Genomic DNA, 103586 nt, shown 5'->3' on the forward strand with positions numbered 1-103586 from the left:
TGAGCTGCTGAATCGCCGAGAGTCATTGATGATGTTGCTGTTGCCAGTTCCATTGAGATCTGGATGGTATGAGTATCTTTTGCATTGACAATCTTATCAATGTGGCACACGACGCACGTTGTTGGCTGCATTTTAACTAAGTGATACTCCCACAGTCCCATTGGCCCCGATACTTACCATTAATAATTCTGGTCAGCTTATTCCGTCGCGTTGAGGACGGACTGAGCATACTCTCGCGTCGACTGCTGCAGGCGCTGCTGCTGCTGCCGTTGCCAGGATGAGCTCCTGCTCCGGCGCCAGCTGCCGCGAGGTCGCCATAATTGACATTCAACTGAGCGTGCACCTGCGACGAGGCGGCCGCGGCGGTTGCGGCAGCAATGCTGCTGCACGTTGAGTATAGGCTGCTGGCCGAGGGCCTTTTGCTGAATGGGATGGGGATGGAAGCTGCCGTTGCCGTTGCTGTTGCTGTTGCTGTTGCCGTCGTAGCACGTGTTATGTCCAATGAGGGTCGTGGCAGGTCACAAAACACAATCTCGGCAAACGAATCAATGCTGGCCGAACGCTGTAAAGCGCTGCTATCCTTGCGCCTGTAAGTGGCAAGAACAAGAGTGGCAAAGTCAAAGACCGGAATGAGTTTGAGAATGTGGCAGCAGCAAGTTGTTGCAACCTGCAACTTGTGAGTGAAGAACAAACTTATAAAACTAACGCAATTACTTGAGCTTCACGCTACCCTGGACATTTTAATGACCATTAACTGTCGCCAGAGCTCACGTCGCCGTCGCCGTCGCCGTCGCCGTCGTTGTCGCGGTCATTGGCCGGCCTAGTTACCATTACCATTACCATTACCATCACCATCACCATCACCCATTACGCATTACCATAATGTAGACGCTTTTTATGTCTCTCTCTGTTGCAAAGAGAAAGCCTTGGTGGCTGTTGCTTGCTGGCTGGTTGACTCCATGGCCAGCTGTCGCTAATGCCACGGCTAATGTGCCACTGCCGACATTGTTGTCATTGACGTGTTCATTGTACCAGGCCTCTCTCTCTTCCTCTCTCTCTCGCAGTTTTTCTTTGCCTGACATGATTCTAACCCAACACCGAAATGGCCAAGTTTATGACTTGCACGTCAAGGTGTCAGTTGAAGATGGCCACAAATTGCAATTCAGTGGCTCTCTTAATGGATTAATGTGACAGCTGTTGTGTTGCATTTGACAAGTATGAAGATGAGGTGACAATTCTCAATTAGTTTACAAGCAAAAAAACTTAACCCGCTGACCTCATAACCCCAGACATATGTCTGTGAAATGTCAACAGAATCTGCAGAAGCTGTCACTTTATGCATTATCCAAACTAAAATTCTATATAATTTGTTTATTAAACTCTACACCACTTAAAAATATCATGTTTTTTAAAGTAACTTGTTTCAAACTGACATTTTTTCATTTTATTTCTATCGCTGTTTCAGATCTGATTTTTAGTATGCGATATAAATCAATCTAACAACATTACTCAATCACTTTTTACAGGAATTCTTCTTTATTATTGTAGACCTTACTAACATTATCTAATTTATGTTAATGTAATTCCATGATTAATGGAAGACTTTCCATTTACATAATACGAACTAAATTCTAATCGGCAAATCAGGCCACGATGAGATTAAAGAGCGCGTAACCTTGTAATGCTCATTACGAACATCAGTCAACAAATTGCCCCTTCAAAGTATGCACAACATGTCGTATGCGCAACATTTTTCAATTAAAACCAAAATGCGCTGTTTGCAACCATGCCTCCATCCCTCCATCCCCCCATAAAACCAAGAGACCCATTAATAAAGTCGGAGTGTACATACAATGTTAAAGTGTGTGTGAGTGTGTGGATGTATGTGTGTGTGTGTTTGTGTGTTTGTGTTTGTGCACATGCTAATTGCGTTAATTCGAAACCAAAATAAACGTTCAAATCTCGCTCTTCCTTCCCTCTCACAACCACATCAAGTGTGCAGACAGCTGAGTATTCACGGGCAACAGAGAAAAGGGGTAAAGGAAAGATGGAGGGAAAGGAAATGGCAAAGCGTCGCTGCAAAAACAATTAAGTCAATTCTCAATTAGACACATGTATAATTTGCCAAGAGCTAAATACGCTTAATCAACGCAAATTCAATCAAATTACAACGCTTTCAAGCAACAAACTTCTCCATCCTTTCTGTTCCTTTCCATCATAGCAAGCACGAACTGTGCGAAAAGTTGTTCTCATCATAGTCATTGTCGATGGAAAAGAAGAAGGCAGCTTGCCACAGCACTTGCCACACACATTTCATGGCGACAGGGTTGAGTTCTAGAAAAGCTGTAGTTGTCAACTTGATTGTGAATGTGTGTGCAAGTGTGCGACTGTGCGAGTGTTTGTGTGTGTGTGAGTGTGTCAGTATGCGTAGTTGACAGAAGAAAAGCCTGCATTGCAGATGCCTTGTGGCAAGTTGAGCAGTTGAGCAACAGCAAAGTCAATAATAATCATTGTTATTAACTTATGTTTGCCTAAGCTTGTGTATACGTATATGTGTGTGTGTGTGTTTGTGTATATTCCCTAGAAAGCGCTTTAACTATGTAACTAACTGGCAACTGGCAATTGGCAACTTGCAACACGAGTATGTGACAACAATAAACAAAGACAAACTTATTCAGTTCATTTGACATTTTGCCAAAAACATTCACATTAACATTCACCTTCATTTGGCAAGGTTAGCTTCATTTGTCACCTAAGCTAAGGTGCATGTTCCTGTAGCAACTCTGCTGTCTATGCATGTGTGCGTGTGCGTGTGCCAGTAGAGTGTCTTCCTATGCTAGCTTGTCGCCTGATAACTGTCTCCTCATTTGCACTTTAAACAAATTCCCATTTCAGTTGTCAACTCGCAACTGATTTCCGTGGGACTCAATTGTAACCATATGTGCCACACACTCCTACGCACACACACACACACAACTACACTTCAGCGTGAAATTCTCAAGAATTGTGTGTTATACCCCCGACGCTCCCCCGCAGGACCGCCTTTCGATGCTTTTAAAATGATTTTGGGAATGCTGTCAACTTAATGTTAGAATTTCGCTGACTAATGCAGGAAAATGAAGTGTGTGTGAGTGTGTATGTGAATGTGTGTGGCATACCCCTTTGGTTTACAAAATGAGCAAAAATTAAGTAGAGCACTAAATGGAAACATCTCTTTTTCATGTCGTTCTACCGATTTAAAGTGCATTAAATATAAGTAGCATACGGTGCCTTTACTTATAGGAAAATGGTAAAGTAAAGAAATAGTGGTAAAGGGTATATTGTATATGTAACAAGAGAAGGCGGCATCTCCGACCCTATCAAGTTTGTTATTGTTATTGTTATCTATCATTCTTCTTAATCGCGTCAAGATCCTATAGTCGGGGACATAATTATAGCCTTTCCGACTTATTCTTAACTATACTTTAGACTGTATAGAAGTTTTCAATTTGAAATGATAAAAAAAAGTTGCTTCCCTACGCATTTTTTAGATAAATGACAAGTGGGAAAGGCTATAGTCGAGATCCCGACCATAGGACACTTGTTCCTTAATTCAATATATATAAAAATACTTAAAAGAAATTACTTGTATTACTTTGAAAACATTTAATCGTCATAGCTGCCGTTCTACTTGTCCGATCTTGATGCGATTCAGTGGGATAATAAATAATATTAATAGATAACGTTGATTACCATAAAAACTGTATTATCTTAAAAACTTTGGGTATGGTGGATTTTCGCGATTTGTGGACGCGGAATAGGGAGTGGCTTAATTTTGAAACAAACTTGATCTGCGTGGGGTCTATAGAAAAATGTGTGCCAAATTTTGTTACTCTATCTCTTTTAATCTCTGAGATCCTTTTGTTTATACAGACGAACAAAAATTTAAGCAAACTGGACCTGCTCCAACGATTTTGGAGTCTGTGTGTGAGAGTTTGGTATCTCTATCTCTTAAAGTGTGTGAGATCTAGGCGCTCTCACAGACGGACAGACGGACAGACAGACATACGGACAGACGGACGGACGGACAGACACACATGGCTATATCGACTCGGCTGTTGATGCTGATCAAGAATATATATACTTTATAGAGTCGAAGATGCCTCCTTCTCTCTGTTACATACATTCCAACGAACACAATATACCCTTTAACTTCTTTTTTAAGTAACGGGTATAATCAGAGTTTTTAAATTTTGATCGAAAATTTTCATTCGAATTTATCAAAAAAGACACGAGCTCCAATAATTTTAAATAACTTGTAATTAAAATAACAAATATTAAAAGGACTTACAATCTATGTTAATATTAGAGAATACATCTTGATTGTAAGATGAGGGTAAATATTAGAAAATACATCTTGATACAAGTTATTAGAATTATTGGATATCGACGCATTATTTGACAAAAGGCTTGATAAACTTCGATTTCTCTCTCAACAATTTTAAAAATATTGTTAAAATATATTTAAAAGTCATTTTTTTGACCGTTCTATATAATCAGGATTACTACAGTAATACATAGTACATGGGCTTCAAAGTGAGCAATGCTTACACAAGTTTAATAGTCATTATTTGATACTTTTTAGGTTCGGTATTCACAAGATTTCTTTTGCTAAAAGATAGTGTGTAATTTGGTCTCATCAAACCCTTTGACAACTAAGACTGTTGCACATTTCATAACCGTCTCGTACTTCATTCATTTTGGGCAACACGAATGGCAGCAATGTTATGTCTCCTGTCATTCGTAATCATATTCAGGCCTACCTAGTGTGACCTTTTCGTAATGGAGCTGACGCACTACAGCGGTGGCAACAGTGCCTGCCACATTGGCAGCAACATGAAATGACAGAAAATAAATCAAAATCAAAATGGCAAATGGCAAATGACGCAAATTGTGTGCGACATGATAAACTTTGCACAGATTTTCGAGGAAACGTTTCGAGTTGTGCAAAGAACTTATAATATTTTACAGTACAGCATATAAATTGTCATGCCCCATCCTCTGCCTCTGACTTGGACTTGCCACCGCGTTGACTGGCAAATGAGTTTTGTTTAGTTTAGTGTGAACCACATGACTCCAAAGTCTGTTAGACAGTTGGTCAGTCTGTCAGTCTTAGCCAGTTGCAAGACAAGTTGTGTGCACATAAAAAGGCAGATTATGAATTCAAGAAATTTAAGCAGAAACTGCAGCTGGAGACGTGGCAGGATCAAGAGCTGGGAATGGGACACTGTTTTATTGGCTGGCTGCGTTCGTCCTTCGGCGCTTCAAAGCACTTTTGTCTTCTGTCTCATGAATAATGCATTCACAATTAAGCCAGTGAGTGCTGTATACGAGTACTCCAAAGTCATGGCTTCGGGCTGGTGGAATGGGAAGGGAAGCCACCCAAGAAACCCCAAAACTGCTACTGCTACTCGACTTTTATTTATTTCTATTTTGCTTTCAACTCATGCAGCACGGAGTTTTTGTTGTTGCCGTTGTTGTTGTGGCTATTTTTGTTGGACTTAGTTATTATTATTCCGATTGTTGCTGCTGCCATTTTGTGTTGGTGTTTGACTTGTTCAAAAAGTTCTCTAAATTTAGCAACAAATGCAGCTGCAAAACAAAAACAAACAAAACCCAATTTAACCCAAGGGCTAAGCACCCCAAAATTAAACTACCCACGCCCCTTGCGCTGCCTCCTCTGCCTCTTCCCTATATTTGCTTTACAATTTTAAATATCAAAGTTTAAACTCATAAAACGGCGCTCTGGGTAAATCGCTTAAAAAAAAACAAAACGTCAGCAACGCGTAGAAAAACTTCTCGTTGTAATTAAAGTTGCCAAAAATTTGTAATCCTTTCATGGCTGTCACCGCAATCAACATTGTAGGAGGGATTTGATTATGCAACTCCTGCAACTTACTTACAAATCCAATTTTGAGGCATGTTTTTTTGACACTTCGCATTGCATTTACCAGATTTTGCTTACTTTTTGTTGCATCTTCTGGCCATAAAGCCTCAAAAGCTAATTGTTATTTCAATAAAGTCAATCCAGATTTCAGTTAAAATTCTATCTTGTCAAATATTTCAATATTACAAAATAAAGTTGATGTGATATAAAAAAAGCATTATTTAAATTTTAATTAATTTGAATGTGTATTTAAATGGAATTAAGTTTAAGGTAAACCTCAAAAACTAATTGTTATTTCAATAAAGTAAATCCAGATTTCAGTTAAAATTCTATCTTGTCAAATATTTCAATATTACAAAATAAAGTTGATGTGGTATAAAAAATAGCATTATTTAAATATTATTATAATTAATTTTAATATGTACTGTACTGTAAAAATTTTGTAAAAATGTTAATTTAAATAATAATAAAACTGAGAAGCATCCTAAAAAATATCAAAAATATATTTTATTTTATTACAGTGGAAAGGTTTATTTAAGGTTTGCATGAAAGTTCCTAGACATAATATATAATATATAAAGGTCTGAAAATAATTAATTTTTAAAAATCGAAGCTAATTTTCTTGACGGTCTGCTTAGATGTAGCTCAAAAATTTCTGTAGTAATTTTGATTTTGCGCGAACTAGAGTATATATACTTCTGAATCTTTTCCGCTGTCTGTGCCAGCATTTTTAAAAACAATAATTTTTAAAATTTCAAAGATTACCGATTAAAGTTTCAGGGATAGACCAAGCGATAAATATCTAATGCGATCTGCTTAGTATTTTGGATTCTTCATGACTTGTAAAAGAAATAATACAAATTTTAAAATATCGTTAAAAAGATTACAGAGTATAAACAATATCTGAATGACAGGTAATTAATTCAAAGAGCTTTTGATGCATGTTACCTTCACAGCAAGTTAATCAATTAAAGTAACGTATTAAATATTCCTGGAGGTAATCACATCGGGGTAGTCTGATAATGAGTGTAATGGCGAAAATGAAGTGCAGTTCATTAAATTAATTCAGGTAGGGAGTGTACTTAGCATCTTCACCGTATCACCAGCAACAGCAACAGAAGCAGCTGCAGCTGCAGCCATGGAAAATCTATTATGCAGCATATGTCTTCATTTGCCCCAACGAATGAAGATAAATGCGGGCACTCAAGTGACTCTGGACATGTCATCAGACCGTAAACAGCATATTCCACCCCTCGCCCGCCACATATAAATCTCGCCTAAGGCCTGTAATTAGGTGGACGCATACAAGATGCACACGTTGTGGCACTGTGCACTGTGGCACACTGATGAAGATCAACTTTCCAACAAAATGAAATTAACTAATTGCAAAATCGCTGGGAGTCGCAGTCAAGGTGAAAGTTGACAAGCTGACATGGCCAGGAGCGTGCGAGCGGCAGACGGTTGGGTCTCCAAACGAGTAGCACATAAATTACATACGCACCTTTCCCAGGACAGACGACGTGGCGCCTCCTCACCCAATCCCAGGCCCAGTTCCATGCCGCCTGTTCGGTTCGCTTCCATGTGGATATTGTCGCCGTGCGGCGGCTGTAGATTGGACCTGGCTGTAATAGCGCTTGATTGATGCAGCAATTTGGCCAGGCGTGTGAAGGTCGTCGGCGTCGTCGTCGTTGTTGTTGTCGTTGTCGTGATGTGGGATCCCAGGGTGCCTCCCTCGGCCATTGCGAAATCATGCAGCTGCTGGTGCGGGTGCAGATACTCCCTTGACAGCGGTGTTGTTGCCTCTGAGCATGCCGTGGCACGTTTCTTTCCTGCCAAACGATATGGATAGCCTCGCGAGGGGGCAGCATGTGGAGCGGGTATTCTGCGGGCGAATTGTAAAGTCAAGTGATTACATAACACGGCGACAGCGACCATATGTCACGTATGTGACACATACACTATCAAACATACACATCAACCTGTTATACAAATTGTTCAAATCAACGAATCGTTCCTTTCGCCGATTTCGACTATCTATTGAATCCCGGCTATAAGATACCCATTACTCAATTTAAAAATATATACACAGTATCTATGAATTTAGAACTCAAGCGTTATAATTATTGCACAAATATTGCACCATTTTAGGAGTATCGATTTTTCGTCATATAATTGATCTACTTAAAGTACTCGATAATCGGTTCCACAAAAATTGGTTTGTCGTAATTTCCATTTATTTTTACTTCACTATTTCAGAGCAGTCTGTGTGTCAGATTTGGTTACTCTAGCTCTTATAACCTTTAAGATTCAAGTGTTCATACAGACTATTGATGCTGAAGTTGAATATACAGGACGATCTGGATAATTCGGAATTTTGTTAATTCAGTCAATCAGAAAAAATGGAAACTCAAAATTATTGTACTCCACGAGTATTCGGACACCACTGTTTTTTGTTAACTTTGAAATCTGGAACTTTTATCTTTGTGTATATAAGAAAGGGACAGAAATAGCAAAACTATATGCAAGGAAGACAATTTTGAAATTGAGAATTTAAAAGTAAATAATATTAAAATTGATTGATTAGTTAAACACACAAATGTGTTTTGACAATTTAATAAAATTACAAAAATTGATCAAATATGAAAGAAACTTTGTATTTTTTTAATGGGTTTCTTTAGCTTGGTAATCCTGATATTCCGTTAACTTGGAATATATCTTTAATTGTCCGGACTATCGAGCTTGCACTGAATATACCTTTTAGGGACTAACACGGCTTCTTCTCCCTGTTGTATAACTTGCGACGAATACAATACGAACATATAATTTAATAAAAATGTGGATAACACTCTCTCAGATGTACAACAAGTTAGACCCATCTTTCAGTATAGTGCAGTGTTAGATCAGATTACTTTCGAACTAAGAAAGGTCTCGCTGAGTGCTTAAGTTCAAAATTACCTCAAAAAGAGCGAACCATCCGCGTGACACTCGAAATCGTCAGACAGCTGATAAAGCGAGCTATCTGCAACATGTTGCTGATACAAGTGCAAATTGTTTTGTGCCACATGCTGTTGCATGGCCGCATGTGCCTGTGCCTGCTGGTGCGGCGAGCTGCCCGATGATTTCCGTCTGTAGATCAATGTGCAGTCATCTTTTGGTAAATTCAATGATTTGACCATCAATGTATTGTTGTTGTTGTTGTTCAGACTGCTGTTGTTATTGTTGTGACTGGTGCTGGTGCTGACAGCACCCCCTCCACCACCGCCACGAGTTAGCAGAGACCAACGATGGCCGCTGGCGCTGCCACTGCGGCTTTTGCAGCCTATGAGCCGTTCATCTGTATGAGAATTGAAAATATAACATAAATTATTACTGACTAAAATTATGAGCTAGTGCTTATGTAAGTGTGTGTGCGTGTGTCTGTGTGTGGGCACTTTCCAAATTTTATTTAATTTTAATGCAAGCTGAAAACTTGTCAGCAGATTTTAATTAGTTTTCAGCACGTGTGGTTGCAACTGCAGCAGCTGTGCACTATGGGACGTTTGCCCAGTTTTTGTGGCAATAATAAATAACTCGTAAACTACGCAAGATATTTTGATGCGGTTCTTATTCTATTGTTATATATAACCCCAGAAGTGTTTTAGAAAAGTGGGCGTGGCATCAATAATTAGAAAAATAAGTGGAAATATTGAACTATTACTATTGTAAATAATTTTTAATATTGTATATTATTTGCATTAAAAATAATCATGATTTTGCGATACAGAAAGATGTAAGCCCTCTCAAATGGCTGTTAGCATAACTTTGGAAAAAACAAAAATGGGGGGCCAGGCCCACTTTTTTAAAATGCTTCTGGGAGTATCCATGGCACTAGAAAAAAACAATTAAACAATTGTTAACAATTTTTTGTAGCTCATTGCAAAGTTAAACTTTCGTTTCAAAAAGGATCTATAGACATCACTTGCTAAATACAAAAATTATTAATGAAACACGCACAAAAACAACAAAATATTAGTTGAAACATAAAGTACACGCCCGAACTGTTAATACCCATTGCCAATTTTGATTTTTTTAAGTGATTTTCTTTATAAATTAATAATAAATTCAAGCTTATACTTTACCAAAGGAAGTGGCCTTTGGCGGCAACAGCTAACTTTAACAGCTGTTATTTTAACATTGGACTGTTATGTTAACATTTTTGGTATGTAACATAACAGTTTGATGTATTGGCATTAAAAATTCATAGATTTGAATACTTGTGATAATAATGCCAAAAACAGGTAAAACGCCCCATAGTGCTGTGGCAGCACCACGCTTAGGTCGGAGTTCACAGTCCAAAGTCCATTAGTTAAGCCTTGCATCTTGGGGTTGCATTTAAAGTGCAACCAGCTAGCATTTGTGGCATATATGTAAACCACATGCCGTCAGCAAGCTTTATCTATTGACGTACAATCCATAAATATGTAGCATACTTTTCAACGCAGTAAATTTGATACTATTTAAAAAAAAAGTTTATACTCGAATGCTGTTCAACTTTACTCATATTTCCTATTATTCTACATATGTTCTTTTCACAGCGCGTGCTTTGTGTCTGTGCATGACGAATCCATAAATAACAAACCAAGTATTTCGATTGATTGTCAGCCACATGCACGTGCAACATGGACGCTGGACTGCTTTTTCTGGTTTTACTTTCCCTTATATATTATTGCAATGTAGAATTTTTCCATATTTATTTGCAAATATTTTCAATACCTCCGAGCGATTGCGGGAAAAAATATGAGAAAGTGGATTAAGGGCACAAAGAGCAGCTTATACTCAAATAACAAAGCCGATTTCAACGGAACTGATGCAACAGGAAAAATTTATGAATATACAACATTTATTACGTTTAGCTTGTTATCAAATGATATAGTAATTTAATTTCAACAAATGTACACCAAAAAGTTATTGGTTCTTTTTTTTAACCCAGCTAATTTAGCATCTGCTTCTAGATAATGTAATAATTTTAGCTCTAAAAAAGCAAAGCCGAATAATATATATTAAATCAAAACCAAAAAAAATATTGTTAATTTCTAAAAAATTAAGAAAAAACATTTATTAAACATTTATGAAATGAAGAAAATTAAAAAATAACAAACGGCTTGTTTAAACCAAGATTGCAAACCTCCAAAATTTTGCTAAAAGGTTCGGTTCGGCGGTTCGAACCATAGAGCAAGACATCGGTTTGGTTTGCGAATTGGTTTACATACCCCCTAAGCCCACGGTTTGGGTTCGAACCTTGGTTCAATTTCATACAAAAAAAAATATTTGTATTGTTATATATTTTTTTTCTACATTTTGAACAAAATAAATTTTTTTTAATAGAAATCAAATTTTGATGATAATTCAAATTTATTTGAAGATTTAAGTATGACTTATTTTAATCCGAAGTTTCCATTAATTGCGAAATATTAGAAAGCCGTAATATTTATTTTTTTTTTTTTCGAACCGAACTTTTATTTTTGAAAGCGGTTCGGTTTAGGTTCAATCTCGCAAAGTAAATAATTTCAAGGGTTCGGTTCATAATCCGGTTCGGTCTGCTTAAAAACCCAAACCAAACCGGTTCTACGAGGTTCGGCGCAGAACTGGTTTGCAGCCTTGATTTGAACATAAAATATAATATTAATAAAGAAATGTTTTTATTATAGCAAAAAATGACAAAATTATTATTTGTTTTGCAGCGTTATTGATATATTATTAGTTCAAAAAAATGTTCATTCTGTGGTAATTTAACACTCGATGAATTTCCATTAATGAATGTATTTTCCCAATTTTGGTTTATTTAAACCAAACCCAATTAATTTACTAAACTGAAAATAAATAGATTTTCTCACATTATTGATAAATGTATTGCACTTTTAGCCTGTTAAAGTGCAATTTCAATAAAATAATATTGAATTCTTTTTGCATCTGTGCACTATAATTGTATGTGGTCAGTGGCATGTCTATGGATATAAAGATACATTACGCACCGCAATGAAATGTTTGTTTATCCGTGTGTAGCGACACGGCCGGAAGTCCCGGCAAAATGATGGCGGGCAACGTGCGAGACCGTAACAATGGCGGCGGCAATTTGCGGCTGCCACAGCGTGATTGGACGCCGCCACCTCCGATGCTGCATGCCGCACCGGCACTGCTCTGCTGTGCCCTGCAAAGAGAAATGGAGAGAAAGAGAGAGAGAGGGAAAAGGATAAGTTAATGCAATTATGTTTTAAAGGCAGCTCTCGGGCTAAAGAAGTGACAAGCAAATGCAATTACTTTCAGTTAGTTCCCCAGCATCCGGCCAAATGCCAATGCTTTTGAATTCATTTCCGAGTTTTTTATTTGCATGACGCCAACACAGAAGGAAGTAGGAGAGGGGGAGTCAGAGGATATGTCAGCTGTTGATTTGTAAAGTATTTTTTCACACACGCTGTGAATTACATTTGATTGTTGCCAGCTAAATGATTTTCTTGCATTCCTCAACTCTCATGTGGCATGTGTGCCCGTTGCATACGAAATGCGCATCTGTCAGCTACACGACACATGATACTACACCACCTACCCCTTGGGTGAAAGCTAAAGTGCCTACAAATGTGCTGTCACCCCTTTCAGAAATTTTCCAACTTGACGTATGATTGAATTTCTGGCACTCACTTCAAGTCAACAACTGCGTCATTTGACTGTCGATCCAGTTAAAACAGCCACGCCTACATTGCCGTTGTATAGTTTTTCTCATGACTTTTTGCCATAGCTTAAAACGCTTAAAATAAAGTACAGAATGTACTAGATACATAGCCAAACTTGGCAGTCAAGCCCCCTTCAGACACAAACATGAACAACATGTACACTTTATTGATGATACCATAAGAGGAACAACAAAATCTTTTGGCCACCCGCTGCTCGAGGCAGCTGTAAGCTTAACAGTTTTGGCTAAAAGTGGCGTCCCACAGAGAGACAGAGAGACTGAGAGAGAGAGAGAGAGAGAGAGAGAAACCCTCTGCCACTCACTGGAATTCTATTTTGCTGCTGCACAAAGTTACAGTCGCATTTTTTTGCTCAAGCTAAAACAAAAAATCTTGTATGTAATTTATGTGCGTCCTTGCAACAGCGGAAACAGAAATGCCAAATGGCTACTGCAACAGTAAATACAACATACACAGGCCACACAAATAATAAATACATACACATATATTTTTATTTTCATTGTTTAAGAAAATTCAGCACATCGCAGCTTTTGTTTAAGAAGTGTATTATTTGGAGGAGGGCGTGGCAAAGGTTCATCTTGAAGTGAGTTAAGAACAGCTCAAATACACACACACATTACGCTCAATAAGTCAGGCTACAACACCTGCTCTCCTCCTCTCTCTCTCTCTCTCTCTCTCTCTCTCTTCTCGAGTCACAAGCTGTTGGGTGGCACAACAGGCAAGCAACTCATCAGGCGCCAGCAAGACGCCCAAGTTTTTTGGTAGGCTGCACATTTGCTTCCCTTTTGCTGATGGCCAGGCCAGTTGTAACCCACTCTCATAACTCAAAGCGGATCTACATAATTGAGTCGCAGCCGTAACTCGTACATTACCCAACAACAGCACTAACATTAAAAAGAAAGGCAACAACAATAACGAGCACTTGGCACCTTCTTGGGTTGCAAGGCATCAAGAAGAAAGAAAGTTAACATGCTCTCTAAATTGCCGTAAAATATTTTAAAGAAGGTGCGACATAAAAGTTTATATTTATTTTGATAATGAGATGAGAGCATAAAGCAGCAAAAACTATATAAATCGACTTCTAGATACTCTACAAAAAGCGGTCCATAGCAAAGAAAACTGAATAATAATATAAAAAAAAGCTGGTTCGTCTTTTAAAATTTGGGGTGTTTTCTTTAAAATAAAGAAAATGTCAGAACTGATATACAACAATTTATTATTTATTTTATTTACATATACATTTTAGTTAATACAGTAATTAATATAGAATTTCGTAATACTTGAGAATAGAAGCTTTTAAGCAGGAATTAAAGCCGGAACGAATTATTGAAATTAACTAATACATAAATTTAGTAAATAAATTGTGTTTTGGTAAGGCTTTCACAACTTTCGTTGTTTTCTATCTGCATATAATATACAAATGTATGTTCAATATATATTTTATTTATTGATATTTTATTTATTGGTCTGTAATTGTTGAAACATTTTAAAAATTTTAAAAAATGTTTTATTGTACCCGAAGTGAAACAGGACCAGAAAGGACACAATATTTGTTTCTGTTTGATTCCCTGCTTTTAAGATTTAATCTTAAAATTTTAAATTTAATAATGTATGTCAAACTTGTTTTAAAAATATAAATGTAAGTCTATTAATTTCAAATTTTATTTAATATTTTGTAATACCTGCTTCTAGTCATTAAATTCTTTAAGATTTGAGTCAAAATTTTTAACTCACTGGTTTCTGAAACTGGACCGACAACCGAACCAAAATTTTAGTCGATGACTCGAATCATTAAACTGAACCTTTTCAATAATTGAAATGGTTTGTAGCCTTGCTAGTATTTCACCTCAACTGTGCAATCTTTCAGCGCTTTAAACCTACTGACAACAAGATTTAAGTTCAAATTGCTCACAATTTGGGCCGACAAGTTTTGCACGACTAGACACACACACACATACGCAGAAATTGGTTAGGCCAAAAATGGCGAGCGTAATATGTATGCCAAGTTACGTATACGCACTGTGTGCTGTGTAATTTGGCGTATGTATGTGTGTGTATATGTATGAAAGTCGGTTGTGTAATTGCATTTGAGGCTGTGTTTACATGTGCGTGCATAATTAGAGCAAATGTTGCTCATGTAATCAAATCAGCAGCAGGATAAGGAACCGGAAAAGCAGAGCGTAGAAAGGGAACCATTAACGATCGCAAATGCTCAGTCGACATATTTTCAACTCTTTTTTCTTTGAAGCTTCAACCACGCCTTTTCGTTTCTGTTGTCGTTGTGACTTTTTCTTGGCTTTGGTTGAAGTTTAATAAGGAATTAAGTGATGTGTCGGCTGGCAGGGCAAAAGGGGTTGGCATTCTTCGGGGCAAGGAGTTTCGCATTAATGACTTTGCCGAAACTTTAAACATTTTAACAAGCACAAAAGCTGTTCCCCACTCTCAGAATCCTCGTGCAATTTGTTGGATTTTTGCTGCGCCTAATTGAGTTTCCAGCTACTACCATTTTCTTTTTTTCGTTTTTTTTTTTGCGAGACAGCATGTGAATGCCCGAGCATAAAAAACATTTATATTTCGAGTTCAGCGATGTAGCAAGGCGGAAAAATTTTTAAAATTCGTTTTAGAGCAAACATAAAGCAGCACAACAACAACTACAAAATAACAGCAGAAAGGGGGGTGGCGCATAAAGAGAACAGAAGAGAATAGGAGAATGAGGGAATGTGGCAGGCAAGACTAGTAGCTGCTTTTTAGAGCGTTCTAAGTTTTATATACGTGTACAAGCCTTGGGACTACGAGTATGTGTATATGTTTGTGCCGCAAGAACGTGCCACACCCATCCCACTCTACTTCGACTCGTTCAATTCAGCAATGGTTGCTTGCTGCCTGCCCGTAGCTTGAGCTTGCCACACAGTTGCAGCAGCTTTGCATTTTTAGTATTACATTTCACCTGCATTACCGCAAGCTGCTTAGCAAATTTTTACAGCAGACCCGCAGGAAGTTGCGTTTGGCAGACTTCCATCAAGCCGCAATTTAAATGACAGACAAACAGACAGAGACACGCACAGAGGGCAGGCTAAAAGCTGTGGGTATCAGGTAAGAGCTGTGGCAATATCCGTTGCAATCCAATAAAATCAAATGCAGCGATTACCGAATCTCAATGATGGAAGGTATAAAAAAGACAAATCCTGTTTCAGATACAGAGCTTGATTGCAAGATATTACTAGCTGAAATGTTGAGCAAATTATGTCCTTATTATCTGAGGCAAGATAATTTAAGCCTTGTTTAAGAATTTTAAAATCACACAGCATTTTTCTATCAGTGTATGTAAGAAAAGGAATATATTTAAGGGTGCATCAATTTGTATAGGCCCAAAAAAATAAAAAAATGGGAACCCAAATTCGTAATTTAAGGTCAATTCTGAGATGTTTTCACCGAGAAACTATAGTTCTAAAATCAGTTCCTAGTTCCGCATGTTATAATTAGAATATCCTTAGTGTTTTTATTCTAGCCCTGACAAGACTTCAAAATTTTATAGAATCAAAGGACCAATTGTCCTCAAAACATAACTTTCGTTTTCGCAAGGACTAAAAACACAACAAAATTTAACTCAAAAAGCGGGGAATATGAATTGATTTTAGAACTATATTTTCGGTGTGAAAACATCTTACAATTGAACTTAGATTACGAATTAGGATTACCATTTTGTGTGATAAAATCGATGCACCACAATATACCTAAACAATGCACTAAATTCTTTATAGACCCGATATTATAATATTTAGTATTATTTTAAAACGCAAAAGAAGTAAATTATATTCAATTTAAAGAGATTAAGGTTAAGTTTATACATGATTTCACATAAAAGTTTTTTTAGGCCTGTTTTTAAAATAAATTTTTAAAAATTATAAAATATTCTATAATTGTCTTAAAAGATTTGATCAACTTTCATCCTGTTTCGTCCTGGAAAATTCGATTCAATCAATTAATGATAAGTGAAATCGATAATACATCAGCTCTATTATTTTAACTTATAGAAGCGCACCATATAAATTTCTTAAATAAATTGACACCATATAAAAAGAATTTTTTCACTATTGCAATTTTCTTATGAGATTTTTTGTGTTCTTACTTCTGTTTGTCTCCTGTGTTTTTCCTTTATACCCACAGAAAATGAGATAAATTCAATACACTCGGATTTTGCGGCTTAATAAGGAATATCCTTGTTAAAAACGGAATAAGGAGGAACAAAGAGACATTGCAATGCAAGTGGCAAAAAAAAAATAAGTTGAAGGCGAATTTCCAACTTTCAGATTGAAAGCCAGAAAGGCTAAAAGGATGGGAAAAAATGCGACAAGGGATAAGAATCAACTTACTGTCGTTCCTTGCGTTGTTGTCGCTTCTTCTTGAACGCCTTTTTGACGCGCAGTAAAAGAAACGCGGCTCGATCCACCGAGAGGGTGGTGCTCTTCTTGGTCGCCGATGGCGTGCCACCATCGTCCATGATGCGATAGTTCTTGAAGATACGATGGTTGTTGTAGCTGTAGTAGTAGTTGTAGTTGTTGTTTGTTGTTGGTGTTATACTTGTCAACTTAAAGGACGTTGTAGTTGTAGTTGGAGCTGTTGCTGTTGTATTCTGTATTTAATTTAAAATGTCAATGGTTGCTGCTGTCGTTGTGCAGTCGCTGCCTCTGTTGGCGTCGCTGCCGGCGCCGTTAATGGCGGACGCTGACATTTGTATGCGTTTTGCGTTCTTGTTGTTGTTGTGGTTTTTTTTTTGCGTTGTTCTGGCTTTTAACTTGTTTCCTGTGCGTGCTGCTTGTTGTTGTTGGTTTATGCTTCCATTGTATCGTTACACTTTCTTTTTATTATTTGTACTATTATTTTGTGTCATGTGCGTTGTCTGGCGTAACTTAATATGTATATAAAAAAAACACACACACCAACAAATACAGTCACACACACGTGTCCTTGTCCACAGTCGCCACGCAATCGTTGTGTAAGCCAAATAATAATATTTTGCCTGCTTGTCGCTTGAGGCAAATACCAAACACTAACATTACACACACATTTACACATATAAGAACTCACACCTCACACACACACACACACACACACGTCTTACACTTTTCCATAATTTCATGGCAACGCGTGAAATGCTGCTGCATCTTTTTTTAAGAGCAAGCACACTCTTCCTCTCCCCCTTGCCCACTCTCTGCCTTTCACAGAGGGGGAAAAAGTGTGTGTGTGTATGTGATATTGTTTTATTTATGATTTCTTATTGCTGTTGTTATTGCCGCTAAGCTCGCTGCAAATTTACGATTTCACGCATTACCATAAGCAACTTTTATGAAGCAAACCCAAAACGTTAAGCGCTACGAGGAGTGGCAAAGTGGAAGGACTATGAGGTGGCAACCTCTTTGGCAACATGGGGCAAGGACACTTGTCATGTGGCGCATTTTATTATGGCGCATTTTATTATGCCAAAAATTGAAATTCATGCGCTGCCGTCAGTTGTTGCCCTACTCACTTACGAGTGACAAATTCATGGATTGCCTTTTTCCATATTCTCATTTAACAATTCTTGTTAGGGTTGTTGTTGTTTTTGTTACATGTCTGGCAGACAGGTAAATGGAGAATGTGACCAAAAGTTTAGTTAAGTATGTTCTATTTTCAGCACTCGGAACAGTTGACAGAACGTCTGTCAGGTGTCAGTTGATTTCCATTGACGGTCTCATCATCAGCATCAGCTTCATTCATTGTGACGTTGTGTGCTTTAATACCCTACATATAGGGTATTACAATCTACCATGAAATGCGTATGGAAATTAAAAAAAAAGTGTTCTTTTCAAGGCTGCAAACCGGCTCTGAACCAAACTTCGCTAAACCGGTTCGGTTCAGGTTTTTAAGTAATCCCAGCCGGATCATGAACCGAACCTTTGATATTATAAACTCTGTGAACCCGAACCTGAACCGAACCAAATTCTTAAAGCAATTTCGCTTTTTTTGTTTTGTGGTAATTGAAATTAGATATAAATTTGGTGTTTATAGAAGATTTTCACAAAAATTAAAGTTTTAAATCAAATTAACGTTTTCCGGAGATATGTGCAACTACAAATATTTCATTTGACAATACTTTAAGATTTTCGTACGATTTCAGAGCTCCTGACCATGTCGACATTCTCCGCCCGTGTAGAGTATTAAATATTCAGCTTACCCATGTTAGTTGGCATTCCTTGTTGCCAGATCAATTACGGATTAACTGTCAATTTCATTTGTGTGTGCCAAAAGTAATCTATGCCAAGCTTATGCCAAAATTGAAATCCCCCACAAAAGCTGCCAAATATCAACTGGAATGTCCTTAGACGCTAACGGTTTGTCTCCTTTGCCATTGCTAACCACAGAGTGCTCTGTGAACTTGAGTGGATTTTGAAAACATTTTAAGCACTCACACACCTGCATTGTGTCTATGTGTGTGTGAATGACAGTAGCCCTGATAAAAGATAAGCAATTGCTGCCCAACTGAGCTGTCTCTGATGCTGTGGACATCCCGTAAAGCGTCTTAGTGCTGGCTTTAGTCACAAATGTTGGCAGTTAACTTAATATTGACTTACAGGCATTTGCTTCACACAATTGAAAACTATTTACGGACTACAGACTACGAGTGGAAGGGGGCATTTGGCCCGGGGTGATTGCCCAATGTCCGACCTTGACCAATTTGTGCAACTGCCCTCCAACAATCAAAATCAAAGGAGCTTGCAGCTCAGCAGAAATTCGTGCTTAATGCTAAGCTGACAATGAGAAAGCTACGCACAGTTCCTGATAAATAAATGAATGGATTCGGTGTATTTAGGTCAAATAGGTGGGGGACGAGGGCCCGATAAGGTAAACATTGATGAGCTAGTTAAGTGTAGCTTAATATTGATGTGATTCCTGTGTTTGCCCCTGGCAGCTGCTGGCTGCTGGTAAAATTAACTTATTTGTCGGTTCTTAGATTGATATATTTTGCAGACCACATCTTAAATTGGAATCAATAGGGATTGCAATCATCACTCGTTACAGTTGCTAAGCTGAAGAGATTTCCAAATGTCATCAAGGAATTGATGCTTCAATATATGGAGTATTAAACAGTTTGTGTTCCATACATCAACTTTATATTTTAAAATACTTTTATTTATATTGAAATAAATAACGGGTATCCTATGCTTAGGATCTCGACTATATCCTTTTCGACTATGTTAGTTTCTTTTTTTAAATGGTCGTTGTAGTCGCGCTTTGTATCTCCAGGAAAATTATTAAAAATAAAATATTTAGTCATAGACTAAAATTGAATAAAATAAACTCAAAATTTTAAGAAATAAATTGGCATATAACCATCTTACATTCGAATAACAGTGTCACCACTAGTTTTTTCTCTTATTTAATTTCAACCTTTAATTCTAAAAACGGCATCGAAAGTGTAACCATATACTCATTTGCCTTTTAGAGAGTCAGCAAAACACTACAATGTATACGCATTTAATTATTAACGTCTTGTACAAAAGCTCAACTTTGTGTAAATCGTTGTCCTTTTTTGTGTATATTTAGTTTTTTCCTTTCAGTGTTTAGTTAAAGTTTTAAGTGTGTTTAGTTTAGCTACAGAAACTTGCAGATGCTCTTGTAGTACTTCATATAGTAATTCTAACGTTAAAGCACTGTTTTTTTGTTTCGTCCACTTTAATTTATATTGGTCATTTTGTTGTTGTTGTTCGGTTTTCATAGTTAATTAGATCAAAATGTACATAAATTAAATTTTGTTAAAAAGAATTTGAAGACAAGTTTTTTTCTGGGTGGTAGTGGTTTGCAGAGGCACGCCCTTTTTTACACATCCTTTTTTACTCTACAGACATCGAAAGACAAATTGTATCCGCCAACTCTTATTATTTTGTTAATCTTTCATGTGTGGGGACAACAGACGACCAATTTAACTCTATTTAGACCTCGCAGTAGAAATTGTAAGCACTTAATGTAATTTTGACCACTCTCTCCATATAATCCAAAACACTGTGCAATTTTTGGTTTAAATATTGTTTGCAATGTACTATTTAATTCGTTACTGGTCGAAGTTGGCTCCGTTTTCCTATTATTTACATTTCCTAAAGCTTATAATGCCCTAATTGTAAAAATAATAAATATTTGATTTCAAAGGATTCCACAAAATCTATAGAAATCCATTCACCGAAACTACTTCAACATGGTTGAGGTTGCAAGCCATAATAAACTCAAATAGCAAATTATTTAGTGCATTATTCAATGGCATTGGAATGCTGAAGTGAAGTACATATGTATATACTGCTTTAATGCTCCTATCAGATTATTTGTTGCGTCGTTTCTATTCTGAGAACTGGTGAAGAGAAAATAGAAATGAAATGAATTGGAATTCATTGCGAGAGCTTACTAATTGCCGGTATATGGATTCCGGATGGAATGGGAAGTCCTTTTGACCCAATTCCATGGCTGGCACCTTGAACAAAAGCACCGCTAAATGTAATTGACATTTGCTTTATGGTGATGGCAGCTGAAACAGCTACGATATTGAGTTAATTGAATGCCAGTTTAAGCTCAGGTCAATGCAGCTCGGTTCCGGCCTGGCTTTATGTTAGTCATTTGCAGTAGACACGCCCATTATGGGCGCTTCAACAGCACAGTGCATAGCATAAATTGAGCAGTATGACATTAAAGTCAATCATTTTGAGTTCAGTGAGGCAAAGGGGCATGCCACAAACACAACCATACACATTCAGTCTATCCTCGGACGTCACTTGCAGTTGATTTATTTGTCAGTAAGTGAAGCGGTAACAATGTTGACCACAACAAAAAGGATGCCACAATTAAACAATATTATGCAGACAATACAAAAGACTCGAATCAGGAAGCCAGAGGAAACCACAGGGAGCTGTTATAACAAGGGACGGCTTAAAAGTCACACAAGCGCATAATAAAATTCGTTTGGCGTTTGTAATACCCGTCACTTAAAAAACAAGTAAATGGGTATATTGTGTACGTTGAAAAGTATGTACCAGGGAAACGGAACTAAAGTTATTAATAATAATTTAAATGCAAACACCCAAAAGTATGCAGTAGTTTTTATTAGATAATAATTTCTATAAATTAATTTTATATATATTGAAACAAGTAACGGGTATTCTATGGTCGGGATCTCGACTACAGCCTTTCCGACTTGTTTTTAACTTGAAAGCTGGCCAGGCATGAAAATACGTGATCTGGCTCAAGGATATGCCCAGAGGCTTATAAGTTACATATATTTTTAAAGTCCGACCGTTGGACAGGTAAATGCTTAGACATTGTTTTGCATAATTTTCTATGGCTGGTAAAACATGTTTTTATTCTCTTTTCTACAGAAACGACAAGAACAAGAGGGAGAAGCAAAAGAATAACAGTAAAAGATGCTGCAGGCGGAAAAGTCGGAAAATGGAAATGGCGGCCAATTGCCTGACCAACTGACCGACCCCTGGCCAAAAGAGAAAATGAGTGCAAATTTATGCAGAAAGTAATTAAAAGTGCCGTTGTTCTGCGCTATCCCGTTATTTCCTCTCTTTTGTGTTCGCCACTCAACGGACAACGCCTCCCTACACAAGTGGGCGTGGCAGCACAGCTTTTAGATGCTTTTATGATTTTGACGTGGCCCATAAAAGGGCAATTTAATAAAGTTGCAACACAAAGATTGCACAACACTCACATTTACCTTTGGCATTTGGCATTTGGCCAAGTGGTTAGCGAGTAGCCCAAAAAATCTAAAAAGCCAACACCTTACGCTAACGAGCTGCCCAACTCGCAGTTGATCAAAGGCCCAAACCGTCGACAGATTCTCAGTTTTACTGGGCGAATGCCACAGCAAAAAGGTACAATAAATTTTCTGTCTGGCCAACAACTCAACTACCAACTCCTGCCTGCCGGCTGCCTGTTTACCAGGCATAAAAGCAAACAAAACACTGCTGACAACAACAACAACAACAGCAGCAACAATTTGTGTTGCCGGTTACTTCATTTAAAGACTAATTGTCAACATGCTGTTGGCCCGTTTGTCGTTTCTTGTTTAACACAATGGGCGTGGCATTTAGGCTTAACTAACAATTTGTCGAGCTTTCGACTTAATTTATTAACAATTTAAATACATTGTGAAGCTTAGCCAGCTTATCTAAGCGATTGCTTTACAGACTCTCTTTGACTCCTTATAAAGACACTTTAAATTCCCTTTTCTCTATTTTCCACAGCTTCAGACCAAATAACTATCATCACAAATAGTTGATTACTTCATAAATATAACAGCTAATTTGTTAATCATAGCGTAGATATTTCTTTTTTCCGGATATTAATAAATAACTCACTCGATCATTTCTTAAATTTACAACATTACCTTACAATTATCAATTTGAAATCAGTTACCATAACTGTTAAAAGAATTAAAATAAAAATTACGATCTGAAAGATGTTTTCCAATTTCTACTATGTCAATTGAAAAATAATAACTATTTTGATTATCTCTTCGGACGTCACCTCGCTCTAGTGACGAAGCCAGCACGAAGGGTGCGAAAGGCGTCTAGCCATATATCCATCGACATAAAAATTTGTCTTTTTGGGCAGTGTCAATTGCCGAACTATTTATACCCGTTACTTAAAAAATAATTTTTTTTTAATTACAACTATAATTTTTAATTTTAATATCTTTCGTCACAAAATTGGATATCTGAAATTTTGGGACATCTGAAGACTTTCGTCACTAGACTTTTACCTCGTAAAGAGGTTTTTTTTGGAAGATTTGTTTAATCTTACAAAAATTATATTTAAAATAAATAATTTCAATAGTAGTAAAAAACAGCACATTCTCTTTATATTTATTCTAGTTAAAAATTCCAATATATAGAGTTATTCCATAAAACCAAAATTATTTAATTCATATCTCTTATGAACCCTGTACTATTTTTGACAAAAATCATGTTTTATGAAGAAATACCATTCACATTTTACATCACATTAAATTAAAGGATCAGAATTAATGATTCTTCACAGGTTGAGGAATAGTTACACAATGTTTAAAATTATGCTTTCTCATTATAACATACTTATATATTGAGATGAATATATTAACTATAATACATTCGTATCTTAATAAAACTTAAGTTGTTTATATGGTTAGAGATGCTTGAGTTCATGGTCTTATAGATGAATATTCTATTGCAGTTCTATGTAAAGAACTTAGAAAATAAAAAATTTGTTTAAATCATACCCAAAAGTCAAACATTTTGTAAACTACCAAAAACCTCTTTAAAAAAATCTAATTTTAATTAATTTTATTTTTAGTTTTAATTTTATTTTATAGTATAGTTATAATATGTCTGATTTATAAAATCTAAGGAGCACACAAAATTTGTGTCTCACTTTCATCATTTGTGTGTATTTATCAACTTACGTGTATTTGATCAGCATTTGTAGTTTGGGCTTAGCTTGAAAAGTATGAGCAACATAGCCGTACTCTTATAACTAGATTCATCCTTATTATTAATCACATAATTGTCCCCTAATTTGATCAATCTTGATCTTTGCTATAGTTTATACGATATTTCAGTTGATTGCTCCTTTGAGCATATCTCAAATAGTATCTCAGACCACAATTAACACGAAGCTCATGACCAAAAGCTGTGATGTTAAGTCAACAACTACCTAGACAGGGCTTCAAGTGCTTTTGACGCTTATTGTTGTTAAGTCTCGCCTCGTGTCAGTCTCTGTGTCTGCTCATATCATGGCAGTTACCAGTTACCAGTTGGCAGTCACCAGATACCAGTGGCCTATTAGAAGCCAGGGGCAATTTCATGCCACTCTTAAGTAAAATGTATGGCCTTATCTCTTGATGCCACGACAATATTAACACTTGACTATAATTCCAAGTATTGAGAGACCTGTGACCGAGTCAACTTAGGAGAAGAGCGCACAATGTCGGACATTTTCAAGTATAAATAGTCCCACAGGCAGTAAGAAAGAAAAAAATAAAAACAACTGAAAACAAAGCATGCAAAACGAGCTGGCTACGAGCCAAGGGAGAGTCATGGAAGAGAGTGAGAGGAGAGAAGGTTGATAAATAATGCCTGAATATGCGACGTGTTAACAACGCCTTGAAACCCAATGGATACCACAAAGGACTTCTAATCTCACGTATTCCTTGTATTTATAAACTTAACGGCTACGGGGTATGCTTAATAACAACTACAGGAACAACAAACTAAGCAAGGAGTACATATAAGTAATATTAAGTAGTATGCACAGCTAGCTGATACCATAGTATGTCGCTCTAATAATAATAAATATTTTATAAATAAACTGTCTTTGTAATGATTTTGTTGACAATTGTTCATTCAAATATTTTGGATATATTAATAATAAAATCAGCTTTAACTGATTTATTGTATCAATTACTTGGTCATTTTTCACTTATAGTAAATAAATTTATTCAATCTATGTATTAATTTATTTATTACTAATTTATTTCCTTGGCTTAAATGTGCTTTAAGTATTGTTATTTATTTTAACTCTAATTAGTTTATCCTTTGAATTTTGGTTTTAGGTTTACCAAAAATAAAGTGAATAAAGAAATGTTGTCCATAGGAGTTGTTTGGTTAGTTCAGGTTATTTTCAAGTGCTGGGCATGACTGCTTCATAGTTAATACGCGATACACGCATACCAACATATTCTCACTCACACACGCTCATTAATACACACATTGATGTTCATATGAGTTTGTTTTTGCGTCTGGTTGGAGGCATTTATGGTTTTAGTTGCCAAGTTTTGTGTTCTTGAAGCCGACTTTTTTGTTTAGTGAGCGTCGCACTGGAAATTCTATGCCGCCATTGACTAGCAGAGAAAATACACACAATCACACACATATGTACATATGTAGATATTCTCCCACACACACATTGGTAGTCAAGCATTTGTGTGAAAGTTTGTTTTTCTAGTTGGTCGGTTGCCTGCTTGTATTTGCCTGACTGATTCTGCCTTGGCCGTTTGGCTAATGCCAAATGGCTTTCGGGCACAAGACAATTGAGACACCCACACATATGCAGTGGTATCTGTGACAAGGACAGGCGGTGAGCTATTCAGCAATTCGACAGAAGTGAGACAAAAAAAGGTTACAGAGATTTCATGCCCCAGTTCATGCAGCAGCTAACTTATAAAAGACGCCAGCAGTTAAGCACACACACACATACAACACAAAGCCATAGACCAACACATACACACAATTATGATGACCAATAAATGAACAGTGGAATGCAAAAGGCATCCAGGCAAGTTCGAGAAAGCCTTGAAAAATTGCTGTCGCTTCAATTGAAACTTTAAGAGTGCAACATAACAACATATCAGCATTTTGTTGTTGTTTACGTATTATTTATGGCCTTATTATACAGACAGCCCGAGCAGCATGTTTTCTTTTTCTTTTCATTTCTTTTTTGTGGAGAGCTAGCACAAAGCGCTGCTAATCAACGATGAAATTCAGTAATATGTAACGAGTTGTGTTGCGTGTACGCCACTTGGGCCACAACCGCTGTCGTCTGTATAAGTATATGTACATATGTGTGGGTGAGTATCTGTGTGTTAGTATGTGTCTGTGCTTGGCATTGGACTTTGCAATCTGAAATAACATACTTGATCACATGCTGAGTGTGTGTGAATTCTAATAAATAAGTGCAGGGAATGCACTGTGAATCAAGTTGAAAGTATGCGTTGGATAGATACCCTTCAAAGGGATTTAGAAAAACTGTAACTAAAATAAGTAGCTACAAATAAATCTAGTAGTTCTAGTAAAATATATCAGAATATGAGTTGACTGATATATAAATGGTTAACTGCAAAAATAGTGATATCCTAAAATAAGATCTAGAGCATTAGCAAACATCTGCCAAAATTAATATAAATAATAAACTCTATTACGAAACTACAAACAAAGATTGAATTCGTTTACTGGAAAGAATGTGATTGCCAAATACCATGTAGCAACATTTCAATAAATTAATATTTGAATAATTAAAATTGCCAATGCCGCACATTGCCCATTTTAATGGGTATAATTATAATATTACAAGAATATATTATAATTAGCCGGCATTCGGCCAATTGCATTCCCTAGGAAATGCTAAATAGTTTGGAATGTTGTGTAAATTCCATTTAATTGTATTTAAGCCAGACAAATTGCACAAATGAGAGCAGTTGGTCAATAAATATAATGATAATTTTATTGAACTTGCAATGCGATCAATCATCAGATATTTTGCATTAATTCTGGGACATATTTAAATATTGATGGTACTTGGTCAATTACCAAATTGTCAATTTGTCAGTGCAAAGTTACACAGAAAGTTTTGGTAGCCCAGTGTTAATTGAAATCTAATTTGCTCGCCCGTCGTCTGTCGACTGTCGAGATAGGATAATCAATTTTGAAAATGAAATTTTTGAGTAAACACAATTAATATTTTCATAAATCAAATATTTCAAAATGGCAAAAAGCAAACAGCAACTGCCTGCGTCAGCATAATTAAGAAGATATGCATAGAAGCGTGAAAGAGACAGAGTAGAAGTGTGCGAGAAAGACGGATAGAAGGCTGTTTGCATGTGTTAGTTTAGTAAAAGTTTTAAGTGGTCAAATGATTGAATTGAAATTGCCTTCACGCTTCTCTGGCTGCATTGTACTTTGTCCCAATCAATCAAAATTCAGCAAATGCAATTAAACAATTCCATGACTATCCACCAGACCAAACACACAATCACACACACACACAAACAAACAGTTAAAGCAAATTCATAAATTAATTACGTAGAAGGTCAACTGAAAGTTAATGCATATTTTAACCAAATACTAACTTTCACTTAGGCCTAAAAGTCCTCTGACATTCAGACCAGGCTCGTAAATTGTCTTGTTAAAGAGCAGTGTCGCTGTGGCGCCCCTTTATATATATATATATATATATATATATCTTACACTTGTCTAAATGGCGCTAAATCGCATCGCGTGTGTTGAACTTTACGAGCCTTTACTTGTAATACTCTTTCACCATATATCACAGTAACACACGGCGTATGCGTGATGATTGGCAGCACACGAGGCATTCGAATAATTTTCAAGCGCGCCTAAAAACACGCCAAACACAAATTGACTAAACACATGGCAAGCATCGAGAAGACAGAGATAGAGATAGAGATAGAGATAATTTATGTGTGAGAGAGAGAGACAGAGGTGGGCTTGCGTACAAACAAAATACGATTCAATAAACAAATACCAGGCCATGTTTAGTTGGGTTACAAAGAGCAAGAGCGTAAACCTATTGGTTAACCCAAAGGCAAATAGGGCAGCCCAGCAGGTAAACACCAACTCAATGTTTTTGCTTATTAACAAGGCCTCTTGGGCAAACGGGGAGCGGCTCATTTGCCAAACCAGCAACTGCGGCGTCTTGCCCTTGACCAAAATCAAACCAAACACCTACACAAATCATAGCTGAAAAAGCAAATAGAACAAAATAGCGAATAGGAAAGCAAACGACGAAAACGAAAACGACAAATCAAAGTCCAAAAACGAAGCTGCGTACGCAGAGCAACAGAAATGGAGACAAATAGATAGAACGAACGATAAAGGCAGATGTGAGTTGGGAACAAACAATTACCAGCAATTTCATTGCCACAAGGACTATGGCTTTGTCAGTGCCAACAAAACTACATACGAGTACCACGATACATGAAATTGGGTCTAATTGTAATTTAGATGCAGTCTGCCAAGAGATCGATATGCCATGGAGGGCATTAAATTACGCGCCGATGGAAATACACTTTACCACGGGCAAGTATCGTGTTGAAGGAGTGCAGAGGACAGAGGAGATAGGAAATAGGAACGTTGGCGGCACATTGACTCTGACAGAGACACTTGACTGTATGGCTAGCAGCTATTCAAGTATCATTCATATAGTCATCACCAGCACACACACATACACACACACAGACACACACACAGAGTGAATAAGAGAGAGACTGTAAGATAGGAAGAGGGATAGAGAGAGCTGAAATGGTTTTTGTTTGTTTGCGTGGCCTGCGCTTTCGAATGCAAACATATGCAGGAGAACACATATCGAACTGTGGAAACTCCGCCAACTTTTCTAGTATTAATCAATTAATTTTTCATGTGGACTTTAATATTACAGCTGCTATATTAATAAATCAAATTTGACTTATATGTCTGATAAACTAATCTAAGTGTCTAAAATCACATTGCTCTATTGGGATTATCAGGTGTGTTCTAAAAATCTCTAGAGTTATTGAAGAGAATTGCATTTTAAAACCACCGTTCTAAATGTCAATGTTCCTTAAATTTTAGAGATTTCGTTTCTTCGCACCTAATTTCGAAGTCAAAAAAATCGGCTTACTTCCAGTTTCAACAACAGATTTAGGTTGAGGAATATTTTGTTTAATTAACAAAATTATAAAAATATATTTTATTTAGTGATGTTAATCCAAATTTGGATCGAGTTTTATATCGAAATAGAAAATCGCTAAAAATAAGTATCGAGTTGTCGATACATCGGAAAATAGTAGATCGAGTTGCAAATATTGAGTTTTTTCAAAAAAAAATTTTTTTTATTTGATAAAGCAATTGTAATCACAAAATACACGCCTACTTTTATTAGGAACCTTATTTTTCTTGCATCGTTTTCATGTTTTATTCAAATTTTGTCAGTTTGGTAGGTTGTTTATTATGGTCGTTCAACAAAAATTTATCGACCCAACTCAATTCTACAAATTAATTACGATGAACAATCCCCTGTGAGTTGTCGATTTTTCATTGAAATCGATTTAATCAACACGATTGATCGTCAAAAAAATCATCGAGCTGAAGTACTCGATTATCGCTTCCGCAAAAATCGAGCTGTCGATATTTCGATATATTTTTACATCACTAATTCTTATGCATATTTACTTAATTTAAAAAATTAATTTTGTCAAATTTCTCAACAATATTTAAGACAACAATTGCTTTTGGTTTGCTATGGCGCTGTTAGAGATTTGTGATTGAAAAACGAAATTGACTCTATATGACAGATTGTCTAACAAAGAGCGTTTAGGGAGACATTGAAATACCGGACCTAAGTCCTTTTTTATGGGTGATGATGTTTTCGATGATAGTTTCGACTTGTGCAATTTCTGAGCAGCATATTAACACGGTTAACTCAAAATTTTCGTGTAATACCAGTTGTTAAAAAAATGTCGATGCCATGCCTACTTTCCTAGCTCCGGTTCTTATTGATATAATATAAGCCCAATGCAAAAAACTAGGCCAATAAATTCTGATTTCCTTCTTCAGTTATTAATTAATTCCAAAAAATTGGCCAAGTTCCCATAGTGCAACGTTTGCGCTTCGCCTATTAAGCTATTTCAAAAGTGTCACACACATGCGGTCGCACACTCGCAGACAGACTTATTGTTGTCCAAGGTCAACGCGCACACACACACACACTCACACACACTTATATATACAGCTCATAAGCATTGCAAAAGAAAACTAAAGCTTAGCATACTTTTTGGGGCAACATTTTTGACACTTCATTAGTTGGCATAAATGAATATTTCCGCCATGTATAAATAATGCTGGCACGTTAGCGTAATAAAAAGTAAGAAAAAGCGAAGAAAAGAAATTCGGATAGATGTGGAAGTGGAAAAACCATTGTACCCAAGTCGAAGTTTTATGATTTGCTTACGATGCGACGCCGACGCGAAAGTTGCCTTAACAATATCGAATTGAAGGTGCAAACTTTTGATGCGAAACAAGAAAAATTATGCCATAAAAACCTGGCGGCTACTGTGCTAGATTGCTTTCTATGTGTGTGTGTGTCGGTGTGTGTCGACTTTTATATTCATGATTTACGATGCGAACGAACGAACGAACGAGCGAACAGCCGGCGAGTGAGTTGGATGTTCAATTCCCCTCTGGCCAGGTGAAACAAATCAACGTGGTTGAATTTGGTTTGATTTCAACATCTGCAGCAACTGCTGCGGCTTCCTCCTCCCTTGCCAGCAGCTTAAGTACTAGAAGAATGCATCAATCAAGTGAGAAACATTAAGAACTGAGCAGACAGCTAATCAACAATGCCGACCATGATAAACCACAAAGGATATTATACTAATAGACTGCCGACTGTCGAAAGCTTTGATTTGACGCTGACCTATATTCAAACAGCCGCCAAAGCCATTATCGTTACAGCAGTTAAAACAATTGAATGCTCAAAACTTAAAGCAAACAATGACAAACAATAGTATATTCGAATTCTATAAAACTAGGAAACTTGTTATAAGGATATAAAAATATAAACAAATTTTAAAAAAAATTGGGAAAATCCGCAATCAAAAAGATTTCTTTAAATTTGTTGTGTTTACATTTGGCTTTTTAAAGAAGGTATTACAGAAGCCTTTCAAGTGCGACAGATGAAATTGTATAATATTTGAGAATTTGCGCAATGAATTTAAAATAAATATTACAATTTGAAAACAAAATTCATCCGGAGTCATAGAATTCATAGCTACTTTATTATTACTTTAATTAACTAGTTTTTTCTTAACTTTTAAACCCTGAATGTTTCTCCGATTTGAGTCTCTTTATCTTTGCTTCCTTTTCCTCTAACCTTATTTCGATTTCTTTAAATTATATTTTGTGTTTTGTTTGCCTTAAAACAATTGTATAGAAGCTCACTACATTACAGTTATGTTGTATATCTCTTGTGGAATGTAATTTTAAGTACACTATCAGCATGTGCAAATATGAGTTTGTAATTACAATAAATCATAATATGTAAATAACAGCAATAAAGTGTCGTATTAATTACACATCCACAGGGCAACTGTGCCCGTCCCTCTGTGGCCGGAAAACGATTAAATTCAGCTGCCAATCCAATCATAACAGCTCAAAATTTAAATGTTGCAAACGTTTATATTGTATAATTGGCCGGCTTAACCCAATGTTGCCGGAATGGAGCAATGGAAAGCCCAGCATTTTCTGTCTCTATTTTCCACACTAAGTTCTATATTAATATATTTTAGACAAGGCTGCAAACCGGTTCTGAACCGAACCTCGCAGAACCGGTTCGGTTCGGGTTTCAAGGCAGCGTGAACTCCGGTTATGAACCGAACTCTTGAAATTATTTACCCAGCGAACCTGAACCTGAACCAAACCACTTTCCTTGATAAAAAGGTTCGTTTCGAAAAAAAAAAAGTAATTATAATTATTTTATTCTTTTCTAATATTACTCAACTATTTGAGACTTCGGATAAAGACAAGTCATATTAAAATCTTAACATAAATTTAGCTTGTTGTCAAAATTAAAATTTTTTTAAATTAAAAATTTAACTGGTTTAAAATGTTAAGAAAAAGTTCAAGCAATAAAATTATTTTTTTGGATTAAATTAAACCTAAGTTCGAACCCAAACCAGTTTCGCGAACCAAACCTTAGTTTTCCTCTATGGTTCGAACCGCCGAACCGAACCTTTATCAACATTTTTGTGGTTTGCAGCCTTGATTTCAGATAATAATTAAACATTCTTTAAAAATTATTGTATATCAGACGTAAACTCCACTGTAAGCTGCTTACTTATTACAAAAGAAATGCTTTTTCTGACATCGGTCCTTATTAGCTACTTATAAAATCCGTTAATTGTATATAAATTGTTTTCTAACTATTTTTTTCTTAGAAGTAATAGTATTTTCATAAATTCTAGCAACTTGTTTGCCACTCAATTATTTAGTTCAAAGATTCTAATTTTGTTTTCAGACTTGCAGGAATCTGTTATTAAGGACTACAACAATGTGCCAAATGGTAAAAGATTTACATAGTTTAGGCACCACAACTTTTATAAGAGACAATGGCAGTGCCAGTTGGCCAGAGATATATGACAGAGAATTGTGAGGATATGCAAGCATTCAACAAATCTCACACATACTCATATGTATAAATATATATATGAGTGTCAATATGTATATGTATGTCTGATATGCATAGACAGAGTTCACTAAATGCATTTGCGTTGGCGTTGTCGTCATTGCCTTGAAATGCACAAATTTATTGAGTATGTATGAGCATGTCGTATACGTAATATATAAGCACTCGCAGCAAACGCCTGGCTAGAAAGCTGCCAGCTGCTTTAGCTGAACTGTGTACTATTTTTCTGTGTTGTTACTGCTGCTATTGTTATTTTTATGTTGTTGTTATTATTGTTGTTGTTGCCAAAGTGCGTCTGCGGCATTTTTAGCGTGTCTGACATAATTTCCAAAGGCTGAATCTGGCCACAGAATATTTTTAGTTGCACTTAAAATGGTTTGTTGCTGTTGCTATGGTTGTTTTTGTTCAAGTTGTTGCTGCTGTTGATGTTAATATTGTCGTTTGCTAACAAGTCGACGAGAATGAGTGTTACTAAAAATATCATAACAGCTCGTTAGCTTTCCAACCTTCTAGAGGCGCGAACTCGTCTCAGTGTCTCGGCTTGTGCCCGAAATAAACGCTTCATCTATATAAATATGTATATCCTATTCCGTTTCTGCTTTTACCAATTTAATTAAATGTAGCCACAATAACAACAACACAAAACGCACTGGCAGCTAACAAATTAATCATACGTCATGTTGTCAGCTTTATGAAATTTGTGCATAAATCTTGTTGCAAAATGCAACCGGGTGTAAGCAAACACCCTGTTTGTAAATGTGTGTGTGTGTGTGTGTGTGTGTGTGTGTGTGTGTGTGTGTAAGTGTGCTTGTTGCCAGCGGCAAATTGTTTCAAATATGTGCAATTTGCTCGCAATTGAAAGTCCAACGCTACGCCAAAAATATGGTAGAAAAAGCTTTAGTTGTCGCTGCCATTGACAAATTTGAGTTTGGATTCCGAAAACCTTTGCCTCGAATCGAGAAACGCAACGAAAAAACTGAGAGAAAGGGAGAGAAAGAGGGACACCATAGAGAAAATCAACAAACGAATGAAAGTAAATTGCGCGTTTTGCTTTTATTTTGTTTATAAAAAAGTTAAAATTGTGTCAAGTTTTTTTACTTCTGCGCCGCCGCCGACGCCGAAATGCAAAAAGTTTTTGTCCGCAGTGAACCGAGAACAGCTAAAAACTGGCCAAAAAAATGGAGAAATAAAATTTATAAAAAAATAAAACCATACAAACAGTAGCAACAAGAGTAACAAAAAATAAATAAAAAACAGAGAAAATTGGGGAAAGATAAAGCAAACAGCAGACATTTTACGACAGGAAAAGTATTTTAACAAGAAGTGGCTCAACCAAGTGAAGGCATCCTTTTCCTGGACTAGCGTCAGTACGCACCAGTATGGGTGATATAATCACAAAAAAAGGTACTTAATCAATGAATTTGTCACAATCTATACAATCACATTTAATATGGCTGCAATTAATTAAAAACCACTTCTGATCAACACTAGCAAAATTTATTTATTGACTATAGCGGGGTAAGAATGATAATCAAATATCATTTAAAAATTTTAAAAATAATATGTTATACATAAATACAAATACATAGCAGTTGCAAAGCAAAGCGAATTTAATTAATTTTCAATTAGTTTTGAAGCTACATGTATAAAAAATCAATTAAAACAATAATGTTTTTCATACAACACTCATTTCACGATCTATGCTTTCCTCAGAATATTTGGGATATATAAAAACAATGGTATATTAATATAGAAGTTGTTTAAAAAATATGTGGCAGCTTAAACAATTTGCTTAATGTTGAGGAAACTTGGTCAGTATATGTAGGCCTTACTATAAAAAGTATTCCTGGAAGCCATAATATTCAAGTACGCGTATAAAGACAGTAGTTCAATTAGTGTTTCACAAAGAATGTGATTTTATTTTCATTAAAATTCAATATCGAATTAATGACTTGAGCCTTTAAGCTTCATTTAACATGCTTCTTTCCATTGTTTTCTTTGTGTTTTACTTGTCATAATGACCACCTGCAATTTAACCTTCGACCAGCATAAATATTATGCTTAATTTATTGATCAATATTTCAAAAAGTGAGTGTACTTGTAACTGTTCAATTGAATGTTAAACAATCCGAAAAGCCGTAATTGTCAAGAAAAAAACTATAACTATTTTGGAGCTTTGCGGATAAACAGGATTTCAGGTCATCTTTAAGTTGACAATATATACATGTTAAAGTGTTCTTTACATACAAAGAACCAGAGTAATCCATAGAAAGTTTACACATGGCAAAACTCTTAAGCCAACGTGAAGTGTGTCTGTCATATGAAGTTTGCAACTGACAGCAAGAAAGGTCGTAAAGGGAGAAGGAGTCGCGGCCAATAGATTTAACAAAAGTTGACCCAGGACAAACTTGGAAGTTCGGTTTGTTTAATTTAGTTTTGGGCTAACCAAAAACTTTATCATATTCTTCCTTGTCTCCTCTGGAAATGAAAAGCAATTAGCAAAGGTTGCAGTCGTCACTAGAGGCTCTTCTAGAACGATCGGACTCCATCAATGTGTTTCACTATAATTACCTATAAATTAATTAATGCTTGATAAGGCAATTGTCACTATTAATTATTTAACATGCTGCCTTCTCTCACACTCCGGCAATTAGTTGCAACACGCACAGGACCCACCGCTGGGACAACAACCGGATGTGAATGTGAATTCAGATGATGAAACGTGCCATGAATCGTTTTTAGTTTTATGACAACGAACGAACAATAGCCGAGAGTCTGAGCCCATGAATTTTATGCACTGCAACATTTAATGATTTTATTGGCACTTGACTTGTCAGCCTCCACTCCAGTCACTTGTAATTTATGACTCTGGCTAATAAATACAATAAGAACAATAACCGAGTGCCCAAGAGGACAGACAGAAGTACGATCCTTTATCGAGGCTAAAATCAGATATTCAAGCAATTAAATACGTTGAACAATCCGGCTTGAAGTGGCTGCAAATGAAATATTTTAAATTGTTCGCTCATCTTAAATGCCATTTCAATTTGGGTACTTCCGTTTCCGTTTGGCCAACGCCAAAACCCTCCACCTCCACTCACCACCCCGTTGATGGACAGTGCTACTGGTGTTACTCTTTGTCCGTAATGTCCTTGCCCAACGTTGTGGGCTTCTTCTTTACAACACACTCGAACACACACGCATATGCATCTTCATACTCTCACACACACCCTCCACACACCAGAACTCGTACACACACACACACGGTGCCAGACAAAACACATTTCGTACATTTACATAATTGAGTAATTTACAATTTCTTAATTCGTGGCCTATCAAACTTCACATTTCACTTGAGCAACTGAAATCAAATAATTCGATTTCAAAAATATTCTTAGCACTTTCTTACGTTGCTTTTATCCGCGCGCGTCCAATGGGTTTGAAAGTTCCGCTGTAACTGAAACAGTTAACGGCATATACCAAACTTATTTATGTTAGGCCTCACACAAAAGCTCGTCAAAGGACTCAGAAAGGACGTAAAAGCTCGCACTTATTTAAAAGTACCGAAACGCGCCAAAATTATTATCTTCTCAAAGCTCTCTGCTATGAAATCGATAGCAATGATGTAAACTGCAGACCTTTTGAAATTTGTTATTACCAATAACAAATAACAGTTAAAAATCCAACTTTGCAAATTCACAAAAGTGATAATTCTTAAGGTTGGGGGTTCGTCACAGTTTGGGGATCGACATTGTTTTAATAAATTCTAAATAAAAAATTCTGCAGAAATTTTTAATTTTTAAAACAACAGTAGCCAAAATTTTTTACTCTTGGCCCCTCTGCTACAACCATGTAACAAGAAAAGACTTTATTATTATTAAGTAAGCTCTTAAATAAATAAATACATAAATTTTTAATCTGTCTTTATTATGAAGCTAGAAAATTTAAATTATTAAATATTTTTTGTAGAATTCATTTTGTACTTCTTCTCCCCGAGCGGTGACGAACCTCAAACCTTCAAAAATTAATCACCTTTATTTTATATAATTTAGATTTTCACTGGATTTATCATAATTGCTTTAATTGCTTTTTTTTTTTTAAATTTTGTTAAATTTTGGAATTAGTGCAAAAATAACTCAATTATGCAATTTGATCTGAAAATTGGAAACGACCTTTTCGGACGCCAAGGCTGCCACACCGTTTTTGTGTCTAAGGCTGCCACACATTTCGAGTTGTCGGCTTTCATGTGCTGACTAAAAACAAAGAAGAAGACATAAGTGAAAACAAATAACATTGAGTTAAATATCCTGAATAAAAAAACAATAAATATATATCTTTTGTAAAATAACTAAAAGGAAGCAACTGACAGCTACACAGTGTGCAATTTGTGTTAATTTGCTGAATAGACTTTTATTAACGCCATGGCCCACTACAAGGGTGCAGCCAGCGAGGCTGGGAGAGCAGCGCAGCTGATGAAGAAGCGGGAAATCCAGCAACAGGAGATTGAGTTTCGGAAAAAGAAAATCGAGGAGGAGCTGAAGCTGGACAAGATTGAGAACAAGTTTGCAACGCACTATGATGCAGTCGAGCAGCAGCTCAAGTCGTCGACCATTGGTCTGGTCACGCTGGACGAGATGAAGGCAAAGCAGGAGGACATTGTGCGGGAACGGGAGAAGAAACTTGCACAGAAGAAGGACGAAAAGGATCGGGAGAAACAGCGCGCTTTGGAAGCCATCCAGGCCGAAAAGAACAAACAGAAGCGCCAAATACAAGCATTATCTTTTAATTTGGACGATGATGAGGATGAGGATCAAGACAACAACGATGAGGATAACGAGAAGGAGGAAACATTTCAGAAGCCCATGCCAGCTAAATGGACCGAATTACGCAGCGAAGAAGTTCCCATTAAGAAGAAGAAGATATGTAAAAACCCCGATGTGGATACATCGTTTCTACCAGATCGCGAGCGGGAGGAGCAAGAGAATCGTCTGCGCGAGCAACTGCGTCAGGAATGGGTAATGCAACAGGCCGAGCTCAAAGATGAGGACATCTCAATCACGTTCAGCTACTGGGATGGCTCCGGCCACAGGAGAAATGTGCTCATGAAAAAGGGCAACTCCATCTACCAGTTTCTGCAGAAATGCTTGGAGCTGTTGCGCAAAGAGTTCATTGAACTCAAGACCGTGATGGCCGATCAACTGATGTACGTTAAAGAGGACTTGATACTGCCGCATCACTACTCTTTCTACGACTTCATAGTGACCAAAGCACGCGGCAAGTCTGGGCCACTCTTCCAGTTCGATGTGCACGACGACGTGCGCATGATCAGCGACGCATCTGTCGAGAAGGAGGAATCGCATGCGGGCAAGGTGCTACTGCGATCCTGGTATGAGCGCAACAAGCACATATTTCCGGCCAGTCGTTGGGAGCCATACGATCCGACCAAATCCTACGATAAGTACACAATAAAAGACAAGGATAAGGACAAGAGCAAAAAGTAAAACTTCGAGAATTGAAAATAAATTGCTTATCGAAAATGCGCACCTGTTTCAATGGCGGTTTTCAGCACTTGTATTTGCACAAGTTGTTATTTTACAGCACTGAATTATTGCAACAGCTGACAAAGCGGGACAAACTTTAAATAACAAGAGGGATATTCCTGAAATTGATTTTTAGTTGATATAGGTTTTTTTAATTTAATTTAAATCTGTTAAGGTAGCGACTAGAGATGTTTCACTAAAGTGAACGAACGAACTAATTCACTGATTGAAGGTCATATAGTTCAGTTGATCCCAATATAGTTCGCTTAGTGACTAGGATCACTAAGCAAAAACCCATAGAGAAATAACCCATACAACTCAAAGTTCTGCACAAAACGCCAAGCACTGAGTCCACTGTGAAACTTGCTATGGACCTAAAGAAAAAGAACGATCCGTTTTTTTCAGGTCCATAGTAAATTCCACCAGTGCACCTAGTCGGACGATTCGCTAAAATTATACGATAAGTACACAATGGACGAAAAGAAAGAGCAATAAATGAAATTGTGTGAATTGAAAATAAATATTTGATCGAGTTGCGTGCCAGTTTTAAAATTCGGTTTTTAACACTGGCATTTGTACAAGAACTAATATTTTACAGCACTAAGCTGAAGCAACAGCTGACTATAAACGCGGATGCCAATCTTTAAATAACAATGTTGGAGTCTCTAAACAATATTTTGTGTGTGGGCTTCAAAGCGATTAGACGTTATCCGTATCAGTAGCTCCACAGACGTGTAAGAATCAAATGATATTTTATTGCTCATGATAATATTTAGCGTAATTACAGCTGTATTATGGTAGCTTAACAATAACTGTTTGAGTACTATTGGAATGTTTATGTGTGTGTGTGTGCATAAAATAATATAAATTTAACGGCTACGTTTGTGTTGACGTGTGTGCAATTAGTTGGAGTGAGTTGTTATTAGAACAAAATAATAAACAAATAGACGTGGTGAATATAATTCATGTAAACTTGTTTATCAATGGACATACAAACTAAATTGCTTAAAAGTGAGCGGAATTTGTTTTGTAAACTTGTTGCGATTTTTTCTTACTCTTTCTCTCTCCCGTTAACCAACTTTCTGTTGATGTATGTACAGTTAGTCAAGAAATTGTTATGACCACATTAAAAATTTACATAATTTATTTAAAAATTGTTGAGCAATTTGGATGCTACTATTTTTTTTACCTCTTAAATTAAACCATATGCAGCTATAATAAAGTAAAAAAAAAGAAAGCAAGAACTTTTACTTATTTTGAGAATCTAAATTTGTAAATTTTGTATGTTGTCAAAACAATTACTTGGCCAACTGTTTATATTTATGTGGCGATCGACTGAGAAGTTGACCACTCTTTGGCCACATGCAACCAACTTTCGTTTTCCGCTTAGATCAGCGAATTCTTGGCATTTGAATTGCAGGCCAAATAGGCGAGATCATAAAACCCGATAAGATTGTGTTTACGAAATGACTTTAGAGTGCTTGGGATAAGTGAGGGTATTACGTGGGAATACACTTAATAAAGTTAATTAATGTTATTTTTAATTATTACAGAATTCATACGTTTGCCAGTTGAAACACGGAACAATTCAAACAAAGCTCAACATTTGAAATGAGATATTTTGGCGGCATTGAAGGGTATGTAAGGTCAAAGAAGTAGCTCCATATCGATTGTTAAAACGGAGCGGTGTTCTTGATTTATAAACTAGCATTATTCCATATTATATACACACATCAAGTGCGCAATTGACTAACAATAAGGTAGATTATTAGATTGGGCTTAGGTGCTTGACAATCACTTATCAATGGGATCAACAGATAACAGATAAAACTACTATATGTGATATTGCTTTCATTCATTTTCTCGTTTTATAACAATTACAATATTAACATTATTCGGACTTGATAAACTTGACCAGTTTCGTCTCCGGAATCCGCTTGTTTCTTGTTATTGTTCGCTGTCCATTCATGAAGGGCACCAACACCTCGGGTATTGTGATGGATATGGATTCCTGATTGTCGGTGCTCTGATAGGATTCAATTAGAGCGATCAACAAACGTGGAATTGCCGTTGCAGTGCCATTGAGTGTGTGGCCGTGCACCACACTCCCATCGGTGGCACGTTTGTATCTAATGTCCAGACGTTTCGCCTGATAATCCGTACAGTTGCTACAACTGGAGATTTCGCCCCACATCTGCCGACCAGGCATCCAGGCTTCTATGTCGTATTTCTGATAAGCCGGAGCTCCCAACTCACAAGGCGGCATGTCGAGCAGTCGAAAATTAATGCCCAACTCCTTAAATAGTGATATCTCAATGTCCTTGAACTGCTCAAGCGTTGCCGCCGACTGCTCTGGCGTGGCAATGGCAAACATTTCCACCTTGGTAAACTGGTGCACCCGATAAATGCCCTTCTCCTCGTGCAGACCTGATGTCTCCGCTCGATAGCAGCGACTCACGGCGGCCACCTTCAGTGGCAGCTGCTGCTCCGCCAGCACTTTCTTGGCAAAGAATCCTGCGAGCGCCATTTCAGAGGTGCCCGACAGGCACTCGCCTGTGTCCAGCTTGTAGACCTGTGTGCGATCGCCTTCCGTTCGCATTCCGCAGCTCTCAATCACTTCCCGGGGCAGAATGTCCGGCACGGAGATCAGTTTGAAGCCCTGCCTGGTCACAGACTGCAATGCATATTGTATAATGGCCTGTTCCAGCATCGCCAGTTGACCTGTCAAATAGTAGCTCTTGTGTCCAGTATAGTTCCCAAGGTGATCCATGCGATACAAGTTAAGTGCTCTGGCCAGCTCGGAGAACTCTTTAGCTCCGTGCTCGGGCAGTGTTCGGTGTTTATAGTTCGCCAACTCGAGCGGTTGATTGTCATAGCTAAGCAGACGTGGATGTGTTGCATTGGGCAACTGCTCCAGTTGCTCCTCCAGCTGCCGCTGGATCTCTTTGTCCGCATCGGCGTCATCCTGCAGAGCTTTGATCAATTTGCGTATATGCGGTATATTGTTCTTGTGATGCCTCAGTTCAATATTCCGCTCCAGCTCATCAAGCTGTGCACTGGTTAGTCCTGGTGCTGACTGCGCTGCCGTCACCGTCTCATGTGCCTGTGTTGTTGTTGCTGTTGTCATTAGGCGCTCCATTGGCCTTTGCCGGCGCAACAACAACAGCTTGCGAGCATTTGCCAGCAGCTTCATTTCAATTAAACTGAAATTGTTTTAATAAGCTCGTAGCACAACAAGTTCTATGATCTCTCCGTCTCCCAATCCAAACACGACACGCACTTCTCTCCCAACGTCTTTCAATTAATAATTAATAAAAGTTTATTTATTGTGCAATGCGAGCGTTTGATGTGTGCGAAGATGTGGCAACACCGTGACAACATTGGACGGTGTTGCCATCTAACCGTATTTTGTGACGTCACTTTTTGAATTGGCGCCTTGGCTTATCTTTTAAATAGCTTAAAGTAATAACAACAATTTATCACAACAATACAAAATACATTTAGTCATTAATTGAAGTGGCGATAACGATTGCATATCCTATTGTTCCGTGTTGCAGAATGCACATGCATTTATCTCAATTGAGTCGTGTATAGTTTGAAGTTGCACAAGCTGCCATAATAATGGCAATTGAATGCGGGAAGAGAACTACAAACAAATATATAGGCGTATGCATATATTACATACATATTTATCCATTCAATTCCCAAATAGCCCGTATGAATGAGCGCCCATTTCATTCTGTAATTTAATGTAGGTCAATTAGTTGAGTGAAATACCATTTACAGTTTAAGAGGAAAAAACAAATTCACACATTTTATTTTAAAGAAAAATTTGCTTTTCTAAGTTTTTTTTTATTTTATTCGTTAATACACTTGCAAAAGTTGTGCCTTGTCTGTCTTATAAAAAACGAAGTACTATATAATCTAACCGTAAATGGAACGATCGGTCGAAAACAAAACTTGAGTATGGAAAAGCTCTTGTTTTGAGATATCTCAACCAATCTCACATGATATACTTTTGATACTTTTGTGGTTTTGTTGTCCATCCTAACCCAAATAGATTCAAGCCGACCAACTATATTATTTATCTTCCAAAGGAACTGTTGGTTAAAAATGCAAATTGTTATGTTATAACTAATATAATTTCTGTTTATTTATGTAATATGTATTTATTTCAAATACTTAAAGTACATAATGACTCGTAAATTATTGCATTAGCATTATATTTAAATTTAATTGAGACCTCTGGGAGGTTATCAAATTCTCTGTTGGTTAAAAATGCAAATTGTTATGTTATAAGGCTTTGACAAATACATCAACTATTTTGATTTATTTATGTAATATGTATTTCTTTCAAATACTTTAAGTTCATAATGACTCGTAAATTATTGCATTAGCATTATATTTAAATTTAATTGAGACCTCTGGGAGGTTATCAAATTCTTTGTGCGCCGAAGATAACCTTATTTCTTCGTATTGTGTGGCTTATGGTATTCAGAACAAGTTTAGAAAAAGAAATAATGAGATACCTACATCGAATCTTAAATATTTTAAAAATAATATATATGTGAATATTTTTCTGTTAATACAGTTACTGTCTATAAAAACGTTCAATGTATTTATGTATTCTTGAAATTGATTAATTGAATAAACGTGTCTAAACGTAGCATTCCTGTCCATTCTTCAATTTCAATTAGTTCAATTGACAACCATTTAATTCGATTTAGTTGAACTATTAATAGTATAACGTATGTATTGTCCAGCGGTCATGAACCTGTAGTAACAATAAGTGACGAGCGGATGTAGACACCAACAAAATGAATAATGTCTATATATAATTTATTTTATATGCTGCAGCGGTGCAACGCACTCCCACTTAGTCATCTGCGATGAGAGTGGAGAATCCGTGGGCACCACCAGCGGATTGGGGACAAACCATTGGGGCATTGGCATTCCCGAGTGTGCCCGACGCATTGCCGATATGGTGGAGCGTTGCAAGGAAGAGGCAAAAATACCAATGGACACTCCGCTGGCGAGTTTAGGTCTCAGTCTAAGCGGCTGTGAGCAGGTAGAGTAAAAGATCCTATTACTTTTTTTTTGTTAAAAAAAAAAATGATTTTCTTTAATAGGAGGCCACCAATCGAGAGCTGGAGCAGGAGCTGCAAAACACATTTCCCAATCTTTCTGATAGCTATGCCGTTTCCAGCGATACAATGGGCAGCATGTTCACCGCCTCCTCCATTGGCGGCATAGTGCTCATCTCGGGAACGGGATCCAATTGCCTGCTGCGCAATCCGGACGGATCCACAGCCAACTGTGGCGGTTGGGGTAATTTTCTCGGGGATGAGGGCAGCGGTAAGTGCTATGCAATGTTACCTTCTCCTCCAGCCGTTATCAGCTGCTGTTAATCAGCTTTTGATTTGCATTATTCCAATGAAACGACCCAGATTAGAATTGGACTGATAACATTTGATTGACATGTAATAATTATGTTATTGGCATTCGCTTGAATAATTGATTATTCATACTTTTAGCCTGGTTCATATCCCATCGGTCCGTGAAAGTGGTGTTTGATGACATGGACAACTTTAAGAAGTCACCGTATCCCATTGAAAAGACGTGGGCCTTGATCAAGGAGCATTTCAGCATCGAGACACGCTACGATATGCTGACACACTGCTATGCTCGATTCGACAAGCCTTTCTTTGCCAATATGTGCAAGAAGCTGGCATCGAGTGCTGAAAGTGGTGACAAGCTGGCCTTGTCGCTCTTCCAAGAGGCTGGCGAGCACTTGGCTCGCATGATCAAGTCGCTGTTGCCCAAAGTCAGCAAGGAATTGGTCAAGTCTGGCGAACTGGGCGTTGTCTGCGTGGGCTCAGTGTGGAGCAGCTGGAATCTACTGCAGGAGGCGTTCACCAACGAGCTGACAAAGATGCCCATCCCATACAATCTCAATCTGGTGCGCATCACCAAGAGCAGCGCCTACGGTGCTTGCTACTTGGGTGCGGATAATGCTCAGTTCGATTTGCCACGCAACTACGCCGATAATATCACCGTGCTGCACACCTTCCCGGCCAGCAGTAATCCCTTGAAAAACGGGATGACGAATAAGACTTGTGACTATTAGCAAATCGTACACAGTATGGGTATTACGCAAACATTCTAATAAATGTAATTTAATAAAATATATAGATATATACATGTATTCCCAAACCTCCAAGAGAGAAGCCCAATTTTTTAAGGGTTTGTTAGAAATACGTATGAAAATTTTATTCGATAAAGTTCATTGTATTAAGTTGGTGTATGTGTGTGTGTGTGTGTTCAATCAATTCTGTTACATATTTGGAGATGTACGTATATACATACATAATATTTCTTTAATTCTCTTTATATGCGCTCTGTTTTATTGATAGGTTAACTTTATATTTTTCTCACTATTAATACTTTTGCTTTTTTCATTTGTCTTGAATGTATTTAATATTTAAAGCCAACTTATTTATATTTTGCCCATTTGTCAATTCTTTGGCTAATTTGATTCTCGCATAATTAAGCAAAATTATTATGATTTTCTATGATTTGTAGAGTAATTAACTCATATCTAAAGACGCACATACAATATTTAAAATAGTACATAGAAAAATGCAATCGATTGTAGCGTGGAATTAATTATAAATCTATGAATAGTATAGATAATTGTTTGCATAACACACAATTTGCATAGTGTATGTAAGGTGTATACCACAAGAAACACAAAAAAAAAAGGAATAACAATTGTAATAAAATCGAATGTATTTCTCAGGCCACTCGTCGCAATATTTGAATCGCTTAGATAGAAGCCCGCAAATAGTGTGTGGATAGATTATAGTTGTGGTTAAATATTAGAGAGTAAGTGTTTACGTTTAACTTAAATGCATCGACGGTTATTCTCAATTGTTCATGCTCTGCCGCAGCTTTTGTGGATCCTGATAGTGTGACGACGATGATATAACCGAGGGATGCTGTGGGGGCGGAAAACAGCGCACGTGTTCCACATTTGAACCCTCACCGTCGCCACCCTTTAGATATTTGTTTAGGATTGAGAAAATTTGTGAGTTTAATACTTGGAAGCGTCTTATGCGATCCACCATCCGTTTCAATTGCTACAAAAACACATTTAATTAATACAAACATGTAGTACAATTGTCAATTTTAATGGACTTACAATGCCTTTGACATCCTCATCCTTGCCATCGACGCGCTGCACTCGCAAGATATGATAGCAAAAGTCCAAAGCTTCAAATCGACGCTGTTGACCAAGCAGCACAATCATTACGCAGCCAGCCCAGTTAAGGCCCTCTCCGAACAACTCCTCGATGGTGTACTCAGTGCCGCGCACGGGAATACAGTAGACAAACTGTAAGGCGGACCATAGACGATGAAACTCGGAGCACTCGTCTACATGAATTATGCCATTGGCGGGAGGCGGTCCACACCAAACAGGATCATCCAAATAGCTCTTAACGCGATTTAGTATCACCTCAAATATGCTCAGGCCGCAACAGAGACGCTCGCGAGTCAACAGGTCACCTTCTCGAGCGATCATTGCTTGCTGTCAATTCATAAATGAAATAGTTGCAATGTAATATTATTAACAAGATGAATTCAGTTCTTTACCTTGGCTGTGCCAATTTTCTCAACATTGGAAACAATTTGTAGGTTGGCAAATTGGGCTTCAAGACGCTTTTGCTTGGCCTCCGGCTTTTCGTTCTCTGCAATGCAAATAAAATAATTGTATTAGAATTGTTTAAAAATGTTGTTTATGTAATGTAAAGCCACCTTTGCAGAATGGGCGTGGAAAGATGTTTTGAAAGAGCGCTGCATGCAGCAGATCGCACACCTCCTCCTGCGACAAAGCCTGCTCGATCAGCAGGCAAAAGATGATGCAGTTGCCAAACTCTCTAAACGACTGAAAGAGTTCCGTTTTAGTATCCGGATATTGCACAATGTCCGTCAGATGCGCCTGATAGTAGCTGAGGACGCCGGGAGAGCCGTACTCGCAACGTGGCAGCTTGCAAGACTTGGGCATGGCAATCATAAGCGTTTTGGTAAATTGCAGCAACGAGCCTTGTATTAGTGGCTTGACAATGTCTTTCAAAATAATGTCCATGACGACAGCAATGCCCTGGTAGCCCAACAAGCGACACATGGCATGGAAATGCGGAGCTCCCACAAAGCCAGTGTACTGGCCATATTGTGTGGAATAGGCAGCATTCAATTGCTTTGAGCCCCACAAATAGTAATGCGACATCTGCGGTGGCTTTTCCCGCTGTATTGCCTGTGACGATGATAAATTGACCTTGGTGCGAATAAAGCTGCAGAAAAACATTTCAAAGTCATTTACTCAAGCATAACAATTTAATTTGTAAGAGCTAACTCACCGATTTGTGGCCGCATTGTAGCAATAATTGACCAAAAAATCATAGTTCAATTCCACAAATACGTGCAATGTGATGCGACCATAAGGTGCCAAGACATTATGATTAGCCTCTTTAACCATGCCGTCAAAGTTGTCTAAGGCCAAGTACTTGCTAAGCATTTTGTGGCAAATGCGGTTAGCCTCCAAAAGACCTTCAAGTTCCTGCAGGAATCAAAAGGAAGAAAGTGACATACAGACAACTTGCGGTTTTGGTTTTTTCTAAAGGTCTTACCACAATTCCAGTAATGTCGTTGCCCTCAAAGCGACTGATGGCCAATTCGATGCTCTTGTGCATGTTTGCATTAATGCGTTGTGTGATCAACTTGTTTAGATCAATAGAACGTCCTAAAATACAATATAAAAAATGTATTAAATCCTTCAATATCAATCAACAGTTAGTCAAAACAGTTAACAAAATTTAAATTAAAGCATTTACTTCTTTTGTTTTTTAATAGTTAAGAGCAGTGGATCTTATAAGTTTGTTTTTCTACAACTGTTTTAAAAACCAATTATAATAAGAATAAATCCATAAATATAAGTAAAGAAATTTTTTATTTTACCAAATCCATTACTCGGCATTACTTACCCAATAACTGAACGTGTCGTTGCTTAAGCAGCGTATCGTAGCGATTATTGCGTGGATATGATTGAAAATTAAACCCAAGTACTTCGCACTCAAGCCGAAAACGTTTATCTAAGAAAATGCTGCAAATATTTTAAGAAGACAATTGTTAATTGGCATTTAAATAATTGCAGTTATCAGATTGACTCACCTGCCTGCCAGCTGCTTGTAGTGGGCAAAGATCTGCTCACTTAGCTTGTAGACAAACTGGTCAAAACATAAGTTGACCTCGGCCTCCACCTCATCGTAGAGGAATTGCTTACGGAAGACAGTGAGCGCATAATGGGCCGAATCGTTGTACAAGTCCAAGGGATACAAGACAAATCTGTAATTTAATTAGAATTCGAATTATTAAAAGCTCAAGAATAAGCCATGGTTGATTTGATGCGCTATATTAAATTTTGAATTGATTGTTCATATGACAGATTTGAGATATAGAGAATTGATTTCAACTAAATTCGAATATATAAGACGAAACTATTTGCATAATATGTTAGATTGGTTCATCATACTAAAGATTGAAATTAGAATTTATAATATTGTGATCCGATCCGAGCTTTTTACGAGACAATTCAGCTTATCTAGAATATATATGCTATATAGACTCTAATACGCCTCCATTAAAGTGTCACAGATATCGTTATAAAACTATAGTTTCTGCAAGGATATACAAATGGATTTAACTATAGACTTACTCCATCATTGAGGGCTCCTTGGTCTGCAGTATGTGATCGGTTAGAATCCACGGCATTGACATTTCAATGGGAAACTGTATACGTTTCTCCATCGTAATCAAATCCTTGCATTCCTCGTTGTGCTGATGCCGCACCATGCACTTGTTCACCTTACGGCCCATGGTCATTTCTAGGTAGAACTCACGATACCACAGCTGCGACAGATCGCAGCATTTCTGAAGGGTGTCGCTTAGGTTGAGCAAGTAGCTCCAATAGAAGGATGTCTTGTGGAACGTATCTATCTGCATGAGGCAGTTGCCATCGATGTCCTTGCGGAGCGTACGCTTCCCGCCGCTCTTGTCCGCAATCAACGACTCCAACATGGTGCGCACCATGTACAGCTGGGTGGAGGAGGGTCCAACATTGAGCCGGGGCACATGTATACGAAAGCCGCCATCTGGATCCTTTTTGCCCTTGGAAACAGGATCATCGGTGGGCTCGTAGCCCTTTTGCCAATCGGCGGATGTTTCTCGCACGGACATGATGATGCTGCGAATAAGATCCTTCTTGTTCTTGACCGCCTTGCGCAGAGGTTCGCGCAGTGTCAGCTGCACAAAGTCCTGCAGCTCGGAGTAGATGTTGCGTCGGATTGCCTCGCAGAGCACCGTCTCGATGCGGGCCATGAGCACCTGCAGGCCCTTGATCATAGCGATGACCTCGATTAATGCAAACTTCTCCTCCGATGTGTAATTGTATCGAGTGGCGCGTTCATATTCCTCCGTCTCCACAGGACAATCCTTGTTCTGGTGATGGTCTGTGGGGTGCAGGAGCTTCCAGGAATACAGCTCAGTGACCACACTGGTCCATTCCGAGAGCAGCTGTAGGCCGCGAAGTGCCAAATCGGCGGTTATGCGATTCTCAGCATCAGATGGATTCTCTTTGACGGTGGTGGTCACCTCGTTGGTGTAACGCGCCAGTTCGGAGATGTACTTGACATGATCCTCGCGAATCTGCGGCAGGTGCACCATTAAATCAGCTTGTGGGCTGATAGCATTCGAGCTGGAAAGCGGCCATTTGCTGGAATCAAAGTGCTTGCTACGCTTTATGTAGTTGAAGGGGGCGATCTGCATGTCGCCAAAGAGGGGCACCACCTCCAAGTTCTTGAAGATTCGATCAATGCGATCGAGGCGTATCTTTTTTTTCTGATCCAACTTGTTAATGTTGCACGCGTCGCTGTCCATGAGGAAAAGTCCAAAGCCCATGACTTTGACAAGCATATGTTTCTCTTCGGGTGTCAAATACATTTTCGTCTCAAACATGTGCACACAGATGTTGACCACGTCGGAGAGCAGATCCTCGTACCCAACGATCTTCTCCAGGGTATCCTTAACAGTGTCACGTATTTTGTTTTGTGTGGCCAAGAACATGGACAGGTTCTGCGACTCCTGCAGCGTATGCGAATCGGACATCACTTTCAGGAACTGCGCTGCACGTCGATACGTGGAATAATCGTTCTTTACACTGGACTTCATGTTCTTCAGCTCGTCCAGGACCGCAAACATATTAATGAATTTGCCAAGCGTCAACAGATACGCCTCCGATACGAAATCCTTGCGTTTCTCGGCATGACACAAACGCTTCACCTCTCCGGAGAACGCTTCAATTGCTTTTCGTTGGAAATACATGAAGTTGAGCAGTTTATTCACTTCCGGTGCTAAAACATCTACGGTTTTCTCGTAAATCTCAACGCGATTTGGCTGCTCATTGGATTTGGGCTGTGGAATTGCTCGGGAACAACACCTCCAGGTGTAAAGCATGACGGCATGCTTCTGTCCCTCGTCCAGGAGAACGTTCTGCAGGTGCAGGAAGTGCAATTAAAAAGTTGTGCATTTGAAACGAAATATATATATAAATGTGAATTGATTTAAGTTATTACCAAATTTGCGTGCGTAGTCGCCTCTTCGATGTATTTGGCAATGCCTGTAACAAATCCATTGCGATCCTCGAAGTTGGTATCAAAATTCGCCTTGTAGATAATGCTACAGGGCTGGGCCTCAATACATGGCTGCTCATCGGGCAGCGGAATCTCGTCCAGCACTTCCACATTGGACAGGGCATCGGCTAGTGTTATCTTTTCGGTCATGTTGATGTATTTGTCATCACTCTAACTATAGCAGATAAAATTGCACTCAAAGGCGGGGCTGAGAGCTCCGAGTCTCAGACGCAAGATTTTCACAAATACACAAACACAGTTGCCAGCTTAGCTATTTTATAGCTAGATCTGGCTATTTTCAGAATTCGTTTGCTACAAAAATTTAAAAATTGCTATTATCTGGAAATCTGGCTATTTTTAATATATATTCAGCTAAGTTTAGCTATTAATATTTTTGGTAAAACTGTGCAAGTCTGTCCACAATAACAAATTTAGATGGTTTCGAGACAGAAACAGCTATTGTTCCCCCTAAAAACTTGACAGCACTGTGGTGGAAGACTGCCACCAGGTCCAAAGGCTGCCACCCTGCAAAATTTCCCGAGCTGGCAACTTGTTCTAATTTAATCAAAATGAACTTTGGGTGCACCCAAGAAAATTCACCTTAATTGAAATTTTTATTAATTTTGAAGCTAGAATTTTTGTTAGAACTGTTTTAAAATTTTTTCTAACAGATTAAGTGAGGAGCAATCTGTAACTCTTGGTATTTTTGATTTGTGGTATTTTTTTCGTTAACATTCTTACAGAGCTGCCAGACTAGCTCAATAATGTTAATGCACTCAAAACAATACAAAATAACTTAGTAATATTACTTAGTAATATAACTTAGTAATAAATTTATTAAATCTTATGTATCTTGGGAGCTCGTTTCTCTCTTTGAGTGCTGCTTAACAGTTGTAGAATAATAAAAATACTAATCAGTGTGCTCGTTTTGGTGCTGTTATAGCTCTGTTATCTCATGTAAATGTGAGTTATTTTATTTGTTGTATTCGTAACAAATTAATTGCTGATTAAACTACAATTGAAAACATATTTTCTTGGAAATTTCAAAGGCTAGTATACCAGAATTTTTATAAATATAAGCGACCACTGTTAATAACAGTTGGGCAAACTGTTAAGTTTGCAGATGGCAAAATCATAACATACAACTAGGGGGTGCAGCGTAAAATGGCTGTTCAATTTTATTTCGTGAATATTTTTTAAATTGTTGACATCGAATAATTTACGAAATGCTGAATACACAAGACAAATGACGCAAAGTGTGTAAATTGTTGGAAATAAGTTAAAGAAAAACGACAACCACAAGTGCTCAAAACAAAAAGTGTCAGACGCCCCCAACAAAGTGGAAAAGCCACATAGAATGAACATAGAAGTGTAAGGGACGTTGAACGGTGCGACTCTGGGGCTGGTTGGTGGTGGTGCATATTGTGCTGTGGTGAGGGGTGGGGTGGCCAGTGTTATCGCCTTTGCTCGCTATCGCCCACAAATAGCCAGCAGCGGCAACTTGCTCCAAATTTCTAACGCATGCGCAGTGCTAACATATTCGCTCGCTGGTTGCCCAAACAGGATATTTTATTATACTGAAATTCATACCCACACAGACACACATACATAAGTGCGTGCTGCGCTGCGCTCTGCTAACGTAGGAGTAGCGCAGGAAATTCGCATATTCAGGCCAAAAGCGTTGTGCTCGATGCTCGTAGTAAAAGGCGGCTCATAAGCAAAAGCTCCGCACTGCCATTCGGACGCATTCCGTTGCCTGCTCCCACACATACTCGTACCCACACACACACATACTATACACACATCGCGCACACATACCAGCATGCATGTACGTGCATACATACATGCATTCACATATACACGCGCAAAAATCAATTAAACGCAGCTAAAGAAAAAAAAAGACATCGGTAAAGTTAAAAGGATTTTTGAATTCATCGCGATTATTCGCGTTCTATTGCTCGATTGCCCGATTGCCCGCATAAATTAATATTAATAATAATAATGTTCAAATTGACTGTGAAATGTGCGAAAGCAAAAGCTCACAAGTTACGCAAAAAATGCAGCAGCGTCGCAGTCGCAGCAAAAGCAGCAGCAGCAGCAGCAATGAGCAAAATGTGAAACGGAAACGAGCGAACGAGCAGTGCTAAAGTGCAAGGATAAAAGGATGCGTCGTCGTGCCATTGACCACCGAACCAGCAATTTGTCATTAACGCCTAAGCCAACTGCAGCAACTGCAACAGCAATTACAATTGACACAACAATTGCAACTGCAACCTAGCCCCCGAAAAGCCTCGCCATCTGCACCTGCTGCCATCAAAGCTGTCACCTGCCGGCATTCCTGAATCTGACGCTGAATCTGACGCCGACGCTGCCGCTGACGTTGCTCTTGTTCCTGTTCTTGTTGCTGTTGTTGTTGTGGTTCTTGTCAGTGCAATTTATGTGATTTCATGTTTTCATAACTGAATCCCCATTGTGTGAAATGCCTTTGGCAACGTCAAACATCATTCAGATACTATCAAGCAGCATCCTTCGGCACCAGTTGTTACCCAGAAACAGGACAGGTGAGTCCAACTCCAAACTGTGAACTAGGGGAGAGAACGGTCAGAGAATGGCAACATACGAGTATTTGTATGTACCCTACCAGCACTTGTCATTGACGAGAGACATGCTGATTGAAAGCACAATAGTTGTTGAACTTATTCTGGTTATCAGCAAGCAAAGGATGTAGTAGTTGAGCTTCGATAATCCTCTCGAATGTCCTTAAGAATATTATTTCGCTGCCTTAATTGGACGGCTCTTATTCCTAAAGGAAATTTCTTGGAAATGGAATACAGTGGACTCTAGGAAAGAAGTCTTCGTCAAATAATCTTAAATTATTTTTTTATTATAAGCCTATCAGAGTTGCCAGAGTTTGAAGCGTTAGAATAAACTTAATTAGAAGGCTAAGCTTAAGTATACCCCAAAAATAAAACAATTTGCTAGATATAGCTTTTAAGAGGATAATTTGACTAAATCTATTAAATTTTCTTGAATTCCAACAAAACACACCATATTAAAAATTGTATAAATTTTTTTCTACTTTTAAAGAATTCTAAAATACATTACAATAAATGCACTTAATTAATTTAAATTACAAAGTAGTATAGAATCAAAGTTGGCTCACTAATGAGTGCTCACTGTATCGTTTTAACATACTCGTAGATTTTCATTACATTTCTATGGTCTTCAAAAAAATTGTGCTATTTAAAGCTAAACTTCAAAGACTTTAATTTCGGTCAGAATTTAACCAGAAAATCGAAAAATACAAAGTACGAATGGCAAATACAATGAGGGAGGGAGAGAAAACATTAACCGCGGCATTAACAATCAAGGAAACATTTTTAATTTTCTGGCTTTTTTAGCCGGGCTCGTTTGAGAGGCGGTAACAAACTACCCCACAGTCCAATAAAGTACAGAACATAGAAAAGTTGAGAGCTTTGCTCCAAATTGTCGACGCTAGTAAAAAGACTAAAAATCATTTCAACACAGCACCAAAAATTCAGAATTATTATGGCAGAATGTTGCAGAATCAATGGGGGAAGAAAATCGCAACCACAACTCAAATATAATGCTCATTTTAGAAGAATGCCCATCAAAGTGGAATTTGTTAAATTCCAAGTAAATTTTATTAAGGCATTTGTTAAAATTCGAAATGGTTAGTTTCTTAGAGTAATGATTTTATCCTGTAACTCCCAACTGGTTGAAGCAACAGCTTATTTTTGAGTTTGTCGTTATATGACCATATTGAACATTTTTATTAATTTATATAGTTCAATGGAAATTCTAACGGACTCTTACTTTTCCAAACATGTATGTTATCCTAAACCTTTTATTAAGGTAGAGTAGACAATCGTCTAGCCATAGTAACCTCAAGGGATGTAACCACATCAACAGACGAGCTGTATTAAGACAAATTGTTCAAATTACTTAGTTCGACTTTTGCTGCTAATTGTAATTGTTGCTGGGGTTTCAGATACTATGTTGTAGGTTTTTTTTCCGTCCTTCCGCTTGTATACAATTGCAATTGCCCAAAAATTCGCTGTTCGCGTAACATTTTCCAGGTGGAAATTCCCCAAGGGGCAAACGCTGTGTCTGCATACGATACGAGTATAAAGAGTTAGTGTTTGAGGTGCGAGGTGTTGCTGCAATCATAGTTGAGTGTGTGGAAAGACGGTGGGGTGTGTCTGTGTGTGTAATGGGTGTGCCACTGGATGGTGATGGTGGTGGTTTGTCACTTTGTTTTTGGGCTTTTGTGACATGCGAGTTAATGTCTCTGTTTGGCTGTTAAACTTCAATATAATCGATATATCATAAACTCGCAAGCTGTGCTCCCTTATTACCAATTATTAGCGCTGTTTGTTGCAGAATAGAGCGTAGATAAAATTAGTATTAATACATAGTATTTTTAGATTCTTGTACAGTTTTAAGAAATGCAAGCATTTTATAGATCGAAATATCCTATATTTATGATAAATGGCATGGCATTTTGTCATTCATTTATGCACTCACTCATACACACACAGACACACACACAGAGACACCCCTGCATTGTAGCTTGGGGTGTGCGAAAGCGAAATCATAGCTTGCGAAATTTATGATGTCATAAAAATAAATTTTAGACATGCGTAGACATCATTTGGAGCGACTGTCTGTCGAATTGTTTTTGCAGTCACTGTAATTGTTGCCGCTTTCGATGTTGATGTTGTTGTTCTTGTTGCTCCATTGACACCCGGCAACATCTTTCTTGTCTGATTGCTACACTTTGTCGCGATGTTGTCGCTGTGACACAAAGTATCTTGTAGCTGCATTTGCATGTCGCTGCCGCTGTTGGCAATAACCCGCACTCACACACAAACGGAGACACAGACGCACACGCACACCATTAGAGCCTCTGTTTGTGCCTGCATAGAAATTATGAGCTGAAAAATGTTGCATACCGACGGGCGCAGCTGAAGTTCATTGAATGGCGCTGACTTTGTTGCAAACGGAAGCTGATGCACAGTCGGTTGTCAGAACGCAGCTGGACTCATAGATACACACACATACATACAAACACACATATGTATATTCAGAGATGGAATGGCCTTAGGTATGGCATGCGAGCAGCACATTTAAAAGTCCTCTGCACGATTGCAACATTTCTCATTGCAAACTACTGGGAGAGATGGGAAAAGAAACAGGGACTCAACTCAGTCCATGGACAAAGTGTTTTATGGCAACAAAATCTCGGTTGGAGTCGTGGGCAAACTGCCAGCCGCAGCTCCATTGGCCCAGTTCGTCGTACGTGTCTGCCATGATGTTGGCGACGATGAGGACACGACATCATCACGGACGTGGAAAGCTTTTGGCAACTGATGCCCAGACCAACACTCCTAACTTTTGCTGCTCCAACTCCTGCATCCTGCATCTGTTTTAAGCTACTTAATTAAAAATTCTTTGACTGTGATTTTTTCCATTTCGTTGGCATTGCGGTTGCAAGCCTTTTGACAAAATCATATGCAGAAACTGGGACTGGAACTGAGCATGTCGTTTAAGCGGCTAAGCTTCTGCAGTTCTATGTGTGTTTGTGTGGTGTGTGTGTGTATGTGTATGTGTGTGTATGTCTGGGGATTTGGAGCGCTAATAACTTCAGTTCTAAGAGAAACAAAGTGTGTATGCAACAACATGCAGTTAAATTTATCTAAACAGTTGCACAAGTTCACAGCAGCTAAGTTGTCTCTGCACCAAAGAGTTTTTCTTCATTTCTATCTCTCTTTTTTCCCACTCTCTCTCTTTCCCTGTCATTGTAGCCAGCCAGCTGCAAATGCTTTTTAATTAAAAATTATATCAACATTCATTGCTGCTGACATTCACAATGGCAACAGTTTGAAGGCAAGAGAGGCGTCGCTGTTAGCTGGATAATAGTTGTGTTAGCTTGCAACATGGCTGATTCCATTGTTGTGCAGTTGCTGTGGCATTTAAAGTGTTAAGCACAGATACAAACAAACACAGTAGCATAATAGACCATTTGAATATTACAAATAGATTTATGTTTCGTACAAAACAAGCTTGAAAGTTGCCACAATATTTCTTTGAAATTAAATGTCAGCCCTAGCCTAAGCTGCGTCTGGAATAAATGAAGAAAGATAACTATATACTTATGATTTAGCCAGTTAATAACATAGCTCGTTTTTTAATTAAATTTTGCAGTTAGCTTTTTGAAAATGCATTGAAATGTCTTTGCATTTGCATAAAAGCCTCCTTGTTATACCCGTTAACTAAAAGTAAGTAAAATGGTAGATTTTGTTCGTTAGAATGTATGTAACAGGGAGACGGAGGCATCCCTACAATGAATATATATTCTTGATCATATATATTATCTTGATCTAGCCATGTCCGTCTATTCGTCCGTTTGAGCGCCTAGATCTCAAATTACTAATTTGTTAGTTGCAAAAGATAATAATTATTTATTAGATAAACAAAAGTTATTGTACTTTTCGTCAATGCGCTCTTTAAAATTTCCCAAAAGCTTTATTTTTTGATCTTTTGCCTCAAGTGTGTCGACATACATACTTATCAAAAAATAAAAAACTCCGCATATCTGAAAGTCAGGTTAACTGCAATCAAGTGGTAAAACCTCAACTTGAGCTATATTTGCCGGTTTCAGAATTGATTTTTTTACAAAAAACATATACAGTCGAACTTCCCTAACTCGAATCACCATTACCCAAAGAAAAAGTTCGACTTATGGAGACTTCGAGAAACTACATTTAATTTATGTTAAATTGTAATCTTTTTAATTTTGTTTTATCTTGTAGGGCTTACACGCTTACTTAAAAAATAAAAAGTCTTAAACTAGTGACAACAAACTCATATATTCAAATTGCGAGGTATTAAATTTAATTATCGTTAAAGTTAAACAAAACAAAAATCAGAAATTATTTACTAAACTTCATACACTTCAAATTGCTTTTACTCTTACTTTACTTTACTTTAACTTTAAAATTTGCTCTTATTCTTCAGGCTAAACAGAACTTAACAAATCGGAAATTATTGTCGGATAAATATTTTTTAAATGTTATTTTTGAAAAATAAAAGTGGCTTAAAGTTTGTTTAAGGCCATACAGTGATCATCACTTGTAAAGTTACTGGTTTGCAAATAAACAGTCAACGTCTTTAAGGCGTTTTCTACATGGCTCATGGAGGGATGGCAAATATTTTCCTCCACCGAGTCTTCGTCATCGCTTTCAGCTTCGCTTAAAATAGTTTCCACTAAATCGGAGCTAATAAAACGCAATTTATAGGGGATTTCGACTTACACTCTATTTTGTTTGAGTTACAGAAAATTCGAGTTACAGAAGTTCAAGTTAGGGAACATTGCTGAAAAATGCTTCTCGAAAATAAAATTTTTTTCTCAGAAAAACTTTCAAAATGTTGAAGTAGCGATCTCAAATAACCGTATCGGTATTATCGAATTCTTCGAAAAAGTAAGGACCGACAACGCAGAGTGATGAGTCTGCATACCACAACTGTGCAGCTAAGTGATTGCGATCGCTTCTCATGGAATATCTGTAGGCTGTTTCCATGTTTTAATATATTTTTATTGTTTAAATGTTCATTGTAGTCGCCCTGAAGACGACTACCGATGGTGGTCGAAATATATCGGCAAATTTAAATAAAAATAAACATCAAGACCTCGAGCCAGCTAACCAACTCAATTTTCCATTTTTATTCGTTTACGAAACTAATTTAATATACTAAGTTCCACAGAAATTAACACCAAACAAAAATCTCCCAAAAATTGTTGGAGTCTTTGAAGATTTTAGGTTAGTTTCGATTTCTGGGGCACCCCTGAATATACTTATGAATTCTTCTTGGATTAATTTATGATAATAAAGCTTTCAATTACTATTTTCATTATAATACAGATAAAACAACGTGCGCTGTAATTAGGTAGTTTCTTAATTATAATATGATATAGTTTTGCTGCATAGTCAGATAGGTAAGTGAGTATAAAAGTTTTTAGACTGAACCTAATGTATGTGATTAAATTAAGTAAATTCACAGTTACCATGCAGGGCTGTAACTGTATCTGTGCCTCGCACTTTGAGAGCTGAGTAAACAACGCTTTATCAGTGCGCGCTACTTTATTTATACCATATAGAATCGGACTGCTTTTCGATATGCAAGTGCTGGATGACACATTGTGGATGGGGTTTTTGGTAAGGTTCTGTCTAACTATTCAACTGTCCAACTGTTGCGATGGTTAACAGGCAAATGCATATGACACATGTCAGAGCAGTCGGTTGTTGAGTGTTGTGGAATGTTGTTAGCTGCCAACAGTGTGGCAAAGCTTCATTAAGTAACACACACGCTGTTCAACACTCACACTGATAGCAGACAGCGGAGAAGCATGTAAATTGCGTTTGCCTGTTGACAATTAAGTGACAGTAAATACTTTTTGATGAGTTTGGCAGGATCTAGACAGCTTGAGCTTAACTTAAGTTCCCCTCACTAAAATTGTACAACTCTTTTATTGATTTTCTCACTTTCTGTCTCTGTCTTTTGCAGCACCCTATACGAGCAACGAATATATCGAACTTGCATTTTTTATACAACGCTAAATGAATTTTTGTAAAATTAAGAGACGATAACTTTACGCTAAATGTCAAGACGGTCACGCTCCTTGGCGCATTGTTCTAGACTTCAGCCAGGGCTACAAATGCCCCAACTGTAGCAGCAGAAGAAACACTTTTCCCAAAAGGATCCCCACTCATAAATGCAGTGGAAGAAGAAGTTTACTCGATTGAAAGCAGCTACTGGAAATTCGCGTGTGCGAAGAATGCTTTGTTGTGGACGTAGAAAGGTAAGTAAAATGCCAACATTACACATTATTGATGAACTAGATTCTCATTTTTTTTTCGAGCTTTCCCAGAATTTTAAGATTGTAATAGGTAATACACAAAAAAACCAACAAAAATTGTTCAACAGATTGAAATTAATATTCTTAACAATACTTCAACATAATCTTTTTTTTTGGCCAATTGTGAGCGAAATTTAAGTGATACAAAATATTTTACCTATTTGGATAATTCATTATTGGAGGAAACTCTTTAAGAAAACTTTTGTGAAACAAAATATTCTTCGCTTTTGTAATATGTATTTGAATGGTCATTGCTGCAAATGCCCAAAGTTTCGGAATAAGAAACATAATATATTTTGAATATAAAATAATTCAAAATTGAACAGGGATTCCCTTAATTGAACTAAAAGGTAAATCATTTTATCGAGTAAATTCAACAGAGCTAATTCATACTTTGTTAATTTATGTTTTACACTTGACTCTCAATATAGCTTAATTGCAAAATGTGATTTACCTATCCACATTTTTCGCCCTCCCGCCTGCGTGAGAGGCGTATGAGCGTGTCTTTGAGGTATATACCTGTGTATTTGTTGTTTGTGCTTTAATGCAGGCGGCGGACACGAAACTCAATTACATGCGAGTACAACGTGTGTATATGTGTGAGTGTCTGTATCTGTATGTAGTGGGGGCTAATGGGCGGTGGGCGGTGGGAGGGTCTGCGGTTAAGTGGCGCCCTCTATTGAACTTAAATTGGATATACCACGAAATTTAATGCAATTCTTTGGTTGCACTACGTTAATTAAACGACCTGAGATGAGGAACTGAACTTCAATCAGTGTGTTTAATCATGGGTTAAACAAAAAAATAAACGAGTTGCTTAAATGAAATTAATGCCCAACACTAGGGTTAATTGCAAGCTTTCGTAATTATTCACACCTTTGAACATCATCAGGTCCACGATCTGGACTGTAATCTAGGTCCATTTATGTTGGCCATGCTCATGGTAACTTTTAATTAAAGCCCATTTCAAAGGTGTTTGCTAATGCACCAGCAAGCATAAGATTCATCTTTATGTAGAGTACGGCATTCGCTTTTGTTGTCACTTCTTCAACTAAATTTGTCAACTTTGAGCAGCTGAGCGACTCCAACTGAAAACATTAACAAAGTGTTGGTGTTAATGCTGGTGGTGAAGGGGATGTTGGCGGTGGCTCAACTAAAATTGTTCTAACTTAAAACTAAGCAACGGAAATCACTTAGACTTAAGCCAGGGAAACGGGCTACCAGGCATTTAAGCAACCAGGCATCCAGCGAAAAAGAACAAAACCATACGGCAAAGTCAAAGGCGTTTTCTGCACCTTGTGCAATTCCCACAAGGTGCAGAAGACGAAACATTTAAACCTTAGACACAATTTTCAGCCGCAAGTGTTCATACACTTTATTTCGATGTATTTTTAGGGTATTTTTAGATTTTAGAGACGCATCAAATATATTTTTCATAGTTCAACTCATTCATTTTATTAAAAATTAGTGGAGCAAAAAATACATCGAAACATCGACGTTTTTTTTTTTTTTGGCGATGAATCAATTAAATTACACCGATGTAGCTCATTCGAAATAATTTATCCAACAGACAAATAATAATAATTCTTTAATGTTGAATATAATTTTTATCCATAAATAATTCCATGCTCTAGGAACTGCATACTACTATTTTTAATATCTTAAAATATGTATGAAATAATGCGAGGAATGTACAAATGCCCTCCTTATATACGATCGACTTTTTTTTTCGACTATAATCAATAACACTAGGCAACAGCCAAAAAAATTACAAGAACCAAACCTACTTTTTTGGATAGATTTGGGGCCCCAAACGACGGAAAACATTTTGATATATCATATTATATGATTATAATCATTATTAAAGACAAAAGAGCTCGTATCTTTCAGGTGCACTGATATGTGAATGTAAAGCGAGGTTCAGTATCTATCGTTAGTTAGAGTGTACACATTTTGTACTGTTGCATCTAGAATTTATTTCATGCTGTTGTTTTTTTTTTTTAAGCATAAAACTGACTTCGTGCTGACGTCAAAAAGTTGAACAAATAAATTAATTAAGCTGAGCTGAAGCCGATGAAAGTTGCCGAGCTGCAGTTTGCCTGGTAGCTTCTTGGCCTGACTTTTTGTCGATGCCTAGGATGCGATCATCCCGTGGGAGTCTGGAGGCTAAATAATTGAATTGACGCTTCGGGCATATTTAGATGTGCTGCATTTATATACCCTCTAACGAAAGTATAATAATTTTGTGTAAATATAGCTAGCATGCAAGTGAAGGCGACGCGAGAGACAAACACATGTAAAGTTTTTATTTTATTACCACCATGCACATCAAGATCTCTTAAAACAGTAAATGGGCAATTTGTTTTGATCAGATTTAGTAGTCAAGTCGATATAATATGTATATATTTAAACAAAGAGTTTGCAGGAATAATCAGAGTTTTAGTCATCCAACAGGATAATAAAATATACAAAAAATGGGTAAACCTCTCCTGCATATTAAATCGAAATAAATAGCGAATTACAAGAGCAGTTTAAAAGTAGTAGATTGGGATTTCCCAAGAAATTTTACGGCGCTCGGATGATAAACTCAAAAGTTATTCAAGAAATAATTTTGTACAACTACAGCATTTATGAATACGTTTTAAATTTTATTTTATAAATTTGAACGTGAGTAGAAATATACTAGTAGTAGATGTAAGGGTAAAAAAAACGCGGCGCAGGGTATTTCTTAGTTGTCCCCTTTGAGCTAGAGCACTTTTACTTGCTATAAATTGCACGCAGATGCCGCTTGCCCCTTGCTTAATAAGTTTCACGTCAGGTCGTTGCAAATTGATTTGTTAAACAATTTTTAATTGAAATACAACGACGCCGCCAGGCAATATGTCAAAGTTGAATGGGGAACAAACTGATTGCCTGCCTCTTGGCGCTTGCCGCTTGCTGCATGCCACTTTTAAACAGTTAAATTTTCTCAAGTGAAATGCGCAGGCATTTCTATTGGCAGACGTATGTACGTGGCAGGATGCAGGCTGCATTTGCTGCATGCCACACTGAGTGTTGAATGACAGCCAACAAGCAAACCTATTGAATTACAAAACCAATAACTGGGCTTAACTGGGCGGCACAGGGCGTGGCTGCAACTGACACCATTTGGCATGATATGTTGCTATTTTTATCATTTCTTTTTTTATATGTTTTTTTGTTACGCTCGCAGCATTCATCCAATGAAGTTCCAAACTATTTTGAGTGACATTTTTGGACGCAACTCGATGAATTTATTGAAACGCTTTTCACATTACGAGTCCGAATATGTGCTGCTGAGGGCAGTAAATTATTTTGATTTATTTGCATTTCGACCAAGCACAATGAGGCGTATACGTGATGCGAAGCGAATGAAATGGAATATATGTATATGAATTTCATGAATTATTTTAAAGCCAAAGAAAGTAACTGAACAGTTTGGCTGTTGTGAAGTTTTAACCATCAACAAATTGCGCTGTTACTTTTAAATGGAGCTAAGCAGTTCCTGGCTTTGTTGAGGAGGATGCTGCTACTTCTACAGCCTTTGGAAATTATCAACCTGCCGCTTGGTTGACTGTTTGTCTGGTTGCTTAAATTCTGTAGTCTTTGCCATTCAATGCCGCATTTGAAGATGACGTTGACTGCGGATTTCTGTCTATCTTATTGTTGGTTTTCTCTGTGTTCCCCGAGTACCATTCACAAATAAATGGCGGGCATTTAGGCAACAGGGCGGTATCTCCTTTTAGCTCCTTATGCTTTCCCAACAACAGTTGGTGCATTTGTAGTGCATTCGAGCAGCTCAGCAGAAACGAGTCTTGCACAACGTTTGCCTCAATGCAGATAAGAATATTACTTCAGTTGGAGCTGCTGCAAAGACTCACACACACACAGACCCACACATACACACAGTAAAAGTTAACAAATATTGCCAGAGACAAACATTGTGAAGCGTTTTCAGTTCCTGCTCTGGTTTTGCTTGTTGGCACATTTCCAATTTTTTGTTTATGTCTAGTTTTTCCGCTAATTTGAATACCCTTAAAGTAAAATTACATTTGTTTTTAACAAAAATGTTAATTCGTAAATTTTAACAAAAGTTTAAAAACAATTCAGAAATCAAAATAGATTTTTTGTATAAAACTAAAGAATTCCTAAACCAAAACCAAAACCTTGCTTTGAAATTCAAGCCAGCAAACCGATTCAATGTTACAAAGCGCTGAATAAAACACATTAAGATAATAATTGTGTGCTGAGATACACGTATATGATAAATATAACACAGACTTCCCTTAATGAGTACTTAGTTGTTCGGTGTGCTGAAAAGAACTTTGTTGGCATTCTTCTTATTTAGAGTTGTCCTTTTTTAACGTTCCCTCAATTACTTTTGCAAGAGGAAAAACTGCAAGGAAGTATTCAAAGCGCCCTGGTCAACAATATACGACTTAAAGATACTCTGTATAGGGTTTCAGCTGGAGTTATAAGATGCAATGGTAAAACATAGTTTACTATACCCTTTACTCATTGCAACTGAATACCCTTTTGTTGACCCATTTTCAAAGCATGCGGGTATTAAGTAACTTGAATTGACGCACTTATTTTCTTTGCTTTAGTTTGTTTTTCTTAAAATCATTGGAAAACTATTAATTGGTATCACAAGTGCGGCAAGCGGCAAGATTTTTAATTGCTGCCAACGTGGCACAAAAGTTTTTCTTGGCCATTAAGAGGTGTCTTTGTTATTATTGTGGTTGTTGTTAGCAGCTGGTACAATGAAAAGCGTAATTTTGGTGCATTGAATCGGAATACACTGCTGATTATGATTGGGTGAAAAAGGAAAAAAGATTGAGTTGAGGGCAAGGGTTAAAGTAAAATGCCAGACTTAAGAGGCCAATCTATTTGGCTATCGAGCCATCTATCAATCAAACGAATATTCAATTAACTAATCACTAAAATGTGCTTAACTGATTGAGGAAGACCTTCAGTTAGCGTAACCTGATGATGAGAAGCACATGTATTCAATATCAGCTTATATACGTATTTATTATTAATGCGGTTTAAGTTCTTCGTACCTTTTGTGTTGCTGTTTTTGTTTCTGCCCACTACATTATTTATTGTGCTTTTTTCTTAAGTTAATTTAACTCTTTTTGAATTTTCAGTCGTTATCTTTAATCGTTTATAAGTTTTCTAATTAAATTGCTAACTTTTATTATTTAATTCTTATTTTTATACCCTGATCCCATTGAAAATGGGTAAAAAAGAGTATAATGTGGCTGGCAGAATGTATGTAACAGGCGGAAGGGGGCGTGGCAGACCCCCAAAGTATATATATTCTTGATCAGGATCAACAGCCGAGTCGATTGAGCCATGTCCGTCTCTCCGTCCGTCCGTCTGCTTGAACGCGTCGATCTCAGAAACCATAAAAGCTAGAGACTTCAAACTTGGTATGTAGGTTAATGGATACCATAGGCAGATCAAGTTTTTGTTTATTTTTGGATCGGACCACTGTATCATATAGCTATAGGAACGATACATCGACAATGAAGTTTTAGTATGAAAAAGGTTTTTTGTTTGATGAGATATCAGAATCAAACTAATATAATAGGCATCTGGGCTGGTATTATACATCCTGACCAAATTTGGTTATAATCGGTTTACTATATCTAATGGTGTAAATCAAAATTTAAGATCGAGTTTTATATCGAAATAGAAAATCGCCACAATAAATTAAATGGTCGATATATCGGAAAACAGTAGATCGAGTTGAAAATGTCGATGTTTTCTCAGTTAAAAATTTTTAGCTCGAAAACGCAATTGTAATCACAAATTTTTCATGTATTGTTTTCATGCTTTATTCAAACTTTCATTGTTTTGTAGGCTATTAATTATGGTCGTTCATCAAAAATTTAACGACCAAACTTAGTTCTACAAAATAACTACGATGAACAATACCCAGTGAGTTGTTGATTTTGTTCTTGGAAATCGATTAAATCAACTCTATAGATCGTAAAAAAAATCATCGAGTTAAAGTACTCGATAATCGCTTCCGTAAAATCGAGGTGCAATAGAGACGCTTAATCGAAAATTAAGGCTTAGTATGAAAAAGTTTTTTGTTTTTTGAGATATCTTAATCAAACTGATAAAATATGCGTTTAACTTAATTTTGTCTATCCTGGCCGAAGTTCGTTCAAATCGGTAGACTATATCATATAGTTGTCATAGGACCGATCGGTAGAAAATCAAGTATTTAGTATGAAGAAGTTTTTTGTTTTTTACGACATTCTAACCAAACTGATAAAATATACATAGAATATGTTGGTTTTGTACATTCTGACCAGATTTGGTTCAAATCGGTTCCATATATCGTATAGCTGCCATAGGAACAATTGGTCGAAAATTAACTTTAATAAAAGAGTACCTAGCCGCACCTCACCAAATAAATACAAACACAATTTATTTTCTAAAAACGAATAATTGACGTTCTGAGCAGATTCATATTTTCCATACAATTGCACACAAGATACAAGCTTTCTCCTTAAAAAACAATATGCCTGCAAATCTTGAATATTTTAGCTCCGAATTCTTGTTCGTTAAATACAATGCAAAGGAACCATAACATTCCATTATGTCTTTTGTTTGCTTGTGGCTTTGACTCTTACTGAAAACGAATTCTATTGTATTTGCTTGTAATTTGTGCGTAATTGGTGAGGTTACAAAAAGAGCTTTTCGTTTGAAATTATTTTTTTTAGTTGTGATTAGTTTTAGAATAGCTGGAATACATTAATTTACTTTCATTAAAACTTCTACTCAAATGGAAATATATTTTTAAAATTCTTAATGTCTATCTTATGACATATTATATATATATTGTTTATATTAATATTTGCTTGTCTTATTATGTGCTGTCGTCACGTGGTACAGGTATATTAAAGTCGTAGCCTTGTACTCGTTCCTCTGTCTTCTTTGCTGCTTGTTCTGCACGTAAAATATTTGCCTGTCATTGCACACAACATGTCGCATTTTTCCGCTGAAAGAGAAGTTGGGGATGTGTTTATAATTTCCGGAGAAAACTCAGATGCCGTTGTGTGGCTGAGCTGCCTGGCTGCGACAGTTTTCTTATTGATTGGCTTATATATTTTTGCATAACAGAAGGAATGTTGGACATCGCAACAGTCGAAATTGTTGGAGTTAATTATATATGAATACCTTACACATTATAAGGTATTATTCATACTAATTCACGCTTGATCTTGGTACAAATGTGATTACCACTTAAAAAAGTTCACGTTTCAATAGAAAACTAGTCGGAAAGGCTATAGTCGTGATCCCGACCATAGGATACCCATTACTTATTTCAATATATGTAAAAGTTCTATAAAGAAATTACTTGTATTACTTTGAAAGCATTAATTCGCCATAGCTGCCGTTCTACTTTTCCGATCTTGATGCGATTCAGTGGGATAATAGATAATAATAAAAGATAACGTAAATTACCATAAAAACTGTATTATCTTAAAAACTGTGGGTGTGGTGATTTGTAGCTATTTGTGTGGGCAGAGGGGGCGTGGCTTAGATTTGAAACAAACTTGATCTGCGTGGGGTATATAAGGGCTGTTTTGTTTAGAGGTATAGAACTTCGAATTGAAATAAAACACAAGAAAATCGTTTCAATGTCCATCAATTTGGCTTAATTGGAAGGATAATTTTATGCCATTATTGTTTAAATATGATTTCCGGCATGTGGTTGCCGCGGCTGGCTCGAATATAGCCAAGTCTAGAAGTCCAATTTTCAAGCCCTTTTTCGAGCATTTGGGGCCGTATGTCGACAATAAAGCGACGAATGTTGGCTTCCAAGTCCCCTAACGCTTATGGTTTGTTGGCGTAGATGAGCGACATGACATATCCCCCAAAAAAATAATCTAATGGTGTCAGATCACACGATCTTGGTGGCCAATTGTATTGTCCATTCCGCGAAACTATGCGCTCATCAAATGTTTCCTTCAATAAATCGATTGTGACGATCGCTGTGTGGCATGTAGCGCCGTCTTGCTGGAACCATTTCTCATTCACATTCATGCCATCCAATTCGGGAACAAAATAGTCGGTTATCATGGCTCTATACCGGTTTCCATTAACGGTAACTGACTCTCCAGCATAATTTCGGAAGACGTGTAGCCCAATGACTCCACCAGCTCATAGAGTACACCAAACAGTCAGTTTTGTGGATGTATTGGCGTCTCAAGGGTCTCATGGGGATAATCTTCACTCCAAATGCGGGAATTTTGCTTGTTGACGTAGCCATTCAACCAAAAATGAGCCTCATCACTGAACAAAATTTTGCGATAAAAACAGCATCGAAATCAATCTCATTTTCGGCCCATACACCAAAATCACGACGAAATGCATGTTCTCGCGGATTTAACTCTTGAACAAGCTGGATCTTGTAAGGTCGTAAGCCAAGATCTTTTCGCAAAATCCTCTATGAAGTTGATGGACAAAGCTGCAATTGCCGTGCACGGTGGCAAATCGATTCATTCGGGTCCACTTTGCTCTGCAGCGGCAATTGTTTCTTCGGTGCGCACTTCGGATGCGTATTATCATATAGAGTAAACGTAGTGCGAAAACGATCCATGGTTAACCGAACTAATTGCTCTGATGGTAAACTTCGCAAACTGAACCATTATTTCCGAAATAGACTTGCACAATTTGCAAGAGTTGTTCTTTTTTCAACCTGCTCATTATAAAATGGCAAATCAAACTGAACATAAATGACATTAGAGTTGCCAGATTAAATATAAAAATGACAGCTTTAAAAGCCTGAGTGCCAAATTTGGTTACTCTACTTCTTATAGTCTCTGAGATCCTTTTGTTTATACGGACGGGCAGACGGACATGGCTATATCGACTCAGCTGTTGATGTTAATCAAGAGTATATATACTTTATTGGGTCGAAAATGCCTCCTTCTCCCTGTTATATACATTCCAACGAACACAATACACCCTTTTACTTATTTTTTAAGTAACGGGTATAATGATGCTAATGGCCCATACCTGCAAATTATCCGCAGGTTTGTAAAACTGCAATCCTAACAATAACTAAAATAACACACAGCTGGACTTCAAAATAAACTCGATGTATGAATGTTATACGAATTATCTTAAAATAAATTGGATGAATTTAAAATTTATCTGCAATACATTAAAGGAAACTGGCCAATAATGACTCTTCGAAAACGGCATCTAAGCAATTATCACCATTTTTTGTCAATACAAAAATATTTTAGTTACAAAAAAAATATGGCGAAGAATTAGGAAATACTATATGTAACATATTAATAAAGATATATTAATAAAGCTTAAAAATGGAATTCAAGAAATGGATTTTTTGTCCATTAACCTAAAGTAATGTGGATGCAATGGAATTAGCTGCACTTTACCTTATAATACGAATGTTGTTTAGAAGCTTAACCGGATGAAGCTGACATTTAAATGACAACACTGCGTATGACACATTTTATGTTTGGCCAAAAAATTAAATCATCAACTGACGGTGCAAGAGTGCAAGTGTGTGTGTATGTGTGTGTGTGAGTGTGAGTTTGTATTGGGAGCACTCGAGTGCAAAGGTAAACAGACACAGTTACCAACACACACAATCTCGCACCCACCAAACCACACATATGTGCACACACACACACACACACACACACAGAATAAATGCAATGTCGAAACAAAATTAACCTCACAACCTACTGCAGCTTCCATCTCCATCTCTGGGTACGGTTGTGTTTGTGTGTCTTGACTGTACTAAAAGCGGTTTACGCCACTCACAAGTAAACAGCTCCCTTCTTCCCTGCTCACCGCTCTTGCCACACAAATGCAAGTGTTTTGCTGAGCTCCAAACGCCCATACACGATTGTTGTGTGGATAGGTCGTGGCTTTCATTCTTCAGACTCGTTTCTTGCAGCACATACTATCTGCGTGTGTGTGTGTGTGTGTGTGTGTGTGTGTGTGTGGGTGGTTGTGTGTGAGCCTGCTACCTTAGCATTTTGGCATTTCATCCCCCTGCCTTGACGTGGTTAAAAGCTGTTTGCTTTGCTGTGGATTTTCGTTTCGTTTTGGTCTATCGCCCGCTCGGAGCGCCTCAAAGTATGCTTCAACATTTTTAACCTTTTACGTATTTTGCATTTGCAATACAAATGTGTATGTCTGTGTGGGGTAGGTAACAAGTCGGGTGGGTTCTCAACATTTGCGCTTTTTTCTCAGTACTTATTTCTCTCTCTCATTCTCTGTCACTCTCTCGTTTGCGCTCTCTGGCAGCAAAAGCTTTTGTAGTAGAGAAAAACGAAGTGTGTTTGGCTTTTGCGGCTTGGTCTGCTTGTTTAGAGTGACCAGGGTTTTGAAAAGTTTTAGTTACTTTTGGTTTTTTGATTATTTATTTATTTTGTTATATATTTATTTGCTCTGTGTGTTTGCCAAATAAATTGAGCAAGAATTTGTTGCGTGGCTTTGCAACAACCACATAACTGGTTCCACTGAGTGGTTGCCATGTGTTGCAGGTGGTGCATTTGGCTATAGCTCTGCTCCTTTGCATTAATTGATGGCACTTCTTAAGGCTTTTCAAATACCAACGGCTCAAAATGGCACACATGCTAGCAATTAGTGCCAAAAGCTAACGGGAGAGAGAAAGACAGGGAGACATAGAAAGAGATCAGAACATGAAATTTGTGTCAAGGTTCATTGTACGCAGGTATTGTCAGTTCCATTTCGAATGCATTTGTTGACTGATGGTTTTGGCCTTAGTTTTTCACGTCTATTGCGGTTGCCTTTTAACGTCAGCCGCAATTAACTGTCAAGGCGACTCGACAGCTTGTGGCATTAATTGCCAATGAAAGCACTTGAAAGCTAATTTAGCAAACTAGACTCACACAATTGAGCTTAAAGCGGCTTATACGCACAGCCAACCAGAGCCAAAGCAACAGAAAATTAAATGCATAATTTTACGTGGGCCTATAAGCAGGGGAACATCAACATCAAAGCCACATTAAACTAGCCTTGGCTGTTGATTTTATCCTCTGGCTATTTGGATACCAGCAAAAGCTTAACGGGCTCCTTCCAATACGACTGCCCACATCCTAAAAAAATGAAAATAAACCATTTGTGGGGGCACACCAACTTGTCATCAAATCTGAATGGGTTTTTGTCGTTTTGTTTTTTTTTTCTTTCTCTTTTTTGCCCCTTATCAGGCATCATGCTTTTGGCTGGGCACATCGATGGCGATGATGACAGTGCTTTCTGGGGTATTACGAATTTTGATTTCAATTCGGTTACATGCCAAGCATCGTCAACTGGCCAGAGCTGCGAACTCAATTTGCTTCGCTTGACAAATGTCCAGTGATAAAAGAAAAGCCAAAAAAACAAAAATAATAAAACAGCAAAAGTAACAGAGTGCTTCCTCTCCGGATGTTTGTTATTAGCCGCGCACATCCGGCGTGGCACGACGCGCCGGATAAATTCGATGTGCCGACTTTGCTGCATTCTATGCGCAGTTTATCCGCGCAGGCGTTCACATTGCGTATACGTAACGTAACGCTGCCTTTGCCTTTGGCTGTGGATTTGCCTTTGGCTTTGGCTTTGCTATTGTTGGCGGCTTTGTTGCTGTCATGTTTTTTAGCATGGAACTGCGCCTTGAATATCCATTTTGAAATGCATCCATTTTGCATGGGCTCCGCCTGACAGTTGATTGCCTGTCATCGCGGCGTCATTCGTGGTATTCGCTAAACTGACCCACATAAATGTCGTGCTCATATAACTCGTGACTATCAACAGCTCGTGAGTAGCCGTGCCTCGGTGTGTTTGTGTGTGTGTATGTGTGTAAGAGTGTTTTGTGAATGATGTGGCCTAGCACGGGGGTGTAGCACACACATACACATACACAATCACGTGTCATTCATGTCAAGCAAAGTTTACGTTTCAGCCATGATTTCCATGCCCTGCATTGCCATCTCTCTCCCCTTCGCACTCTCCCCCTTTCTTTCCTTGTATCACTCGCTTTCTCATGTCCAGCCTTTATCAATTGTAATGCGTTTTTAATGGCAACGTTTTATCTGTTTATGTCATCTGGGCCAGGTTATTAAAATTATTCATAATTCCCTTTAGAGTGTCCACTTACCGTTGACTTCTCTCTCCTTATCACTCTCTCTCCCTTTTCTTTCCAACATTTCATTTTGTTGGTTTGAATTGCTTGATTACAAAAAATGGAGGGAAAACATTTGCACAAACGGTGCGCTTTTGTCTAGGCCCAAAAATTGTTGAGCGTTTGTGTTGTCGTGTCATTCGTGTAGTTTTTGTTGCTGGTGTTATTATTATTACTTTTGTTGTACCTAAATCACTCGAAATGCGTGTCTGTCATGCCACATTGCCACACTGCCACACGCTGGCTATTTTTGAGCTAGGTTACTCCATAACCCCACACACATGTATCCACACATACACACACACTCCCATCATTATCATTTCTTTATTCACTGAGGTTGGCATTTGTGTGGCTGAGTTCTAATATGTAAGCATTACCAAGACCTAGGACCATATTTATTGCGCATAGTTGATACCTATGTCAGGTTATTTAAGTCCCAAACATAATTGCTTCAAGTTGTTTCAGTGAGTGTGCGATTATTCGAGTGGGCGGATTATGAACTTAATTATAATGCTGATTAACATAGGTAGCTTGGTTACAATTTCAAGTACAAGAGATTAGCTTGGAGTACTTCTAATTATGATCAAATCAATTGGCAATAATCAACAATCAATGCTTAAGATGACTCAATGCGATTAGCCTAAGTTATGTGGAAAGTTTAAAATGGAACAAGGTAGAGCAAATATAATAATATATCCGCAAAAAGTATGATATTTAATAGGATTAACGTCGGGACATTGCGAAGGACACTCCCTCAAGATAGCTTAAGGGCATAAGGTTGCATTATACCGCTAAGGATATTGACATATATCCTCCTTTATCAAAAGTATTGAAACGACTCTCGAAGACAGAAAACATCTTCATATGCATATATGTCTTTTATCAAAATCTTTTCCGTTTAACGTTTTTATTGATTACGAATAACCACCACACTCACCGGTTTTATAATAAAACGCTATTTTTGGTAATTAACGTTATATATAATTATAATATATCGTTCAACTTATCGCATCAACTCGGTTGAACAAAACAGCATAAACGGCTGCTTTAATTTTTACAGCAATACAAGCTCCTAAAAGTATGCAACTAGTCGGGGTCTAGACTTTAGCGTAACTAGTTTTTGATGCTAAAATCGGTCAAGAAAACAACGCGATACAGCTACTATTTATACGAAAATAAGCAGAAAAGCTAAGCAAAAATATAAGTAGTGGACTTTATGCTACTCATTTTTTCACATTGTTAGCTATTTGACTTGGAATGTCAAAAATCATGATGTTTCTATTTTTTCCCCATCATATATTATGCATTTTATTTTTTCAAGTAGTTTTTGATACGGCAGTCTCTCACATATTAGAACCCCTTAGCTTTTCAGGGAACGTAAACTATCGAAAAGTTTTTATTTCCTGTGTTTGTAGTGAATGAAGGGTATCAGTCTGCAAAAAATCTAACATTAGTTTATTATTTTACCTTTTATCATAAATGGCAATTAACAAATAGTGCACCAGAGCTACAAAGGCCTTATCTTTCTTTTAGTAAAAATTGGTTTTTCTTATCATTTTCACAAAATCATTTTTCCCTGTTTTTGCTGTTAATTTTCAATAAAGCCAGGGTATAAGCAATGGGCTAAGGCTATTTAAATGTACATTTCTGTTGCCTGTAAAAAAAAAATTTAATTTTAAAAAGGTTATCACAAACAAGTGGTCTTCAGCCGATAATTTATATTATTTCAATTAGATATAGTTGTCCGATTTGGTTCAAATTTAACTAAAAAGGAAGTGGTTATAAACACACGAAACCTGCAAATTTGGTGCTGATAGCTTAATAAACAGGCCGCCCACTTTTCTAGGCTATTTGTGTATTAATATTATATGACCAATGCAAACAACTAAACCAAAAAAACTTTATTCGTACTCAAATTATAAATAAATTCCAAAAAACTTGCAAAATTCCCATTAGTGCAGATTAGGAATTTTACAATGATAGGATTTAGGTTAAATGATTTCTGAACAACTTGAATTTCTTTGAGCTCTTATTTGTACTGTACTGTACTACTGTATCACATCACCCATACGCCAGGTAAACCAGCAAATATTACAACTCCCACATGTTACATTCATTAGCGCGTTATAAACCATACAAACCGTCCGCTGTTGTTTAATATTCAGCGTACGTTCTGGGAACTGTCATTCCCTCTGACAAGTTCAAGTCCGTTGACATTCGAGATCTGGCAACGCTGTCAGGCAGCTCTTCGTTCTTGCCCCTTCGTCGTTGTCGGCGCGTCAAACACAATTCCCAAAATCCTGACTGCCAATTTTTCTTGTTAAATACACACACGCATGTATGTATGTATGATATTCACGTTTAGACTGTCGAACTTTGAACGAAAAAGCTTTTGCTCCCGTTATAACACAAAAGTTTTCGCGCTGCGGGAGAGAATTTGCGTGTGTGTGTGTACGTGTACGTGTCTGTGTGTGTGTGTGTATAACTGCGTTTGCTCCAGTTTCGAATACGTAGATGCTCGGGAGTTCAACTTCGGCTACCGCTTCGGCACACGACGTGTGCCAATCGGCTCGAGTTGAACGATTATGAAGTCAAACAAAATTTCAATACGCCAAGTTCAGTTGAGCGCGTCGGACGTTCGTCGTGTCGTTCCGTCCTTTTTACCCAGCTCGTGCGTGGCGCGTGTATGGCTGTGTGTGTGTGTTTGTGTGCGTAGTAGTATTTCCGCCGACGCTTTATACATATACATATACAAATACATATGTATACCTGCAGAGAGCGGCTGACGTAGTGGCTGGCGTGTGTAGTAAAAGTCATTAAAAAACTTATTCAATACTATTTCACGCACAGCAACAAAAAAAAAAAAAACGCGCGCACTTCTCGGAATAGGCAAAGCGACTTCTGTTCATTATCGTTGCCATCGCTAACGTCGTCCTCTGCGTCCTCGTTGTCGTCGTCATGGTGTATGCCTCTAAAATGATTGCAGAAAAGCGCATAAAATAACCAATAAAAATTTAATGCTACATTAAATTGCCTCGGGAGCACTCGATCAATACACACAGTCTAATAGCAGTCAATTAAATATTTTAGGGAATACACACCCACACCAGAAATATTTTTTAGTTTGGCAAAACCTTAAATATAGCTATAATACACATATACATAATAACAGTGGGAACATTATTGGTAAGCCCAGCAGCAATCATATCACATGAAATTTTACAAAAAATGAACGCATTACCCGCAGACAATTTACTGTTGGACAACGCTGCGTATACGCAATGTCTGCAAAAGCCAATATCGCCACTCACCAAGCAGCAATCCGAAATGAGAAACTCATCATCATTTCTGCATTTGGCATGGCATCAACTCGACGCACATGTTGGATGAGGCGATGCCAAAGGCAGCTGTCCCATATATACACAAAATTTCTATTGCCAAATGCGCGCGCTTACGCCTCTAGCACACACACACACACACACACAGACACATACACAAACACACAGACACACACACATTTACAGACGGAGAGGCGTAGACGGGTAGACGCACACACTTAAGGTTCAACAGCCCAACGATTGCCTGGCAAGCAGAGTCAGCGTAAGGCCCCAAAGCAGCCATTATCTTCGAGAATGTAACCCAACGAGCCTCAGACTAAAACAGACCCGTCAGACGCGGCAGCAACATTGCGTATACGTCGTGTTGTGAGCTCTCTCCGAGTTCCTTTGTCTGCAAAAGTGGCAAAATGTAATTTTTGGCATTTTCTGCTACTGCCACCAAATAATCTTCCCGTTGCCAGCAACTTCCCCCGCGACGCCCACTTGTGCGCCCCTCTGAGCGTTTTTCTTCCAACTCTCTGGCTAATGCCATTGACATTGGCGTGGGAAAACGTCTCGTGAGGAGTGAGTAGCAACAAAAGCTAACGGCAGTGTTTATGAATCCATCCATTGAGAAGTGCTCATATACGAGTATGTAATATAAGACTCACATAACATTGCATTGTCATAGCTTATTGACCCTGTTTTCTTAACTGAAACGTTCTTAACAAATCGCAAGTCATTTGAGTCAAGTCAAGGAAATGAATTTAATGTTATTCTATAAATAGCAGCCTTGCACTGTGTTGCATATTATTCGTGTATCTTAGTTTGATCTGAAGAACCAATTAATTTTGGCTTATGCTTTGATTTCTTACAGTTTGCCGTGCAGCTGCTTTTAAGTCTTTTTTATTGCCACTTTCTTTGGCTCGCTTTCAGTTTAATTGTTTCGCAACACTTTTAGCTTTTCCATAAATAAGACCTTTCCGGCAAGTAAGTAGTCGTTGGGCTAAGCTGGTACTGCCCTGTTTCAATTTAATACCTTTTGTATTAATGAAATTTTTGCGCGTGCAAAGCAAATTATTTACGCGAAGTTTCAAATTTCAGACCAGACCAAACCAAACTGGTAAGTGGAGGCGTTGTTTTCATGCTGAAGGGTCTTGAAAAGCCTGTGGCCTTTGGCCCACTAGTCGTATGCTTAGCGTAAATTATATGCCGCTTAGACGATGCCTGCGTTGGCTATTTTAAGTGTGGGTTGAGTTTACTTGGAGCGCCATTTAAATCAATTGTGTAGAAATTTCTAAAATGTTGGCAAACCTGCAGAGGCCGTGGGATTCGCTTAGATGGCAGTGAAGCGTGAAAAGCAAACATAAATACATATCTCACTCGCTTGGCAACAAAAATCAGTCAAAAGGAAATACACACATACCGAGAGGAAGATAGAAAGAGAGAGAGGGAAAGAGGAACCGTGGCAGAAATACAGTTATCACAGCTTTATGTGCTTATAAAATAGAAACACCGTCAAAGCGGAAGAAAACGAAAAACCCAAAGCGAAATCAAACGAAAGCAAACGAATCGAAGCGAATGCGATTGCGAATGAAACAACAATATACGAGCTAAGCCATAAGACGTGTGTGGCAAGCAGCAACTGAAACGTATCAAATTATAACTTAAGTACGAGCTACCACCGAATCAAAAGGAACAACAACACAAACAACGAACACAACATTAATAATACAATAAAAAACATAGAAAATAAATACAAATGCCTTGCGAAACTAAATAAAATCGAATTCAAAGACCAAAACGAATCGTCGCCTTTGGGGCAGCAACTATCATTTAAATTAGAGATACAGCTCTGGTTCTGCAAATCCTTGTTCGTGCTAGAGTGTGTGTAAGTGTGAGTGGCAAGACAGAATAGTCAAGTCTTAAACACACAACACGCAACGCGAACTGCGCATAATTTATACAGAAAGTCCTTGCAAGGCTGCCTCCTCGTCCTTCGTCCCCTTGACGAAAGTAGTCCTCAATCCCTAGAAAATTCTCCTGTTCGCATTTTGACATTCGCGTGGAACTGGCAAACTGGCTGCAGCAAAATTGATGTGTGATAGCGCCACAACGGGATGCTTTCTGACCAGAAGCAGTGGCCGCAAGGTGAGTCCTTCCTCTTCCTGGTTGTCACATGTGATTGTTTGTGTTTGATTTTGACGGATAGAACTTCTTCAATATTATCACATAAACTAATGCTGACATGTGGATCTTATGGGCTATTCTTTAATTGACATTTATGCATTCTTAATTTATTTATAAAAGAACAAGTACTATACCTCTATGTACAATTTAGTTTACAGAGGGTATTTCCTATTATTCTATACTATACTAATTAGTTTTTGATTATAGTTTGTCGTATTGTCGTATACTCAGATGCATAATATTGACAATTTTTGTTTAAGTAATATAATTTTATTTACTTATACAGTTATGTTGCTGGTATGCATATCATGTTCTTTAATTTGCATTTAAAATTGTGATAAAGAAACTTCTACTTAATTCTAGTTTTGTATAATCTGTATATCTTGACCTTATATTCGCACTCAACATTATTAAGGATATGATAATCTACAAAAATGTCCTGAGCATAAAATGGAAAACCTTTGCACTTTATTTAGAAAAAGAATGATTAAAGGGATTTTCTTATGAATTTGAGACAGTGAAGCCAAGTCAAGTGCTTTGCTGATTTAAATAAAAAAAAGGTCTTACAAATGTGAATCATGATATTTGCAGGAAAACAAATGATCTAAGGGAATGGCGGGCATTATTAAAACATGGCTTTGATAATACAAATGATAATGTGAAAGCTGTAGTTGATGCTCAAAATGTCATGACTCCGCATAAAATACGTACTTGTATCCTGCTGCTGTCAGGCAGCCAGGGAAAGCCTGGAAAAGTCAGCAGAATACTCACTCACATCGAATGCTCGTACAATCGCCAAAAAATATATGCATGCCATTTTTATTTTCCTTTAATATTTATTTATATGCTCTCTACAGTTATAAGTTTTGTGTGTGTGTGTGAGTTTTATGCAAATATTGTTTTTTCCAAATATTTTTCTCATTTTTTGTGTTTTGCGTGCTTCGCTCAGGGACTACTTTTCACCTCTGACCTCGCTGTTGTTTTTTGTGTTTGTAGTTATGTTGCCTGCGCTTTAACGCGCAACTCTCAACGACTTTGTGTGTATTTTGTACTGTTTTTTTCTTTTTGTTTTCTTTTCCGTTACATCAACAATTTATGTGCTATTTATGCGGGTGAATGCATAAGTAAAATTTGCGTATAATATATAAAAATGCATATTTTATAGACGCGCCGTCAAACAACGGCAACAACTTGCGCAATTTTATTTGCGCTTTTAAATATTTCCGAAACAAAAAACAAACTCGACTGTTGCTGGAAAAGGAGTGGGAGAAGAAAACGGATACGTAGACTGAGGGGGAGTGGAAGGCAAAGTGCACTTAAAATACTATTTTGCAGCGTTAGCAACTCAACTACTTAAAGGCTCAATGGAAGCGCCCATTTGAAGCCCACTTCAAATATTGAAATAAAATTTCATTTAAGGACGACTGTTGCCTGTCGTCTACCTCCCATCCCTCGGCCTCCCTCTGTCGCTATCCTTTAGCCCACCAAAATATTTTCAGACAGTTAAAGTGTTTGTTTTTTCTGTGGGCGCATTTCATTTGACACACACACTACCGCCCATTTTGGGGCTGCATAATTAAATTTCTCAGTGACAGCTTTTGGGGGGCACTGACGGAGGCGTGGCCCTCTGGAATGTTAATGAACTCCCTTAGGGCGTTAAAAACGCCGGATAATGCATTGCCTGCAACGGCAACGGCAACAACGACTGCAACTCAATCAATCGCCGCGGCATTTAAATACACTTACTTGGGCACGCAGAGTACATCAACTCAAGGGTTGAAGTAGGAGAGCACGTATATGTATATTAACTTGTACTACAATCAGCCTTTCATTTCTTTTTTTTTCGCACTTGGCTTGGGGAGAACTGATGCCTCGACTTGCACATCGCTCACATTTTTTGCATTTTCCACATTTCTTTTCTCACTTATTTCTTTATCTTCGCCTTTAGATTATCAGGCATTATCAGGATCAACTATATTAAAGTGATTTTGAGCTGAAAATGATTTTCTGCTTTGTGCTTTGCGTCTAATTACATAATGTGCCATTCAAATTGCGTTTGCTGTTGTCTTTCTGTTTGCTTGTCGGCAAATTTAATTTTAATCAATAAATCACGTATACGTCACGTATAACTTGGGGTGGTTACACACACAAATACACAAGCACGCTCACAAACACACACACACACTCACACGTACACATACAACACGTCTGTTATCCCTGTTGTTGTCTGCCTTAATTTGTGGTAAACTTAAGCCAGGACACAGGACAATTTGAGGCAGCCCAACAGACATTCTGGGGCAGTGTCTTAATTGTTGTTGCCCCTGCCACAGCTGCCACAACTGCAACTGACAACTATTATTAACGGAACAGAGTCCAAGCTTGCATTTGACATTTAATTGTTTTTCGTGAATTGTTGAAATTTCAATTTCAGCCATAATACAATAGGGATTTTGTCTAGCTCTGGCTTTTGTTGATGCCAAGCAAATTGTCAATGCTTGAATGAAATAACATTCTAATGCGATTAACAAACATTTAACTTATGTTTTCAGCAAATTAATAAGTAACATATTTTAGCTGACACTACAAGTTTCAATCAATCTCAGTCAATAGTCTATAGCAGAGTCCTGCTTATCATTAAGACAAACAACATGACTTGCTTATATTCAATCGGATTAGTTTGTAATTGTATTAATTAAATGCTTTGTCTTATCGGACACAAAAACAATATAAAATCAAGTAATTATTCAATCTAGACTGCAAAAACAAAAGACTGAAGTCGGAGTCAAATCTCAGACTAGGGTAATCAATCAATGTGGTTGGCAATCAATCAAACCGAAGCAGACACCATAGAAGCGAGGCTCGGCGATAAATGCAAAATCCAATCGGACAATGCTAGCCTCCACGCTAGCTGGAACGTATTGTTATTTAGGCCAACTCACAAATTATGGCAAGTCAATTATTAACTAGTAGAAGCGACTAAAGCCGAGCGAACTCGACTGTAAGAGACCCTGTACTTATTAATTAAAATAACAAATTATTATAATAATAATCATAAATTTTCAATGACGCTATACAACGGTCTGGGATTCCGGCATAAAATCAATTCTGACAGCGTCAACTGCTTAATGATCTCGAATTATCTTAACTGTATTATGAAATACTTATTTCAAGTGCGGATTTTCATTTTGCTATGGGAAAATATCTTGATTATCGGGGCTTAAATTTAAATATACACGATATTTGTACACTTGCAGACTAAATGCACAATAAGTGTAATTAAAATTTGCATTATTAAAATAAATCTTTAGACTGTTAAGCCTTTTGGCTTTTGCATTAACATTGCCTGGTGTCTCTACCTCTTATAGAAACTTAGATCAATTTATTTTGACAAATGAACATTGTAGCTAATTTGGATCTTTAATAAAGCACATTTATAATTTATGGGTTCTGCCATGTTCTGTTCTGTTTTTTCTGTTGCCCTTTTGACAAACTAAATACACCCATTGTACAGGGTCTAAAAACGATTGGCCCAAATTAGCAGCTTGAAGACTAATGTATCTACTGGTCTCCATTGTCGTGTGTTCAAAACAAATGCCAGTAGTTTTGTACAAAAAGTGTACACTCAGACACACACACATACACACATACATAAACCAGGTCTATTAATGGCGTTGGTGTGCGGGCATAATTACAATTTGGCTCAATTTCCGTTTGAAGTTTTGTTGATTTTATTGATTTGTGGAGTCACGCAACTTCCTTGATGGCTTCTGCCAACAGCTCGGCCTCTCCTCGTCTCGTCAAAAACTGGATTAAAAATTCTCTGGCAAGTAATTACCAGAAATCATCAATATTTAACAGCTCTTATAGAATCCCCAGCAGTCGCTGCATCCAGACGAAATTCTGCTTTACCTCCTCTTACCAATAAGACTATGCCATTTTTCAATTAGGTCGCCGCACATGGCGAGAAGACATAAGATGGGGGTATCCGGCAGGAGGGGATGTCTTTAAGTAGTTGCTGACTAAGCGCAAAGACAACGTCATGAAGTTTAAGTAACTTTTTAAAAGGCTGACGAGGCATCCATGACTCACATGTGTGAATGGTGCGGGGGCGGGTCGAGATGTTCAGCAATTTGCATTTCTTGGCGACAAATTGCGAGGGGGAAGTTAGAAGGGCGGTGCGCTCCATTTACGCAATGCCAACGACTTTGAGTCACAGTGCTAGAGCTTTACTTTAGTTTTAACTTATTGGATTTGCCGGTTAACAAACTATGCGCTTTTTAATTAACCGCTCCAACGCGGTGTAGTTAATGCCTTCTAAGTGCCTGTAGTTATGTATGTATGTGCACCCAACAACTGAGAAAACTAACATCTTCAATTGCAATGCAAAATTAATGAAATTAACGGTCACCTGGGTAAGGAGAAGAACTTGTCCATAAGAATGATAACTTTGAACTTGACGCACAACGGACAGTGCTGCCAATAGACATGAAACACAACCATGCCAAAAGTTTTCATATCTTTTAAGAATAATTGATATAATGTGTTAAATATCGTTCGTCACAATATTAGATATCAGAAATTTTGGGGCATGGAATGACTTTCGTCACTAGACCCCTACCTCGTAAAGAAGTTTTTATTTAAGTATCCTATGATATTAAGAAGTTCCCTCAATAATACATATTTGGAAAATCAGCTTCTACTTTGGAAAGACATACAAAACATACGTTTAAGTTAAAAAATCCAATTTTCTGACCTTTATGTAAGAATGCCGACATATTTAAAATATGTAAAAATCAGAGATGTAAATCCAAAATTTAGATCGAGTTTTATATCAAGAGAAAGTCGCCAAAAATATGCATCGAGTTGTCGATATATCGGAAAATAGTACATCAAGTTGCAAATATGGAGTTTAAAAAAAAAAATTTTTATTGTATTTGGAAATTTAATTGAAATCACAAAATAAACTCGTACTTTTTTTTAGAAATCTTATTTTTCTTGCATCGTTTTCATGCCTAATTCAAACTATCACAATTTTGTAGAATTTTTTTTACGGACGCACATCAAAAATTGGACGAATAAACCTAATTCTGAATATTAACTACGATGAACAACCCCCCGTGAGTTGTCGATTTTTCATGGAAATCGATTTAATTAACTCGATAGATCGTCCAAAAAATCATCGAATTGAAGTACTCGTTAATCGCTTCCGCGAAAATCGAGATGTCGATATTTCGATATATTTTTACATCACTAGTAAAAATCAAAGGATTGACATAATTTTGATGATCCTTTTCTTGAATTTCATTATAAAATGAAATGATATGGTATAGTTCCCGTAGTACAGTGGTTAGAGAGAGTATTCTTCATTCGCCCTTTCCCTCATCTCTCACTGAGCTTCATTCTTGTAGAGTCCTTTTTGGATTTGCTTTTGGCACTTGAATGTGTCCATTTTGTGCTGACCGTGCCGCGACACGCGATGCACTCACTCATACATATAGCATAACTGACGACACACTTACATTCACAAAAATACACACACACACACGAACACACACACGCACAAACTAGAAACGTATATATATAAGTAAGAGGCCATTTTTGGCCTACACTTTTGGTATTTGGGCAACGGCCAGTTTCTTATTGAATACAGTTGTTCAATTCAGCGCAAACGGCCACGCCCCATTCTCGCATTTGGTGGCACGCAAATGGGCGTGCACTACAGCAGAACACAGAATAAAGTGTGCTAATGATGCAATTGTGGAACTGTGCATTATTTATTTAGTTGTACTTATCATTCGCAAAGGCGACACTCAAAAATATCATTGAAGTAAACACACTTTAATAGTTTAATGTATATATGTATATAAATATATATATATATACAAAACTCTGTCAATGAAGTGCATAATAATGCCTATTTGCCCAAGAGAATGCGGAGGGGAAAGCACTTGAATGGGACATTTGAGTATAAAACTTCAACGACAGCTGCAAAACTTTGTCAAAGTTGCACAACATCAACACAACAATAATAACAAGAGCAGCGAGGGGAAGGAAAGAGGAGAAAAGGAATAGAGATTGGCAAAACTTAGGCAAAAAGCAGAAGGCAGCATATGTCAAACTTTGGCAATTTCTAAGATTTTTGCTAGGGGCGAACATGATTTCTGGCAACCGCAGAGGGAGATAACTAAAGTGTACACTTGACTGTGAACTCTCAACTGTGGCTCCAATGTTGCTCAGATTTGACTGCAGGCCATCTGGCCACACTCAACGGTAAGTTGGTTCTGCTGTCCGGCCTGCTTCTGCCTCTGGCCCTTAAACCGGCATTAATCCATTAAAAACTTCGTTGTGGCGGCAACTTCATTTCAAGTGAGAAAAAAAAAACTAAAGTTGTACATTGTTGCTGGCGTGTGACATCATCATCATCATCATCATCATTACCATCATTATCATCTTCATCATCAGAAAGCTCACGTGTCGGACGAGTTCCCTTTTTTGGTACAGTTGCCGCGAAGGTCTCGCTGCATGACGCCCCGTTGCACACAAGAAATCCGCTGTGATGTGGCACGGACACAAATTGCAGTTGGCGTGGCATGGAATGTGTCCACAAAAGTAAAACGTCAATCTAGGCAACGAAATAATTATTGCATAGTTATTTGGGGCAACTTCTATGCAACTGCCACTCGATTGCATTTTGTGATTGTCATTCCAATTGTGTTGCAGCTGCAACTTTCTCTTTCCATCCCTGTGAACAAAAAAACTATAAAATTGGCTTAATGAATGCAAAACAAAATCTTTTAGCACGGCTTAAGTGGGCGTGGACCCAGCAGCGACAGTTGCTGGTGCTCCCAGCAGCAACATCAACAACAACAACTGGTACAACAGCAATAATTAACTTAATTTATGCAGCGTCGCGTTGCACTTTAGATTTGCATTAAGCTCCGTATACATTAAATTTAAATACTTAAAATTAACATTGCAAACCTGTTTTTAACCGAACTTCTTAGAGCTGAATCACTGGCATTAAAAAACGTTAGTTTAATATATGTTTTACATATATGAATACGCTCACAATCTACAATTTTATTTCAGCTTTATCTTGCATAAATGTAAAAATTATAATATCATAAGATTTAAATCTACTAGTGCAAATTCGAACTATTTCAGTTTGGCGATATATTTTTTTCTATATTTTGAAAATTCCACATTTCAGTTAAAATAATGTTATAATTTAGTTTTATAAAACGAAACCTTTCGAACCAAAATTTTGTGAAGCTTGAAAATTAGTTTAAAATTAAACTTTTTGCAATTCTTTTGCAGGAGAATGGAAGATCAGTTCCTGATGTTACTGCCAGTCCGGGACGTGCGCCGCCCGGCCCGCTGCCCGCCAATCAGCTGTCCGGTTTGGGCAACCAGCAGCAACACCATCATGCCAACCAGCAGCAGCAACAACACCAGCAGCAACATCATGGCAACCAGCAACAGAATCGCAGTCAAGGTGGCAACTCCAATGCCACCGGCGGTGGCAAGGATCCGGTGTTGCTGCAGGGAGATTTCCGCAAGGTCAGCGGCATCAGTTCGGAAATCTTTCGACAGATAGAAGCCGTTGAGAATGATCATGATCCAAATACGGCGGCTGCTCTGGAGGCTGTCGAACGTCGAGGCGAGATGATTGTACGCATTCTGGAGCCACGTTCCATGGGCAGCAAACAGGCTGTGGATGCGGCCCATAAGCTAATGAACAAGGCCGATGGCCGGCACACCGTTCAACTGGTTGAGATCGTCAAACGGCCCGGCCAGACACTTGGCCTCTATATACGCGAGGGAAACGGCGCCGATCGCACCGATGGCGTCTTCATATCCCGCATTGCTCTTGAGTCGGCGGTCTACAACAGCGGCTGCCTAAGGGTAAGTAGGAGCTAAAGAAGCTAGCGAGTTATCTGATAGTTTTAGTGCTTGATTCTCCATGCGAGACATTAGAGGACAACACATAACTTTCGTATTTATCTATAAACAACAACTAAAAGACGATGGTCAGCGGATTGTGTTTTAAAAAACAACATTTTTTACAAAGCAAGAAAGACAAGTTATTGTCAGCACGCCAAAGATTGGATACCCTTTCACAGCCGTATACACAGTTACATGATATGACATTCCGATATTTGAGATATCTTAAAATATGAAACATAAGACATAGTAGAGTCTTTCTAAGATTTTATGAAAAAAATATAATAACCCTCTGCTAGGGTATAAAAGTAGAGTGTGCAGAGTGCTTTAGTCCTTAATTTTTTTAGTTTAAAAAAAAGTGGAAGCTCTACAAGATATTTTGATATATTGCAAACTCCTTACATAAAATAAAAATATTACAAAATATTAAGGCTAAACTCCTCAAAACAAAAAAACTAAGAAATTAATAACTCCATAAAAAAAACACTTCGACATATTCTGATATTTTTTACGCATCAGCGAAATTTTTAATATTTTTGTATGGAGTATTTCATTTTGTGCCTGTTTCGGGTGGACGAGTTATAATTTTTTTAATTTCTTTTTTTATTAAAATTTACGAGAGATTACAGCTTTCGCACACTCAGAAAAATATGCCATCCTTAAATTAAGTTCGACCGTACTTGAATTTATACCGTTTCGTTCTTATAATTTTAAAATTTCTGTGTACTACAAATCTTGAATTAAGTATGAATCGATCTTAAATTTAGTAGTCCGATTTCAACCAAAATTTGTCAGAATATATAAGACCATGGCAAATATATGATCCGTGAGTCTCGTAAGGATACCTCCAGAAAGAAATCAATTTTTTGTTCAAAACTAGCTTAAGAATTTCTTGTACTTAAAATAGTTTTTTTTTCAAGAATGAAAGGGAGTTAAAAATGAGAGCGTATCGTACTAAAAACAACTACGTTTTGGGATACATCTTTTTGATTGCAGCACCTTATAATTCTCAACTGGTTCTAGAGACGCAATTGTAAGGTTAAGCTTGGATCGCTGATAAAATCAGCACCTATTCCAGAAGATTTATGAAATCGTAAGGGTTCCAATCTGCTTTCCCAGATAACTGAGATATATGAAATTTGATACCTTATTTAAATCTCAATTGGAAAAATCTCTTTTAGATATAACATACATATATGTCCTCCTGAAAACTTTTTCCGTGTTTCATATTAATGATATGTTAAAGCTTTTGCGTGACCAAAATCTCTATATTAATATAATGTCCGTAAGTTCTTGAATGTCATCAGTTGTTATCGTGGCGGGTTAGACAGTTTTCTGCTTTAAAAATTAATCACTTCGAATGGTAGAATATACAATTATGGATTATAGATTTCTTGTTTGTGTGGATATGTCTGTAAATGTAAATTGCTTGTATGGTGTATTGCAGGTGGGCGACGAAATCCTGGCCGTCAATTTGGTTGATGTCACACACATGTCGCTCGATGATGTCGTCATCATCATGTCAATTCCCCGACGGCTGGTGCTGGCCATTAGGCAGCGGAGGGGCAATCGTGGAGCTGGTTCACCCGGACCGCCGACGTTGTCAAGGCCGGAACAGAAGCCGCCGCCAGTTGTGGTGATTAAGCGTGATATCCGAGATGAGGATCTGGATGAAACGGATCGAATGCCGCGCCCGCGTTCATCACGTGAAAGACGTACAGGTAGTTTAAAATGAGGGCCGTGTTTAAAATGCTAATCGATGTTCCTTCTCTCTCTCTCTCTTCCTAATCCATCAAACCACCAAACCATCAATCTGTAGGAGATGGACGCGAGATGACCGAGTCACGTTCCAGACTAGGATTGGGCCTCAATAACTACAGTCCGCAGTCGGAGCAACTGGACATGTATTACAACACACGAGCCGGAGTCAATGCCATGGGCGAGCCACCGAATTGGGGATATAAACCACCGCCGCCGCCATCGTCGGTGATCACAGAGCAGCCCACCAAGGGACACGCGTTTGCGCCCTCTCACGCCTACTATCAGAATGCCGGCACTCTGGAGAGTCTTGCGGAGAAGGTGCACGCCTTCTATCCAGGTGCACCTGGTCAGCCAGTTGGTTCCTCGCGACGCATGTCCACGGGCACCGGCAACGTTGGATTGGCCCAGCAGCATGCACGATTCCCGCGCTCCGGCTCGGATCAGCATTTGCCGCGGGTGGAGTACGCCGATTATTCCAACTCTTTGGGTCGCCACTCGCTGCTGCGCTCCAGCTTGAAACCTGGGACGGGTGCTCCGATGCCTGTGGGCGTTGGCGGTACCTTGGGTCGCTATGGACGCTACGAGCAACAGCGAGGCGGAGTTCCAAAGTACGGACCGCCGGCAGCGGGTGCTCAGTCATTGACACGCCGCTCTCGACCCAATCTGGACTACTCCAGCGATACGGAGGCTACGATTGGACCACGACCTAGTTACTACTACTATAATCGGCCCGCCATTGGCAGCATGCCACGTGGTGCAAGTGGCGTGAGTGGAGGAGCGGCTGCAGCAGCTGCTGCTATGCTGGCCGGCGGCACCGATCTCAACAAGTTCAACTCACTGCCCCGGGAGCGTCCGGGCGTTAGATTACAGGGCATGCGCTCGCGTCTGGGAGATCGCTTGATCGATGAGAACGATGGCAATATTTCGGCGCCGGAATTTGATGCGCGCCGTGGACGGGATCTTCGACAACGCATCACAGCCAGTCCGGGCCCCTCGATCTTTACGGCGGACGAGTATCGCGCCTGGTTGAGACGGGCACCGAGCAGTTCCGCCATCGCGGAACAGATGCGCATGACCCGGGACATGTTCGCTCAGCCACGCTCTCATCGATTCTCCTGCAGCGCTGAGAATATTCACGATGCCCTCAGAAATGTAAGTTTTCCTTGGAATATCCTAGATATGCTATGAAAGCCAATTCTTACTTGTTTTATTATTATTCAAGACAATAACTGACTTTAAATTAGTAAAATTTAATTATGTCAGAACGTAGAAAAATTAATTTAATTCTATTATATTATCACACCTTCCATTCTTTGGTTGCTCGACCATCTATTGAATTTATTAAGGTGTTTATTTACTTAAGACACCAGACATATTTTTAAAGATTTCAAATTTAATTTCAAGTACTAAAATTTTAATTAACTTCAGTGAAAATTGTATTTCAATTAAATAAAAAAATTTTATACAAAAGCATAAAATTAAATCTAAATCAATCACATGTAATTCCGATAATTATAATAAATTATTTTATGATTGTTATTGCACGATTTAAGATAGACATAAAATTTATGTAATTATTCTATTCCGAATCAAGCCTTTTTTAAGAAAGTGACTATACAGCCTGATCAGATTATAATATTATTATAACTCATTGTTCATTTCTAATATTAATCAAGATTGCAATCCATAATTTATAAAGCTACAAATTTTAAATTGTAATCCTAAAAGCTTTACACCGTAATTTTATCAATTATCTTAAGAAGACATTAATAATTAAATATATTCGTGCGAGTATGTTTAATGGTGTAATTAGATCTCTTATCTAGGGTTAACAATAATGAATAGACTATTTTATTTACTTGTATTTACAAAAAACAAATGAGTAATGTTAATAATGATTATCATTTATCTTTGCAGACGGAGAGCATTTACTCCAGCAGAACGGGTATTCTCGGCGCTGGCACGCTGGATCGTAATCTAGGACTGACCCGACCCATTTCGGCATTGCCCGTGCGTTCCATGTCCTCGCAGCATATAGGCGGGGCCGGTTCCATACGCTCGCCGAGCATACGACGAATGCGACAGCTGCTGGAGTTGTCAGCGGGTCCGGCTAGTCCCAGTGGCAGCATCATGAGCACCGCTGGCCATCAGAGTCCGGCACCCACACCAAGCGCGACGTTGCCGCGTCCCCATCGCCAGATCGACATCAATCCGGCAGAGTTCGCCAAGTACAAGCTGGACAAGCCCATTGTCGACATTGGTGGCATCTCTGGCATGCTCTGGATACATCTGCTGGCAGGACGTGGTCTACGCACAGCCCCAGAGATGGGCGCACAGCATGCGGCCGGAGGAGCACCACCTCAACAAACCAGAGATCTCTACTGCGTAATTGAGTGCGATCGTGTGCATAAGGCACGCACTGTGGTGCGCTCGGGTGATCTACAGTTTGACTGGGATGAGTCCTTTGAGCTGGATCTGGTGGGTAACAAGCAACTAGACGTGCTCGTCTACTCCTGGGATCCACAGCACAGGCACAAGCTGTGCTACCGCGGTGCCATCTCACTCTCCTCTGTGCTGCGACAGTCGCCGTTGCATCAGCTGGCGCTGAAAGTGGAGCCGCGTGGCACGATCTATATACGCATGCGCCACACGGATCCCTTGGCGTTATACAAGCGTCGAGGATTGCCCAGCCTGCGTGCCGGCTATCCAACATTGTTTGGCGCTGATCTCGAGACGGTGGTCAATAGGGAGTCCAAGGGTGCTCCCGGCTGCGCCCCAGTGCCAATTGTGCTGAGACGTTGCGTGGAGGAGGTGGAACGCCGTGGTCTTGACATCATCGGACTGTATCGCCTATGCGGATCGGCGACCAAGAAGCGTCTGCTGCGCGAGGCCTTCGAACGCAATAGCCGTGCCGTGGAATTGAGCCCGGAACACGTTCCTGATATTAATGTTATTACCGGAGTGCTCAAGGATTACCTCAGGGAGCTGCCCGAGCCGCTATTTACGCGTTGTCTCTTCCAGATGACAGTCGACGCTTTGGGTAATGCTAAAAGTCTTCCTTTATCTTAATTTCATTTTAAATTTCATTTTACGAAATTTAAACGAAATTTAACTTAACTTTTGAATTAATTTTCTTTTATTTACTCTTTAACTATTTGCTATATATTCTTTATATTTTTTGTTTTTTGTAAATATTTAATTTTTTATTTCAAGTATTTAAATTTTGTGTTTACTTACTATTATTTTAAACACCTGATTTTCTTAAGAGTAGTCGAAACTGGACAAAATGGATATATCGCTTAGCGGTCATTGGAAAGATCGGTCGAGAATCCATTCTTATTATACAAATCTTTCTCCATTCTTATTATACAAATCTTTCTTGTTTCTTAATATATCTTAAGCAAACTAGCAGATTGTGTATTTAATATTGACGTGTACGCTCTGAACGAATTGACAAATTGACCTTAAATCGGACTACACTGAAAAAAAAGACCAAGTTCTAAAATCAAGAACATTCATCTTAAATATTTTGTTCTTAAAATAAGATTATTTTAAGACCAAATTACTAAAACTAAGATTATTAATCTAAAAAATCTTAAAATCTTAATATAAGAATAAAAATCTTAAATTGTTAGGAAAGTATAAATAGGTACTATTTCGTATCAAACAAATGATGGCACCGTGGCGCTCTGGTTAGAGAGGCCGCTTCAGTTGTGAAGCAGTAGGCGGCGGTTCGAATCCCGCTCGTGACAAAGTAAAATAACATTTATAAAATTACTAAAACAGAATAAAATATAAATAAATCAAAATTCAAAAATTAAAAAAAATATAAATATAAAAAAAGTAATATTCATTTTTTTTATTTTTTGATTTTAATTTTAAGAACATTTATTCTTAAAATAAGAACTTGGTCTTATTTAAAATGTTCTTAAAATCAAGATGTTTTCTCTTAATTCAAGAATTTGATGTTCTCGACGCATTTTTTAGACCGAAAATCTTAGTTCTGAGACCAAAATCTTGATTTTAGAACATTTTTTTATCAGTGTACTATATCACATGGCTGTCATAGAAGCTAAATTGAATATAGATCGAAGATAACCATTCGTTTGCTTTTTTTTATCAATATTATTTTTTTTAAATGTTTAATTTTATTGCGTAATAGTTGCTTTTATTTTAAATTTTAAATATTACAATTATTCTATCCCGTTTTCAGATATATTTTTGTTTAGCAATTTGATCAGGGTTTAGTCTATTCTACTTATAGTTTATATATCGTAGAATTTTGATCTAAATAAATAAATGAACTCGAACTTTTCAGCTGTCTGCCTGCCAGATGATCCCGAGGGCAACGCCAAGCTGATGCTTAGCATCCTCGACTGTTTGCCCAGGGCGAATAGGGTGAGTAGCATTTAGATAAGTAAGAGTGTATATTGTTTAAATCAATGACAATTGATAAATTCACAGGCCACCTTAGTGTTCCTGCTGGATCATCTGTCGCTCGTGGTGTCCAATTCGGAGCGCAACAAGATGTCGGCTCAGGCGCTGGCCACTGTGATGGGCCCACCGCTGATGCTGCATTCGGCGAGCGCACAGCCAGGAGCTGACATTGATCATGCCCAGCCGATAGCGGTACTTAAGTATCTGCTGCAGATCTGGCCGCAGCCACAGCAGACGCAGCATCAGCAGATGGCGCAGCACAGCGTCATTGGTGGCTTGGCCAATGCCAGCAGCATGAGCAATATGGCGGGTGTTGCTTCAGGTAACGTAATCACTGTGTCAATTATGCAATCAACGTCCTAAATACCCAGTCCAATAAGTCACTGATAAATACACACACACTCACACGCACACAAACACACACACACACCAACACACAGAGATAGAGAGGGAGAGACGCGTGTTTAACTTAGTGGCACTTGCAACACTTGCAACAGTTTCCTTACGCTTTGAATGTGCAGCAGCAAGAGCAGCCTTCCCTTTTAATTGAAATGCGGCAAAACCGTTGATTTACACTCACACTCGCACTCACACGCATACACACACATACACACACACACACACACACTCACACTCACACTCACAATAAATACAACCCAAACTTGATCAGCCCCAGTCCCAAGCCACAAAATGATCGTTCACATTAATATTGATTAATACAGAGTCCTATGTAGACAGGTCGGCGCGGCGAGTCAACAGGGCAGCGTGGAAGCAAAGTCAGTGCGTTGCCAGCGGACAGACAGCAAATTCTACTGCAGCAGCAGCAGCAGCTCATGGCGGCACAGGGCAACCTACTGCGCTCGTCCACTTCGGTAACCAACATACTCTCCCAAGGCCATCATCCGCTCTCAGCCACAGCCAACAGTCATCTGTATCAATCAGTAGTGGGTCAGTTAGCTCAATCGCATCGAGCCTTGCAACAAGCGGTGCAACAGGTAAAAACAAACACCACCAAACAACAACAACAACAATAACAACAACAACACCAACAAACAGACACTAACAATAACAAGAAGAAACAATAACACTAACACTAACAACAAGATCAAGAAACAAATGCTCGCTGAAAGAGTCTTCACTAATATTAATGGATTAGGGAAATTACAAGTTTCCTTTGTTCAATATTGTGGTTTTATTTAAAAACTCTCTGCCATAGTAAAAATTACTAAATATATTAAAGATTTCATATTATTTTCTCCATGGTCTTAAGACCAGAAAGAGAAACACTTTACTTGCCACATACTCTTACATGCCACAGACACAAACATGCAACATTTTCAACAACTCTTTCTTGCTCTTCTAACTTTTCCTGTTGACCGTTTGTAAAAGCGTAATTTTATTTCAAATAGCTGAATAATTGTATAATTTATAAAGCATTAACTCTTGTTCCTTTGATTTGTGCTTTTTGAAAACAAAATGAAATATTTCATAATTTGCCGTCAAATTTTAATCGACGTTGTAACTGTGATCTCTATCTATCTATATATATATATATGTATTAGTCTTAATATGTAAAAAATATAAAAATAATAATTATAATAATGATCATAATATTGATAATGATAACGATAATGATGATGATGATGATGATTGAGCGATGTGATAATTGTTAACGGCGTGTTAAGCATGATTGGCCCACTACTGGTAAAAATGTAACATCTCGATAATACTCGTACATAATTATAGTACATATATACGTACACGTAATGCCAATCCAATATATACATATATATATGTGCATTTCATTTTGTCGTATCTATGTTAACATTTCGCCACACACACCATCTACAATTCCATTGTACAAAGTTCATCATTTATCGCCCGTTTTCCTCCCAGAAGCAAACCTACAATTATCTCACACTTAGCACACTTCTCTCAGAGATCCGTTTGCTCCAAGTTAACAAGCATAGACATTTCTTAAATCTAATCATTTTCCTACATAGAGTAAACTTACTGCTGTAGCGTTGATGTATCATAGAAATGGATTAAACTCTAGGAGACAGCTTATCAACACTTTCCTGTTCTGTTAACTGTTAACTGCACATTTATGGAGTCACCCTGTTTTGCATGATACACCCTTTGCACCCCTTACACCCTTTGCACCCCTTTCACATCAGTCACCTCACATTACAATCGAATACCGCTTTCTACTCGTAATCAAAACATCAACTGAAATTGGCTTATCATCGAATTGGACGCATTCTTTGTGAAAGTGTTTGTAAAGTGTTTTTGTCTAAATATACTGTATGTTCTTTTTGCCACGCCCACACGCCCACTCGCACCAGCCACATCAACAAGACAACAAATTCAAAATTCCAAAAATTCCCACACAATTTGCACTAAGATCCAAGATACCTACCAAGTTACGTACTGACCAGCTGACCAGTTTGTCTCCTTTCCCAGCAAATGTTAACGCATATATATCTAATAATTCTATCAATGCCAATTAACACTGGACCAATGTCATGTTATGTGTCCTTTCTCTTCTTCTGCTTCTTTCTCTTCTGCTTCTCTCTCCGTGATCTCTTGCAGCCCTATCAATTGGCGGGCTCAGCGGTCTCAGCAATTCCCGACCAATCGCCACTGCCACTTCCAGGCACACCCTCCCCCGGCAGTAGCTCAGCGTCGACGGGCTCCGGCTCGGGATCGGGCTCAGGCAAGAGTAAGTGACATCTAATCCGAAGATGCTCAAAGCAATTCTCTAATCGAACTCACCTCTTGACAGGCACTGATACCATCAAGCGCGGTGCCTCGCCAGCCTCAGTTAAGCAAGTGAAGATCATTGACACGCCCAGTCCGTACTCCATCGTGCAGAAGAAGCCGCCGCTGCAGAAGGATGCGCCCATCGACATAGCCACGCCCACCGGCCAGTCAGAGGCCAGTTCATCAAGTCGCAAAGGCGTTGACTTCTACGAACCGCACAAATCCAAGTCTGGCGAGGACTCGTACAGCTCCAAGTATAACAGCAGCAGCTTGGACACCAAGAAGAGCAACTACACCAGCAGCTACACGCACGGCAAATCCTCTACAGCGAGCAATGGCAGCACCACTGGCACCACCATCGATGACTACAAGGCCATTCGCAACAAGTCGAGTGCCACCTCCAGCTCGAGTTCATCGCAGGCGACGGTGTTGAGTGCAGGATCCACAGCCACTTCGGCACCGACCACCTCCTCCGATGACTCCGACGACTTGGTTTCGTACAAGTCCTCGGCTTCCACAAATGCGCTGCTGGCACAATCGCAGGCAATGACCACCAGCCAACTGATGTCCAAGTATCTGAAGAGGGAGCCACGTGTGCAGTTTACACCCATCAAGTCACCAGAGTCACCCTCCCCGCCCGGCGGTGGCGATGGCCTGCCCAAGGGCACCTATCAACTGATCACACCCAGCTCCAGCACCAGCTGCTTGGCAAAGCCCAGTGCCACCACCGGCGCCATCAGCAAATACACCACATCATCAGCAGCGGAGGCCAGCACAAATCTCAACAGCAGCGGTAGCAGCAGCAGCAAGTTGTCGTCGCCCTCGAGATTGGCCAAGGATGGCAAGTCGAGTGGTGCAGTAAGTAGCTCCTCTTCCCTTGTGTCGAGCGGCAGGCGACTGTTTGACAGTCTCGCCTCGTCGTCATCCTCGGAAACGGAAACAAAGACTTACATAGGCGGCACCACTGTTGCCAGCGGGTCCAGCACCACCACAACCTACACAAACGAGTCTAGAAATGTAGGCAGCAGTAGCAATAAGTCGGGTACGGGATCGGGAACGGGGTCGGGAACGGGTACAGAGCATAGAAGTTTTGGCAGCACTTTATTCGGCAGCAGTGCCTTGGGCAATGGAAATGGCAATGGCAATGGTAATGGCAATGGACATGGCTCAAGCAGCCACGCCCACAACAGCCCCTTTACTAGCAGCAATGGCCACAATGCCATGAACTTGTATGGCACGTTGCCAAAGAATGGTGTTGCCAATGGCAGCGGCAGCAGTGCTGGTGCCACACTCTTTGGGGCAAGCACCTCGACCAGCTCCTCTTACCACTCGGGCAGCGGCACGGCCAGCAGCAGTGGGGTTAGCTCCATGACGGGCTCCACGAATAGCTATGATTTCTATACCAGCGGCAGCTCGGGCAGCCACAGTTCGCGGCCCTTGGCCAATGGGGGCAACAACTATCATACGCTGGGCACCTATCGGGCTCAGTATGCGGCAACAAATCCCTTTCTCGATGCCTTCGATGAGAAGCCCAGTAGCAATGGAGGTGGCAGCCATCACCATGCCGAGGATAAGCATGCTCTGAGCACGGACAAGAGTCATCAGCGTGCCTCAATGGTGGCAGCCTTTCAATCTTCGGGTGACTCGAAGAACGGCAGCGATGAGTACGATGATCTCAAGTGAGTGTCTCAAAAGTCTCAGTCTCAGTGAGATTGTTACAAATGCTGAAAGCCTTTTTTTCGAGTATTTACAGTTTACAAATTTACAACAGCAAAATATGCTAGAATACAAAACATGCGAGTATTAATAATTCAAGGCTTAAATGAAAACGAAAAAGCAAAACAAATAAACATAAACAAAACGAATTTTGAAGATCATATTAAATTACAGCTGCAGCAGGAAATCTTATAAAAATTTAAAATGGCTGCCACGCTTTAAGTGTTTGTCTGTTTGAATGTGTGCGTGTGTGTGTGAGTATGTGTGTGTTTGCCTTAGCAGCATTTACATATCTGTTAAGCTCAACAGTTGGCAGCCATTTTATTGCTAAAGAGATATCAACAATAAACATTTACGAACAGTATTCAAATCCAAAAACAAATGCTAAACCCGATAAACGATAATCGATAACCGATATTCGATAACCGATATTCGATACCCGGCAAAGTAAAAAAAGATAACGAAACGTATACAAAATAAGTGAGAACGTAAAACATTTAAAAAGCTAAACACAAAGGTTGAGCGTGCATTTAATTATTTTTTACATAAACATACATAGAACACTTACCGAAAGTTACAGATTTGCTGATAATATGGGCAGGCATACACTTACCTATGTATGTATGTATAGGATCAGAATCGACAGTTTTCTCCCAGCAAACCCTCTAACGTATTATATGCGTATGTTAGCCTATTTTAAGACGACCAAATCTCTTAACTATTAAAGATGAATAAATTTAGCTAAAATATTGGACAATTTTTCGAGCAATATATTTGCCTACAGTGTTTCTCTAAGCCTCTTAAATATACTTACATATGAACATGCATATACATTCATCAGACATCAGATATCAGACATATGGACTATATGGTTATTCCGCAGAAGATAGAGTATACTTTGGATATACACGATTCTATCCTATCTTCGGCATCTTCAGACATTCACTCAAACAAATACATTCACATACATACATACAATACATGAATTTATTGACAAATCGATGTGCTTAGTTTTTTGTATGAAACAAAGTCTGATATACACACTAATATACAAGAATACGGTATATAATATTCTTAAACATAAATATACAAGAAAACATATAAAATATACATATATATATATATATACAGTGACAAACTAAAACACGCTTTGAGACTATAACAAAACAAAGTCTACAAATTTTACAGCCATTTTTTGTTTGAATACATTAACTACAGCTTTTTATAAACTGGCATGAAATATTCATGCGAGAATGTATGACGCGTATGCATAACTAACTTGACTAAATTAATATAAACAAATTATACTATAACAATATTTGATAACAATTCCTATTAAACTGTAAATACCCACAATGTACTTCAAGTTCTTATGCTTTGAATCAGCCGATCTATAAGGTCGATTGGCTAGTCATCTAGTTGACTGGTTATTTACTCAGCTATTCAGCTAATTAACTAGTCAGCTGAACAGTTGAATCGGCTAAGTGAGTTAATTCAGCTATTCAGCTAAGTCCGCCGGTTAGTTATTCAGCTAGTCAGCTTCTATGTTAATTAGCTAGTCAGTCAATGTTTGCCAGTTCAACATAAATACATAAATACCATACATAGTTTCTAGTCATAGGAATAGTATTCAACATAACTAATCTTAGGCTTTCGCTAGCATTTATAGTGCAAAGCGAATTCATTATTATTTTATTTAGGAAGCCAGGGAGCATCGTAAGCAATAAATAAATATTTATTCCCACAAATTAGAGACACCGATAACAAAAGTCAATATGAAATATGAAAATCATAAACACCAATAAATTGAGAACATGCATTTAGTCGATATATGCTTATATATATATGCATATACTTGCATATACATATGAGTCTATAAGTCTATAAAATGCATGTGTAGCAGGTAGAGAAATTTAATTTAGTTACCTAATGAAACACCAGCATAATCATTCGTCTTCATCAAAGTACAACTTTCTATAATTCAAGATATACAATTCCAGTTTAGATTCCAGATTGCAATACAGATTCAAATTCAAATCAATTAGCAAAAACATAAATGAAAGATAATTACACGTGTAGCCAAATCAGTGCATTATTTGATATTAAACATGAATATTTAAGTAAATGTATGCAGAGATCTCATTATAATGATGGATCGCGATTTTAAATAGCTAATTATTCGGTTAATTGTTGTCACATTTATTTTATACGAAACAACAAGAAAAACAAAACAAATTAAAACATTTTAAGTGTTAAACATGAAATAAAAACCAAAGAGTTTAAAACAACAACAACAAGAAGAACAAGAACATGAACAAAACCTAGTTGAAGCTAATTAATTTTTATATACGAGTATAGTGAATTGTTGATTATTAAATATAGCGCGTAGTGTTTTTAAAAACCAACAACTAAGCTAACAACAATTTGTCTGAATTATCTTTCTATTTCCGCTATCGCCTTCTTTAATATATGTATGAAAAATAAATTTCTAGCAAAACTTGTTATCCAAATATTTGAAATAGTTTTGTTTGATTTAATCAAGCTTTAATCGTTGAACGAGTTAAATGTTATAAATTTCGATACAAATATTCTAATAAAATGAAAGTTAATGAAAAAACAAGATTTCAATTGAGTTGCAAATTGTTGTGGCTTCTTAGTTATAGCTGAGCTTTAGATAAGATACAAGCGTTGCCGGCAGGCTTAGTTAGTGTTAGTTAATTGTGGTGTTTGTGGTGGTGGTGGTGGTGGTGCTGGTGGTGTACCAAAAGGTGGTTTACCAGAGGGACTGTTGCATGCGATCGGTTTGTGCTTGAATTGCTGCGTGTGCTTATTGTTTAAACTTTAAACTGTGCTCTGGGCTTGGACTTGCTTGATAATTAGACTTGTAATTCTTAAAATATATGTTATGGAAATATATCACTGTGTCATATCGTATAACAAGTAGGGGATGCCAATCAAGCGGAAGAGTACCAAATGATAACTTGTTGGAGCAAAAGCATATTTATATTAAGAAATATAACTAAATTATTAGCGGCAAAGCAGCAACTATAGTTAAAAAATACAAAAATATTCAATTGGCAAACAACCACTACAAATTGTATATGCATTTAATTTAGCCTAAACAATTAAATAATTAACAACTAAATACACAAAAGTGACAAAACCAACAAATATGTTAATGAAATTTAGTGAGCAAATATGAATTGAATAATCATAAATAATAATGCGAGTACACAACCAAAAAAAAAGCCACATGAAATTAATGTTAGTTACCAGAACAAAAAAAATAAAACGAACTAATTTAATGAAATGTATTGCACAATATTGTACACTTATAAATATTAGTCAAAAATAACTAAAACTTAATAGAAACGAATACGAAGGCAGCAGCAGCGCTAGCAAACTATACTTATACATGTGTATGTAGATCCCTAAATCCCAGACTTGGTTAAAATATTTCAAATCCTATTTTATGTGCCCCACACATGGTTATGAGTATTTTGTTTTAGAATTTATGTCCGTGCATACGAGTACTCGTAACCGCTCAGTTGTACAATAGCTTAAATAAGTTGGATAAGTATATAAGTATCGACTTATAGATAAGTATGTGAATTTATGTGCGTATGTATTAAATGTGCCTAAAGATATCATTTGTTTTGAAAACAGGGAAATTTTTATTTGATTTGTACCTATAAACAACATTTTTGGGGATTAACTTTGAATGAATAACTTTAATTCGTAGCAGATATGTGCAACGATTTCTTTTGTCGAACTTAGAACAAGAAAATGGAGACCAAATGCTCAGGGCTTAGCGAGTTATTATAAACATAATAATATACAACAAAACACCAAAAAAAAAAATAAAAGCAAAACATATTTAAGAACTAATTGTAATACATCATGAGCATGCTCCATTATAGTTAACAAGTACGAAGCATTTCAGTTGCAATTTTTGGCTTTTGTCATTCTGCAACTTTACCAAAAACACCAAATACAACAAAAACAACACATTAACATCAACAAGAGGAACAGGAACAATCCAAAAAACAAATTTACAACTCCAAGCAATCAATTTTGTTAAAAAGACTGAATGGAAAATCAAGAGAACACAACTCCCTAAGCAACCAGAGAGTTTTCATATCAAATGACAAACGTTTTTCTAAAATCCCCAATTAAAAGAAAAGCCTCAGTTATAATCATTCCAAGAGTACTTCATTTATTTTGTAACCATTTCTAGCGTCTTCATAATCCAAGGTATATAGTCAAATATAGCGAAAATAATTCACATATTACCACCAGCATTTTGATACATACAAACTATAACTAAAACGCAATAATAATAATAATGATAAAAGATAATCTACATTATAGATACAAGCTAAGAATCATATAAAACGAGGTGACATTGTACTTTAAAGTGAAGTTCTCGACTTGTGGAAAAAAGTATACAATGGATAATTAAAAACTGAAAACGAAACAGCGTAAAATCGAAGAACATTCAATATGGAAATGATTTTCGAAACCCACCATTAAAACTGAACAAAATTTATGAAATGATTCAATAAATTGTTGAATTTTGAATTGTTATTTTTATTTTTTCCATTTTCTGCCTCAATTCCAAATTCGAATGTGAATACAAAGTGAAATAGATTCAGCAATATTTCAATGTTAAGGATATAAAACTATAATCTAATTGAATTGACATTTTTGATGTACATATGCATACGTATCGGAGTGACATACACACATACATTCATATATGTACATATGCGCAGCAACAAAGCTAAGCCAATCTAATGAAATATCCGAGAGAAGCAACTTGCAAGCGAAACTAGATAATACTCTGATTCACCACTGCCACAAAACTTAAAATAAAACTAAAAAGTAAAAAGTAATAATTAAAATGTACGTCAACGTTTACGTTATTATAGACATAAACATACCACACATACATAGGTGGTATATACGATACATACATACTTACATTTACATACATACTTTGCAAGTGTATGACAAGGAAATGCATTACATTTACATAAAAATATAGTATGAATATGCGTATTACGAACCGAGTAACGCTGCAAAGAATTCGCATACGTTGCATATTCAGCATTAATAATAAATACATATGAATACATAAGTCATCTAAAACTTATTATTTATTCAGAATAATAACAATGATAACAATAACAAAACATTATCTTATAAACGGCATTAACTAAATCCAAAATAGTTCTTTGCGTGAGATTAAAGCGATGTTACATTATTTAATGAAAATATATACATATAAATAAAATATATACAATACATGTGTTTTATTCTATAGGGTATCATTGGTTTTTGCTGGGAGCATCATTGAAGAAGGTAAAATAAACCAGAGCTTAAAAACTTAGTATCAAAGCAGAAAATTAAAAAAAAAAATTGAATGATAATAATAACATTGAATATATAATATTGAATTCAATTTCGTCCTTGTCTTGTTTAATATGGATTAAACTCTTAATTATACATACTTAAATTAAATTCGAATGAACCAAGTACCAACAAATCTTGATATAAGAACAAATTATCTTAAATCAAGTAAGACTTTAAAATTACTAAAAAAGTTTCCGCGATAGTGACGAAAGCAGCACGAAGGGTGCGATAGGCGTTAGCAATATATACAGGACGAATGGAAATTTCGGTCTGACTGTCCGATCAGATTGAGTTATTTACCGATCGAAAGGTACAGTCTTAACTAGCAAAATTACATACTAAGACTTTTGCGAACTCACCAGGTTCATGAAATAAGGGGGTATAAGTGGATGGGGCAAAATTTAAATGATTGCAGCTAATGGGGCCGTTGGAACATTTTGGTAAAATCTGAAAAATTCTTATCATCCGATTTAAATTATATAATAAAATTAGAAATTTTTTGTAGTCTTCCCAAAATGAGATGACAATTCAGCATTTCTGTTATTTGTTTGCATTAAAACTAAAAAGCTTAGATTTAATGATGAGGAATTATTTCTTACCGCAAATACAAAAGTGATTATTCTACGACATTTTGAAAAAAACCATTTTGAAACCATAAAAGATTCAGGTATGTGATTTTGACCGTTAAATTTTGTAAAGTATTCAGGTAAAAGTTTACAGGTGAAATAATGATTTTTTGGTTTACATTTTGGCGATTTAATAGAAAATGGCTCTAAAGATTTTTATTCATTTTCAATATGTTGTGGAATTTGGAATCTAGATACTTTTATTTATCTGTTCTTTACAATTTGGTATTAAGTAAAACCAAGCCTTAGGCTGCAAGGTCCTCAGTGGCAGCGCTGCCTTTTGTATATAAATCGTTTTATTAAAACGAATATATATAACTAATATGTAAGCGGCGGAAACGTCGGTGGTGGGACAGAGAGTGCAGAGCACATATATATCTTATGCAAGCGGTCATTGCATGGGACGCATGCTGACGCGGCTTGTGTGTAATCGGGGCACTTGTGACCGATCATATTTTGGTGCACTTGAATATGTCATATGTTTAGGCAACAAAGACTAAGTGTCATTGCATTAAAGTATTTATGTTTATTGGTATATATGAAGTATATACTGAGATTAATCTACCAAGCTGACAAAATATGTAATGGAATGGGCAGTGGCTTTAATTTAAAACAAAAAAACTTCAGCTCACTATTTACGGGGTCGTTTTCGCTCGATACCCAGACTACACAGTGACCAACACAAAAATATTATTAAATATCCCAAAAAAAATATCGCCTTTTCGATATTTGGAGAAAAAAAATTTTTCTATATATATATATCAGTTTTGGAAAAAATATCGATATATTGATATTTTGATATATATTATCAACAGCCCTAGATCGTTTGTACTTGAATAACGCCTGTTTAAGTACGGAAATCTTGATTTTTTTTCTGAGTGTTGAAGAATATATACACTTTATAGGGTCAGGGATGCCTCCATCTCTATTTTACTTAACTTCTTTAACTTCTATTATAAGTAACGGGTATATTTACACTTAAAGGAAATAATAAACTTTTTAATTCGGCCGACGAAGCAGTAAACTGCTTTAGGAAGCTGTTCATTATATAAGCAGTGTCTTATGAAAGCAGGGCAGAGTCTAATCAAGCAGTGAGCAACTGAGAAACTGCTTGCTAATTCTCTTCGTGGTTCTTGTCTATTCTAACCATAAATAAATACGGGTTTTTTCATACGAATATAGTGAATGCAAGAACCAACACAGCTTGCCAACGAACGAAAATTTAATTTTTAGTTCATGCAAATTTTAAAATGCAATAACTTTAAAATTAATTAGCAATTTGATAAAAAATTTAAAATTCGAAATTCGAAAAAAAATATATATAAATTTTAATGAAGGTTTGAAGCTCGTCAGCCCAAGGGGACAAAAGTTAAAAATTGTATGGTAAAAAAAAAAAAAATATCATAAAATCGAGAAAATTCCAACAAAAATCCCGCAAAAATTTTAAAAATTCTAGCTTCAAAATTAAGAAAAGTTCGAATTTAGTTGAATTTTCAAAGTTGCAACTAAATTATTTTTTATTAAATTAGAACAAGCTGCCAGATCGGGAAATTTCTGTAGGATGGCAGCCCCAATTAGGTCAAGTTGCCAGATCGGGAAATTTCTGGAGGGTTGAATTCTATTTTTTTTTAAATTATTATTTTTCCCCCTTTTTTTTTTGGCGCTCTCTCTCTCGACAACTTTGGCAATTTTGACAATATTTTTAGTGGGTGCAGACTTGAAAAAAAACCACATTATTTCTTTTAAGTAAGATTTTTTTTGTTCTTATAATTTCAGCTTTTGTTTAAGCTATTTTCATTGATGAGCTTAAGTTTCTCAACATTTGTTAAGAAAGCCACAACCGTCTGTTTTTTGAACCAAAATTGCATCGCCCTGGGAGACGCGTAATTGGCTTGAATTCGTTTTTTGTTGTGGTTCGCATAATGCCTGGACTGAAATAAAATGAAAAACTTGTGGACGCTGCTGTCCTAAAGTAATTATCCAGAAACACCAAGTAAGAAATTCCTTAGGAGCTGGAATAGTAATTAAGGCAGGGGACAATCTGTCCCTAAACGATATTATTTAATTTAATGAAGTGGGGCCCTAATTCTGCACCTTGCGTAAAACGAAAATAAATCATAACAGTTCATTTTTGCATGGAGAGTGATGATGTATGTTATCTCTTTTGCCTTATTTTTAATGCTCTTTCAATCGGTCATCTCAAAATTCTTCTGGCTTTACTCTTTCTATGCGTACACTCAAAAAACTGTGTGCGGCCGTGTAAATATTTGCACCAAAGTTAATTACACAATTTTATAACAAGTACTTTTGCCCACTATAG

The 103586-nt window shown here is 37.6% G+C and overlaps 5 protein-coding genes and 2 long non-coding RNA genes across 13 annotated transcripts; 4 read left to right on the forward strand and 3 right to left on the reverse strand.

Annotated features, from left to right (window-relative positions):
• Nucleotides 1-17519: 17519 nt before the first annotated feature.
• On the reverse strand, nucleotides 17520-36129 carry LOC117791457. Its single transcript, XR_004618051.1, has 2 exons — nucleotides 36080-36129; nucleotides 17520-17560 (listed from the first exon to the last, which is right to left on the reverse strand). It is a non-coding gene; the product is annotated as an uncharacterized LOC117791457 (long non-coding RNA).
• An 834-nt stretch (nucleotides 36130-36963) lies between these two features.
• LOC117791456 (protein FAM50 homolog) lies at nucleotides 36964-38207 on the forward strand. Its single transcript, XM_034631217.1, has one exon. The coding sequence runs from the start codon at nucleotides 37092-37094 to the stop codon at nucleotides 38169-38171; it is 1080 nt and encodes a 359-aa protein (XP_034487108.1). The 5' UTR covers nucleotides 36964-37091; the 3' UTR covers nucleotides 38172-38207.
• Nucleotides 38208-38855: 648 nt separating this feature from the next.
• On the forward strand, nucleotides 38856-44511 carry LOC117789602 (N-acetyl-D-glucosamine kinase). 3 transcript variants are annotated; one of them, XM_034628644.1, is made up of 5 exons: nucleotides 38856-38944; nucleotides 39764-39847; nucleotides 43068-43278; nucleotides 43340-43565; nucleotides 43745-44511. In XM_034628644.1, the coding sequence occupies exons 2-5, from the start codon at nucleotides 39822-39824 to the stop codon at nucleotides 44335-44337; spliced, it is 1056 nt and encodes a 351-aa protein (XP_034484535.1). In that variant the 5' UTR covers nucleotides 38856-38944; nucleotides 39764-39821; the 3' UTR covers nucleotides 44338-44511. The 3 variants fall into 3 exon arrangements, with proteins under 3 accessions (XP_034484535.1, XP_034484534.1, XP_034484536.1); XM_034628643.1 differs by having other exon boundaries at nucleotides 38865-39121; XM_034628645.1 differs by having other exon boundaries at nucleotides 38890-38958.
• On the reverse strand, nucleotides 40042-41580 carry LOC117789601 (serine--tRNA ligase, mitochondrial). The gene has a single exon (XM_034628642.1). It carries the CDS (start codon nucleotides 41401-41403, stop codon nucleotides 40102-40104), a length of 1302 nt encoding a protein of 433 aa, XP_034484533.1. The 5' UTR covers nucleotides 41404-41580; the 3' UTR covers nucleotides 40042-40101.
• A 470-nt stretch (nucleotides 44512-44981) lies between the features above and the next one.
• LOC117789600 (cytoplasmic FMR1-interacting protein) lies at nucleotides 44982-50223 on the reverse strand. Its single transcript, XM_034628641.1, has 10 exons — nucleotides 49898-50223; nucleotides 47983-49814; nucleotides 47439-47612; nucleotides 47252-47370; nucleotides 46898-47010; nucleotides 46628-46827; nucleotides 46026-46561; nucleotides 45864-45958; nucleotides 45412-45798; nucleotides 44982-45349 (listed from the first exon to the last, which is right to left on the reverse strand). Exons 1-10 carry the CDS (start codon nucleotides 50102-50104, stop codon nucleotides 45137-45139), a joined length of 3876 nt encoding a protein of 1291 aa, XP_034484532.1. The 5' UTR covers nucleotides 50105-50223; the 3' UTR covers nucleotides 44982-45136.
• An 856-nt stretch (nucleotides 50224-51079) lies between these two features.
• Nucleotides 51080-51943, forward strand: LOC117791091. The gene is made up of 2 exons (XR_004618022.1): nucleotides 51080-51386; nucleotides 51840-51943. It is a non-coding gene; the product is annotated as an uncharacterized LOC117791091 (long non-coding RNA).
• A 6709-nt stretch (nucleotides 51944-58652) lies between these two features.
• On the forward strand, nucleotides 58653-95603 carry LOC117792113 (rho GTPase-activating protein 100F). 5 transcript variants are annotated; one of them, XM_034632100.1, is made up of 10 exons: nucleotides 58653-58838; nucleotides 83922-84509; nucleotides 85996-86269; nucleotides 86368-87461; nucleotides 88227-89349; nucleotides 90628-90707; nucleotides 90774-91068; nucleotides 91485-91741; nucleotides 93339-93468; nucleotides 93532-95603. In XM_034632100.1, exons 1-10 carry the CDS (start codon nucleotides 58752-58754, stop codon nucleotides 95190-95192), a joined length of 5589 nt encoding a protein of 1862 aa, XP_034487991.1. In that variant the 5' UTR covers nucleotides 58653-58751; the 3' UTR covers nucleotides 95193-95603. The 5 variants fall into 5 exon arrangements, with proteins under 5 accessions (XP_034487991.1, XP_034487995.1, XP_034487993.1 ...); XM_034632104.1 differs by having other exon boundaries at nucleotides 91485-91618; XM_034632102.1 differs by lacking the exon at nucleotides 58653-58838 and adding an exon at nucleotides 76512-76565 and having other exon boundaries at nucleotides 85996-86272.
• The last annotated feature ends 7983 nt before the right edge of the window (nucleotides 95604-103586 follow it).

This window comes from Drosophila innubila (assembly GCF_004354385.1).
Source record: "Drosophila innubila isolate TH190305 chromosome 3R unlocalized genomic scaffold, UK_Dinn_1.0 2_E_3R, whole genome shotgun sequence".
Classification (NCBI taxonomy): Eukaryota; Metazoa; Arthropoda; class Insecta; order Diptera; family Drosophilidae; genus Drosophila; species Drosophila innubila.

Coding starts and splice junctions, on each gene's coding strand:
- LOC117789600 (XM_034628641.1), bottom strand. CDS start 50,104: ATGACCGAAAAGATAACACTAGCCGATGCCCTGTCCAATGTGGAAGTG. Junction 45,959..46,025: donor TCCACGCCCATTCTGCAAAG/GTGGCTTTACAT, acceptor TTTGCATTGCAG/AGAACGAAAAGCCGGAGGCC. Junction 45,799..45,863: donor AGAAAATTGGCACAGCCAAG/GTAAAGAACTGA, acceptor ATGAATTGACAG/CAAGCAATGATCGCTCGAGA.
- LOC117789601 (XM_034628642.1), bottom strand. CDS start 41,403: ATGAAGCTGCTGGCAAATGCTCGCAAGCTGTTGTTGTTGCGCCGGCAA.
- LOC117789602 (XM_034628644.1), top strand. CDS start 39,822: ATGAGATATTTTGGCGGCATTGAAGG. Junction 43,279..43,339: donor GTCTAAGCGGCTGTGAGCAG/GTAGAGTAAAAG, acceptor TTTCTTTAATAG/GAGGCCACCAATCGAGAGCT. Junction 43,566..43,744: donor TCTCGGGGATGAGGGCAGCG/GTAAGTGCTATG, acceptor TCATACTTTTAG/CCTGGTTCATATCCCATCGG.
- LOC117792113 (XM_034632100.1), top strand. CDS start 58,752: ATGCAGTGGAAGAAGAAGTTTACTCGATTGAAAGCAGCTACTGGAAAT. Junction 84,510..85,995: donor ACAACAGCGGCTGCCTAAGG/GTAAGTAGGAGC, acceptor GGTGTATTGCAG/GTGGGCGACGAAATCCTGGC. Junction 89,350..90,627: donor GATGACAGTCGACGCTTTGG/GTAATGCTAAAA, acceptor CGAACTTTTCAG/CTGTCTGCCTGCCAGATGAT.
- LOC117791456 (XM_034631217.1), top strand. CDS start 37,092: ATGGCCCACTACAAGGGTGCAGCCAGCGAGGCTGGGAGAGCAGCGCAG.